Source organism: Cimex lectularius, unplaced genomic scaffold (genome assembly GCF_000648675.2).
Source record: "Cimex lectularius strain Harlan isolate CLEC.00 unplaced genomic scaffold, Clec_2.1 scaffold18, whole genome shotgun sequence".
NCBI lineage: Eukaryota > Metazoa > Arthropoda > Insecta > Hemiptera > Cimicidae > Cimex > Cimex lectularius.
Window position 1 is genome coordinate 1481254 of NW_019392764.1, and position 144179 is coordinate 1625432.

General features: G+C 34.2%; 2 protein-coding genes and 1 long non-coding RNA gene across 3 annotated transcripts; 2 read left to right on the forward strand and 1 right to left on the reverse strand.

Moving 5' to 3' along the window:
- Positions 1-12211: 12211 nt before the first annotated feature.
- LOC106661494 lies at positions 12212-13711 on the forward strand. Its single transcript, XR_001339746.1, has 3 exons — positions 12212-12404; positions 12491-12555; positions 13474-13711. It is a non-coding gene; the product is annotated as an uncharacterized LOC106661494 (long non-coding RNA).
- Positions 13712-18435: 4724 nt separating this feature from the next.
- LOC106661492 (homeobox protein abdominal-A homolog) lies at positions 18436-96609 on the forward strand. The gene is made up of 3 exons (XM_014384939.2): positions 18436-19309; positions 22485-22517; positions 95533-96609. Exons 1-3 carry the CDS (start codon positions 18721-18723, stop codon positions 95946-95948), a joined length of 1038 nt encoding a protein of 345 aa, XP_014240425.1. The 5' UTR covers positions 18436-18720; the 3' UTR covers positions 95949-96609.
- A 34932-nt stretch (positions 96610-131541) lies between these two features.
- Positions 131542-132408, reverse strand: LOC106661280 (prostasin-like). The gene has a single exon (XM_014384570.1). The coding sequence runs from the start codon at positions 132406-132408 to the stop codon at positions 131542-131544; it is 867 nt and encodes a 288-aa protein (XP_014240056.1).
- Between the last annotated feature and the right edge of the window lie 11771 nt (positions 132409-144179).

The following is a 144179-nucleotide window of genomic DNA, read 5'->3' on the forward strand; positions in this document are numbered from 1 at the left end:
GAGAGAGAGAGAGAGAGAGAGAGAGAGAGAGAGAAAGAAAGAAAGAGCGAATGAATGACTTATTTAAAAAAACACGCAAATGTCGGAAACGATCTATCTTAAAAATAACTAAAAAACCTCAGATCATTATTCTGTTTCACTGCGTCTTAAACACAATTATTATCACAAAAATTATTACTACAAAATTATAATTGTACAAAACATTTTTTAACATATTTTAAACAGGTGTTTTGATGGTATAATTTTAAACATCATGGAGACAACAATTTTGACAAATTTTGTAGCTCTTTTATTTTTGACATTGCATAACAAGATTTTCATTTCTCTATTAGAGGAATGCTGCAAGTGGTAGTTTCTCCACTCTTCTTTATTTAATTGTTTTATAGACTTATTGTTACTTCGTACCCAATTTAGGGTAGTTGTAATACGCTATAAATAAATAAGTTTTAAAAAATGTAAGTTATTATTATTATTTTTTTAATAAAACATACAACAACAAACAAACAACTACAAAATTGAAATTTTTTCCTTTTGTTGAGTATATTCGTCTTGGCCGAGTTAAGTCGTCTCCAACAGTTAATCTTAGGCATTTTTTATTTTTCATTCCAAAAACGTTTCATTTCTTTTTGTAAATTCCATATTATTTACTTCCTTAGATTTCGTGGTCCGATTGACCAAATAACTTCTTTCAATTAATTAATCTTTATGTAAGGTATTGGTTGAAATAAAAAAAGACAGTGTCACGAGCGGGAATCGAACCAACCAATACCCTACATAACTTTTGTTAGTCAGTTCTTCAGTTTCAGAATTTATCTCGAGTTTAATCTATGACTCTTACACCAGTTATACATATATTTGCATATCCGTATTTATTTGGTCTATATGTGTATCACCATTTGCAATACTAGAGGCCATATATAAAAATTATCTGCAAACATACTCTGGCTACAATAATTGATGAGTGAGAGGGCGTAGGAGTGGAGGTGGAGAGAAAGAGAGAGAGAGAGAGAGAGAGAGAGAGAGAGAGAGAGAGAGAGAGAGAGAGAGAGAGTGAGAGAAAGAGAGAGAGATCCCGACGAGTCGATTATTGCTGATTGAAGCTCTCAAAAATGTATTCTTCCAACCTCCGTCTTACCTGGATGTGGTGTCACAGTAAGCTTTCGATGGGCCGTGACTAATCGTGGAAGAAAATTGAAAGGGTGCCTCCTTCATTTTCAAACATGCCCCCGGCCGCGTGACGGACGGACGTTTCTCATCCTCGACTTTGTCGGAGCCGGTGAAAAAAAGAAGGAGGAGGCGGGTCAGCCCCGTGACCTTTAGTTGGGAACGCCTTAAGCCACCCATAAATATATTGCTCCGAGGGACATAACTCTCGGTTCTGGAAGGCAGGGAGGTGGAAAAAATCTTGGATGACAGTAATTTAGCATCTTCCCCCAGGACGAAACAAGAATATTTCAGGCCGATATCAACCTCACCGGCATTAATGCAGATGCGTGTTTAATTCGAAAAGTTGAACCCCGTTAACTCTCACTCACGTCTGGACTTGAGTTAAGATGCCAGTTGGCTTTAATCAGCTCAGAGTGAAGTCTTTCTTCGCAGGTGGTCCGAATGGACGCTGCTCACCTGAGAAGACATTTCATGATTAGATTGCTTTTCTTAGATGAGAAGTTCTCCTTTTTAATCAATTATCTACAATTTTACTACATCGATATATCGATTTTCAATCTAAAGAAGAAATATTGTATCGAAAGTTGTTACAAATGCAAGAAATTATGTAAAATTTAGCACAGTTTTCTGTCGATCGAAATCTACATTTTTGTTTAATTAACGACAGACAGAAATTATTCACCATAGGGAATAAATTTGCTGGCATCGGCAAGGCTTCATGAAATAAAATTCGCTCGGAATTACAATCAGGAGCCCCAGTCGTTCCGGATCTTCTGCTCCCCTTCCATATTACCATCAATTCACCCCCCTCGCCGCCGAAAGGGAAACCTTGTTTTGCATAATTTCGATTTTTCGGAGTGCCATTGTTGTCGCTCTGGCCCCCTGAAAAAAACGAACCCATTATTCCTATTCCGCCGTCCGGGTCAAAAGATGGCGTTTTTATAAGAAAGAACGAGGAACGGTTAACCAAACTACTCGAAAATGAATAGGGATATTTGTAATTTAGTCCTATTATATTAATTTTAATTAAATTAACCGATATATTTTTGTTACTTGCAGAAAAATAAATAAAAAATACAAACCAAAAAACAAACAAATGTTAATCCACATTTTTAATCATAGGATTTACTTAAGAATAGTAAGCATGAAGAGTACTCAGTTTGTAAACAAACCACGTTTTTAGTGTGTGGTGATTAGTGACCATTATAATTATTCAGTGCCCAACACTCTCAACACGACTCGCAAGAATGGCACAGTTACACAGAAGACAAACATTTTGAGCCCTGAAGATGATCTCAATAAAGATCGAAACGTTAGCACGCTAAAGAAAACGTTTTTCTGAAACCTACATCACACCAGACCGCATCTCACGTTTTCTGAATAATTCCCGTTTTTAGTATTTTCTCCATTTTAATCCAGGTGACTTCTCATTAATCAGGAAAAGACATCTTGAACTAGAGGTTCGCAATATTACTGTGAGAATGAGTCATCGAGGTCACCGGCAAGTGGATATCCCAGAGGAAGTCGGCATTTCTCAGAGCGTGATCACCCGGGCTTTAGCCCGATTCCGAGATACTGGAATGCCAGTAGGAGGTCTGGCAGTGGATCTCAGCGCATTACGACGCTAAGGGAGGGCGGAAATATTGTCATTGCTGCAAGACGAAACCCTTTCCATGGTGCACGCCAGATCTTAAATGATGTTCAAGATTCGGCAAGGCTTCTATCATAACAAACTATTCGTAAAAGTTTATAGGAAGTTGGCTTCATATCAACTAAGGGGAATATGATGCAGCGAACGCGTAGAAGAGAACACCAATTGGAATGCTGCTGTGTTTTTTCAAGAGTCGCGTTTCTGTCTGTACAGTGATAGCAGGCGCCGAAGAGTCCTCCTTGAACAGGGAATGTTGTCCCTAGTTCGTGCTCCCTTCAGTGAATTTTGGAGGAAGCGGTGTAATGGTCTGGTCGGGAAATTACCTTGCAGGACGAACTGGACTCCATATTGTTGAAAGAAACCTCACCACAGTCCCTTATGTCCAAGAAATTATCTAGGAATACAGCCCTCCAACCATGGATCTCATTGGCAGGGATTTTCGATTTCTGGATGACAATGCCAGACCTCGTAGAGACATTTGTTTATCATCTAGGGATTTCCCATCTGCCCCTTCCACCATTTTCTCCAGAGCTCAATCTCATTGAGCACATGTCGGATGCGTTGCAGAGAAGGTTTTTTCAATCACCATCCGCAGGCAGTTGGCTTCCAACAACTGAGTGCAGCGATGCAACATCTATGGAGTGGAATTCTTTACGAAATTAGTGACTCCCAATTAGAACTCAAGAGAAGAAAACATTTGTTTTCACGAAAACACAAGTTAAACCAGAAAGAAGAAAAGAACAATAATTCGATATTCGAAAATCTTGAATATATTTAAAACTACCCATGAAATTAGTACTGTTATAACTATAATTTGATTTGGTTTGTACTTACCCGCACCAACCCTCTCATCACTCTCTTAGTGGACCTTCTTGCCGTGCTCTTGTTTGGCAGATGCTATGAAATGGGGAGAGTCTCGGCACGACGAAATTTATTATCTGGTGAACACAAAGGACCAGTAACGACAGGGCCAAGACGTCCCAACCAACCCTCTGACGCTAAAAATCCAATAACATATCATTAACCGGAAGTGGACACACAGTCGATAGGTAACTCTCAGTGGATTTAAATCGTACAAGATGAGTCATGCTCATCCGACTAATGACAGGCCATAGTACGTTGACCTTTGGGCCAAGCCCGTGTATGTGTTCGGCATGTATCAGGCTAAGTTCAAAATTCTAGATTTGTCTAAACAAATTTTCCATTTTTTTGTTTGTTGCTGAGCTTCCAAAATTCCAACCCCATTCCAAAATTGATTCGCCTCGACCAATAAACAATCAACAGTTCTTGTAGGTGCTTCATCACGTACGGTAAAGGTCGCGAGTTCTTATCCATCGACCCTGCACTCCCAACGTACTTACAAACTTACTTACTTTTTTCTTTCAAACCGGCATTCCGAGGGTTGATATGATCTATGTGGTTGCGAACTCCCGTAAAAAAAAGGACAAAACGCTAGTTTTATATCAAGATTTCATTGATATATACCATATATTTATTACATGATATATTTCATATATGAGTTGATCAAGTTTGATAACTTTCATGGATTGTTTCCCTATTATACAATCTGGACAGAATTTACATCTGCTGCATGTAATGTATTGTCACATTAAAAAGAAAACGTTTAGTTTTGGGAGAATTACGATGCCATGTTAAAATTTACTTGGGGTGCCCTAGGTATAAATAATAGTTGTCTGTTTTAATCTTACCGCTCGTGTGGAACAATATTTCACATATTTATATAGCGAATGTCATAGAAAAATGTCTGTTTTCTGAGTTTTACATTTTCTTGGGAGGTAGTACAATTAAGTTGTTAATTAGCTGGTAGAGTTTGAAAAGAATCCGCAATAAATCTAACAACTCATTATAAAGCCTCTTGGGAACAATTAGTTCTGAAAGAATCGGCATTCAGTTGTCAGGGATTTACGATATCGTAAATTTCGTTTCCTTATCGTCAGTAATAACTATTCTCAAAATATTCCCTTTTACGATTGGCAAACTCGAACAATAAATCTTCCCTGGGAGAGAGTTTTCACCTCGATCCCGTTCCCGGAGGCCGTCTCCTAGTGCATACTCAGAGGTGCTTCCCAGGAACGAGAGGGTCGGAACGGAGGAGATTTCGGGGACGTAACAAGTAATTTAGATAAAGGCTGGATGGGGAGCTGTGTAGCATCAGAGTTATGTTTATTAGGCCCTGAGTAGATCGTAGGAGCTCTAAACCCGCCCTAGCCTCCTACTACCCTTTCTGACATACCCATACCCACTCTACCCGCTCCTCAACCCCCCTTACAAAGTCTACTAACCGTCGTGGAAACATCCTCCAAATTTATATTGATTCCCCACTCTTTCACAACCCCCTCGGCCTCCTCCTCACGCCTTTTAGGGGGAATCTTGGATGTTTCCCTGGGACTTTGCACCCTAGTTAACCTCTCCTCGGTGAGATGAGTCGGCATTTCCCTTAAAACAAATCCAGGGAGTAGGCTTTATACATTCAACGGCCACGGATGAATGGCAAATTTTGTCCATTAAAAAATTTCAACTTGGACCCCTTAAAGTGGGGTGGAATGTGGGTCTTCAGCATAATGGGTGGTGTACATGTACCACAGTGTGTAAAGTTTAAGAGAAAAATAATAAAATAATCATTTTATTTTAAGGCAATTGCCAGGCTACGACCTTTTTGAAACACCCAATGCTTTACACAACTAATTTTTGTTTCGCAAAATAGGAAATCAAACAAAATTAAGAATACTAATGATACAAAACCGCTTACTTCTTAATGATTAATGTAATTGAATTGCAAACAACTATTTAAAAAAATATATTTTTTGATTTTTATTGTTAGAAAATATTTCTATATGGTTTGTTTAATAAAAAAGTAAATACATTACTTATTTACATTTATTTGGACGTTCGGAAATTTACACTCATCATCAGAATCTATAATTTTTATAAAAGGACATAAGTATAATATTGATATTCATATTTTACAACATTTTATTAAAATTCATTTGTCGCCGAGAATCGAATAGACATTTGAAAAATGGCAAAAAGGTGGGAAAATTCAAAAGGTGGGGTTGAGATGGGAAGTTAGTGTCCGAGTGGATCGAAATCACGATAGCTCATGTGGCAGAGCAGCGGCGTATTTAGCCGAAAGTCGTGGGTTCGAATCCCGCTCGTGACACTAACTTTTTCATTTCAACCAATACCTTACATAAAGATTAATTAACTGAAAGAAGTTATTTGGTCAATCGGACCACGAAACATAATTTTATTAAAAGCTTACTTTGTATTGTATTAAATTTATAATTTATTACTATCCATGTTGTATTTTAAAAGCTATAACCATATTGCTTCTGTTTATTTACATTAATTTGTATACATTATTTCTAACTAATATTTAAAAAATGAAAAATTGCTTGCCGAAAAAATATAAAATCTGATGATGGGTGTAAATTCCCGGTCAAAACGTCAAAATAAATATAAATAAGTAATATATTAGGGGTGGGGGGGGCTTCGGTGCCCGCAACAGTTAAGACGTTGACATAGAGCTCATCACTATAATGTAAAAGTCCTGGGTTTAATGGGCTGTTTTTCAAAAACACCGACACCCCTAGGATTATTATGACCTCTGCTGTTGTGATCTCTCGTTGAAAAAGTAATGTATTTACTTTTTTATTAAAAGAGCCACATGGGAATGTTTTCTAACATTCACCAACAAAAAAGTAAAATTAGACAGATTAGCCTTAAAAATCCCAAAGTTTCAATAAAACAACCTTAAATTCAAAATTATATATTTATATAATTTGAATTTTTTCATGTAATCTGCCACAAACAGTGCAATAATGAAAAACATTTACTAATTGTTTAAAATGTTGGCTTGTAGATCGTTTATTTTTTACCCACTGACAATAATAATAAATATTTGCATAATGCATTCTAAATAGATCAATTAGAGGCTTGAAGTAGTGAAATAGTGTGGTTCATTCCAAAAACGGGTTTATTTTTTTACCCCTTTCTTACTTATTTTATTTTCATATGATTGTTTTTTATATGGACTTGATGGAAAAAGAATTCTTATGATACGGTCAATATTGCCATTTAAAATTATCGTATAAAATTATCATAATTGCTTTAGTAAACATCATCCATTTAATTTTTTAAACCGTCCTTTTTCCCGTTATCTATGAGAAATAGAGAGATTCTTTCCGCAATTTGGCTTCTTTTTTTACAGCATTCTTGCTTTTATTATTTTCGCATAATGTTATCGTTGCAAAAAGAATTATTAGGCAAAGTAAATACTATTTAGAAGTATCGAATTAATATAAAATAATAATAATGGCTTAAATAAATCATCCGTTCAATTTATAAGCTAACCTTTTTCCTGTCAAAAATAGAATTGTACTTTTCGTAATTAAGTATATTTTTTAGTTCCTTTTTACTTTTTCACTATTGGCTTTTATCAGTTTGTTGGCAAATAATTCCTTATTACACAGTGAATATTGTTATTAGAGGTATGAATCAAAAATCAATCACAATACATCTACCAAAAGCAACGTTTTTAAGTATTTTCCTCTTATCTGTCCGAAATAGAGCGAGTCTTTCCAAAAATTGTTTTTTTTTTAAATTTACGAATAATGGGTTTGTAGAAAAAGAATTGCTTTGGTTTAGTCAGTATGATCATTCAGAATTATTATATCAACATAAAATTATGATTATGGCTTTAATATGGATAATATTTTTATTAATCAATAAAATTTATAAGCTGATCTGTTTTCCTTTTACCTGTTATTGTCAGAAATAGATGGGTTTTTCATAATTTGGTTAATTTTTTATATCTTTCTTATTTTGACCGACTGTTTATCAGTTATCAGTTTGTTGGCAAGTAATTATTTATTACATTGACTGTTGTTGTTTAGGGAGGTATGGTGTCAAAATAAAATTGTAGAGCAAAGATAATCTATTTAACAAAAGCAAAATTTTTATGTTGACCATTTTCCTCTTATCTGTCAGCTATAGAGCGGTTCTGTACAAATTGGCTTCTTTTATTTACTAATTTCTTTCTTATTTTATTTTCAAGTAATTGGTTGTTCAATTGTATTGATGCCAAATTGTTGTTTATGGTACAGTGAATAATGTCATTTATAGGTATGACATCTAAACAAAACTAACATTGACTTAGATTTATCATCCATTTAACATACGATAGAGTGAATATTGTCGTTTATGGTAGAGGTATGACATAAAATTAAAATTACAACTTGGACAAACACCATACGTTTATCATTTGGTACAATTTATAAACTGACCTTTTTCACGGGATCTCTCTAAAAGAAATCGTTTCTTTCCACAAATTGGCTTATTATGTTTACATCCTTCTTAGGCAAACAAAGATCTTGCCTAATGTTTAAGTAAGATTTTATGAGTTCTGTAAATACTGACAGATAGGCATGGCGCTTGCAGAAAAGGTGCCCCTATTTTTCTCAAAGGTCAGTTATCACCAGTATAAAATTAGAGTTTAATTGCTTAAAATTCTGTTTAAATTAGAAAATTACCCATTAAGATGTTGAAACTACTAGTAAAAATAATGATAGCAATACAAGGTAAAACAATAAAAAGAATCTTTGGTACAACATTTTACATAAATATAAATAAAAATTGCAATTTGTCTCAGTTTTTTTCTAATGGGGGTCTAATATTTACGGCATTATTACAAAGCCAGCTTTAAATACATTAAATACAAAGAATTGATTTGCATATTTTTCAATAGAATTGTGAAGATAATTTGTAAAAATCTTCCCTCATATTTTCATAAAAAACAATAAAATAGCGTACTTTATCTCAACTGTTAACCAATTCAGTTTGTTAAAGTCGTTGCTCATATTTTCGAATATTAACTGAACTTAATGTATAATTACATTCTTGGGCCACGTTCTATTTATGTACCTGTTTGTGTAATCCTGGCTTACAGGACTGTTTCAATGTTGACCAGATCCACACAATTAAAAAAATTAAATAAATAATGTGCAGTTAAAACGTTACATAGAACACAGTTTGATCTCTTTATTTAAATTATACTCAGCCTTCAAGGGAAACAAATGATTTGACAATTTGTTCTTTTTGTTCCAGGTATGCCCTTATTGGATTACAAAACAGAGGTATTCATCAAGGTGGTATGTAGCAAAAATTAACATCGTTTAGTTTTCCATTTCTAACTGCATGTTTTCTAATTTTCGTATGATTGTCCATTTTTTTGTCGTCTTAATAGCAATTAACTACTTACAAATGCGAAACCACAGTCCGGCATGTCGTATGTGTTCAAGCCGACTTCAAAAGAACTCCTCTTAAATGCATGTTGAATAACCCCCTTTGATGATGTTGACATCTGGAGATTAACAGCTAACACGTGCTGGTAACAGGCAAAAGGCAACACGGCACGTACCGTACATATCTCACACTTCCTCCCCTCGCAATATGCGAATGTTATTGTAGGAAATATGTACTAAATCATACGAAACAATAATTTATATAGTACTTGAATAAACAAATACAAAATTAATTCATCATGTTTGTTTTATTTTTTAATGTATGGATAATTAAGTTCTATTTTTTACTGAGAATGTCAACAATTTTTAGTGCCTGATTGAATAAGAATATTTGTCACTTCAACGCAGGAAGTTTTGTCTTACGACCCTCCGATTTGTTTATTTTATTGTTACACCTATTACATTTACATATTCATGCTGATTCTAAAACGACGCTGAAATGAAGCGGACCAGCCGCAATGAATCATTAGAAAATAGAAACGTAAGAAACTTGTCAGCAGGGCGATTTTTCCAAAAGCCAAGCCGAATTTAAAAAAAAAAGCAACAACAAATAAATTAAGGACATTAGTGGTCCCGAAGGAGACGCACATAACTGGGTAGTTATGTTCTCTAAACGGCCGTATAAATTTTTACTGCTTCTGAATAGCCCTGCTATGGTGACTTCCACTAAAACCATTTCTCAGAACATTCCGATTTAAGGAAGATGTTTGTGAAAACCTTTTTTCTATCATTTATTACGATCGAAAATTGTAACAATCGAAATAAGGTGCTTCCACCTTGTGCTTCCAAGAGGTGTGTATATACTATATTACGGATTCAAGTTGTTCGATACTGACAGTAACAATTGCGAATTGGTATTTTATAAGATTAAATATTAAGAAAACTAAAAATGTAGTACAAAACATGCAGAGGAGGGAAAATCGACTTTAAACTACAGAAATGTTTTCGTTGTTACAATTGTCATAATTCATTAACATCGTTCCTTAATTTGGATGCCTTTAAAGAAAAACAAACTTTTAGCTTATGCGATATTAGGAAAAGCATTAATTTAAAAAATGTAAGTGCTGTGTTTCTTTTGAGGCCTTACTACCGTACACAGCACGTAACATTTTTTGCCAACTTATAATGCATTTTTGCGTTTACAAAAGTGCAAAAATGCTGGCTTTGGTGTTCAATTTCAAACGGATGCAAATACTAAAACATAATCTCTTCAAATCACTGTTTACACTAAATAATAAAGAAGATATTTAATGAAAAAAAAAATACAGTAGGGGGATTCCCAATTTTTATTTACGACGCCGGTTTGTAAAATTCAAAACTAACTAGTTGCCAATAGTAATACTCAAATAGGTAAATCCATTACAAAATGTATAAATAAGCTAAACATTATATTCTTCTTTGAGTATTACAAAGATCTAAATTATAGCAAAAAGTGCACAGACCTGAGAGGATAAAACTGCTTTCGACAATTTTAATCGACTGGTATACCACTAATCAATTTTTTTTAAACTTCGTCTTTAATTAAAATTAATTTCATAATCACATATCCCCTATAGCGAGGTTGGCAAACGTTTTACAAAATAGCCAAATCGTAAACCAAATCAGGTTGGGATGGCCGGGTTAAATACTACATTTTTAATATATTCAACCCCAAAAAGTAAAAAAAAAAAAATTATATATTAAAAGGTGGTATTTTTACATGCTTTATATTTAAAAACATTATTTCTGATCCTGAAAACAATTAATGAAATTATAAAATGATGAAATTTGTAATAATGTAAAAATGAAATAGTTTCTTTTGTGTCAATATTCGATCAAACTGGACTTTCATATTTATATCTTGCGTTGCATGTATGTAGATCACTTAATAATAACCTACGTTGAAATTTTGCGTACTTCATCATACAAAATGACTTTTCACAAAAGTATGCATGTATAACTAACTATTACTTTCACTTTTTGTAATATTTCTTGGACCTGCTACTAATTCCGACACTAATTATCCCACATGAGTAAAAAAATATTAAATTTACTCTCCATTGAGATGACTTACTTAGCAATTGCCCTTTATCTATATGTGTTTGGAAACGTTTGGATGTTTAATTTTTCGTTCTAACTAATGTTTTAACTAAGTAATTGTAATTCTATATTCTATAATAATGTAATTCTATAATATTCTGAACTCTATAAATGGGTAAATTTATTGGTCTCTTCTCAGCCAGTATTTGTGGCAAATTTGCTTAATTGAGGTAATTATAATAACTTTATTACAGTGATTCGTTAATAGTATTGTCTCAATAGTTTTATCTACAAAATCCTTTACTTAATTATAATTAAACTATTTTATCTTGGGGTGGTAAAGATTAAAATATCGTCTGGCAGTCCCTAAAATTTATTCAAGTTTGCAGCTCTGTCATAAAAATTAATTTTTATAGTATTATATCCACTAACTTGCAAACATCCCAATAAAATTTTGTTTCCATTTATTGATAGGCAGACATGATTTATTGAATTCATCTCATTAAATATTCTTTCTGAGACCGGAATATTAGTTGCTGGTTTACAGGTGCCAGGTGTACAAGGAAACACGCAGGAAGCGTGGTTTCCGAGGTGGAAAAAAAAATCCGCCCTGGATAAAAGAATGGAACCTGTGAAAATCTTCGGTACACCTTGGCACATCTGGATCGTTGTGACTCCAAATGGCCGCAGATAGATTTGTCACTTCCGCAGAGTCTGGTTGAATAAATTTCATGGTGACAAATTACGCGCAAAGAATATGTCCTAACAACGACTGGGTGTTTTCACAATATTTATGTACATTCGATTCTATACAAAAAAAAATCGAAAATTTCAGGAGGTGTTTCTACTCACCCAACAACCCCCCTCCTGGAAAAATTTAACATGCACCCCTTCATCGACACGTTTTTTTTTCTCAACAAAATGCGAAATTTTTGGGCCTTGCATAAGCACAATCCAAAAACGTGAGTATACCGCTGGAAGCTAATTGAATGGGGAACTTTTTAGGTAATTTACAATGCATGTGTGTTTTTTCATTTTTTGAATAGTTTTTTCATCAATTCTGAAATGTACATAAGTTACAGCAAATTTAACGTCCTTTCAAGTGAAACAAGGTAGATTTTTCCGAAATTCCGAAGTTTATAAGCAATTTAGTGGACCTAAGTCGAAAAAAACCAAAACCTGAAATTATTTATTTATTGTTGAGAGTTGGGCAGAGGTTTATAGGAGGTTTTTTGTTGCATATGGTGAGTAAAAACACCTGAAGTTTTCCATTATTTACATTTCTGTAACAGTAATTTGCTTTAATTTAACTTGAATCTACTTTTACTAGCGTTCTTTTCTATTTCAAGAAGTTGAGTCTGAGTTGAATCAAAACGCGAGATTAAGCCGAATTAGGTATTTTATTATTAAATTCACTAGTTTCGTGGTCCGCTTGACCAATTAATACCATACAATTAATTAAGGTTTTTAGTTGAGATAAAAAAGTCAATAGCGCGAGCGGGATTCGAACCCGCGATCTTCGGCTTGATACGCCGCTCCTCTACCACTTGAGCTATCGTGACCTCGATCCACTCGGACACCAACTTTCCATCTCAACTACACCTTTTGAACTGACTTCTTTCTTACAAACTTTTGACTTTTTTATCTCAACTAAAAACCTTAATTAATTGTATGATATTAATTGGTCAAGCGGACCACGAAACTAGTGAATTTAATAAGTTTAAAATGAAGTATCCTTCACTAAAGCTCTCCGTGGCCATTTCATTTGTCGCCGAGAATCAAATTGATTACACGACATTTGAAAAATGGCAAAAAGGAGTGGGAAAATTCAAAAGGTGGGGTTGAGATGGGAAGTTAGTGTCCGAGTGGATCGAGGTCACGATAGCTCAAGTGGTAGAGCAGCGGCGTATCAAGCCGAAGATCGTGGGTTCGAATCCCGCTCTTGCCATTGACTTTTTTATCTCAACTAAAAACCTTAATTAATTATATTTTTTATTATTATAAGAACTTACTTTTCAAACCGGAAAATCACGTATATTAAAACAATGTTTATTAAACTTAAAATAAATGACATGTATTGCCCTACATGTATGTATCATAGATTTACGTACAAATATATTTATTATGTAACAGTGCACTATTTGGCAGAAATCGAAATTTTATTTTTGCAACAAAAAGGCGCCATATCTACAGGTGTACATCAACTGGGATCTACTTCGAACGTGAGGTGTTCTAGTTTGAAAAGAAGACGCTCGAATCGACCACCTTACTATTGGAATCCTGCTGAAAATAAAAGGGGAATCGCTGTTTCAGGCAAAACCGTAACCGGCCGGCTCTAGAGAAGTATTCCCGCCCTGTGGCACTTTTGAAAAAGAAAACCTCCCATCACTTTTCCTTTTAGATGGGAATACAAAGAGATACATTACATGCGCTCTCTGTACGGTCAAATCTAAAAGGGGGAGATTTCCATGTAATAAGAAAGCCATAAGAATTTGGCAAGAGGCAATAACTTGACAGATTAATTACATTATTTTTCGTCAAATTAATAACAAATAAACTGAATTAACTGTGCATCATTTTTATTACATCTTACCTTTTACTCCTTGGTCTCTTTTGGTATAATAGTTTACAATTTTCAAAACATTTTTTTAAGTAATGTGACCCATAGAAAGAAGCATTTTTTCTTTACTTTTATGCTATTGATTTATTATTGCTTTAAAATATCGACACAATGCTTGAATGTTATATGCTGGATGTATGCATTTTCACATGTTTTCTCTTGATAAAACTAGATCGATGTCTATAGGCTGCTGACGACATGATTATACCTAGATTGTTTAGGTAAAAATGTACTAATTTCTTTCAAACCAAGTAAAAAACTATTATCTTACGCAGGGCTTCCCCAACTTTTCCGCCAGCGGACCCCTTTCACAGAACAAATCCAGGACGGACAAGTATTTAAAATTCGATACATATTGTATGTATGAAGTTTTTTTTTCTGATTAATCTTATCAACCTAAAATAAAAACCATGTCAGATTCTCATAATAATAGGCGTTTAATTATTACGATTAAAATTGTAGTTATACAATTTTAACGCGCGTTTTAACGATATTGTAACAACCCTAAAAATATTCTACAAACAGTAAACATACCGTCCAAATGGAACTTTACTTACAAAACCGTATTGACATTCTACAAGGTTCCCATGCATTAAAAACTTTTGCATTGTGAAACTAAATTCTTAATTATAATAAATTCTAGCGAATGATCCATTTTTAACCTTCACTGGGTAAATCTTTATTTTTCACGTGGATTTATTCGTTGTTCATTCATTAAGTTTAAAGGTGATCACATCATTGTTGCATGTTTGATGAAATGAAAAAACCAATAACCAATATCATTGAAAATTTGTCAATTTTTCTTTTACTTCATGAAATGGTTTATTTTGACAGGATTAATTGATAAATAACACTAATCAATTCAGAATTAGGGTGAAACGTTTCATGAAGTTTATATTATTATATTATTTTATTATTATATATTTAATATTGCAATTTAAAGAATGTTCAACTATTCCAAAATTATCGTTACGAAATATTCACTGCAAATTACATTCATATTGGAATGCTTCTATGCTAATAATATGCTGTAATTATGTAAAACAGAACTATGAAACATTAATAGTTCTAAAAAAACTTTTGGAATTATTTTTGTTGCTAATGTGTGGTGTTTAGTGACCGTTAGTCAATGATTATTCGGAGAGCGTGAGATGCGGTTTGGTGTGACGTAGGCTTTGGAGAAAAATTTTCTTTGTCGTGCCAACGTTTCGATCTTTAATGAGATCATCTTCAGAGCTTGGGTATTATAAACATTGTTTGAATTTTACAAATACATGTAGGATGTGGGAAAAAAAATTATGAATTTATACAATGCTAGAAAATTTTTAGATGAAAAAAAATCAATTAAAATATTCCATATTCCACTTTCTGGCTTTGCTGATGATGAGCGTGTAATGCTTGAAATCTGGATCGTTGTTAACAACAAATCTGTGAGTGCATTTACATAAATTAAATATGAAAGAAGTGTTGTAAAGCACTCTGACCCCCCCCCACTGGTAGATGGACTTGTACTTGTTGAAATTACTTTACTCTTTATGATTTAATTTGTGTGTAAATTATTTAATTATAATTTAGTTATTCTATTTAAATGTATTTATTAATCTATTTATAACTACTGCTTACTCTCAATACTGAGGAGAAAACGTACTGTAATCCTATGGCTAATGTGGAAACACAAGATCAAAAAAAAAATTACTTTACTCCATATATTTTAACGATATTTAACTATATGTTTAATTGTAACGATATTTAAAGTCATGTTTATTTTCTTGCTGAAGCTCGTTGTTTGTTTTCTACTAAAGTTAGTTATTTTGAATAGCGGGAAATTTAGAACATACTATAATTGTTACACATTCTTTTTTGCATTCTGTTCTAAATGGTATATCAATAGTTTCAAATGCTAATTTTCATCATGGATTTTTCAATGTTATCATAAAAAATTAAATCCTTAAAAATTCGTATTTACTTTTTTTTTCTTTCAACAATACAATTTTTGCATATTTATACAATTGTTTCGTAGTCCACAAATCTTACAAAACGTCAAAATCTTCTGCAGGTGTCCCACAGGGCAGCGTTCTCGCTCATCTGCTTTTCTCACTTTACACGTGTATCCTACCTACAAAATCTAACACTATCCCGCATACCTTTGCCGATGATACTGTAATCCATTTCTCTGATAAAGATCACGTCAAAACGTCCCACGATCTTATCCTTGATTCCTACTTCTGATTGAGAAAAAATCAAAATTAACGAATCCAAATATTTATTGGAACATCTTTCATAATGCTCATGATATCCTTTCTTCCATTCGTATTAATGTGCCTAATAGAAATTTCAGAGGTCAACTGTCTATCACAGAACTAGCTATGGTCAACTACAACCCACAGAATTGTTAAACTTTTCAATGAATTCGATATCGAGACAGTCTTGTTCGCCGATAGTCGTTCCACCTATAAGAAATCAATCTAAAATCCCCAGAACAATATTCAACGAGCCGTTCTATGTTTACAACCCACACTTGCACACAGAAGTAAATCTTTCTTTCTACAGGGAGATCACTCAGTTAGCCCAATTCTGTAACGAAAGGTTCCATTCTGAACTATCATCCGAATATCTTTGTCAAAAACCTGTCATCCGCTACTTACTTGATAATAATCCTCGCAGGAGACTGAATCGTAGGTTTTGACAACCTTCGTTTGCCCATCGATCTCAACAAGGTGATGTACTAGCGACTTCCGTCACTGGATGGTTGCTGTTCATGTTGGCATTATATAATTTATATGTATATCTCTATTTTACTCATTGCAACGAATAAATGTAATATACGCGATGAATAATATCACTAATGGTTTTTTTCATGCATGCATGCATTTTATTTATATTTAAAATGTATGTCCTATTAAACGTTATTTGCATGCTTTAAACATGCAAATGCATTATAAATATTTGCAGGATGAACTAAACACCAAAAGAGAATGATTTCCTGTGATTAATTGTACGTTTTAACGTAAACGGAGCAAAGTGACATACTCGTTCTTCTTCTTGTCGCTTCCCTTACTTCGTATTCAACCAGTTGTTTGTATTTTAAACATATCATCATTGATATTGGTACTGGAATAAATTAATTGAACAAAATAATGAACTAAATTAAACATGATGTGGTACATAAAATGCTAAATTTTGATTATGTCCACTAATATAATCGATGCAATTAACCGACTGAACGTGTCTTGTAATACATACTTTCGATTACTTTTGTTACAGCTATCATTATTTTTAATGAGGGCTTTAAAGACTTAGGTCTTTTAACACCCTAAAACAGTATGTTATCAACAGTAGATTACCTTGTGCGTGTTGTGGAATATCGACTGCAAACTTCCACTTTTACTTGATAGATGAATATATCATTCATTTTTTTATACAGTGACCTGTGAAGGAGTTGACATGTTTACAAAATGAGATACGCAATTCAAAAATTCTAATTCTGTGCGGTAAAGGTAACTGAAATAAAACTAAAACACTATTTTTTATTTTATGAGAGATGACGTTTTTTAATATTAGGACTCTCATCATGTAATAATATATTTTAAGGGCTCTTTTTGTCTGTCCTATTTAATGTATTTTGTAGTAAACGTGGGCGTAATTTGAGCTGTTGTTTACCGCGAGATATTTTAAGTTGTAAGATTTCCTATTGGGATCTGCGTGGTCTGCTTATCAACCCTGTTTCGGTCTCCCTGACGCGTTCGGCTTTCCGTCATCTTCAGTTATGGGTCAAGGTCAGGGTGAGACAATACACCGAGACTAACCCAGCATTCCCCAGCTTATTGTGCCCTGAGGATAAGGCGATCAAAATAAAAACCAAACTATAAAAACACTGAAGTTCAAACGTACAAAATTAATAACCCTTTCTTCCTTCTCTTCTCATATTCTTGTCCTCCCTCGTATATTTTTATTGGGCCGTTTTTAGGAATAAAAACTTTGTTGACTAGTTTCAAAAAGTTTTGAGGCAATAAGTTTTACCACGAGGAGTGGTTTTCGACTAGTGTCCAGATTATCGTTTTTTGGGGATGTGTTCCAATTAAAAGAGTATTGTTATATCTCTGCTAAGATTTCCACTCTTTATTGAGTCTTCAACAGTGCTCTGCATAACGATAATATATACGTCATTTAGCTCAATTTTATTTTATATTAATGTTAATTGCTAATATTAATATATGTAAAATATATTATTTAATTCTAACTTCAGTACATGTTTTCCTATTTTCTTTGGATATATGTATATCTACTGTACAGCGTGGTCCTCTTTTGCGCCTTCCGGGACCTGTGCAACGGGTCGGTCGGCGGCCGGGGTTGCGGGGTGACAACTGCGGATCGTTAAGATTTTTTTCGCCCTTCCGGTAAAAGCGTACCGATCATATTTACGAGGGCCGATAAAGCGTTTTATTGTCACCTCCCATGAAGCCCTAGTTTAACTGCCTTTTGATGCAGTCCGGGACGATTTAGTGTGTTTATCGATTAATATTAGAGAGTGGTGAAGTGGCGGGCGCGCGGCCGGCGGCGAGGGGATCGAAAGGAAAGAGAGGGCAGGATTTCGAGAAGGACGGATAGACGTGGCGCAGGGTATTCTGGGTGCGGATGATGATTGGCGGAGAGTGAAAGAGCGGCGTTTTGTGATTGGTTGCCGAGCCGGCTTGGCGAAAGCTGGTGGGGGTTAGCGAGTCGCCATACCGCTAACCATACAGCCATCGGCTCTCCGACACAACTCAAGAGCCATAAAGGATTCGCTATACAAGTGCCGCGCACCCCTTTTTAAAGCCCGCATTAACCGTTCCGTTGTTATTGTTGTTGTTCCCCCCTTTTTTGTTTTTCTCCCTTTTTTTAGAAACCGCGGTCGTAGTCGGGACTCGTATTCGTGCCGTTGTCGTGAAATGGTGTAAACAATGAGCAAGTTCATAATAGATAGTATGCTCCCGAAGTACCATCAACAGTACCATCATCAGCTGTTGAATCCGGTGATAACGTCGGGGAGCGACAGTTCTGCGGTCAACTACAGCAGCACGGCTACTAATAATTCGTCTTCGTCTTCGAACTCTCCTCCTCCGTCGCTGGTATCTTCGGCGTCCAGGATGTACCCTTACGTCGCTGCCCATCACCACCACGGTCAGCAGGCGGCAGGACTCGCCGCGTTTGCCGGAGCCGCCCCCGGAGGTATGGGCGCTTTTTCCAGCCCCAGTTCGGCCGCCTTGGCCGCCGTCGTCGACGCAGCCACTGGGGGCGACAAGTCGTGCAGGTATACGGGAAACGTTCCTACGGCCGACTCGATGGTCAATTATTCCTTGCACCACCAGAATTCGACGTCGTCCTCCGTCTCTGCCGCCTCCGCCTCGATGGCCGCTGCGGCGCAGTTTTACCACCAAGCGGCCGCGGCGTCTGCGGACCCTCTCAGCTCGTGTACCACGCAGGTCGCCTCCGCGGCCACTGGACAGCCCATGCCGGACATTCCGAGATACCCATGGATGTCAATAACAGGTAAGAAAAAACAATATTTAAACTTAATAATTCAACAACTCAAATTATACAATATAACTCAACTCTTCAAAAAACTAAAATGTAAACAAATCGTAAAGATAAAATGGTTATCTTTAAACTAGAAAAATTAGCATCAATGAAGAAAACAACCATACCATAAATAAGCGATAACGAATATATGTACGAATGTTTAAAACGAGCAAAAAATGTTATCGGATGCGTAATTTATTCATTAAGATCATTAATATTGACATAATGGTTATCAATTATTATTATTACGTTTTTACAGGCATTAAAACAATGATATCGTTTAGTTTTATCTTAATCGCTTCTTTCATAAACAAGTTCTTTTTAAGATACTAGGTTTCATTCCAATATAATATTAAATAAAATTGTACAACACGCTTATAAACCATACACCCTCCATCAAAAATACACAGAGATTAATCTGATTTTTTTCATGTAACTGTTTTCGAATTGATAATCACATAAATATTAATGAGCAATGTAGTAAAGTTTTATTTGCATTTGTGATGTTAAAATTACAACAATTATACATCCCAATTAACTGTGATTGCAAACTGTGAAAACAATATGATATAAGCAATTAATTTAAAGAGATCTTCAAAATTTGAGGTCAGCTTATCAATTTGTACAGCTATAACGTTTGAAAGTCATATGCAATTGTAGTTTAACTTACCTAGATGAATTATATTTTAATGATTGTGTTGATGTCTTTCATCAAACTATAACATGATATCTCAGACAAATTTTCTTGCTTCCTCACAAATTTTCAGTTTATTATTTTAGGTCTCACTAAAACAATTAGACATGAATTTATTGAACATTTTACAGCTTTATTTTTCATTGACGTCATTAATACGCGAAATTATCGTGTAGCATGTCATTTATCTAATTGGGTCGTTAAATTTTTTGCGGTCATAAAACAAGTATGAAACGAGGTTAATTTTTATTTGCATATCTCTGTCTAAATAGATTTTAAATATTATTTTTTTAAAAGAATTTGTTATAAATATTATTCCGTTTTGATGAACTTTGTAGTAATACATAATAAATTATTTTTTGTTTTAAATTGTATTGTTGTTTTTGTATTATATTGGAATTTTTTGAATTTTCAAAAGCTGACCTCTGTGAATGGTTTCACTTGGTGTTTAACAAATTTGTATAATCACAAAGTTATCAATTGCAGGGCCAAAGCCAACCAGTATCAAGTTTTTTTGTGTTTTTATTTGGTAATTTTCCGCATTGTCGCCGTGGGGTTTCAATTTGTCAATTTAAATATTTTATCCCTGGGCAAATTGTTTAACGCCGCCCTAGAGGTGGTTGTTAGTTCGGCGAAGTTTCTTAATTATTCACGTGGTGGCCCGGGCAAAGGACAACGTGGTCACCGGGGAGGGGGCCTAGTCAACATATACAATAACCATTAAATTTACACCCCTCTGGAACGACAATAAACATCATTTTAAAAGCCCCCAAGCGATATATTTTCCAAAGAGATCTTTAATGTTTATTGTTATAAATTAGGGGTTTATTGTTCAATCAACAATCAATGATCGACTTTTTAATAACTTATCAAATCAAAATTGAGTTTTATTACATAATCAAGGTTAATGTTAATGTGCAATAATAAAATTTATTTTGTCCTACTTAATTTAAAATATAACGATGTTTTTGATTTATATCTATTAATATAAACTTAAGAGTTGTCTTTAAAACCAACAAAAATAAATTAATATAATAAACACTTTTTCAGCTATTTAAAACAACATAAATTGCTCATAAAAGGGTAATTATATTCAACTGTGTTCGTTTAAAATTAAATCAATGAGATAAGTCTAATTAATAATTTCCTCTGAATAATTCAAATTGTTAGAATAAATTTCAAATGTAAATGGTTACTTCCCTTCAAATAAAGTGTAAATTCCTTTTTGGGTAAACGCCAAATCGATCTTTTTATGATCAATACCAATTAACTATGACGATCAACTAACTTTAACAACCTTTTTCCCTCATTGTTTTTTCTTTCTTTCGTGAAATATCTTTGATGTACTAATTTTTATTGGCCGAATTCGTTTTACAAAGGTTTTTAAAAATATTGAATTTAAATTATTTTAATTGGGACCGCATGGCCGAGAGGTAAATGTGTCCGACTCGTACATGCCACACTTGCGGACTTGGGTTCGAATCCCGGCATATCCCATTGAATTTTAATTGTGACTAATATGGATTAAGTTTTGTAAAGTAAGATTAACCCCTTTTAGTTAGCTGATGGATATAAATGATTAGGTAATTGGACGTTATAGCCGTTCTGTTCCAGGAATTACTTTTATTGGAAATGAAATAAATTATTAGTAAATAGGAAATATAAATAATTGTTAGTCAAAATAATTTAAAATTATAAAAGTTCTTTCCGATTAAAATTAATGCGATAAAGGTACATAGTTACAATAATATCCACGACATCTCATTGTTAGCCAGTTTATTCCTTTTCTAAACAATTTTCAAATGATATACTCCCACAATTAATTAAAAATTATTTTTAAAACATGTAGGTATAAAGCGGTTTACATATTACAGGAACTTTATCCTTATAGCCATTGAGAAATTAAAAATATAATTCCCACAAACAAAAGTCAATTAAGTTTATGGCTTTACGTGAGAAAAACATATATAATATTAACACCTTTATTACACTTTTATCGATATTCTTAAAAATTAAGACGAATTATTAAATTATAGTAATAACCAGATATACGTGCCTGGCTTTGGCTATGTATAAAGATGGTTTAGGCTAATTAATAAGATTTTCTTCAGCGTTATTCATAATGAAGTCTTATTGTTCCTAATGTTTTTTTTTGTTTTTGCTTTTTAATATCGTACAAAACTTGTTATTGTGAGGGAAAAACTTTATTATAGGAAACAACATAATTTTGCTGGGGTTTGTATAGAAAGTAAGCACCTGTTTTGTAGTTTTTAGGATTTTCCTTTCATATTGTAGTTTATTCTATCCTTTCAAAATTGTCTATATAGTTTGAACATCTTTTCCTAAATGAATAATTTAAAACTTACCCTGACTCTATCAAAATTGCCAATATGGCTGTTGCTTTAATTTTGTGTAAATAAATGAAATGAATAATTTGTTTGTTTTTTGCAGATTGGATGAGCCCTTTCGACAGAGTGGTTTGCGGTAAGTGGGCCGAAAGTGGCTTTAATTTGACTTCTCGGTTCGAACAATGTGGAGCGACGTAGATGGAAAACTTGACAGTCGAAAATGATTTTTATAACGGCTTTTCCTAACCGCCGTACACCCCAAACGGCCGTAAATTAAACCGCGTTGAAAACGTAGATTTATTTCCCAGGGCCACAGGGCGTTTTTCTTCTTTGGATATCTCAGCTATTTTAGTGGCAGCCGTTTACTTATTTTTTCTGTTACCTTGTTATTTATTTTTTCCAAAAATTCGGGTATATGCATAGCTGATCAGTGACAACATATAACCTAATAACTTATGGAATTATTAGCTTTTCATGATACATGTTTAATTTAAAATTAAAGACAATTATTTTTGAACGTTAAAAACTATCGTTTATTTGTCAATTAATGCAAAGCGTAACTTTCCTCTGTCATTGTGTACTATATGCTAGTCTTTTTTCAGTTTTGTGTCTTTCTTCTTTTTAATATATAATACGCTTATAGTTATGTTGCAGTCGCTTCATGTCCGTTCCGTTTTTCAGTTCGTTGTTGTTTCCTTCTGTTCAAACACACCAGTTCCTATTAATAACAGCTCCTATAATAACTTCGTAAAACGAGATCTGCTTGTTTTACAGTGACAGCGCGTTTGACCGGCTGCCCGTTTCAATTTGCAAAAAAATTCAAAAGCCGTTGACAAAGTTATTCACCCGGTTTGCTGTTAACGAGAGAGAAGTATTTAGAAAGTCAATTTTATTTTACAGACTGACAGTACGTGGTCTAAATTATTTAAATATAGGATTAGGAAATGTAAAGAGGAACATTGTGAAAAATTAGATCCATCGCGATCTTCTTGGTTCAAATAAGTCTCATTTTCAATCTTCTTTTTAACATCGGTTTCAATATATAAAATGAATGAGATTATTTGGACTCAGAACGATTCAAAATAGCGATCATGATCATTTTTCTAATACTTAGGTAACTTTTTATTAAAATATATTTTAAATGTATGCTTGTTTAGTGCACTAAGTGATACAACTTCACTTTATCCGACAACACACTCAAACGGGAAATGCAATTTTTTTTTAATCCATTAATAATTTATATTACAAATTATTATATAACGAATTATAAAAAATAATGGTTATGAGAGTAACAAGACGTTTATCAGTAAATTGTTATCGTTATCTTCAATTTTTATTTTTTTTTGTTTTCAGACTCTTAGCCGTACAAAATTCGTAATAAATGTGTTATGATGAAGAGACTGTTATAGGAAATACTGGCGTTTAAAAGTTTTATTCGGACTTTCACTGCTTATTATTTCATAAATTGGATTATGATGATTACTTAAAGGGTGCTGGGTACGGTTTAAGCTCCATAACCCTTCCAATTTGAGGAGGCGTCTTCATTTATTCATTACTTCACCTATCCACTCAAGTTAAAATGAAAGGTCGTGGAATAAGGAAGTCTAAACGAGGGATAAAGTTGGTGCTTATTTTAATCTTTACGACCTTGCTCAATGGTTAAGTTTTAGGAATTGTATTTTATAATATTAATTTGTTTGTCAATAATTGACTCGTTCTATGTTCCGTTTGTATAGTATGGCAATTTTATTTACATGTACATGTACATGGTCTGCTGTATTTCTGTTTGTATTGATTTAATTGTTTGTAAAAAAAGGATATAATTAAATCAGGCTATTTTAACCATGCGGCTTGTTTAGTTAGTTTTATTGGTTTTATAAAACCCGACGAAATGTGGTTTTCTTCATTACTGTTTATCTTATTTCATCCTCTCTGAGCACACATATTCTCACCTTGTATCTCCAGACGGACCATGTTCATTATAAACTGCATAGTGTGTTTTGTAGTCCGGCAGAAAAACAAAAAAGTGAATTACGACGCGAATTTGTACATTACATTTACTCGCACGTCTTTTAACAGGTTCACACCAGCCGACATACGACATACGGGGAGGGGTATACAAAATAGGAACAGAGGATGAATATATATTTTAAACGACCCAGATATTTTCTATTTATGCAAGACATAGTACACCCACCCTCGTCCTACGCAGACCCGGGGACAAGATATTCAGACAGGGCTTGGCAATTAAGTTTAAATTGGCATTAATTAATAGCTACAAGGACCCATTCGGACTAGGATATACCAAAACATAATTTTTCAACTAACATTTGAAAAAAGAATTCATCCTTTAACTCCTTCTCGACTCTTGTCTGGCTTTTATATAATATCATGGACCAGTTTCAACACTTGAACATTCTTCAGATGCCCAAAAACGAAGAAACAAGCCTTAACGATAGTCGAGACTTAAAAAGCTGAAAAGTCTGTAATATTTTGCTTCTGAACAGGCCACTAGAGTCGTGAAACGGGAGAACGTTTAAAAAGGACGAAGTACTATACTGGTAGCCTAATGCAGAGGGCTTTCAAGTGGTCAGGACCCTACTGAAGGGCCATAAATCTGACGTTTCTTTCGTTGCGCTGGCGTTACATAAGGGTCAAACTGGAGGTGAAAGTTGAGCGGAGCTGATTGTTCAACTCGTTTTTTCCTCCAAACTACCTAGGATCCCTGATTTCACACGGACATCCCCCCTTTCGAATCCATCTCGGAACCGGCCATTTCAAAATATGTTAGAAGCACTTAGGGGCCGTGGATGCCTTGTAGTTTACCCCTTCTCCGCTTTGTCCAGCCTGTAGAAAAAGAACAAGGAGATGAGAAGACAAGCCCTTCCAATCCGGTTTGAGTGATATTCCGATGTCGTGAGCTTGACCGCTGATGCCACATACTTTTCACATTAAAAATCTAAAAAAAAAAGAAAACGATTGATTTTCAAGAGGTACGGATAAAAATAAAAATTCTTCAAGTATTTCTAATGCCCAATTAACTCATTCTTTCTTCGGACCGATGCAAACTTTCCCATCGTTTAAGTCCTCTCTAAAAGGCTAATAACGGAGTGCACATTTACTATAAAAATAAATGTTTAAAAATTGAAATGCACCACGTGTCGGTTCGACCAAAGAGTCAGATATTGCATTAAGCAAACAAAAATATAGAAACTCATGCAAATAACTTAATATGTTTTAAGTTATAGTTGTTTTAAGTAAACAATTTAAATAAAAATAATCACTATTGAACATACCAATTTGGCCCAATCATAAAAATGTTTGACTATATATTGCTATATAAACAAATTATATGTGTTAATTGAAACCTTGAAAACTTTGAAAAGCCTTGAATAAAGACCGGTAAGCCCCGAAAGTATAGAAAAGACCAAAGTTTAACAGTTCTACAATTTGAAATAAAACAGCCCCGTAATTAAGAAAAAAATCAACCTAAGAAGAAAAAGGGTAGGACTAAATTTTGCCGTTTTTTTTCTTTTAAGAAGAATGTTTATTATATTTCTCTCAACTTTCATCGCCCGCTTATTTCCCTAAATGCTTAGTAAAGCCACAACGCGTTGATCTCGGGCAATCAAACTGCTATCAGCAGTTCAACAACTTGCGGACTAGCCAGCTCAATTTCACAATTTTTTTGTTTTCGTTTTAGGTACATTGTTTAAAAAGCCTTAATGTAAAAGATATCATTTGTTTGTATGTCCCTATTTTTTTTGTTTCATATTTTTCGTTTGTACTTATTTCTCAATTCTGAGTTTATTTATCTGGTTTGTAAATAATAATTTTACCGTTTTCTTCGGTTCTAAATTTTAGTTGTTACGATTATTCGGAGATCGTGAAATGCGGTCTGGTGTGACGTAGGTTTTAGAAAAACATTTTCTTTATCGTGCCAACGTTTCGATCTTTATTGAGATCATCATCAGGGCTCAAAGTGTTTGTTTTCCGTGTAGATGTGTCAACGTGTAGAGAGTACCAGTCAAACCTACGTTCCACCAGACCGCATCTCACGTTCTCCGAATAATCATTGACTAACGCTCACTAAACACCACACTTTTTAGTTGTTACCTTGTTTTTTCTTTTTTTCCCCCGCATATCAGCCCTCTGGGTGCCGGTGTTTTTGAAAAAAGTCCATTTGTACGTATGTCGGATTCGAATGCAGGGCCGCTGGATTCGAACCCAGGACCTTCACCTTACAGTGATGAGCGCCTAAACCGTTGCGGCCACCGATGCCCCCTGTTGTTTCTTCGTTTTAGATATTCCATGTCTTGCCAGATATTAATCAAGTTGTCTTCCAGTATATATATATATATATATATATATACAAATTTCAAAATTACTTGTGATTTCTTATACTCGAAGACGAGATAAACGATTAAAGCAGACATGAAATTTTTTATTATAGCGGAAGACGGAAGCTGAAGGCAATTAGCAACATCTGCTACGATGTCTGCGGTTTCCGCACTCATTGACCTAATAAACAATCCGGCCTCTTACGTTAAGTACAGCCGCATAAAGTGCGCAAAAAAAATCGTCCCCATTTAACATTATATCAAATGAAAAATTTATATAACTACAAATTATCCTTGTTATAACATATTTATATTCTTGTTTGTTTTATGTTGAAACGCTAGTCGTTTGTAGTGTCGGATTGTAAAATGATTAATTATACGTTTCCTCACAGTAAAAATAGCTTAAAAGCCTCAAGCAAAAGTCCTAAAAATACTTTACAACCAGAATCGAGGCAGTGATAACAGGTAGAGCAGGATGGAGGGTAATCGCGGCTTGGCATGGCCACGGGCAATGCGGCCACCGGTAAATAAGACATTAGCCGCCCCTTGGGCACGAAAAACTGCCCCCGGACACGCCAGCACGGTGTGGACTTCCCGTGGAAAATCACCGTCGAGGTTTCATCACAGGGTTGGGCTTTAAAAAGAAGTCATTGATGCTACGCACGACATCGCACGGAATTGTTTGTAGGACCCCAGTCAAATAAATAAAGCCAAATAGCTTGAATCTTTTAAACAAGGCAAAAATGGTGCATTATTCAATACAAACTACACTGAATATTAACTAAAGAAAATCGACGATACTGTCTGGAAAATTGTGAAATGACCATTTTGAATTTGGTAATTTCCGATCATCTCTGCTTTAGCCTGTTTACATCTTAGCAGATCAAAATAGCGAGGAGGTTGACCTTAAACACACAAAATGCAGGCTCATCACCCCACTGGCCTCAAAAATATATTTTACAATTCAACATTCATGCTTACAAATCAGTTGAACATATTGCCAACTTCGTTACATATGTACTTTGCCAAAAACTCGTTACTATCTTTCAAAGTTTATCGTTGCAATACCATGAAATCTTGAAAAGTGAATGCTTAAATCTTAAAAAAAAACTATTATTCAAGTAATAGAAAACAATAAAAATAAATAAAGACTTATTTGATCTGACTAAATTTTGGTTTTCATTTTTTACGGTATATACTCGAAGGTGAAATTACTACAAAACGAACTGACAATTATTACAATATTTTAATTTTTAAAACATTTAATTTGTTAACGTGTTTTCTGCCTAATGGTTCAAATATAAATAAGAAACACTTGTGTCACGGTAAACAACATCAAATTGCCAATGATAGCACGATGTGTAACATTATGCAGTTTAAGAAAATGTATAAAAAGTGAATTGCATATATTTTAATTGGCTTTCCATATAGGCGTTCGAAACATAAAGTTAGAAAAGGAAATAACTTGGTGGTTCAGAAAGACAAAAATAGTAGTGACAAGTTGATAAATTTTAGTAATTTGTTCAATGAACAGAATCCACGAATCTATTTGGAATTTGTATTTAAGGTGTTGTTGATCTTTTTTGATCTACCAGACGATTTTCGGCGGAAAAATGTTGACAAAAAGAACACTGGAGCAAGTTATTTCCTAAATTTCAAAGGGAAAATGCTACCAATGATTAAAATTGACCGGGCAATTAATTTCTCAACTGTCCATGCTCCTACATAATTTGACTTGCTTCACAGCAAATTAAATATACTTGTAATTATACAAAACTACATCTTACTGCAATTACAAACATACATCTTATTTTTTGAAGATAGTTTAATGTAGAAATTAAGCTTGTTAGTGTCTGAAAGAACCATACCACAACACCTTAATTAGACAGCACGATAACTTTTGTAGAATCGTTTTCATTTTCCCTAATAAATTGCATTTACACTGTAGCAAACAATTAATGGAGAGTGGTATTTGACAAATTTAATTAAACTGATGTAGGTACTTGTGATATTAAGGTTCAGACAAAACTGGTTATCCACGATTTTCATTTCTCTCTTTGTTTTTCTCACACAACTTTGTTTTCAAATTGTAACTTATCTCGTTCTTAACTATTCTGCGATTGTATAGTTCAATAATTTTGCTTTGAATTTATAGATAAATACGTACTGAAGAATAATATGTTATACGATGCGATCCCTTCAATTCATGTGTATCATCTGAAATTTTTGTTATTATTTTCTATTTTGTTACTTATTTACATGCACTTTATGATCCAGGCAATAAATATAAACGACATTAACGTTTGTAACATTATTTTTATTCCATGGCAATTTATGGCCGAGATCTTTATCAAACGAAGAAAACGCCTTCCGTGAGGCCGCCGAGAAAATAACAAGGATTGTAAAAAGGAAACCGAAAAGGACAAACGATAGTTAAACGTCATGATCAGGGCGAACAATATAACCCATGACATGGTGCTCTCAATCAATGTTTTCCAAAGCGCGCTTCGGCGCATGCCCCATGCTTGGCCACGCACGAAAGTGAAACCTGAGCTTGACACTTTTCTCTCCTGGAGATGTCGGACTGCGAGAAGGATCGCTTCTTAATTAAAAATCGAGCACAAATCCTCGGCGTCCATTTTGAATCGGGAAACCGGTCGGGGCCGATGGAGACGGGAAGAGGAATGGAGCAGAAAGAGAGAGAAATATTTATGGGGGATAGAGTCGAAGCGGACGCCTCTGTGCCTTGATTTATGTTTTGTAATTCTATACCTTTTTAATAACCAATGACCGTGCGTTTCCCTGGATGGCATCAACCTTCCACTGTTACATTTCATTGCTGTTCATTATCACCGGTACAACCTGTCTTCTTAATATAATTACCATCGGAAACTTTTCTTTCTAAACTCGTAACCGATTAAAAAAATATATATTTAAAAATTGAATTTAGATGATGTACCACAAATTTTAACAACTTGTTATAATAGCGAAATGTATTAGATAAAGGAGTATCGCCCCTCTAGACATTTTATTGTTTGTGTAAACACTATCTACTATCGGCTTTGAATGACCTCGATTCGATAAACCAGGGCTTTTCAGGGTAATTCTTAATTATAAACTTATAATCTACGCTGTTACAATTAACATCTTTAACAGAAAAAAATAACTGATAATACGCTTTCTTATATCTAGGAGAACCACGCCAGACTACGATAACGATAATATTGGACCTATAAACGATAACACGATCAATTACCAAAAATTAACTTAGTAATTTATATTATGAGATATCCTATTGGGTGGGAGGTCCTCGGGGTTATGAACCGATGGGTTTTGGCAGATTCAGACCATCTTGGCCTACCAGTCGTGGTTTGGCTTGCCCGCATATTCTTGTGGGTCTGTATATTTACTTTTATTATATTTAATGTAGTGTTAATGTAAATGTTTTATGCTGTTCTGCAATAGTATTTTCTATTACAGGTATCAAAATTACTCATTTATATTTTTTCCAGATATTTTGTATTTCCTTAAATACTACAGCTTTCAGAATTAAAAATGCAATATTTTGAGAAGTTGATCTAAGGGTTCACCCAAAAATCTAACAATAATATAATTTAATAATCATCATCCAGTTATTTTTTAACAAGTAAAATAATGATGACGCATATAAAATTGACCGTGAAGGATTTCGGTTTGGTGCATAATATTATGAATTATGTAAGTTTGTTTCTAACTTAATTCTCACACATGTAATCAAGATTTCCATGAAAAATAACAGCGGTGTAAAGGTACATTTGGTCTCGCACGGAAGTACTGTGTTATTTATTTATACGTTTGGTCAAGCATTGCATACAAATTAACCGAGAGAAAAATAGCGCCTCTTCGTTAAAAGTGTCAATTTTAATTAGTATAATAAGAAACAAAGGATTCATTGTTCGTTTGTTTATTAAACGAAGTGAATAATTTAAATTTAATTAGCATTCCTGAATGCAGACGATTGTACTTTATTTAAAACGTACCACACCTAGGTTGAAAATAGAAATGGCATTAACGAGCGTTCGCACGCTTTGGCAGTTCTACAAGATTATCGCTCAATCGTAAAAAAATTATTTACAGATATTTGCTCTCGTTAAGAGATGTGTTGTTATGGTTATTTCGCACTGAACTACAGCGTAAGGACGAACGGTAATTTTAGAGGATTAGATTGGGTCTAAAGTCTGAATGGCCTTTCACAGACTCTCTGTAGGATTAAAACCAACAACTGCAGATGTAAAAATGTTGGAAAGTTCGGGATAGAACACATGAGCAAATAGACAAAATAGGATGATCGGAAACGATTAAATAATGGCTGCAATTAATCGTAATTATTTTAATTATATTACCCTCTGTAATCACACTCGTTCTTATTAATCTTTTCTTATTCTCTGTCTGTCTGTCTGTCTCTCTCTCACTCTCTCTCTTTTTTTTTTTCTCTCTCTCTCTCTCTTTTTCTCTCTTTCTTTCTTTCTCTCTTTCTGTCATTCTTTTTTTCTTCTGTTTATCTGTAAATTTGTCTATCTACATATTTTTATTTTTATTTTCTCTCTCTCTTTTTCTTTCTTTCTCTCTCTCTTTCTCTCTTTCTTTCTCTCACTCTCTCTCTTTTTCTCACTTAATCTTGTTCCACGCTTTTACCTATCATATTCATCCACAGACATAATATGATGGTCCGTTTCCGTCCAGTGTTTTCACTTTTCTGCTTTCTCTCTTTCTCTTTTTCACTCTCACGATCACTTATACACTATCACTCTCTCTCTCCTCTCTCACTTCCTCTCCCCCTTTCCCGCTTACTCTCTTTCACTCTCCTTTTTCTCTCTCTCTCTCTCTCTCTCTCTCTCTCTCTCTCTCTCTCTCTCTCTCTCTCTCTCGCTCTCACTCCCTCTTTTTCCATATTTTCTATAACTGAATAACTATCATATTATTTGCTGCTATGCGACAGTGATAATCGGACCGTTTTATTAAAGAAATCGGCTGCTTTGAAGTACCGCGAAAACAAAGACCTCAATCAAGGAAGTCGAACATGGCTGAGTGACTATGGATTTGCTACTTTTCCCCATTGCCTTTCGTTCAAATCTTATTTTACACATCACCCTTTTCTACTTGCTATTTGGCCATTTTCCTACTAGCACGGAGGGTCGAGCAGAATTCAATTTCGAGTCAGAATGTAAGTCGATTGTCCCAGAAGCAATCCCATCTAAAACCCTGGCCCCGTTTCCACCTCGACCCCCTCACCAACCATCAACTCCCGATCAGCTTTAAACAATCGCGGACAAAACGGGATTGATCCGATTCGCAAGTACAAACAGTTGTGTTTCCACTCAATTAAACGGTCGTGCTGTATTCTGTATAATTTAAGGGGCCGGCTTTTCAACTATAAACATAAAGGTCCACTAAAACCAGCAGTAACTGTCGACCTCCCGGTATTTACGGCTGGTGTGTGAATTTATTTATATACAAGGTGTAATGGGCTATTTTTTTAACTCCTGTGCTTCATTAAACCTTTTTGTTCCTAACTCGATTGGCTGGTTTAATGAAGAAAATAAAAGTTGAATTTTTGGATCGTAAATTTATATCTCGGTGATTTTTTCCACTTTTTTTGTTGTTTGAAACGACAAAAGTACACTTTCGGAATTAAAGATGTATATTAAAAAATGTAATATTGAAATAATTGTATTTACCACAGATAAAATAACAAAGTATGTACATTTTAGGTAAATTAAGCAAAAGGTACAATAAATGCAAAATTGTGTGACTATGACTATAAAATAAAATTTGAACTTTGTGCCTGGATATTTAACTTAATACCTGTTATTTAATCTTTCCTGCTAACTTTGGTCACCATGGTTGACCAAACATGTTCATCACCGCGGAAAAATCTCCCAACTACATACATTCAAAATTATGCTCGTACCAGCAATAAATGTAACACCCACTAGAAGAAGTTCTTTGTACCACATAAACATAAAATTTATTACCAAAAATCTTCCGATTTTCGTCGTTAGCAGTTTCCGATTACATGTTAAATATTAGCTTCTTCACAACCAAATAATTAATTTATATTAAAGAAATACACTGAGACGTAAAAAAAAGTGGCCCCCTCGATTTTTTAGTAATTACTGCAATCGTTATAATTTTTATAAACAAAAATATAAGATATAGCTAAATAAAAAATTAAACTGAGTAAAACAATTTTACTGAAAATGTTGGTATTGAAACAATGAAGAAAATATTCAATTCATTGCGGTGTATTTCTTCCTCTTACATTGATTATCGCTTGTATTCAACGTGGCATCGATTTTGCTTTAATGTAGCGCAATATTTTCAAACCTCGCTACAGTGCTATTCTTAATTCCTACAAATTCTCTGGCATCCCTGGGCGACGTAGTTCCCTATTTGACAACTCGTCGCAAAGGTTTTCGGTAGGGTTAAAGTCGAGACTACACGCAGGCCACTCCAGACATTGAATTGAAGCCCGTTCCAAGTAGTCTACAACGATCTTGCTGTGGGGGTCTTGCATTATCATTTCTTCTGTAACACATCTTCAATGTTTCGCGCAGCTGTTATGAATGAAACCCTCGATGAAGATCAAATTTGTGCGACCTTCCATAAAAATGCCTTCCAAAACAATCTCCATTGCTCCTCCGGTATTAAAAAAAGAAAAGATTTTAGTCCAATTGATGTGTTTTCTTGCGAAACTTAACCGAGCTGTTCTGTGCTTTGTCAGAAGTTCTGGACCACTGGCAGTCCTTCTCGCCCGTAATCCAGCTTCTAAAAGTCTTCGCCTTACAGTGCGTAAACGGATATTAACATTTCTAATTTGTTGAAGTCGTTGCTTGATCTCGTAGATTGTCGATTACGAGTACTTTCAAAACAATAAAACGATCATCTCCCTGAGATGTGATGGCCTGATCCAAGCCTTCTTAAGTAACCTACAGGGTGGAAGACCTGTAGGAAGAAGTATCTTGGCCACTTACGCTTGACTTCTTCTGGAATCTGTATCACTTAAACCCATCACTTAAACAAATTTGAAACTTAAAAATGGTAAAATGTAAACAAATCCAACGTCAGGAAGAAGCTTTACAGAACAACAATAAAGAGATTGACTATCGAAGATTTATTTGCGAAATCCAATTGTAAACACAAGTGGGAGATTTTATCTGTGTTTTTTTTTTTACCTCTTTTATCCTTTAACGGACCAAATATTGTTGTAAGATAATCAAAGGAGGATTGTCTAAGAGATAATTAAAAATATTAAGGGTGGAAACTTTTTTGGCTTCTCAGTGTATAATGTAAAAGGGTATAATTGTCCTAATAGTTCAAACTCTGGGGAAAAGAAAATCCATAGCGACATTGATGACCTCGATAAACTCTTAACGATTACATCGTTAAGAAATTATCAAATGTTTAATTCCAACTATGTTAACAATCTGCCGATAAATCACATTGAGATAATTTCCTCTCGTTCGTATCGCCATAATTAATTTAGATTTAAGGTTTATTGCAATGTTTCATATTTTTTTATTTATTATATTTATTAAGAAACTCTATTTCTGGTATTCCAGGGGTATGGATGGCAAGTTGAGTAAAACGAATACATTGTCACTAAAATTATCTCAATTTAAACAGGCACAATGTAGGAAATGTAATTTAAAACATTTTCAACTAAGCTCCTTTTAACATCAATTTTTTTTTGCCCAATCAGCAATAAATAACCTACATTTTAATTTACCAAGTATTTTTTAAATCTATTTTTCGAAACGATCATCTACTACAAATCCATAATTTTAATTATAAAGAAACGAGGGACCGATAGGTGAAAATGGGCAGCACCGGTCCACATTGACTTGACATACAATTAGTGATACTTTTGCATATTTTAGCGGTCTAAAACATTGTTTTATATTGACTAGAAATAAATAACTTTCTATTTCTTATCTTCCGTTTTTCCTTTATCTCCATGCCCAGTAAAATCTTCTTCCGAAACTATTTTTTTAATCGTTACTGTTTCAAGTCTTCTTTTCTGAGATTAAGCGTGGAGCCAAATCATTCGGGCAAGCTATTGTGTCCTCAGACGATTTCGGAGTGCACAAGTGCACATTACATCAGCGGCTTAAATCTAATTCCGTCTTGGCGCCGTTGGAGGGGCGTTATGAATATAGGCCATCGTTTTCTCTCTTAAGGGCGTCCCGAATTTAAATTAAATCTTAGAAAACATCAATTCCACAAATTCTTTTGTCATTTCACCCTAATTTATTCAAAGATAAACGCATCAAAAAATGAACTTTACCAACTTACAAAAAATCCAAATCGTTTAAATATAATTTTTTGGTGTTTATTTTATACATGTGCAAATATTGGACATCACGCACAACAATTTTTGAATAAATATTGACATTTTAATACAGCTCCTGTAAGTCCTTGAGGGCTTCATAGTTAATTATGATTGTTATCATGTTCGAAGGGCGCTTTAACGGCTGAAGTTAATGCATTTTCAGATCTACATCAGCAAAAAACTATATCCTTCCCTAAATTAAAATAGTCATAAAAATGTATATCTTTTATAGTATATTCACTGACAGATAACGAAACGCGGGAACGCGTTGATCGGTAAAGATCAGACTGCTGACAACATTGTGATCGTTATCACTAGTAACATTATAATTAAAGAACTTTTTAACGATAGCCATTTCACGCTTTACAGTTTACTTAAACAAGTTTTATTTCATTAGTATTGTAAACATTTTTATTAATACAAGCAGAGAATAATTATATAATTTGTAAGTTCCCTTATGAAACGTATTTTCTATTTTGTTGTCTATATATTAAAATTTCTTTTTGGTACTTCCGGTTACTTCATTAATATTGTTAATAACCATCGATTGTATATTGTATAAGATCAGGGGAATCGTATAAATATCAATATGACCTTAGTTTTACTGTCTACTGAAATAATAAAAAAGTAACGATGTTTTCTTATATTTCGACCTCAACAGTTTAACTCATGATTTTTCCTTCTCGAAGGTGGGATAATAGGTCATCTCAAAAAAACAACAACCAGTTTTTCTTTCAATCCACAACGTTTCGGATCTATTTTAATCCTTCCTCAGGTGAGTTAACTTAGTGGTTAAAACAATGTTCGTCAGTCATTAATATTTTGTAACAGTTTATTTTAAAAAAGAGCCTATTTATTTTCAGTTGTGGATTGAAAGAAAAACTGGTTGTTGTTTTTTTGAGATGACCTGTTATCCCACCTTCGAGAAGGAAAAATCATAAGATAATAAAAAAGTAAAGATCTTTTAGCCCGTGAGGGAATTAAATTTTTTGTGAATTTATTGTGAATTAATACTTATATTTCGGAGAATAGATAAAAATCGCCTTCAACCAAAATCCAACATTCCTCCAGCTCCAAACGTTAAACATTTAATTATCCTCACAAAAATTAAACTCATCGAAGTGTTTTCAAATGTACATTACGAGTCATTACGTGGCACATGGAACATTACCATGAATAAATGGATGACAATGTTGACCGTTGTTTCGTTTTAATAAATCGCTTTTCCCTGTTCTAGCATGCCACAATCTCCGCCTGGCGACAAGTGTTTTCTTAACGAGTTTAATACTGGCCATTTACATACGTCCGGCATAATTCTTTGATGAATATTTTCTTACATATCCCATGGAATTCTGTCTTCTGTCAAGTTTAGTTGACTGTCGTTTTAATGAGGCAATAAACCTAGTTTAAAGAGAATATTTAGCAGCTTGTTGATTTTCTGGGACGATTCTCGCCTGTGTTTCCTGAACAACGCTTGAAGTCTGGAAAAAAATTTTAAAAATTGTATATTGCATTTCTAATCTTTTATAATATTTATTTATTATATATATAATATATTATATATAATGTAATGTATAATCAATATCTATCTAGTGTTTTTTTATGTGTCCATAATAAGCTAATATGTTTACATTTTTATATTCACGGATATCAACATTTTGATAATGTGTAGAGATTAGTGACCGTTAATCGATAGTTATTCAGATATCGTGAGATGCGGTCGGGTGTGATGTAGGTTTCAGAAAAACATTTTCTTTATCGTGCCAACGTTTCGATCTTTTATTGAGATCATCTTCAGGGGCTGGGATTTACAATGTTTACATTTAACAATTACATTTTGATAATTATAACGATGAACTAGATTATCGACCTGCTGGAAACATGAAGTCTTTTCGGAGGATCTACGGAAGAGGTCAAACACTCAGAAAACTTCCTTTCGGTTTTCGCCGAGCTTTCGACAGTTGTATACTGTCATCTTCAGGGCCTGTTTTATTATCATATAAAAAATAATTATAACATGAAAAAACAACAAATTGCACAAAAATTGAAATATCTTACTTAAACCTTAATGGGGAAATAAACGACATGGTGTTTTGGGCACAGAAGTACATTATGTTTTTTGGGGCTCAGCATCTAAACATTATTTAAATTGAATAAATTAATAATTAATTGTAATTTTTAATTATTAATTTATTCAATTTAAATGATGTTTAGATGCTGAGCCCCAAAAAACATAATGTACTTCTGTGCCCAAAACACCATGTCGTTTATTTCCCCATTAAGGTTTAAGTAAGATATTTCAATTTTTGTGCAATTTGTTGTTTTATCATATTTTAATTGTTTTTTTTATATGATAATAAATCAGGCCCTGAAGATGACAGTATAAAACTGTCGAAAGCTCGGCGAAAACCGAAAGGAAGTTTTCTCTGTGTTTGACCTCTTCCGTAGATCCTCCGAAAAGACTTCATTTTGATAATTCTCAATCCCAAATATGAAAAAATATTCTAGAAAGTTGTATATAAATAAATTTCTGTATTTTTTCACCCGCCTGGAATGGAAATGTCACATTAAAGGATTATCTGGCAGCATCCTGATTAAATATTCCATCGGGTGGTTGTACTCTTCAGATTAGCTTTTAACCACTAATTGGTTTTGCGAAGGAATTTTCTTTTCTACGAGTATATAATTCTTATCCGAGATATCTAATTAGAATCACAAAGCCGTATTATAGAGAAGTGTTCGTTTGTCATAATAGCTACTGTATTTTTAATAATAGTGCATAAATATCGTCGAAATTTTAGTTTTCTACTTTCTATTTTAGTTTACTATTTTTTGTCAACCTAAAGTTTAATAAAATGGCTCGTGTAAACAGACCTAAAAATTGGAAAAAATTTGATAGGCTGAACGTTGATAAATTTATTGTTTAGCTTAGAAACCTACAAAAAATTGAATAACTTTTTTTAGAAACTATAAATGAAATAGATTAATGTTTGCAATATTTATAAGCTCTCTTCGGCATATTATGAGAGGTTTTCGTTACAGTTGTAATGAATTCGAACCAAAAATGCGTTATGCGTTAAAGTGGTGATTAATTATGGGTTTACGACCTTGTTAAAGTGTGAGCCACGTCCGGCCGTCGCTCCTTCATTTATTTCCTTTCGGCATAATGCATAATAACATTTTCGGCCAAATTTTCTACTTACATTTTGTGAAATATACTTCGTGGAAATCGGAATCGCGTCTATCCGTCTGGCTTTGTATGCAAGCCACGGTGTCTTTCTGTAAATATCAAAAAGAGAGATCTGAACTACAGGAGGACCGGCCAAGACACCTCTCCGATCTTTAAAAGATACAACGGACCAAGGGTAACATTTTGAATAACAAATAGTCTTTCGGGATGTTTCTGAAAATAATCCTCATTTTCTTCAGCCAGCAGAAAATTACATAAATAAAAGAGAAAATATGGCTTTAGCAGTTAATATCGATGTTACCGTGTCTACATACACAACCAAAAGATCTCTAAATTGTTGCTAAACTGTAAGCCTATTTTATTATTTGTCCTATTGCAGGTTATTACAATGAGCTCTATAATCGTTCTACCAATAATATTTTTCCCTCTTGAATTCCACAGAAGGTCATTTACATACATCCGGGTATAATTTCTTGATTAATATCTTATTATGTGATATTACTAGTCTTTCCATTTCGCAGTCTATTTTCGTTTTGCGACTTTTAATAAGGTAATATACCTATTTTAGAAGGAATACCTTCTTTGTAAATAGTTTCCAGCAAACTTTGGATTATTGATCTGTCCTCACAATAGTGGTTGAAATGTAAGACGGATAATCAACGTGCTCGTCCATGAAAATGGTTTAGAAATGATGAATCATGGAGTGAGTGCGGTGTTCAATCCTTTTTTTAAAAAGTTAGTTCCTACTCACAGTAAGTTGTTTTCCAACGATCCGGCACGTCTCTCGGCATGAATTGCAAAATCTCGGTGGGTTCACTTTTGAAAAATCTCAAAGACAAGGTAGACAACTTGGCAAAAAGCGGGGTTTACCAACTCAATTGTAATGATTGTGATAATAAATATATAGGACAAAGCGGTAGAGAAATAAAAACGAGAGTAAAAGAACACTTGCCTCAATCGAACAAATTTTCGGAATTTAAGGACCATCTAAAAGAAATAAAACATATTTTTAATTCAAATTTAAATACAACAGCGTTACATAGTTTCAACAAAGGGATTGGTTCGAAATTAAAAAATGTAAAATTGAACATGGAGATAAATGCATTAATAATATTATAGATTTTGATCTAACTCCCATTTTAAATATGTACATAAATAATATTAAACGTCCAAATAATTAAATTAATTAATAGTCATTAAATTTTATTATTTTTATAATAATTTAATAATATTAAGGTATTATTCTAATTTTTATCTTTTATCTTTAATCACTAATTTATAATTAATTTCTTACAGTATTTACCATTATAATATTTACTTGTGTTATAATTCCCGCTTTTCGCACGTTCAAATTGAGCGCCATTAAAAAACCAGCTTCTCATTGGAACGTCGCGTTGGCGGGGATATCGGCGGGTTCACTTTTGCAATACATGTCGAGAGACGGGGTTGTAGAAATCTTCAACCTGATGATGAGCTAAGGGCTCAAAATCCGGATCGTTCGAAAACGACTTACTGTGAGTAGGAACTATGGTTTATCTTTAAAAATGGTTTATCTTTTCTCTAAAACATTATAACATCCATACGTCCAAATTTTTTAATATATCCATGAAAAACTGGAAATTTCCCATTATTAGTAGGCATTTGGGTAATTCAGGTGTTCCATAACCTAATACAGATTATCAGATCAAATTTTTTCCTGCATAATTTTTTAATGTTGCATTTTAAAAAGTAATGTTATAAAGGCCATTAAATTGATTTAATACACATATGTTTATCACGGTGGCGACGTGTATGACGGAAAAATACTGCGGGATTATACGGACTAAGAGCAGAGATAAAAAGACAGACGAATAAAACCGAATCTTTTCAGAAATGAAGACTTTAACGATCCTAAATAATTATTTTATTGTGAGATTTTCTGTTTGGAGTCCGGAGGATGATGAACCAAAGAGTTTGATCGATATGTCCGTCATTGAGGTTTCGTCCGTTTCCGATTCAGACCCAACAATAAGGACAGCGAGAAGCTGAAACATGTCTGACCAGCGAATATATACAGATCAAAATTAATGAAAACGACCAAACTACACCTGTTTTATGTGCATTTCTCGATTTGTAATTCTTTTGCTTGAAGTAGCTGAATAGTAATTTTCTTCCAAAGAATTTGAACAAAAGCAATCGTTAAAGCTTCTTTAAAATTCTCTAGAAATCGTTTTCATCGGAAGTTGTTCCTTGGGCAGTAAAACCACCGTATCCCCCGTCATCAGCCGGAGTCTCGGAAATAATCATCCTCAGAACTTTACACAAATTGGCTTTATTACATAATTGGATCGAGATTAGCTTTACCGCCGTAGTCGATGGCAGTAAAAGAGAAATGGATGGCGTTTACCTCGGTCGGTATCCCCCTTTCATCCCGGCCATCGAGACGGGACCAATCCTCCAAGATGGAGCCGTCCCGGCGACAGACAGAACCCTCGTTTCAATCGTCTCAAAAACAAGATCATTTGCCAAAAGTGATCCAAAACAAGTCGCAGACAATGATATTATCCTATACGGTTGAGCAGATTCCGGCCAATAAGAAATAATATATAAAGCCGTGATTCGTTTAGAGAATATAGAAGGAAACAGTCTGAATCTTGTGGAACTGATAAAGTAAATTAAAGTAATTCTAAACTGAAGTAAAATATTCTTCACCAAATATATGTCAATTCTCGCTCTTTTTTGTTGAGTATCCATTAAAAAAATCTTTCCATAATAGTTTAATACATTTATTATGAAATTGTTATCGTTAACTTGACTAATGACTACAAAGTTTTGCACTAAAAAAATGTTTAATTTTCTAGCCAAATTTGTTCAATAAAATAAACAAATAAATCTTTATTCTTGTTACATATAAAAATTTGAATGGATAAAAGCTAATAATATATTGTGCAGTCTATTCAGTCTGGGGAAGTAAATTAAAAACGCTATGATGCTACTTATAATGCGAAAATTTCTGTTATGTTGTTTAATAATTAAGTATATAAGAGAGGATGAATTGATTTGAATTGTAGTTTAATTTATACAGGATTTTACATTATTGCTGTGAAGTGATTAAAACATTGCAATACAATGTTGGACTAATTTCGAAGACTGTCAACCTGAGCTGATAATAAACCCCATGAGGTTTGATAAATACGTGGAAAGATATTTCATCTTGCTCCCCCCCCCTGAGTGAAGGCAAAAATGGTATTAAGGGGTCTTCATTTGCATAGGAATCTCGCTTCTTGGCGGTAGACGATGCAAATATTTATTAAAATCTCAGGCTTTCAAGACCTTGCACCTGAACAAGGAGCAACGTTCTTAAAAGATCAGTGCCGTCGGAAGTCGCTCGATTTTTAAGCATGTAAAAGATAAATTAAAACCTTCAGCCAAGATGCTAAAGAAACCTTTATAATTCATTCACTTTTTTTGCGAAGATTGTGTTCATGGCCGGAAATGAGGAAAAATGTACTTTCTGTGTCATTGGTTTTGGATAAAGTGTCAGCCGTAGTCGATTCGCCCCATGGCCTACAAGTTCCCAGAAAAAAAGGTCACCAGAATACAGACCCCATAATCTCAAGATAACGCTATCGCGAATGGGCGAGTAACTCGTTAAAACGGCAGTAAATCTCGTAAGGCTATTCGGGAACACGGCTAATTCGGCTAACCCTTCGGTTCCCGGGACTCGAACCTGGCGTTATGCCTAAATGGCATTTCAAACTTTATGCGATTAGGATTAGCCCGTCTTCTCTAAGCGACGACTGGGAGACGTCCCTTTTTTCAGAAACTCTTTTATTGTCCTTTTTTCACTAGGAGATTGTATTAAAATTTTATTACCTTTTTTCATTAGAGCAAGGTTTTTTTCTGGGTGGTGTCTCTTTTAAAAATCAATTATCTCATTCAGAAGAACCATTTGTTAAAGATATCTTCTCTTCCAAGGTGTAAAGAATCACTACGATAATTTTTTTAACACAATGTTATTGATTTAAAACAATACACTATCGTTAGAATATTTTACCTATGAAAATACAATTGGTTAAAGCGAAGTGTAGGCACAAAAGATTTTATTGACATTCGATGGAACTTCACTTTATTCCACGCAGGGTTCTAATATATTTTTTATCTCTCTCACCATCTTTATAACTATAAAAAAAAATTCTTCAAATTTTTTAAATTAATTTTACTATAATAAAAGGATTTCTTGTGAATTTTCCAATGTTCTCACTGAATCTTCGTCGACTAAAAATGAAAAAAACTATCAAAAAATCATGTTAACTTTTTTATTTGATCATTGTATCAAACGAAATATTTATACCATATAAACAACACAGACAATCCAAGAATCTTCTAACCAATTTTGGAATGAAAGAAATTACAGAATGTGTCAAGGGAAGCAGAAACAAACTGCGAATCCTAATAGGATTCCTAACAGGACACTGCAAGTTAAATGGACACTTAAAGAAAATTCGAATAATCCAAGATGGCACATGCAGATTCTGCAAAGAGGCAGAAGAGACACCAACACATTTACTAACAAACTGTGGAGCTACACTAGCCAGCAGGAGGAAATGTTTTGGGATGTATAATGTAACCATAGAAGAGCTTCAACCATTGAAACCCGGCCTATTAATCAAGTTTCTTGTTGAAATAGGACTCACCGATGTGTTTAGGCAGAGCACGGGGGATACAATAGCTCTTAAAGGGCGCAGTATACTATACCCCGAAACTATATCTACATCTACATCTACCATATAAACAAAATAAATTATTGATGAAGGTACTTTACTTTTATAAACAAATAATTCCAGTGTATTCATACTATCAGTCTTTATGTTTGCTATCAACTAAGTACAGTGACTTAACCCTTGACATCACCAATTGATCTTTACTTTACAATGATTTTTTAACAACATATAAAACAAATTACAGCAACTGGATTATCTTTGATTTCTCCGATCCTTAATTCTGAAGTAGTACTTCACACTTCTGCTTGAAACTTCTCAATAGATCAATGAAAGTCTAATAACTCAGAGTCTTAGTACTTTGTTATAAATTTCTCTATACTTTTGCAAAATGTCTTATCTTTTCTTATATTCAGTACATAATATTAACTAAGCTTTTATACAATTTTTACCTTTTTGTAACTATTATTTACTAGTCATTAATAATTTTTGTCTCGTTTAAGACTTGAACTGCAATGATTGAATTATCACAGAGACCTATTAAGCACAGTGATGTAACCCCTGAAAATTTACTTGATAATAATCTGTAAACACTATGTATTTTTTTATAACTGTGATCCAAATCTATGGTTTAACTGGGTGTTGGATAATTCTGAAGTAAAACAATTATATGAACACTTTGGAAACTCTGAAGCTTTTAGGAAAAGTCCAATGGATGTTTTTTTTGCCTAAGACAGCCATTGAAATAAATTCTAATGTATTAAATTCTTACAGATAAGTAAAGGAGCAACCAATTAAAAATGCGTGGTCTTCCTCTTGGGCAGATGTCTTTTTTCCACTTCCAATCTCACCTGGCCCTCGGGACCGGTTTCTAGCTGACAGTTATACTCCGAGAGATCTATTTCTAAGGCTTATTCACCTCGGTGGACTTCGTTGATAAAGAAGAGATGTTTTCGTGAGCAAAGATATAAAAAGTAAAAACCTGATCGTTTTTCTTTTCCCCCCCTCGACTTGGAGACATCTATTTTCATGACAGAAAAAGTAGGCCGGAAGAAGGGCGCAAACATGTTTCTTGGATGTACTTGGAAGCCGAAACAGACGTTCAAAGTACTATTATATTGTGGTTTATAAAATCTGAAATAATTAATAACAAAATAACAACAACATAAACCAAAAATAATACCTACGTATATAATGCTAATGTCCGAATTAAACTCAAGAAGAACAAATTCAATTGTATTATAACTTTGTTTTAAACTAATTAAGGTTTTTAGTTCAGATGAAAAAAAATTAATGGCACGAACGGGATTCGAACCCACGATCTTCGGCTAGATACGCCGCTGCTCTACCACTTGAGCTATCGTGACCTCGATCCACTCGGACACCAACCCTCAACCCCACCTTTTGAATTTTTCCTCCTTTTTGCCATTTTTTAAATGTCGTGTAATCGGATTGGATTCTCGACGACAAATGAAATGACCTCGGAGAGCTTTAGTGAAGTGTACTTCATTTAATTTATTAAATTCACTAATTTCGTGGTCCGCTTGACCAATTAATACATTACAATTAATTAAGGTTTTTAGTTGAGATGAAAACTCCGAGTGGATCGAGGTCACGATAGCTCAAGTGGTAGAGCAGCAGCGTATCTAACCGAAGATCATGGGTTCGAATCCCGCTCGTGCCATTAACTTTTTTGCATCTCAACTAAAAACCTTAATTAATTTCAATGTATTAATTCGTCAAGCGGACCACGAAATTAGTGAATTTGTTTTAAACGTAAAACAAGCAATTTCAATAAAAAGCTTTATCGGTGTAATTATTTTAGTTGTTAAGTCCTGATACTTTTTTTCTATAAAGTGAACATAATGGGGTACAAATATAGATATTTCTGGGTACGAATCCCGGCATAGTCTATGAAATTTTAATTATGAATAATTTGAAAAAAGTTTTGTCGTATGATTTGACCCCTCGACCGTGAAACTCAATTGCTAGTTGGACATTAAACCATACTGTATGACACTAACAAAGAAAAGTGTAGATATATAGGTGCATTTTATTGTCTCATCTATTACTGATTGTACAAGGTTGTTCATAAAACTGATAAATTAAAATAGTATTTTGAGTGATTTGTAGAAACAGCTAAAACGATCTAAACAATGCAATAAATATTTTTAAATCTTCAAAACTGTGACGACGTCTTAGTTACTACGACTACATTAGTCATATATATAAAACTGAACAATGAGCCCCCCATATGAGGATCATTTTAACCTGATGGTCACTTTCAGTGCAGAAAAGAAGGGCCATTTATGTTACTTTAGTATTTGCGAAAGTTGATAAAATATCAGTTTTTAATAAAATAAAGTAGGCTTACGGTTTTGGTTGTTCAGGTGATTTGTGTGTTACGATCGTTCCGTTAGCGTTGTAAGAGTGCCTTTATGGATAATTAATGGCTCGTCATCTCTTGTGGCAGACCATTGGGATTTTTATTTAGGTTCTCGAACGAGGGAACATTCTAATTTTTGTCACGGCTCCCGTTCAATGGATTCACTGAGTAGGCCGGTGGGAGCGATTCAGATCTGAATGGTGCAGGTTCCTGGCGCCGAGCACGGCCCGAATGCAGCTATTCGAGCGTGCAGCTTTTCCTGAATCAGCTGCTTGAGACGTTGGCGCCGGCTTGTTTGACACGTCGGGTCACGGAGTCTCGCTTCGGTTAGACTCAACACGGCCACTTTCAGTAGGCTGTGCGTTGCGTTTTATCGCGGACCAACGTCAACAAACCAAGTCAGCTCGAAACAAGCAGTCAGGTGGCATGGGGAAATATTCCTAAAAACGATTCTATAAGTTGTCACAGGAAAATGCCAGTTTAAATAGGCAGGGTGTTTGGCTACTCTTATTACAAACTTTGCCAGTTAATTCTCTAGAGACCAGCAAATTTCAGAAAACGTACTCCATTTAATATCCTTTTTGGTGGTGTAATTTAGTTTTTAATTACTTTTTTCAAAGATGAAGAAATTGATGGAGGAAAGGAAGAAACCGTGGCTAACAATTGGTAAGGTGGAAAAATTAAGGAAATTTTGAATGAATTTATTAAACGTTTTTTAAAATTTGGGTTCGAAACCGAAATAGTGCAAGTGTTTACTTATTTACCAACACTACTGCAACTTTGATTAAAGGATTATTGCCTTATTATTCTCCGGAATAAACAAGTTTTAAGATTCAAAACGTTTTTAATTATCTATGTGATATCTTGCTAACACTATGGCTACGTTTTCTAATGAATAATCTTTTTTTTCTCTAATGAATGAATGAAGAATACGGTGATATACACCTTATGTACTGGTTTTGCGGATTTAATGCGACGACGAAAATAGATTGCGGAGTTTGGAGAGTATTTCGATTCAAAATTAACGAAACGTTTAATAAATTCATTCAAAATTTTCTTAAGTTTTATTATTTTTTATTATTATTAATCGGTCCACCTTACCAATCCTTCAACCACGGTTTTTTCCTTTCCTTCATCAATTTCTTCATCTTTGAAAAAAGTAATTAAAAAAGGAATTGCATCACTAAAAACGATATTAAATGGAGTGCGTTTGCTGAATTTTGCTGGTTTCTAGGTTTGGAAATAGTAAATCAAAATCACCATAGTTAGATTTTCAACTTTGAAAAAAAAAAACAAAAAAAACATTTCTTTCAGATTTTTTCTATTTTTTAATATTGATCACATCTTATTGGAAATTTAACGTAGTTTTCAATGGTATCAACGGATTTGTCCAAAACCTTTTAGTTTTGGAGTTATCATTGTTTGTTCCAAGCAAGGTTGTGAAATCTTAAAAAAAAAAAAAAAATCGGAATAATAACTCCGAAACTGCAGAGATTCGGTTAGTTAATGAGGAGGTTTTGGTTCCATTTTGAATGTAGTACCTACTGGCAAAGTTTGTAACACGAGTAGCCGAACACCCTGTATATACAGGGTGTTCCTTTTAGATGCCCTTTTAGATGAATCTATGACGCTATAAAAAAAAAAAAGTGTTTAATATTTTTTATTCGAGATTCAAATTTTTACCTTTTTTTGAAGAAAAATTTTACAAGGTACCTTAGGCCCAGTTCAGCTTTCAAACACGACCCTATATATCCTGACCAATCGTTTTAAAGAATTTTTTCACGTGAAAATAATGGTGCAATTGGATTTTAAATTGTTCAAAAAATGAGGAAGTTATGGTAAGAAGGAACCGGCAGCTTAATTCGGACGAGGAGCTGAATATTTTACTGTATATATGTGTGGTATTTAGTGACCGTTTTGCTGTATGCTCGCGAAAATTCGAAATCCTCTCTCCGAAATTTTGAAAGGGTTTTTTGTTTTTCAAAAAATATAATTAGAGATGTACTCCGAACTTACAATTTTAAGCGTTATCGCCGTCATGTCCCGGGACTTTAGGACTGATTTTGACATGCGTCTAAAGTTCCTTGCACAAATGTCATTTTGGGAGGCTAAAGAAAACTTTCTTCCATACATCCTATGGACTGATGAATCCCGATGAATCACCTCTAATGGCATACTAAACCGTTGGAATTTCCAACGTGGGCAGAGGAAAATCCGAGAATGTCGTACTCTTGTCAACCATATCAGGTGGTTCACAGTATCAACGTTTGGTCTGGAATTATCGGAAATAAATTTGGCCTTGTTTCTACGAAAATAATTTAAATCGTGCTCAGTTCCTCAATTTTTGAGGGGGGTTTTACCAACACTGATACATGCTGTTCCACTGCAACAACGACAAAGAATGATTCTCCAGCTTGATCGATGCCCGGCACACAATTCTTTGCAGGTGAGACGTTATTTGAATCGTCACTTCCGGGAAAGGTGGATAGCACCTCATGGCAAGTTACCCTACTTAACTCCACTTGACTATTTTCTGTGGGGCCATTTAAAAAACAGTGTCTAAGACAATCATAACCCAGCAACCTCAGTTGAAGAACTGCAGCAATGGATAGAAAATGCTTCCAATCCATCTCCCCTGACTCTATCGCTCTGAGCATCGGTGAAGAGTGTTTAAAAAGGACAAATCTTTGCATCATTACGTAAGGCAAGCAGTTAGAACATGAAATGTGATTAATAAATAGCAAACCAAGCGACCGTTGTTTTTTCCATACTTTTTGCCATAATTTGGTCATTTTTTGACCAATTTAAAATCCGATTGCCCTTTATAATTTTTCTCCAACAAAGATAAAAATTTAAAACTAGACTACAAAAGATTAAACACGTTTTTTTATAGCGACATCGGTTCAAGAGAAATTTAGCCGGGCCATGTAAAAAGGACACGCTGAGTAATGGCTTTTTACTTTTTAGGCAAAACAGTGATTGGAATATCTACTTAGACCAAGTCTACCTGAAAACCTTTTTTGAAAGAGGTTAAAATATAATTTTCATAATAAAATAAGTTACTGGTAACAGAACGTCCAGAACATAAATAATCCTGTTCCGGAATAAACTCAGAATTAAAACCAGGTGGTAGATTGTAGTGAATAATGGGGAATCAATTCTACAGACACTTCCGTTAATGGAAAAAGGAAAATCCCCTTTCTTGTTTACCCAAAGCTATCCTTTATCTGTTTCGTGAAGTTGGTCACAATACCGTACAAAATAATATTAGAATCGTTTAAATTTATAATCACAACTTTTAAATAAATTATGCATCTTCTTCAATTAGCATTGTTCCGCGAGAAACACCTCTCCTCGGTTTTGACTCTTTCCGGCTTACGGGTCTGGGCCGATAACTCGGCCGAATTTATCATCCGCACAGCTGTCGGATTTTAATAGAGAGGGGAGACCCTGTTTTGTCCGAAGTCGGCAAAAGCCAGAATTGGAAGCTGTAGGAGTGTGGGTGCTTTTATGGCCGCTCGATTTGAAGTTGGTCACCGCGGCGACAGGAAAGGCATTAGCATATGACCCGTCGCCGGTCCGTGATACAGTTAGCTTAGGGCGGGGCGCATTTTACATAGAACGATCTCAGTATTCATATTTAAATGACTCCACTACTGTTTAGATAATTTAATCGCACATAGGATTACAGAGAAATGTTAATTTTTTTAAATTTGTAAGTGAACTCCAGCAAAAAGACAGTTTTCTCATTTTCTCAGGTCTTTTTAGTTTTACCATTCAGTTGTAGACTGCGTAGAATTTGATGAAAACAAAAAATAATGGACAAGGCTAAGAGCATAATGAAAAATAAAGGACTGAGAAAGCTTATAAAAACTTGACCTTATTTCTCGAATTTAAGACATTTCTTGAGTCAAATATCCAGGAAATTAACACTGCAAACATCATAAAAGTTATTATTTGAGGAGTTAGTTTTATTGAGCGATTAATACAGTTGTTTTCATTGACAGAATGTTTACCAGGTTTGGCTATCGATATGAAATCATATTTATATCGTTTTTTTATCTTTAATTAACCATAAACCGTTATTACACATTTTAAATGTTACTCTACACCGGAAGATTCTATCTTTATTTATTGGATGAGATATTTCCGTCTTGCCATTAAAGGTATCTGTAACGCACCAAAAAAATGCATCCTACAGCGGACAGTTCTGCTTTCTAACTTTCCATAAACATCGGGTCGGACAGGGCGAGAAACCCGGATTCCAAACGTTCCGGGACCCGTTTTTAAAATTTATAGGCCATCCGTTTCGGCGGTAATCCGAAAATTCGACTTGTAAATTTTAAAAGAATTTGAAGCATTGGAATGTTGTTTTATGTCAAATATCGATGGTTTACACTTAAAATATAAATGCACGTTGAATATATAAATTACTGTTTTTTTCTCTCTCGATTTTCTTACCGATTATACTGGCTAATTTACATTTAAAATCTTCCGTTATAAAAAATATGTCAGCAAGGATTTATTTTTTAGCTTGACGAACCTTTTATGCAAAACATATTCCGCGTACATCAGCTCGGCGATGAATTTTTCTTAAGGCATATTTTTTATGTATATTTTTGCATATTAGGGTTAAAATAATACATTGGGATATAATAAACGGAATAAAATATAAAATACCACATTTTTAAGCTACATTCTGATAAATGTACGACAATATCTTTAGTTTTAAATGGAATATAAGAAATTGTTACTACTAAACTCAGTTTACTGATCACAATAGTACAACAATTTGAAATTACGTGTCATATTAATAATGTAAATATCTATATTGTTAGATTTTTATCCAAGTTTAGAACAGGTCAAACAATATAAAATGTATAATAAAACTGTTATATATGGAGGCGTCGGTGGACCCAACTGTTTAGGCTTGACACAGCGCTCATCACTGGAAGGTAAAGGTCCCGGGTTCGAATCCAGCGGCCCTGCATTAACTGTTATGTAATGTGTACGGGATAGAACAACAAAACTAACCTGTTATATAATGAGAAGATCATAAGAAATTATCGTTTCTAGGCGAACTTTTTGATTATTTCTTCCCTTCAACTCTCAAATCATGGTGGTTTGCTTGGTTCAGAGGATCAGTTTGAATAATTTCGATGTTCAATATAAAAACAAAAGGATAAACTAAAAAATATAAGCATAAAATGAAATCATATTCCTTAAGCGTAATTTCATTAATCCCCTACGTAAAACAATGTTTTTTTCTGTGTTTTTTTCTGTTATTTCATGCCTTACCACTCCGTTTCACGGGGTGCGCCTAGGTTTAAAACCCCTTTACATGTACGAGTGATTTACAGCACCACTTCCCCCTTTCTTTCCGCTGGAGAGTAACGATTTTCCAATGATTTATCGTCATGTTTGGCCAAAGCCCAAGCACACAGTGAAATTAGTTATGAAGCAGTTTTGCAAAAGGCGGCGTTACAAAGTGGTTATTGTTAAAGGCATCGCTTAAAAAAATTAGAAATGCCTCTTTTCATGCATAACATGAAATGAAGAGCCCACCTCTGAAACGACACAGTTCCATATTTTAGAATTTTATTTTCACAACTTTCATTCTTTTATATTTACACTAAGAGGCAAAAAAGTGGCCACCCTCGTTTTTATGGTAAATACTTTCAATCGTTACAATTTTTTTTTGGTTCTTTGCTGGATCATTTTAAACAAAAATATACGATATAGCTAAATAAAAAAATAAATAAAAAATTAGACTGAGCAGGGTCTAACAAGTTTACCAAAAATGTTGCTATGGAAACAATGAAGAAAAAAATACAATTGTAAACACAAGTGGGAGATTTTATATGTGTTTTATTACCTCTAATTTTTGTAAGATGGATTGTTGTAAGGAAAACAATGAAATATTATCTACTATTTGAAAATACTAATAATAATGCCACTTTTTTTGCTTCACAGTGCAGGTATTACTATTTTCTTTATTCCCCTGCAACTACCCATTTTTTGAGTGAAGTAGTGATCAAAATCTGAAATTATACGTGATGATATTAATAAAAATGTTAAAGTGAAAAATAGTCGACTGTGTAGGTTGTTATGTTTTGTCAACGCTGTTCAAAAATAAACTACGGGATTTCTGTACTAAAACAAATCAACATTTGAGTTAAAATAGATTTAAAATGAAGCAGCAAAACTGCAGTTCGGCCTGGCCGATTCTTCTTCTTCGGATTCCAAAGGCCAATGACCGATGTGTTTGTAGGGAAAATCACGTTCTTTTCAAAACGAGCGTGACATATGAGGCTGATTTATAAGAAAAAAATCAGAAAGTTAATCTGGTTAAATCAAGGCTATTTCTCATAAAGGTATTCTCATAGCTTGTTCGCACAAGTATATCGTTAGAAAAGAAAATTCCTTCACGCCAGGGTAATTTCCGCCTCATTCCTTTTTTGCTTCCTTGACAGATTTTTCTATATACCAACATCTACGCGCTTTCAGCCGCTATTCCACCGATAATTTATTTCCATAAATATTCCAACTTTGTACGTAGGAAGTACAAGTTAAACTTCAATAAATACCGACAGAATATATTTCTCCGATATGTATAAGAAAATATTGATAATATAACATTCAATTTTTGATTTCTGCATTTTAAAAAAATCACTGAACATAATTTTTCTATCAATGTATTTCACACTATTCCTGTAGGATGAACAGGTCTTTTTCTGATGTTGAAGAAGTTAGTGTTCACAAATGACGAAATATTGCATTTGGAAGAACAAGTATGGCGTGTGAAATAAGTGTGCTTTCTACAATATCGGTATAACACTATAATTAAGTTTTTAAGCAAACCAAATTGTAAGCTTTCACGCCGGAAGATTTTCAATGTTCCTCGTGAAAAGGGTGGTTTGAGGCGTTTCGCCTGCCCTTTGAAGACCCCTCGTACCGTCGGATAATTTTATTACATAATTAAAAAGCTGACATGCTCAACCTTCCAACCGAGAATTCCAATAGGGACATGGCCGACAAAATTCCTCAGTGATGACATTCCATGCGGTACAGCATGGGCTTCTATTGCTACCTCTCCGACCTCACTAATCACCGAGCAATGGTTTTAGGCTGTACTGCTGTATTATGAACATAAATATACCAGAACGATGTCTAATAACAATTACTCTTTACTTCATCTCAATCTTTATATCGCTGAAAAATATTAAAACATAGTTAAACATAAATTCTAATAGGCAAAAGTGAATGGACGTTTCAACCACAATGACATTTAAGTTTGGTCACTGGGCGTCCGCTCATAAAACGAATTTCCCACGCATAACGCTTGCCGATATTGCCAAATAGAAGAAACAACGAAATATGTTTTCTGTTAGTGCGGAGGCCACGGTAGGCTGAGATTCCTACTACTTGGAAAAGAAAAAGTCATGGCCTAAAGACTACTTAAGGGTACCTAAAAAGCTTTGGTGTTTGGTAAAAAGCTATAACGAAGAGCTTTACACAATAAAGGAGAATGACAATAGACCAATATTGACTGTGGAGAGCAAAAGTAATAAAGGTCGTAATGATGCGACTCCTAAAAACTTAAAATTAGAAAGCAGAAATGATAGTGAGATCATAGGCGAGAGAGTTCTAAGATTGAGAGGTACAGCTAGATAGATAAATAGATAGATAGATAGGTAGATAGATAGATCGATAGAGAGAGAGAGAGAGAGAGAGAGAGAGAGAGAGAGAGAGAGAGAGAGAGAGAGAGAGAGAGCGGGAGGGAGATAGAGAGTGATTGAGCCAGAGGGAGATAGAGAGAGAGAGAGAGAGAGAGAGAGAGAGAGAGAGAGAGAGAGAGAGAGAGAGAGTGAGAGAGATTGAATGAGAAAAATGAAAGAGAGAGCGTCTGAGGTAGATAGGTAGATACAGATGTATAAATAAATAGATTAGTGGATAGATATATGAATAGGTAAAGAGAGAATGGAGAGACGAGTGATATAGATATATAGAAAGAGTGGAGAGAGAGAGAGAGAGAGAGAGAGAGAGAGAGAGAGAGAGAGAGAGAAAGCGAGACAGACAGATCGAAAGAGAGAATAATAATAAGAATTTGAATTTGAAAAGATAGTAGTATTTCCTGTAGGCAGAGAGGAATGTGCAAAAAGCGGAAAAATCCAAATAAAGCTATAGAACACAAATACGAAGATAAAGAGGTACATGATGAGGAAGATAGATATATCGGTAGTAAATAATAGATGTAGAGTTGAAGAGTTTGTTTATACTTTTTTACTATTTGCTCTAGTTTCAGCAGAAACTTTTTATTAAGTTCCTATAGAATCTAGGATTGAGCAAAGCAGTACAATAAGAACAGAAAATCAATTATAGTACACACTTAATATATTTATTTATCACGTGTTTAATGCTGATTTCGAATCTTAAACCTCATTTCTTTTCTATCCTTTGCCCATTGCCATTGAGCTTAACCTCCACTCCGTACAGTAGTCCTATGTAATATTTTCATTTTAAATTAAATTACATTGAATTTTAAATTCACTAATTTCGTGGTCCGCTTGACCAATTAATACAATACAATTAATTAAGGTTTTTAGATGAGATGAAAAAAAGTTAAAAAGTTACACGACATTTGAAAAATGGCAAAAAGGAGGGAAAACTCATAAGGTGGGGTTGAGATAGGAAGTTGATGTCCGAGTGTGGATCGAGGTCACGATAGTTCAAGAGGTAGAGCAGCGGCGTATCTAGCCGAAGATCGTGGGTTCGAATCCCGCTCGTGCCATTAACTTTTTTTCATCTCAACTAAAAACCTTAATTAATTGTATTGAATTTTAAATGCTGTTTGACCACCGACTAGAGCATACCGCTATACGCAGGCATCAACAGGCCATGCAACAACGCAGGAATGTTTTCCAAGGTTTAATGAATAAATATATGAATAATGAAAGGAAGCTTTTGGGAAAAGTGTTGAACTTAATTTCATTTCATTAGTTTAAAATGAAACACATTTTTTCTTAGTTTTTATAATTGTTTTATCGTTGTTTACAAATTACGCAAATGTTTCAGCAGTCCGTTCTAGAATTTAAAAGGATTCAAATCCAGCAAATAATAATAGATGCCAGGCTACCGGGGAGGGCCAATGATGGATTATTCACCTCCATTGTTTGTTGTCCTGCCACACATCAAGTGATTGAATGCCAATGAAGGTTACGCTACGTTGGACAACGCGATGCGAATAGTAACGAGGCATACAAACAGTTCTAGACCTCCACTGTCAACTGTTTGTTTTCTTCATTGCATTTATTGAATGGTTACAGTACATCAAAGATTTTTAAACTTTTGTTATTTGTAATTGGTATGCCCCGTTTGTATATTCAAGGAGGCTTTTATTTCATATTCCATAGAGGTGTCTTGAACGAGATATCGGAAAATTTCAGTCAACGCTAGGAATAGACCAGTGGCAAACGTCAAAAATCATTCTTCCCTATCTAACCATTTTTCTGACTAATCCTGTAAAAATATCTTTTTACCACTTATTACGGTTCAGTACGTCACAATTGATTTTTTACCTGTTTTAGCGTTTCCAGCCCAAGTGATTTAGAGTTTTAATGGTTTCATTTGCATTTACAGCGCCGGAACATCCGTGTGTTTTCATAATTACGTTCAATTTTAACGACCGGAGGCATAAATGCGGTTGTAGAATACACACGCGCCGCATCAGAAATAACGCCTGAAATGCGATGGTATAATCATGCGGTATGACACTGGCCTACAAAGTTGTACTGCACGAAGAAAAGCAAAGATAGTAAAAGAAAATGATCCGGTAACTTGATTTAATTTAAGTCCAATTCGACAGGTTGAGTGTCGGTTTTATGCCTTTGGCAAGCATATCGATAATTTATAATTTTATGTGGACAACTTGTCTTCACGTCTGTGTAAGTACAAATGTTTTAAACAGAAATATATTTTTTACTGGTTAAGACAAATTATTACAGAATCAATAATGAGCAACTATTTATAAATCACTATGTTGGACTTTTTTTTACGTCCCTTGACTGCTTTATGTATCACTATACGTCTACTTTCTAATGATCGGACCAACACCTTTAGAAATCGCATCTACGCAGGGTTAGGAAATAAAAAACAGATCGTTCCCGCCGATTTCCACCTCTGCGAACAAAATAACAATCCGGGCAGTTTTGTCTCTGTGCAAAGAGAAAGTCAAGGTGACCTGCTCATAGGACCTAGATTTTGTGAAATTTATATAAAAATTTAGTACTCTTAAGTCTCAAGCAATTACACTACTAATTATTTTATTAAAGTGGGCTAAGAGAGAATAGATAATAACTAATGTAAAAAATGGGCAAGAAGGAAGGCTTAAGAAGGATTGTCTCTGAAGCACAGAAGGAAGATACGTACACAAAAACTATCCTACACGAAAAAAACCCGTCCACACTACTCTAATCGCAGTTAAATTTCAAATGAATAATCAAGTTGTTTATATGTCCAAGATCAATACAAAAAAATTCTAGGCGCCGGTAGCCGCTGCGAGCATTCTTATTGTCGACAATCGGCTATTGTTTCCCCCTATTATAATAATCGTGATGGGTAAGTATAATTGGGCACATCCTTAACAGTTTGTAAACAGTGGAGGCCTTTCGCCCAATTTCATCTCACCCAATAATCCATGTACAGAGCCCCCAAGGGCGTTAAAAATATAATCATTTTCTTTATCATTGAAAATACTTGACGAAAATACAGAAACGGCTATCAAGTTTGAATGAGGCAATTTATAAAAAAAAATCATAAGCCATAAACCCTAGCATAACCTTAACTCCAGTATTATTAATTAATTCCAGCTTATAACTTTTTATATTACCCTGCCTCTTTTTTCCAAGTATCACAATTTCCAACCTATGCGTCACGGGATGGATTCTAGTTACGTCAAGTCAACAGAAATTATGATAACCTTAAAATTGAAACATAAGTTATCTTTTTTTGCTAATGATGTTGAATAGAAAACGTAGAAGTGATTCTGAGTGCAAATATTTACAATAGAGAAATGATTTAGATGTGGACAAATTATTTCTGGAAATGATACTACTGATGACTGGCGTACAGAGCCAACAATAACAGACAGACCAAGAGATTGGAGACGATTTACTCCTACATTAATAAATAAACCCTAACTTTCATCAGTCTTTACAACAGTACAAGGCTACAGGATGAGGTTGAAGAGAAATTTAATTAACATAAAACTAAGCTCATTGTGAGATGATAGATGGCAAGATTGGCAATAACGTGGTTGGCCTCTTGCTGAAGTCCTGAACCTTCAAAGGTATACAACCTTCCTGTAAAGTTATACGTCGAAAATAAACATAAACTAAACACATAAACTTTCTGCAATCGGCCTAAAACAGCAGAAAAAAGATCCACAAAATAAAATAAAAAGGTAAATAAAAAGGTGAAGAAGACTACAATTACAAGAACAATTTTTTTGCAACTTTGTTGGAATGGATTTTTTTTTTAATTTTCTTCAGAACATGTTGCCTGAACAGACAGAAGATGAGTTTTACGATACGATCCGGAATATTACTGGAGATTCTTCGTGGGAGTTATGCAGATAAGGACTATAAGTCGAATTGGGGATGGGGTGGATTGTATGGTCAGTTTGGCCTATGCGCCCCCGGCAAATCGCCATATCCCTGATCATCCCTGATTTCAATGTCTGGCCGGATTCCTACCGGGAATACACGGTAGGGAAAAAGCCCCTCCCACCCTCATTATTTATGGCTGTTACAATGAAGGGGGAATGCAGGGGTTCACCGGGGGAGTTGGCTCCCTCACCATCCTCCCTGTATTCCTGAGATTAAAACACATAACTTATTTCACCCTCCAAGGCTCCCAGGGGACGGCAAGGGCTATTGAAAGACCTGACGATTTACTGGAAGTATACTTACGCTTCTGGCTAAAAGTTAAAATGGGACCCTTGCAATATTTCACCTCCCCCTCCTTGAAATTTACTCCTGCCTGTGCACTGCGAATGTTTTTCTTTGAGAATCCTTTTTCGACAAAACGCTATTTCTATTTTCCATCTGATTTTATGTTTTCATGCTCTAATGAACTTTCTAACACAATAAATGAAAACCAATTTGTTTTTATTTATATAATTCTCTTGTTATTCTCTATCGTGTTAACTGTATAATTTCATTTTTACTCCCGAACTACCGAATGTAGGGAAGCTTGCATTCATGCGGGAGATCGAAAAAAATGTTGTCCTGGACAATTAAAAATTCCACTCGCATTTTGCGTTTCATACCTTCTGAAGAAATTTGGTTCCGTGTCCGTTTGTGGTCAATTCCTTGTTACCGTCCAAACTCCGAAACCATGAGGCCAATTTGTATGAAATTTTCAGAAATTGTGCGGGTTGATTCCGTGATGGTCCTATATGTATTTCATCCTAACGAGATCATTGGTTTCGCTTGCGTATGCGCAAACATAAAATCCCGGACACAGCTATATCTCTGAAAACATGGCTCGGATTGTTAAGAAATTTTCAGGGATTATGAGGGTTGCTTTCTACATGATCCGATATCAATTAACTTGTGCGCATTCGCATTCACAAAAAAATTGTCGGATTCTTATGAAATGTTCAGGGATTATGCGGATTGCTTTCTAACAAATAAATATTTTCCTAATTATTGTTATTATTATATTCATTATAATTTTCCTAATAATTAATAAGTATTGTTATTATAATTATTTTATTAGGTAATATTTAGTTGTGTGGTAGTGTTCAAAATTTCTCTCGTTGGAACGCGCGTTGGAGTGGATAGGTGGGTCACTTTTACAACTCATTTCGAAAGGCGTGTCTTGGAACTCCTTCAGCCTGATGATGAATTTAATGCTTGAAATCAGGATAATTATATTTTAAAAAGGTGAGAAGGTAGTGGTAGACTGCGATGCACGACGGCTAGAGACGATGATTTTATTTCTCTTACTGCACTACCGAACCGTCCTTGAACGTAGTCAATTCCATACGGTCCGTAATGTAAGGGTAAGCTCTAAAAAGATCATCCAAAGGCTTCGTGAGTATAGGCTGTTCTTTAGACGTCGCGCATCAGTTTCCCTACTGATGGAGAGGCATCGAGTAAAAATGCGAATATTCACAAATAAGTATCTCGCTTGGACATTTGGATATAGATGACTGCCGGTTTAGTTTGTGGCAATCAGATGACCGGGACCGGTGAGTCACAATCTTTTCAAAGATGTCAGTTTGGTGGTTGAATCACCGTCCATTCCCGTAGAAAACTTATGAACATGATGAATCTTTGACTTCGTTAAGGTTCACCGAGGAAATTCTTCAGGAAGCTGTGGTCCCATTCGTTTCGTTTATTGGGGACTACTTCCTATTAATGCATGATAATGCTCGACCGCATTTGCCAGCACTTTCTGCCGACATGAATTGTATAGAAGTAGAGTATAGAACACTTATGAGACGTGAAAAAGAGACGGGTTCGACATCGTTCACCGCCTCCAACAAGCGTTGAATAGCTTCAAACCTCTGTTGTTGGAGAATGGGACGCGTTTTTAAGAGCAAATTTGTAAAAATAGTTAAATTTGTAATACATCACTAAATAATTTTCCGGTGTTCTGGTGAATATACTTTCATATCATAATTAAATAATTTTTATTGAAACTCATGAATTTCTAATCTTGTTTAATTTGGTTTACATTAAAATAAGTATGTTTTAATTAATTTAATAATAAAACTATAACATATGGTAATTACAAACAACAAATTTTTTACATGTTGTTAGTGTATATATATCTATGTAATTTATTATGAAGATGCACTTAATGATTTTTTTAGCACAAAATTTTACGATTTTGTCATTTTTCCTAGTAAACTAATAGTTGGAAAGAAGCCTTTAAACTTTGAGAAAATTAGAAGATAACAGTTTATCGATTTAAAAGGTCTTGGCAGGCATGTAAAATAAACAGATTCGTCTGTTAGACGGTAACCTATTTGTTTTCCTTGTCTGGGCGTAGCGGCCTATTAATTTACATAAACGTTCGTGTCTGTTTTGATTGGGCCAGAACAAATAAATAAATACATGCAATATCCATTTATGGAATTTGTATAGCAAAATCACAATCTTAACTATTATTAAATACATTATATTTCGTGGTCCGATTGACCGAATAATTTCTTTCAATTAAGTAATCTTTATGTAAGGTATTGGTTGAAGTGAAAAAGTTAGTGACACGAGCGGGATTCGAACCCACGGCCTTCGGCTGAATAGGCCGCTACTCTAGGACTTGAGCTATCGTGACTTCGATCCACTCGGACACCAACTTTCCATCTCAACCCCACCTTTCGAATTTTCCCTCCTTTTTGCCATTTTTCAAAAGTCGTGTAATCAGGATTCGATTCTCGGCGACAAATGAAACGGCCACAGAGAGCTTTAGTTATATACTTCGTTTTACTTATTAAATCCATTATATTTCGTGGTCCGATTGACCAAATAACTTCTTTCAATTAATTAATCTTTATGTAAGTTATTGGTTGAAATGAAAAAGTTAGTGTCACTTCCATTTTTACATCACAGCTTACTAGCAGGAGAAATAAAGATAAAACATTCGTTTATATTATGAATGTGATGTTTAAACTATGTACAAGGTGACATTTTATAACACTATAACATTTAATTATTCAGAAATCGTGAGATGCGGTCTGGTGTGATGTAGGCTTCAGAAAAACATTACCTTTATCGTGCCAAACACCAGACCGCATCTCACGATTAAAGAATAATTATCGATTAACGGTCACTAATCACCACATTTAGTTTGCTTATCGATATATTTGTAATGTTCATAGTTTCTCGCAGGATTTTTCTGTGTGTATCTAAAATAATTTAGATAGTTAACAACGGAATGAGTATATCACGTGTAGCGATTCATAAAAGACCGTCCACGTTTTCGTTTATAACGTCAAAGGTTTTTTTTTCACCGATCGGAACAATTAAGAATTTCTCCTTTTAACGTGTAACAAAAGAAGGGGTGGAAAAGAAGAGAAAAGGGTTCAAACTTTCTCCGTGTTAAAAAAAGGAAGCTTAGGGCAATTTTTTTGTGCCAGACCCGCCCTCTTTGGCATTAAAGGCGTTGTTCGGGTGGGCTGGAGAAAGTTGTGGTTTTACGACAGGTGGGGCCCTGGTACGTCGGAAAAGGGTAGTGATGGGGTTGCGCCCCTTCTACAACTTTGTTCACAGAACAATCTTTTACTTTCTAGTGTAACAGTCGATGCTTTATTTTTTCGAATTTTTCTTTTAGGAGTCAACTTACATTTATTAACACATGACATTAGACCTTTGTAGCAAAATAAATTGAGCATTGAAATGCAATGTTTAGTCAACACTTGACTTGAAATTTTTATTAAAAATGGGCAGCCAGCATTTTTCAGCAGTTTGGTCATACGTAATGGATTAGATTTTTTCCGCTGATCAAACATGTTTCTACATTAGAATAAACGAAATTGGCATGATCATCCAATTCTGGTGAATTTGCAATTTGAATAAGTCGATTTTTTCTCACAGTCATTTAACACCCCCAGTGTGTTTACAAGAATGAGAAAAGGGACGATTTACAATCAAAGCGTATCAGTACAATTATAAACAGGGAAATAGAATAGGACCCAGCATCGGGTTAACGCTGTGAGATAGTCCCGATTTGCATGCTATTGCTTTTCAGGACCTACCACCCTCGCGGAAACAATGGAGTTTTAAATCTTATCTCGTCGCCCCTTGCAATTACACAAACAAGATTACATTGAAAGGAAGGCAGTTCTGGCGTCTACTGGCGTATTCATGGCCGGAGCCTCCCTTACATTTAAATGGCCTCCCTGAATTCCCTTAACTTCCCGTCCCCTTCCAACCCCAGACCGGCCCCATTCTCTCCGCTGCTGATGAGAAATGAATTTTTTATTCTCTCGATCGACTTTTTTTGTCGAGGCCGAGATTCATGTCGTGGCAATAAATAGAGCGTTAAATCCATCATCTCCCTTCTGTAGACGAAAACATTCCGGTTAATAAATAATAAATGCCACATAATTTTCTTTTTTCCAAAAAAATTTTATATAAGAACAAACAACAAAATTATTACTATAACCTTTACAAAAAAGACTAATATCATAAAATTCTACCGGTATATTCATTCGAATACTATTTTACCTTTAACAAATACACTGCAAGGAAATCAAAAATATGAAAAGTTTGTAATTTTAAAATTTTTTGTGGCAACGTGAACAGTTTTAAAAATGATAAAGAAAAAAGGAATTTCTTTAATTTCCTAAGGGTAAATATTTTTTTCTATAAATTATGATATCATTATAAGCTCAATAGATTAAACAATAAAAATATGGTTTGCGGAAGGTATAATGTATAATTGTTTTCATTAAAAAGATTTAGGAAATATGGGCTTAATTGTGAGATTTTTTTCACTTGAGGTCCGAAGGGTGATGAATCTGTAGTTTGGTAGTTTATCGTTTTAGTATACCTATCGTAATTACCACCACTGTTTGAATGCAACAAAATATTGTTATGGTACAAAGAAGAAGGAAACTTGTATGCAAAAAAAAAAAAAAAAGATTTAGGAAATAATGGATCAATTGTGGGATTTTCCTTTGAGGGCTGAGACATATCTACACATAGGTATATTCGTCATTTTCGTCGAAATAGGGTCCATTACTTACATGCAACAAAAATATGACATATTGAAGGGATAAGAAAGGATAATTGTTTGTAATACAAATACTTCGGTAACTATTGGCTCAACTGTAAGAGTTCCACTTCAGATCTGAGATGTGATGAACTTATATTTTCATACTTTCCCTTCATTTTGGTAGCTTTTTTTTCTGTCGGCGCATTTCGGCCTCTAACCATCTTCAGTCATAGATCTGCGTGTTATTTTCTCGTGCGAAAAGCCTAAACGACAGAAAAAAACAAATCTGCTAGACAAAAATGCCTAGGATAGATAAACTAATCGGAAACGACCAAACCATAAATTTATTTCTAATTATCTATAAAATTCATTTCATTAACGTAAAGCATGGAAAAACTGAATTTGTTATTAGTTCTGTATCTATTCATTTTAACGATTTGTTTTCGTCTCGTTCAAATGAGAAGACCAAATCTTGCCAGAGGCATTTTCAACCAAAATTATAAATATGGGAAATTCAAACGGTTTACTTTTCAAAAGAAATGCAAGAAACAGCTCGAGAAAATTTACACTGTCAGTTTCCTTTTTTAGATGTACTGTGCATCGGTAAATTGATTTTTCTGTATTTCCTAGATGACAAATGGAATAAAGTAGATAATATTTACATTATTCATGGGGTAAAGTACAAAAAGGAGTTAATAATTGAGTATACATATTAAAAATACATATTTCAATAATAAATTTCATAAATCATAATCTCTTGAGTTTTTTAAAATTAAATTTAAAATCTTTCCGTCTCATTCTACGGCAATTTTACATAAATACATGTTTTATATAATGAAATGCAAATTTATGCATCTATTAAAAGCCAATTTATTAAAAATATTTACTTAAGTGAAAGGTCAATCTAGGCAAACGGACCGACTTTCATTATGGCTTATGGTGCAGAAAATCCTAATGATTTATTTTATTGATTTTCTTAAATAAAATTGTCTATCTTTCTACCTATCTACCGGAATTGCTTTTCATCTGACAGAAGTTCAGTCATTCTTCCAGGAAAAATTCCACAATTTATACAATATTTATGTTGATGGTATTCAATAAAACACTACTTGTGCTCATATAACGTATTTAAAGTAGTAATAAATTCAAGAAACACCATATAAAATCACGACACAATCATGTTCTTCGGTTTGTTATCGCAAAACCTATTCACCCTGTTCTCCACAATAGACATTTTCACAATGTATGCATCTTTGTGCCGACGAGATTATGCACAGACAGGTCACCAAGCGGCCAAATTCAATTCAGATGTATTCAAACATCTCCGTTCCATATGTTGTGGCAAACACCGTTTTCTATCAGGCCAAGTGCAATATTTCACAACTTTATACTGCATATTTGTGTGTTGCAATGAAACGTCAATAGCCTGAGTGAGCGGTTTAGCAATAATAGCAGTCTGGCTTGTGCCTGTCATAATAAATAAAATTTATTATTTAGTATCACTGTAAAAAGACAAATTTCCATGAAATAAAATATATTTTTTTCCAAAATAGACACCACTTCTTAGAAAAACTTACAATCTAACTTTAATTATATTGTAACTATGTTTATACTTTTAAATCTTTCACATCGAAGTAAAATCTTTACCTGAACGAGTTAATTTTGTATATTTGTATGTGTTACAGTGATGTAACTCCAATAAATTTCCTAGTTCAAACTATGTTATTGTAAACTCTAGAACTTTCAATCAGTTGTACGTAATTCAATGCGTGGTTTTTCTGGTTGTGTTAATTTTATGTTATTTCTTAGAAATTTAATTGTTATTATTTTCCATGTAATAGAACATATATTACAGTTTGGTTGAAAAGTAAATGAAAAATCAACAATAAAAACCTATTTTATAAAATATGAAAAAGACATTTACCATTTTTAAATCATTATTTTTACCATTTTATTAATATTTACATTTTTTTACATTTTAATATAGTTTAGTTCTATTTTGATACTCATATTTATTCATTCCTGTACGTATAGGAACCTTTAAGGTCATCATCAAAATTAAACTTCTATATAAAGTATGAAAAAGTTATCGAACCTTTAAGTTCATCATCAATATTAAACTTCCTTATAATGCATGAAAAAGTTATCTCATTTAAGTATTCTTGATTGTTAAAGAATAACTTGACAATTGTTTCGCCATTTGGCCAATCACCTTGAGACAACTTCCGAATCCGAAAACCGGAAAATATCGGCGTTCGAAAATACAATTTGTCATGTAAAATATCCTGTATGAGACATCCCATTATGCAAACTTCAATTCAAATTAGCCCGAGACGTGCCTAAATTCGATTAGGGGGAATTTGTAATTAATCGCCATCAGGATAGAGCCTCTTCCGAGCCCTTGGCACATTGGGAGCATGTGACGCTCATCGTCGGGCCGGGGGATAGCTCCCGAGGGTTGCACTTACGGGAATTTATTTACAACCCTCGTGGAATATTCAATTAGAAACAAGAGGCGGGTGGTGCCCTGGGGGTGGCAATATATCAATTAGATTAACCCTCCGCCCTCACGTAGAGGACGCCATTAGTCGGGGCAACCCCCGCCATCATCACAGTTATTACACCGATAAATCTGTGCCACTCTGTTGTTGTCCTGTTCCAAACTGCACTTTCGGATTAGCCTGAATAAGACAGCGAATAAATAAACATGATATATTTTTGTCACAATTTTATTTTCTGGAATACTAAACTTTTTTGATAGTTTATTTATTTATTTGTAATGCAGAAAAATCCATATTTCCATTTTTATCCTGTAACAACTTACACTAAACATTTCTCCCGCATGCGCAGCTCTGATCTATGAAATGTGATGGGTGATGATGTCTCGAGGTCATAGCCGTTTAAAGAGACGGATGGTTCTCGGGATGGCTTAGTGTAGAGTACTTGAGCTTGAGGGTAGATTGAGTTAGGATGCGGGAGCGGATTAATTCGTTGACCAAAGAAATACACAGGTCAATGGGGAGAGTAAGGTTAAGGACTTCGGTAATTCGACTGAGGACTTTTGATTGGATAGATAGGTTTGGCTAAATCCTGCTGTATCCTCCTGTTAAGAGTGTTCGTAGTAGAGAGTTCTTGTATAATAAATCTTGTCTGGAGATTCCTCGTTTTGTTGTCTAGGTAAAGTTCTAAGTACCACAGGATGCTGGTAAATGTAATGTAAATGTACAATGTATGCATTTTCCCTTATTCAGTCTGTGCACCATTTTTCGATAAGCTTTAGTTATTCGCAGAAGCTGCTTGGGTATAATTCGAACTAAGGGACAAAATTGTGGTATTGAGAACGATTAGTAAGCCAATAGTATAAATGAAGCGCATTGAAAAAATCGTGGAAAGTCAAGAAAAAAAGGATGGAAAATTAAAAAAATATATATAAATAAAAAGGTCGAGCGTATTTATCCAATATACTCTGCTTCAGGGTAACGGACAAGCCTACCATGACAACCTACCTTGATTGATCTTCCCAAAAGAACGTAACACAATATTCGTGATTAATTAAAAAAGTATTGGGATGGAAACACATGGATCCTTTTAGTTCGTTAAATTTATTTCATAAAACATATTTTAATGTTTAGGTTGAGAAATTCATTCCGTAAACCGACATTGATTGTTTATTTTCCTAACTTCGAGTTACTTTCATTTGTCCCTGATTTCATGCCAATCAAGTTTCGGATCGGGTTGGTTACCCTTGATCAAGAAAATCCAAAAAACGACCTCGTGAAAAATGGTCTTACTTTCAATTTTTTCTCACTATATTTATATTTAATCGAATTAATTTCGTGACTGGAAAAGCAAAAAAGCTTTTACCCAACCTTTCTTCTTTCTTTTCATAATATTACTTAAGAACTTTTTACTTTATTTCTATTCCTTCTTATTCACCTTATTTTATGAATAAACCTGTCATTGTACCATAAAACTGGATATTGCACAGCAAACTCTAAATAATTAATAATCGCTTTGTTCATAATTTATTATCATATTTTATTATTCAAGAAATCTTCTTAAACTCCAAGTTGGTTGCGTTGTGGTATATGATTGTCTTTAATTAGTGTATGAATTATACATTATGTACTTCTACAATAGATTTTTTTGCACAATCGACACCATTTCGTGTATTTGTCTTTTTCCTTTTTTCATAGAGGGGAAGGATCGTAAAAATGGAAATGCAGGGTAACTTATACGCCTGCGTTATTGTAATTACGGGTAGGGTTGTGGGGACGAGTATTGCCGGCCGATGTTTTTCAAGTTGACAATGTTATCATCCGAATTGCTATTGTCTCCATATGCTGGAGTTTTATGGGCTACCCGTGTAGCTTCTACTGGTATACATTTACATGATGCGTACTAGCTGAAATCCCGTTCAAATCCCTTCGGAATTCAGCCCCATTTGTTCATTGGTTAATTTGTGGGTGATCCGCATATTAGCCCTGCGTGGGATTATGAAGACGAGGATTTGCGGCGAGGATTCGGGGTTATTTTAGCCCATGGACAATTTGGGAACAATTGCGTGTTTAATGTTCTGTCAACCTAACAAGGTGGCAGGGGGACCGCGGTAGCCGAGTGGTTAGCATGAGAGACTCTCACGCCGCGGTCGTGGGTTCGATTCCCACCGTTGCCCCTGGCCCTTTTTTCCCAATAACCCCCCAAATTTGAACACACATATACGAATTTGTCACATGGCTAATATGCATAGTTCATAACGCCAAAAAAAAAAAAANTCTCTCTCTCTCCTAAATAATATTAAATTATTTTATTTATTTTAGTATACTCTGAAGTCGTGTCTATCGGAAATTCCTCTGTTAAAATACTTAAGCCTACCTCACCAACGATCTGCAAAACTGCTAAACGGAAAAGTATGACGTTCGCAATAAATATTTTCTGCCAAATGTACTTATTAAAAAAAAAGATTTATAGTTCAATTCGTACTGTTTAATAGTCTCGGTATCTACTAACATTTTAGTTCATAACGCGTGCCCTCTCTGTATTATTTTCGTTTTATTTCTATTGACTTGTAAGTTCTAGCATTTTATAACTCAGTTTTATGCCAAGATGGCTGACATGGCCTGGACGCCGACCTTCTAGGGAAAGAAATGAGGGAATTAGTGCTCCCTTGGCGATGATTCAACACAGGGCGAAAGATGGGGCTCCTCGACCATTTCAACAGTAACCATCTTCCAGCTCATCCGGGCCGTAACGTCCTACTTCTACGATGCCATATCAGCAATGTTGCCCCGGCTGGGATCCTAAACAAGAAAATAAAAGCCACCGAACTTCATTCCCGTGAGCAGTTTTGCCTGCGAATAATATAATAACAGCCGGCCGTAAAAGATTCAATGTTGCAATGTCGACTCCTCGTTTTTAAAAACTATGTGCGTTTTGTCAATTTCTTCCGTTAATAATAGATAACCTAAGGGTCAAGCTGATTGTCGGTGATTCATCCGTATCTGCATCACAGAGAAAACTCTGAAAGAGGTCTAGCAATGGAGAACACTATGTTCAGAATTGTTCTTATACAAAACCTTTTTTAAATTTATATTTCCACTTACAAATTTCATCTCTAACAAATCATTTCATCCAACGAAAACATTCAACTTTTTACTACCTATGCTAGGTCTATGATCTAGTCCTATGCAATTTCAATTTTCAATTCCATTATACTTGAAACGCAGGTGGGAATTGTAAACAGATTTTCAAATTGGTTTACCTTTTAAGTTATTAATTACTTTTTCATAATTCTGATGATGTTGGCACATTTATTTCCACCTGGCCTCGTCCGCTGATTGTCTTTTAATATAAAATTATCATGTTGAAGGCTGATAGTTAATTTTATCTGACATAACAGTATACACACAAAAATAAAGCTGACAATTCATAGTTCATTTCCCAAAAAAGTACCCGGAATCGGGAATGTTCCAACAGCTGTCTAAATGTCATAACCTCGCCTAAAGGATAAAGGAAGAAACAGCCTCAAAAGTCATCTTAATTAAGGATTTTGTTATCGTGTTATTGTTTTATTATTCTTTTAGATTCATTCAATCAAAATTTATAATTAATCATTTTTGAATTATAAAATAAATTTGATTAGAGTTTTTCGAACTATTCCTTAAAGAATGAACATATTTTTTAAAATTAATCGATAATTTTTTATTTAACAAATATCTGTCGTCTTACTTTTTACATATTTAATTACAATTTGTTACATCGATTCAGTACTTAGATTGAATGATACCGTCCAATGTGTGTTGGAAAGTTTTTAGAAAGTGCCCGGGAAGGTATCTACTTTGTCGAATATTAAAATACCGTCCAGGACTTCTTCATTTTCGTACACCTGTCAACATCGTGATCATCAATGTCAAACAAGAAAATGATCGTTTGCAAAGCCTGGGTAAAAGTTAATCCGTGTGGCGTTAATCCGTTCCATCGGTGAATAAGGCATGAGAAGCATTTCTCGACAGATGCATTTTTCTCGTCATTCCATTTCACATCCTAGACCATCGGAATAGGTCGGTTCGTGGTTTTTTCCATAACGGAAAGTTCAAAAACACAAGTGCTTATTTATAATCCATCTCAGCCCTGCAATCAGAAAAATAACGAGTTCTAATGAAATTAGGTAATGGTCAAAATCACGAGAAAAATCGTTCTTCGACTTGAAGCGTTTCAACGATAAAAAGAGTAAAATAGATAGATAGTTAGATAGATATTGTAGAAAGAGAGAGATAAATATATAGAGGAAAAAAGGGGTTGTTAGATAGATAGATAGATAGATAGATAGATAGATAGATAGAGAGAGAGAGAGAGAGAGAGAGAGAGAGAGAGAGAGAGAGAGAAAGTGAGAGTAAGAGGAAGAGAAAAGAAGAATGATCAACAGAAATTACTAGAAAATTACTTGAAAAATGGCAAAAAGGAGGGAAAACTCATAAGGTGGGGTCGAGATAGGAATTTGATGTCCGAGTGGATCGAGGTCACGATAGCTCAAGTGGTAGAGCAGCGGCGTATCTAGCCGAAGATCGTGGGTTCGAATCCCTCTCGTGCCATTAACTTTTTTTCATCTCAACTAAAAACCTTAATTTATTGTAAGAAATTACTAGAATGAGTGAGAAATGTAGAGAAAGCGTGAGCAAATAAGTGCGAAAAAGTATGGAATACGGAGAGTAGAGAAGAAAAGGACGAAGAAAAACAATAGATAAATTTATCTGTTGACTGGTTTTATGAAAAGTTTGTTGAATTTCTTGAACTGATTACATGATATGTATTCAATTTTTAGATAAATACCGTGTTCGGTTTGATAGTAGATTTCACTGTTATCTAGAATCTCGATTAAGATCGTGATTGAATATCGCATGGATTATCTAACATCAATAACAATATTTGTGTGAACCATGTTTCATCCATATTAGTATTTCGTGTCAACAGAAATTTCCATTCGGCGGTTTGTTTCTATGCAAAGAGCCCATTTGCATACAGTGTTCAGCAGATTTGTCGATGTGTCCCAGGGTGTCGTGCCCTTTGTCCGAAAGCGTCGTGGCGTGAATGCTTGCTGAAATATTCGCGTGTCGGCTCTCGCCGAACTGGGCGCATTGTGCTCACCCTTGCGGAAAGGGTCGGCCGTTGGCTCGTACCATTGTATCCAAACCTTGAACAAAAATACAAACACATATTTCAACAGAAATGGATCAAAGACGTGCAGTACAGTCTGCAAGCCTTTCAATGAAAATGTCCTTAAAACTTCATGCAGCATTTGTTTTTATAAAAGCAATTTTGTACGATTACAGTCTTAGGTAGACATCTTTACACGCAGTTTAGGATCAATAAGAAAAGAAACAGGAAGTTTTGATCTAATTCCATCTACTAAAATATCAATTAGATTAGAACCTCTTTGATCTTGTTTAGACCTACCACACGTCCGCTTACATTTCTCGACAAAACATCAAAGGCCTTTTCGACCCCCACGCATTTTACATCGTCCTAAACACTACATCACGAAAATAATTTTTTATAAGATCGAAATAAAAAGAACGCCTCCTTCCAGTTCCCGGATGAGATACGGAGGTGTGGAAGAAGATAAATGGCCAAGGGAATATGGTGGGATGGAAACATAAATATTTATAAACGGTGACCCCAGAGAGCAGATAGGATTCCATGTTTTCTGAGACCGAATTTTGTGTTTATACTAATTCATTCCGACCGCCTCCCGATATAACCGATGAGGGTTGTTTCCTTTCTTTTTAGTTCACTTAACGAAGTGAGATAAAGAGAACTTCAAAATTCAGTCGTTATCATTTAATAAATAGCGGCTAAATCTTAAAGGAATGGATCGTATTTAACTTGAATATCAAAAAGACATGGTCTGATGCCAAAAAGTCTTAAATTTAATAAATTCTTACATGGTTTTCGAATTTCTTTAGTTCAGCTCTTTCATCCTGTATATCAAGAAATTATTTAAGGGTATTAGCATTTATATTAAAATAAATATTTACGTGTAACTATTTCTTCTTCGCCATGTAAACAAAATTCAATATTCAGTATTGAAACCAACCAAACCCAGCAATGTCAAGGAATGCAGTTCATTTAAAAGTTTAATTATTTTATAAGTTTGTAGCCTGGTGTGCATAGCTTTGTACATTATATGTCTAGTTATCAATAAATGTTCATACTGCTAATTTGACAATAACTTTTTCCTCACATTATTCTGAAAGTTATCTTTCGATATTATAAAAGAAAAAGAAGTAAGAATAACAGACGATTTCGTAATTGTAATGAATCACTCAGCAGTAATTGGTCTTTTTTTAGTTGAAAAACGATTTGTACAACGCAATATATAGCGATAAATGGGAGCAAAGGTCAGGACAAATGATCTTAAAGAACAATCTTGATGGTTAACAACATGAGAATGTTACTGTTAGTCATTTTTGTGAAAGGGCATTTTTTTTACAATAATAGCCAGTCGTTTGATTCGTACCATTCGCGATATGACAGAAGCTCCGAGCTTCCTGGAATTATTTGGAGGTTGCATAAATAAATGATGAAGGCGAAAAGGAAAGTGGCCGATGAAACTTTTATTACAGGTATTTGGAGGACGTTGGAGGGTGGCCGAGCATGCCTTAAACAATTCAGCATTGACAGGCAACGCGAAGGGTTTTCCTCTCTTGTATAAATTTGGGCAAAAAGCGCCATTTTTTCTCCCTTGTAATAACAGTGTTTACACCATTGCAGTTTAAAAAAAAACTTTTCTGTACGTGTCGTTAATAACGGTAATGGTGTAATAAGGATTTTGTGTTTCGTATAATTGTTTAATTTAATTTAGAATTCACTGTTTCCGTCTACTTTTAAAATACAGCTCACTTACCTTTTCCTATTTCTACGGATTAACTAGTTAATTTAACTTCTATTATAAAAACTTACTTGTTAATTTAAAATAGCTCGATTAACAAGCTGAGATAACATGCAGAGATTGTGGGCATACAATTTCCACAATTTTTAAATGGACTAAACTCACCTTGCATTTAACGTTAATTAATTTACACAATTGGTTAAAGGCAACGGATTTTTCGTACTTAATATAATATCTTTGTCTTGTGAGATAACAGTTGATAGCAATGCCTGTATATTAATACGAGAGAGAAATTGTTGGTCTACACTATCGTAAGACCAGTTTGATTAGTATGTAAATGAAAATTTTTCCTTTTATTTACGATAAAATTTGCTCTCACAGTTGAAAATCCCATGTCACAAGCAATTTTCACTATGTCTCTCTCACTCTCTCTCTCTCTCTCTCACTCTCTCTCTCTCTCTCTCTCTCTCTCTCTCTCTCTCTCTCTCTCTTTCTTCCCTCTCTCCTCTTCACTTTTTTTTATCATTTCAATTAATAAATGGAGCAAATTATGGCACCTTATGAAAAAGCTGTACAAAGGCTACTTAGTAATGGGTTTGGCCAATTGCAAAATAATGCAATATAATTAATGTAAATAGATTAGGAAGGACACCAGGAACAGGAACTCCAAATAAAATTAAGAGATTGGCTAATATCAGTATATTTTACTTAAATCGAATGACAGCTTGTAAATAAATTATTTAAATGAAGTTTTATAAACTATTCTATATTCTACTCCTTTTCAAATAACTAAAATAATAAATTTAAAATTTAAATTATTTTAAATAAATTTAAAATATTTTCTGAACATGGCAAAATGTTGAAAAACGTTTTCCCATGCGAAAGTAACTTACACAAGAAGAGATGATCAACCTACAAAAGTAAAATTACATATTTTAAATTTACTTTGTTCTTTCCATCAAGGCAAAATGTGATCCCATGAGCCCGCGATGGTAAAAAAACGTCACATTATCCTATACTAAACATTAATTGCCAAAAAATTACTTTCAAATCAGTTTATTTTGCTGTCTTAGGTATGCAAAGTTAAAAATGGTGTATATTATGGCAGTAATCAAGGCCGAAACGTTTGTGGGCAACGTGAGATAAAGCCGCATTAAATCGAATCTCACCACGCTAAGAAATGCGTTTCAAAAAAATGTTGTAAGTACAAATTATGAACGTATTTTAATTGCAACAATTGCCTATTGGGTTGGTAGTCCAAACGGGGCAGTTCCGGCCGGACGTATACTACTCATTCACAGTGCGCGATATTATATTAAGTGATAACTGTTTGGTGCACGCCATCGTATAATTATTCTAACTGCATATGGAAACGATATACAGTTTCACATAGTTTATTTAAAAAATGCATTGTGTATAAAAATAAAATTATTAAGTGATACTGTTGTTCAATTATTATAAGTAAAGCGACAGTGCATATCTGTAAGATACAACACACGAAAAATCAACAGAGAGCGGAAGAATGCATTCAATCAGAACAAATATTGATGTTTTTTTATACAATATGTTATAATCAAATAGAACACTACAAACAACTTCGTAGTCTTTATGAATTTTATATTATAGTGGAGAAATTAGAAGTTCGTTACATTCTGACCACAGCTCTGACCAGGGAGGAAATAGTGAGGCAATTGTTACGAGGGTTTTTATAAAGGCGCATGCATCATCTTAATGCGGACAAATGTGACGTTGGAGGTATTTGTAGATACAATAGTAAGGCTGATTAAGAAGTAGCTCACTAGCTTGGGCATTGATTCGAAGGATTGTGGACTGAAGTGACTGGATTCTGTGGCGGTTGGAACGCTTGATTGAAGCTCACAGTGCAATTCCGTACGTCCATATTGCTTGTAATTATGGTGTGTAGATGAGGCGTTTATTTTGCAGTGAGAGTTTCCATCTGTTATGAACAAGTTTTTTGAGTAGTTGAAATCGTTTGTTCAGGTCTTTTCTTTTGGGGCGAATGTGGGGGTTCAAGAAAGTCTTTTATCTCAAGTCCCAAATAGCGGATGAGATTGGTTGCTAGGAATGGAACGGAATGTAGGTGATTGGAGAAGATGTGATATGACGATAGGTAGCGGTTATCTCCTGTGTTTCGGTTTCGTTGAGTTTCATCCTCCATTTATTGAACTTCCAAAACAAGATGGTCCTGGAGGTTTCTGAAGGTTCGCTGGGTTTGCTGAAAGGATGGTTGTATTGTCTACATGTATGAGGAGAACTGTACCAGAATGAATTGATATAACTGCAGTGTGTTCTGAAAATAGAACCAAGAGTGTTGCCTTGTGGAACACCCGCTCTGGCACAATAGATGAGGAAAAAGGATGTTTCAATTCGTACTTGAAAGTACCTTAGGACAGGTAGGATTTTAGTATGCGATAATAAGGGGAAACGGAAGGAATAATGGAAAGATTCCTTGATTTTCCAGGCAAGCTAATTTTGCAATCGTAACTTTGTGCAATGAAAACAGTAGGGGTATTCATGATCTTTATGTTATCCCTGTTAACTCTATTAGGTCGTGTTAGATCGAGAAACATGATGAAGTAGACCTGTAAGAATCGGCTAATTAACATTGCTCAATCTAACAGGGTTGGGCCAGTGTTAGATGCTAAGTCGAATCGAATAGCGGTACAGTCACATAGTTAGCCATAGGACTTAGGTAGCAAACATGGTGGCCAAGAATTTAACAATGTTTTTTGTTGCCAATATTTTTATTTTTACTTTTAAATAGCATTAATTAAATCATAAATTAAATCAGGCCAACACATTTCTTTTGTTAATTTCTGATCTATCCTAATTCATGGTGTATACATCCTATCTCCTATAAAGTAGTGGGCCGTTTCGTTACAAGTTAGGTATAAATATGTCGGCATAAATTGAAGCGTGTCATTTATTATTACTTTTCGAGTTCATTTTGACTGAAAGAGTTGATGAATGTTGCTTTTTTACTAACTTCATGGCGCATCTTACAATTTAACACAAAAAATACGATAACAAAGAACAAACCGTCAAGGTTTGTTATAGCTTTATTTTTGGTTCTACCAGTCCCCACGCGGAGCATTACGGAAAATTTAACATTTAACATACTACAAAAAAAGCGGGCTCTCCCACTCTTACTGCATAATTCTCGACTCGAGTTAACTTCTAAGGAACATCATGAATACCCTAATATAAATAATATCTTTCAATTAATTAATCTTTATGTAAGGTATTGATTGAGATAAAAAAGTCAGTGTCACGAGCGGGATTCGAACCTAGAGTGCTATCGTGACTCAAGTGGTAGAGTAGCGACGTATTTAGCCGAAGGTCGTGGGTTCGAATCCCGCTCGTGACACTGACTTTTTTATCTCAACCTATACCTTACATAAAGATTAATTAATTGAAAGATGTTATTTAGTCAATCGGACCACGAAATCTAATGGATTTAATATTTGAAAAGTTGAATAGAATGCGATATGACCTCCTTAAATCTATAATAATAATAAAATCTATAATAGATATTTCCAATTTAAATCATTAACAATTAATTTTTTTTTAGTAAAAATTCAATAATTGATACTAAAATTTCAATGAATAGGACATTTTGATAGGAATGTTGAAATTTTTTTCATTAGGGGCTGAGTCGATCTGATATTGCTCTACTCGGCCCAGTCTGCCGTTTTGATCGTTTTAATTAAAATTAGCCAAAAAACCTCACTTGTTTGTTTTGCGTGTTTATTATGTTTTCTTCTCGTTATTTCCAAAATCAAAACAGTATTTCTCACACGTTAATTGATACTGTTAAAAAACAGGTCAAAAATCCGAAGGAAAAGTGTGCCTTATTAATAAACTTTGAAAAAGCCTCCAATTTATGTTGTAAAACATATCGTGCATTGTTAAATGAGTGCCCGCGAATATCTCGGGCCAATTAGTATCCATTCGAAATGCCTGGCATTATCCTGGCATTAATCATGCCGAAAAAACGGTGAAAAGGAAGTCGAAGCCGTGGTAGTAGATTGTAATCTTGAGGAAAAAACTCGTTTCTTACAGAACGCATAACTATTACGCTCGTTTTAATTCAACAAATTGCAAATTGCCTGAACTGAGGAGGATAAAGTATCTTACCTGAGATTTTAAGTACGAATTACCCCACTTCGAAGCTCTCCAAACGTTTTTTTCTCACGTGATCGTCAGGAGTAATTCGGTAAAAGTTTGTACACTGGGCCGGTGTAATTGTCGCGTTAAGAGTCTTATGAATATAAATTTTATGGCCAGACGTCTACTTTGAATGCCGTCATGTTTTATGGCGCTCTTTGGCTTTGGAGACCGTTTCGGTGTCGTAAACAAATCGCAACATTTCAAAGTATCAAACGATGCTATCCTCAACGTCGTACGGTGTCTGTGGTGATTAAAAAATCATAAAGCTTACGGTGTAAAAACATCCATCACAATCACAACAGTGTTTAAAATTTTGGCGCTGAACTTATTTAACACGGATCCTTTTTCTTTCTTCCCTGGGCCCGTTATTTCTTGAGTGGGCGTTATGTCCTTTTTATCTCTTAAGAGTGGTTTTGTTAGTTTACAAGATTTCCCTGAATAATCTTTTCCAGCTTATCTAAATAGTTCCCCACGGGGGTCTTACTCTCTTGTTCGTTTCATTTTTGCTTAAAACTTTCTAAAAGTTCCCAAAAATCCTTTTGTATTTCTTTGTCATGAGTAAAATTTTTATTCTAAAGCTTTTCTCGTCTTAAATATAATTTTGAAAAAGAAAAGAGGCCCACCTTGTAGAACCCACAATCTTGTACATTGTTCTCTAAATATTACCAACTCAAATTTGTTGAAAAATATGTAAGTGATATCACTTCAAAATATTATTTTCTATTCATTAGATTTCGTGGTTCGATTGACCAAATAACATCTTTCAGTTAATTAATCTTTATGTAATGTATAGGTTGAGATAAAAAAATCAGTGTCACGAGTGGGATTCGAACACATGACCTTCGGCTAAACTATTTGCTATTCTTAATTACTGCTTAAAAATAGTTATGGACCAATAAGGAAATTTTTGTAACCATAGCAGACTTATACCTATAAATCCGAAAACAAATTTTAATGTTAGCCAGCCGAAACAAAAATTACAATTATATTTGAGTCTAAGACAAGAAAATCCTTTAAGGCAGCGAGGAAATAAAAGATCTAAAGTGTTGTGATGAGCATGAAACATCATTTAGAATAGAAGAAAATAAAGAACGCAATGTTCAATTCGAACTGTATAGAACAAAGGAACTAAATCCTACGCATAAACATTAAATTAGACAATGTTACCTTTTCTGAAGCTTTCAGAGGCCACAACGATTACGGCGTTGGCATGGCGTTCATCACTGTCAAGTAAAATGTCCCGAGTTCGAATCCAGCGGTCCTGCATTCCGTCGTACAAAAAACTTTGTTAATGATTTGGCCAACACCTGACACACAAACTTATTGATTTATTTAAGCCGACATTGTTGTTAGTATGTCTTCCTGTAAGGCGATTATTAAAAGTTAAGGAGATGGAGAAAGAATGTTAAAAATTATACAAATTCTTATAATATAATTTTATGTCTAACCGTTATAATCAAGTTAATATGTTAGAAATGCCTGTAGAATAATTAGTGGCCGTAGGGAACTGTTCCTTCCTCTATTGACAACTAAATTATCTCTGGAGAGGCACTGGCAAAATTAAGCCCCGCTGCTCCCAGGCCGAAAATGAGCTTAGCAAGCAGTCAGCTGAATATGCAAATGTTCACCGCCCGTTTACCCCGGGGCCCAATAACCGAGGCGGGAACTCTGATGGGGCTGGGTATCGATTGCAATTAGAAGTCTGCACCACCCGGGGTGCACCGATGCTTCTAATGCCGGATGCTTAGATCCAACTGCTTCCTAAAAGCCTCTCGTCCTTCTATAACAAGGATTTATGCTGGGCGTTGTCGCTTTCCCACTCGGCCCCACCCTTAATCGACCATTCTTATGGATATTTGCAAATGGGGGAAAAGTTCGCAGTTTTCAATATCAATTCTACCCCTCCCACGCTAAAAAATATAATCATACATCTTAAGAAATAAAATTATTCCATTATTGAACGCTTGATTCGAAAATTGTCAGCAGGTCAATCAGAATTATTGTCCATTACACTCGACGTTTTTATTTGGTGGTCCGTGAAATATTTGTATATGTATGAGTATAAAGTTATAAATAACTAACCGTTAGCATAGGAACGTCTATTCTCCACATTTTTGTAACTATTTAATCAGTGTTAATTTACAATGGGTTTTTTCCGTCAAAATTTAAAGGCTCACGCCAAAAGCAGTGTGGGAGGATGTGGCGACATTAAACCCCGGCAGGACCCCCTCTGAAAGACGTTAAAAATATTTGAGTGGCCGTTAAAAGGAAGTCGTATTGTTTTATAGGCCGTAAGGAGATGTTATTGCTATTGAATGAGTTTTATTGAGTCGGGAGACCTTGATTTACACCCTGGAGTGGCGTAAACGTACGGCTGGCCCAGATTCACTTCTGGCCGCAAAATCGGTTCATTCACACTGAATTTCCTTCTGTTTTTTTTCTGTCGTTTGTGAATGAAGATAAGATGTATTTTTTGCTTTATATGTAAATATATATTGTAACATTTGGATCTAAATTTATCCATATTATATGTTTTTATTATGTATAGTGGTATAAAAATTTTCAACCGTAACTGATTCTAATGTATTGACGCACTGACATCACGGTCATCATAAATCTCTCTCTCTCTCCTCTCTCTTCTCTCTCTGTATCTCTCCCTCTCGCTCTGCTTCTGTCTCTATGTATTTCTCTATCAATTTCTCCTTCACTCTCTCCTTCTTTCTTTCTCATCTCTCTCAATCTATCTCTATCTATCTATCTTCTCTACCTCTCTCTTTCTATCTCTATCTACCAACCACTATTCATTTATCTATCCTTTGTATCTATTTGTTTCACACTCAATCGCTCAAGTACTCATTTACTCAATCTCCCTCCGTCATATTATATCGCTCATTCAATCGGCCAAGCTCTGTATCTCAATTTTTCTATCTCTCTATCTCTCCCATAATCACAATCATTTTTTCCCTCACTCATTATGAGTTTGCAGTACTTTTTATACCGGTGTTTATCGTGCTAAAATACCAGAGTAGACGTATTTTAATAAAACATTTTTACAAAAGCCTGATTTAAGTATAAAAAAAGCAATAGATATTATTGGTTCTAATTAATCATATAAGCCCTAGGATCAAACGCGTTACGCCATAATAACATCTAAGATATACCTACCGATGGAAGATTTCAATTCATTATTGAACATTTCATTCCCAGACACGCAATCCACAACAAACAACAATTCATTCCCCCTTTGATTAACGTCTACGGCTCCCCGACACCCAATTACCATATATCTTCGGGGCGGGCAGTAAAAAAAACTTATATATCCGAAACAGGTCATTAACGGTGGCGAAGTCGGGTCCGAAAAAGGGGGAAACTCTCCGTGGGAACAAGAGTAACGACTTTGCCATGTGTGACATGAGACATCCATTTGTGGTCGGACGTATCCGTCCTTGTTGCGACGCCCTGCCTACACCCACTGTGTCACCTTTTATGCGCCTTTTTTTACCTTATTGAAATGGATGGTTGATTTGGAACCCCGTACCAGGTGTATTGTATACGCTTGGAACAGTTAGAAAGTCGATATTCACCAACATCAGCGATTAGGTTTTTTACTTCGTAAACAGGAAAATATATAAAAAGGCGAAACTGCAAATTCATGTGTCCCTCTATACACACTGAAGGTTAACAATTGTCATTTTAAAGATGTCATCAAAGAAATTAAGAGACACAAAAACGATCACCTACATTTCATTATTAACAATGTGATAAATAAGTTGAAACGTAAATTCCAATAAATGCCAACCCGTTTGTTCGAACAACATCGTATTTTATGTTAAGTAAAAGTTAATAAAGAAAAACAGTGATATTAATATTCATTGACCCAAAAATAAACAATGGTGAAGAAATTTAAAGGTCATCTTTAAAAGCATAAATAACATAATCCCGTCTAAGGGTATAAAAAATTACAAATTACTAATCGTGCCAAAGAATCCTTTAAATTTATCTTTGTAGCTTAAGCAAATTAAACGAAAATAAAATTATATATGTAAGCTAAAATTATTGTAATATATTAATTATTTTGTGTGTTAATGTGTGTTTTGTTATTCCAACTACTTCTTTGTCAGATTGTATTTCAGTCACGGTAAGCTGGTTGTCTGTCCAATTCTCCTTCAAATTTCAAAAGTTTCTACATGTGTAGAGATTAGTGACCGTTAATCGATAGTTATTCAGATATCTTGAGATGCGGTCGGGTGTGATGTAGGTTTCAGAATATAAAAGAGAAATACTTTGTTTGAATATAAAATATATTTTGCATTGTATAAATTCACTTTTCCACATCCTAAATGTATTTGTTAAATGTAAACAATGTTTGTAAATCCCAGGCCCTGAAGATGATCTCAATAAAAGATCGAAACGTTGGCACGATAAAGAAAATGTTTTTCTGAAACCTACATCACACCCGACCGCATCTCACGATATCTGAATAACTAGTTTCTACATGTTCACGTAAAGTAAAAAAAAATTCAACCTTAAATAAAACCTACTGTCTTACTTATTGTTTAGCTACAAATATTGATGAAAACATGCTTCAAACAATGATTGAAAAGTAAGTTTAGAGGAATGTTATTGCACTAGGTTGAGATTGATCGAATTCTTTCATAAATTATGTATATTAAGTTCAAAAACACTTTCACCTGACAAGTGAAGAACCTCGCTCCGTCAGGTCACCGAGTTGAGTTGGTTTAATGCTAAATTATTTTTTTGTTCCTGTACAAATAGTTTATTAACTAATTAGGTGCATAAAAAATTGTGATTCTTTCTGAATTCCTTACTCAACATTAGAAAATACTCTATGTTCCTTTTTATTCCAATTGCACTTTCACAACCACCTTCAGATCTTTTTTGTACATTGTCTGATGAAACTCTTTATAGAAAAATCTCTTTAATCCCATCCCAATCATATAATCGATTGCTACACCATTTCAGATGAAAATGCTGCATGCAATATGCATAGTGTATATTATCTATTTATTTTTTTCATGACGGTAGGCACATTATCTTCTAGCTTTTTCCTAAGTACGTTCTTAAATCTGGTCTTCCCTTGACGTTTTTTAACCAAGTGGGTTGGTTGCTCAAAAATTCCTTTGACGGTATATTTCAAAAGCTATATTAATAATAATTCAAAAAGGTACAAACGACTATTTCAAAATAAATTAAAAAAGAAAGATCTTAGTTTTATATGGAATTTCAGCAAATAGTGTGATATTAATTTTGTCGTTACATAGATTTGATTTCCGACCAGTTCTTAATAGGTATTGTGCCTGTTTGGGTATTTTGTAGCCAGAAATTTTAAAAGTTTGAAAATATTTTTGAACTTTAAAAAATTACCCATAAACTAAGGATTATCAGTGTTATATTGTTTTTAACATCTAATATTACACAAAAACACATTGTCACCTTTAAAATTCTGTCTTTTGAAAAACATACTTTCCATACCAATAGAAATTTTCCTTTATCCGAATGATTCCAAAGCCTCTTAAATCTCATAACCTTCCATCATCTGCAAAAACCTGGAAAAACCCCTGCTTAAACACTTTCTCCCTTTCCTTCATTCCTGTAACCCCATCCCTGACCACCTGATTGGGTTCAGAGGTTCTCACTCCACTGTTCAGCCGTGCCATCGCAGTAGCGAAGGAATGGTGCTCCAGCTACTTCTGAGTATTCCTAGAGCCTTCAATGAGAAAGCAGCTAAACCGTATTCTAGAAGGTTATTAAATTTACTAAGTGCAGCAATTGGCCCAGGTGTAAATAAATAAATATAAAAAAAGATTTTTTTCGTATAAGATTGCTGCGTCAATGTGGCGGGTCGGCAGGGAACCTCGCACGTATCTAGGGCACTGCAATCGGGTGGCCCTAGGAGGATCTGTTCGTAGAAGAAGAACCATCCTCACCCGATTAAGGATAGGCCATGCGAGTTTGCCACACGGACACTTACTATGTGTCCCGCATGCAGAGAAAGGTTGGTCAATATGTCCCACCTAATTAAAGGTGCAATTCCTTGGCTCCATATAGAGAGCGCATAGGATGTCACCCGATTGGAGAATCGTGCTTGAGAATAGCAGCGAGTATCACCTGTTCTGATTTTTGGAGGAAATAGGGAAATGTATAGTTTTGGGTCCTAGGATGTAAGTGTTTTTCGAGTTTCGAGTTTATTTATTAGATACTTTTACTTTTACATACATTTTGTACAAAGTGACTACAAGGGGAAATGTCTAAGACATTATACATCCTTGTGGTAGAAGGCTTAAGTATATTTACAATATTTGTTGATTTGGCCTAGAGAAATAAGAACAGTGGTGAAAATTATACTAAAAACCACTTGCAGAAAGAATACATTAATAAATAGGGAAGTTACAAATATACAACATATATTATAAATTATAAATCATAAGTCACTGACTACATATGTACAATAGATAAGTTTGATAAACAACACATTTCTTTAATATTAGCTAATTTCATAAATAAGTTAATAAATAAACAAGTTAATAAATAATTACTAACTATTATAAGTTAAAATCATTGAATAGGCTTGTACAATACATAGTTTGACATTTACTAATTTTGGGGATGTAAGGAGTTAATGTATTTATTAGCGCGAATGTATAGAGTGACATATGTATAGGGCCGACAGCGTAATATTTAATAGCCAATCAAACCAAACCTCAATTAGGTTAACTATAATAATAATGTTTATTAACAACAAAAAACAATATTTACAAAACAAAGTAAATTAACATTACAAAGCATGATAAATACTGCCTCCTAGAAGTTGAAGCTACATCACTTCACCAACAAATTTGTGAATGAAATGTGAAATTTAAAACTAAAATGTAGAAAACTTTTAAGAATACGTGAAGAAAAAAATTAAATTAAAAACCAGACAAAAAGCTATTGAATAATCGAATTATTTGAATTTAATTCCTTACTTAGTTCAAAACGATAATACTAAGCTTGCCGCACGTATCTGATCACTTCTAAGAAATTCTTTCCGTTTAAAAATTCAATTAGATGGGCTCTTGGGTTGTATAACAGGTGTAAGAGTCATGGAAAAATATCGAGTACTCCACCACCAATTAAGTGAATGGTATGTTAATAGGAAAGAATGTTCTTAAGAATGAAAGAGGATGTGAATGTGCTTGTATCTAGCATGCGTTGAGTGCTGAATTGACCTGGAGATGCCCTGAGTGCTTCTCGAGTCTTGCCAGTGATTTCTTGTAAATTAAAAAATTCGAAATTGCCAGTGGGCTGCGAGAAGTGATAGGTGATTGGAGGAAAATATATTTTTTTCATGAAAAAATGCATAGTATCTTTACCCGATCATAGAACCGGGCCGTTTCTGATTCCGACTGTTTTGTATCATGTACAATGCATAAAAATTCGTTTAATTTTATAATCAATTTTATAGGTTGAAGATGTAAATGTGAAAGTTTATGAACTTAACAAAATCACCATTAAACTTACTATTATCAGTATTATATCGTTTTATCAGCAAATATTAACAGGACAATATATTGATATCCAACATAAAAAAAAGGTATGTTAAAAGGAATATATAAATCAGATCATTGTTCATACAGGATTTTTTTCATAAACAAATGCATATCATATAGTTTTTTCCGTCCAGATCTTAGAACGGGGTCGTGTCTGATTCCGAAGGTTTCAACCAAGTTCAGTGGGTTGTTTGTGGGAGGAGCGTGAAGATGGCTGACGCTCAGTAGGCGTGGCCTTGGTTTCCAAGGCGACCGGCACCCCCGGGGTGAACCACCCCCGTCTAATTATATATATAGCCTCTCCTCCCTAACTAATTAGACTTTCCCCTTGTTGCAAACCCTCTCCATCTACTAAGGTTAGTTTAATTAAGCGACGTCCATCGTGGTCCAGCGAGCGAACCCATTGTAGTTTTGCCCGAGTGGTTTGCCTGGATGGAATTCTTTTTATAAATTCGCGGTAAGTTACTACATGTAGAATAAAAAAAAGTTACGTTAAATAAAAAGTTTACCACTCAACTTTATAGGTTGATTATATTAAAGCAGTACATCTCTTACCAAATACAAGTATGCCCTAGTGACCAATCTATTGGCACCTCACTAAGAGAAAAATAGCCTCACAGTGAATTATTTAACTTTTACATTTTTGCTGTAGTAAGAGTATTAGTTTAAAAGGCTGCTCTTTCCTAGACTTTTAACTCCCTATCAAGAAACAATAATCCGTTATCTTCACTCCCCTGAGCTGATTTGTTTAAGTCTCTGTTTTAATGTTAATCTGCATTATTTAGTTTTTCATGTAATAAAAAATCCTGTCATAAATACGAATTTAATCTTCTCAAATTTTGATTTACCTTTCTCGTCGAAAAATGAATCAACCGAATTTACCAAACTGTTCGAAAGGTATGTTGAGAAAGATCAGTTTTTTGAAATCCTAGGAACTTTTGTCACAGCATTGTGAATTTTTAAGGCAAGTTCATCAAGGATCTTACAACGTTCAAATTTTATTGGTTTATTCCAGGCAAACTGCTAATAGCTTGAACTGAAAACCTCAACTTCGATTAAAAATGCACGAGTAGTCTGTTTTTTCCACAAAGCAATTGTGTCTTATCTACAGAGTGAGGTAGAGGACCAGATTTTTCGGCATTCTACTCCATCTACAGTTAAATATGTCTTTTATTTAGCAAGTTATTGTGAACCACCCTTTATAAATAGAGTTTAAACCTGAAAAGGAATTGTGCCACGGTGGTTTTATACGGGCGTAGAGATTGTAGAATGCAATATGTTTGGATAATAAAATAGACGGTTGCGTTGTGAAATAAATAAAGAAAATGTCTTGCATTAACTCAACATGGTTCCGTGGACGTTTGGGCATAGAGACAATGAGAAGGTTGTCGTGTTGCATAGCAGAGCCACCCGCAAGACTTACAAAGGAATACTAGAAAGCAACCTCAACAGAACCAGGATTCTGGTTGGACTCCTTACAACGCCCTATTGTCTAATAAAGCACATGCTCAGGATGTACAGACAGAAGAGACACTGTGCAGACACTGCCAAGAAGAAGAGACCGCAATTTATGTTTTTGTGAAGGTCTAAAGGAAGCGTTTTGGCCGCCTCTGTTATCCCTATCCGTATTCCCCAAGTACTACGACAACTAATATTTATTATAAATATCATTGTATAGATATATACATAAATTAGCCCTTCTTAGATTATGATAGAAATGTCCTTTATTTTATGTCTTGTGTCTTTCAATTTTCGCTGTGTTGAGAAAATCAATTTGAACATGAACTGGACCGTTTTATTCACACATGGGATCATTGATAAGTAAAACAATTAATAAATACAATGATTGTTTAGAATACCTTCATGTCTAGGTAAATAATATAAGAGGGAGAAGGAGAGAAACACAAAGACAGATAGATAGAGAGTGAGAAGGGGAGGGAGAGAAAGTAAGAAAAAGTGTTTATTTTTTTCTTTGTTTGTCATCGTTAATAGTTAATATTAAGAACTTATACAACTTCAATCCGACTCTTAAACGCCAGGATTTATTATATTTCATGGAAACTTTTTTTGAAAGTAGTTTGAACTATATAAAGATTAGCTTATTTCCTTTTCACAGAATTTTACCGAGGTTTCTGATATCCCCTGTTCTTTTTTGTCTTCGAGTTTATTTCATTAAGCTTATGTTGGTTATTATTTGTTTGTTTTTTTATTATCATGTTTTGTGATGTTTGATGAGGGCCGTGATATTCAGGAATTTACAGTACAAAGTAACTGGTTCTGGTTGGATCATTTTTTTATGAAACTGGATGAACTAGTTGAAGATCACCTTTTTATCTTAGCCTTTTATCATCGTCAGGTTTTGTAATTTTCTCCAAAAATGAATAAAGAAGTGACGTTATCAGAACAAACTCCTAGAAAGCCCTATTTCAGACGGCAATTTAAACGCTCCCAACTCTTTAGTCATATCCCCTATACTCGCTCACATATGAATGAACTTCCTGTTACTTTATGGCATAATCGTATAATTTTGTAGACCGTAAATCACGTGGCAGTAATTTGAGAGAGCATGAAAACTTGATTCGAAACGATCGAATTTCATTTTTCCTTCTCTTTCTTAGTTTAATTGCTGAATAAAAGCCTGTAGGCGCTTCCAAGGGGAGAATTTACGAGCAATAAGCCGATAATATGGGCTCCTAGGGGCAGGCTGGCCCTTTCGCCTGTTAGCGTTACAACTGTATAGAGCAGCGTCGAGATTTCCTGAGAATTTATACAAAAAGTTTTCTTGTGTTCATAAAGCGTATATGTTACAGATATAATTTTGTGAAGGTAATTAAGTTGATATCCTTGAAAAAATATACCAAATATATAAAATAGCATAAACGTGTGTGCAGTTGTCTATTAATTTTTTGTTAAATATTATTCGGCTATCATAAGTTTTTACTGGATTGATAATTGATTATGTATTCCTGTACAAAATATGCAGTCGCTTCTCAATATCTTGAACTTCTTGTTTACATTGAATAAATCTGTCAAGAGCAGGTGGCAAAAAAGCCAGGCTCGTTGCGGCTATAAATATATTAAAAATATATTTAAACCCAGGTATTGTTAGACTTATCCTGCGAGAAAAGGCGGTCCCCTTCTTCGGGGCGACGGTCTCTTCTTTTTATCTCGCCCCTCGCCGCTCCTTTGCCCACATATCTCACCTGCGTCCATTCTTCAACGGCTCCCATTAACATAAATGCCCGATGGGAGGAGAGAGAGCCAGATCGGAGAGGAGAAGAAAACAAAAAAAAACGAAAAAATACCTTCATGGCACCGGGGGGGGGGACTGACAGAGTGGATGGCGAGTACTAGAATCCAACTTGGGCCGCCTTGTCACCCAGGTAAAAGACAAATAACAGGCGGGAAGAAGATCGTGGGAACAATGGAGACATTCATTCCCAAATAAAATAATACTGGATAGGTCTTACTATTTACAATGGAAAAGATGGGAGTGGTAAGTCCTACGATTTCCCCTGAGCCTGAGCCTCCCATAGATTATCCATAGATTATTATGAAAGACGACAATCAAAACGAACTAAATAAACTATTTTCTTAGACTTTTCAATAAGCAATAGCATTTTTGCACATCTGGCTTAATTTCTTCAGCAATCTAGAAATTCCGTTTTGTTGCCCATTTTGGTTTTACTGCATTTTTTAACACACGAGATAATATCGTTAGGGCGGGCGGAGAATTCGTCTGTTCCTTCTGCCGCGTTCCTATCCTATTCTGTCATTTCCAGAAGAACGGAAATGACTGAAAACCCAACAAAAGCAGAATTTTTATCGTTGTTGACGAATTCTCGAAGAAAAGAAAAGTTCCTGGAAGAAGTTTGACCAATATCCTCAAAAATATTGTGTAATATAGACCGAGATAATTATTTATTGACATATGTTTATTGGTTTTATAAGGTATTGAAACAATTAAAGTATGATATTTCATTACGGAATGTAATATGTATTACACCATTTAAATAATTCACTTATAACCAATAAAAAAAATAAAACCGTAAATTGCTATTATTCTTTACAAATAATAGGGCAGATATTTTTTTTTTACCACTTTTCCTTGATTTCCAATTCAAGCATATGCATATAAATCCTCTTCCCTAAGTGCTAGAATGACAGGAAATATTACAACTTTATTAATTATTTTACCATAATCAGCGCTTATCGCAATTAGTAATATTAATGACAAAGAACACAACACAACAAAACACAGACGAATCGAGAAGCTACTAGTGACCGGGAGATGTTGGTGTTTTTAATTTTTGTAAGTAGATGTTTAAACCATTGTTTATAGCCCTATTGGAAAGATACAACAGTACGTTAAAAATAGAACTTGATATACTTGATTATTAGATCTGGCCTCGTTTAAGGTTGGAAGGTTTAGTTGAACACCATAATTCAATGCCGTAAGTTCATATAGGTTTTATTGTCAAGGGATAATTTGATCTGTTGTCAAGTAGACTTTTAATTAGTCGAATTAGTCGGTAGTGTCGATTCAGTTGTGCTCTTTTAACCCATTTATGATAGTAGAGATTAAAGTTTATTCTTTTGGACTTAGAGATGTTTAGTTTAAGGTAATTTTCTAAACCACTAGTCTAAGTTCTGCAGGTTTCGGTGAGCAATGAGGATTTGATGGTAATATGGCAGTGCCATCACTCATCTCTAACGTGAGAATCGTAATGTCAGAATGAGAAGGAATATTGGCTGTGTATACTGTGTATAACAACCAAGCAAAGGAGAGGAACCACCCCAATCTAAAGTATCTATTACCTAGATTAGACAGTGTGCAAAGGGTATTGCTACGCTAAGCTTCCCTGAGTAAAACCTTATTTTCAGTCTTGATCGAACCCCCCCCCCCTCCAAACAGATGTAACATGCACAACATAATGGCACTGTTTACAGTAGATTTAAAAAAAATGTAGAAAAACAAAGGTCGTGAGCAAGTGGTGGTCACCTTTTTCAGTTTAGAATTATTAAGTTTTTGTGTTAATTTATTTAGAAATCGTGAGATGCGGTCTGGTGTGATGTAAGAAAAACATTTTATTTATCGTGCTAACGTTTCGATCTTTATTGAGATCATCTTCAGGGCCTTGTGTTGTCCTCATTTCAGCAAAAATGTTCTCTGAATGAGAGCCGATGCGAGTTTCTTCTCATTGTTGGCGATGTCCTTCAGTATACTTTTAGCTTCGTGTCCATATGTAGTTGCAATTTGTTTTTGTGTTAAAGTAATTTAATTTTCAAAATTTTTAAAAATGTTTAGTTCATTAAATCGTAAGTTAATTAAAAAGAGAGATTAAAGAGAGTTTTGCATGACTATGGCATATATGATACAGAAACGTCGCACAAAACTGATATTGTATTTGAAGAAAAAACCTGCACTTTCGAACTTTTGGTTTAAATACAACCGAATAGTTACCTGTAATGAAAAATAAGCAGGAAAATTAAAAAAGAATAAGAAACCATAATTTCAAAACATTTGGAGCCATTTGTACATTGTTATCTTCAAAAATATGCGATATTTCTGTTACTTTTAGTCATTCCAAACTTTACATTTCATTTCAGATTTGAATTAAATCCTTGGGCCATATATTGATATGATTATAACAGCCTTCAATTATAAATAAAAATAGTATTTAAAAAACATGAGCATATGGTCTGTGACCATTGTTTATGGTTCAAAATGTGTTTATTTACTTTGTTTATCTGAACATAGATTTAGTAGAAATAAACCTTTTGTCTTCTTTCTTCTAGAAATGTTGGATAAGGCGAATTAAATAAACTCAAAAAACAATTTAACTGTAATGTGGAATGGAAGGGTGGTACTCTGCTAAGATAAATCATACATTCATTATGATTGAATATTTATATTCGTTAACCGTGTGAATAAATATAAATAATTTCAGTGCTGAAGAATGGGATATATTCATTGATAAAGGAACTGAGTGTTTTTGTATCTTTGTCATATCCCTGATTTTTATATACAATTCAACGCTATCAGGAACTTGTGAAAGTGATATTTTGGAAAAAATAATATATATCCGTGATTTTATATACAGGGTGAATTGCTACTCGTGCTACAAACTTCTCCAGTAGATTCTTCACCCTAAAATGAACAAAAAAGTTCATATTGTCCATGGTCCGATTCTCAACCATTTCAGAGTAATTTCGCTTTTTATCGATTTTGAAAGATATCACGTCCTGGCGTCGGAAAATCGTGATATCTTTTAATCTAAACATTTCTCTTAAAATCTATAAGCACCGTTGAAATCCCCGTTAATTTTTAGAGAGAATCAAAATCATAATTCCATTGAAATTTTTTAATTTAATTTAATGCCCATTTAGTATGTAATGCTTAAGAAGTTTACAAACAGCTAGAAGGTCAAGGAAGAAAGACCCAAACGTTTTGCCACCTTCATCTTCTTATTGAAAAATTAACGGGGATTTCAACGGTGCTTATAGATTTTAAGAGAAATGTTTAGATTAAAAGATATCACGATTTTCCGACGCCAGGACGTGATATCTTTCAAAATCGATAAAAAGCGAAATTACTCTGAAATGGTTGAGAATCGGACCATGGTCAATATGAACTTTTTTGTTCATTTTAGGGTCAAGAATCTACTGGTGAAGTTTGTAGCACGAGTAGCAAGTCACTCTCAAACATTAGCAATCCTTGAACCACCATTTTTTCTCTTTTTGTCATCAACATCTTGGTCTCACAACCACTAAATAAGAAAATGACGAGTGCGTTGGAAGCGTTATTAAATCAGGTAGTTTTCCTCAAATTTGCTGCCTTCTGAGACTAAAATTAGAAACTCTGGATTACTTTATACACTTTCCGATTTACACAATTTTCCACTCTTTTTGTAGTTCTGGCTGAAATAAAACACAAAAAATTAGCCCAAACATTTTGCCACCGTCATCTTCTTATTGAAAAATTAACGGGAATTTCAACGGTGCTATTAGATTTTCAGAGAAATGTTTAGATTAAAAGATATCACGATTTTCCGACGCCAGGACGTGATATCTTTCAAAATCGATAAAAAGCGAAATTACTCTGAAATGGTTGAGAATCGGACCATGGACAATATGAACTTTTTTGTTCATTTTAGGGTGAAGAATCTACTGGAGAAGTTTGTAGCACGAGTAGCAATTCACCCTGTATAGTTAAAAAATACATTTTTTATTAAATATAATATTCAATATAATGTGTTAGTTTCAACGAAGTACCATTAACAATTTGATATAAATAATGTTCAATTTTAAAAGTTATTCTTGATTTTGGTGTGACTTTACTTTTCGTGTTCATATTATTTTTTATTATTACAAGATCTTTTCTTTTTTTTACTCCGGGGCATAAAGACGTCTTTATGATTTTCACCGTGATCATACTTGTTCCATTAAATGAAAAGCGTAGGAGTGGAACTACCCGTCCTCACTTCTGTTTATAAGTCGCTCTTTACAATTCAATCGTCAGAGATATCTCTTTATTGTTTTGAAGACAACTTGAATGTAAAAACTTTGTAGTCGACTTGGGGACATAAATTTTCCCCAGGGAAGTTGATTCAATTCAACGGTTCTCTGCCGGGAAAATTTCACGGCTACATGCAATTTAAATTATAAGGATTAAAAAATACTAGACGATATAATTATACTTAGTAATTATACTCTTGAAGTTATATAATTAACTTAAGTAATAAGTGTGTGGGGAGATAAGTATAATCTTCTGATTAGTGTCAATTTCATTATTTGAAACTTCCTTTTTTCTTTTTTTTTAAAGTTAATATCATTATTATTATACAGTTATTATAAGGACACTCATTTGATACCATACGGCTTTCCGCGAGTTGCATTTTGTACAGGCATGTTCAAATATAGTAGGTAATCAATTTTATAATACTATAAAATTTTAGTTCATAACACATATGGTCTTTTTACGAGTAATATAATAAACAGTATATTTATAGAATATACTCACAGGTTTCAATATAGAAGAAATCTGGAAGAAAGTGTGTTCCTCGTAGGCGGGACGTGCACTGAGCCGGAAGCTCACAGGACTTTCTTGTTCAGGGGAGGAAAATGAAAATAATAAACGGCAGGTCAAAGGGTTCGATTGGTAAAGTGGGGAAAAAAGGTGAAGCCCAAGTGCATTGTTCCTTTTTATGCGCGCTAAGGGAAAAGTTGAGGGAGAAATTGGCCGTCACCCCTGGAATAGAATTCTTTTTATAAAATCAACAACTATAACTAGACTGTAACTTTTTTTTTACAATCAAACTTATACCGATGCTTAAAGTTTGTAACGGTGCTTAACACTTTTTATTATTTTGTAACCGCGACTATTTAACTTGAACTTTCTCGGAAAGTTTATTCCGAGTGGTAATAATTGTGTGCTAGTCCTTTTCTGGGCCCTTCTTGGCAAACACGTTTATCGTTATCCGTATATTTAATAGCTAGTCGGAAAACGGATAAACATTTTTATTGTAATTTAAAATTCAACATTAAGGTTTTCAGTTATGGAAGGACTGACATTGTCAACGGTATCTAAATTTTATGATTTAGACAAAACATTCTTTCTTAAACAGTTGCCGTTGAATATAGTCTGTGCATTGAAAACTAAATGCTCTAACAATAAGCCAAAGCATTTTTTTCTAAATTAAAGCAGTACAATTAATTAAGGTTTTTAGTTGAGATGAAAAAAAGCTAATGGCACTAGCGGGATTCGAACCCACGATCTTCGGCTAGATACGCCGCTGCTCTACCACTTGAGCTATCGTGACCTCGATCCACTCGGACATCAACTTCCTATCTNGGTCACGATAGCTCAAGTGGTAGAGCAGCGGCGTATCTAGCCGAAGATCGTGGGTTCGAATCCCGCTCGTGCCATTAGCTTTTTTTCATCTCAACTAAAAACCTTAATTAATTGTAATGATTTAATTGGTCAAGCGGACCACGAAATTAGTGAATTTAAAGCAGTACGATAAACTGTACTAACAAATGAAATAATTATTTCTATCATGTTCCTCTTATTTTTCTTAATTCCTTCTCATAAGTGGGAATACTATTCGGTTCCCATTGAAGCTAGATTATAATTACGATTAATTAAATACAAAATATGCATTCTCCATACAAAATACGTGGAAAATAGTATGATAACTTGAGTTTAAGACTAGTATTATATATCCATCAAATATTTAGTTTCTTGCAAGATCACTGATTATCACTTACCAAAAAAGGTAAATCATATCTGTTTGATACATTTAAAAAAATCAGTGAGGATAGATATAGCATTGTTTACATACAAACTTTTACGAGAATGAGTTGACTTTTACGTTTTGTCAAATATTTGAGTGTAGATACAAATTTGGAGTATTTTGCTGATTTGCGTAGACTCTTTTTCTCTTTAAAGCAATGAAATGTTCATGATATATTAAACTTCAACTAAATCAGTTGATCGCGTTGGATATTGCTTTCTATATTAATAGCACCCTTTTTGACGTATGTTTACCGCTTAGAAGAAATAAGGTGGCCGTGTTTAAGTTTGTTGACACTCCGGTTTTATTTCTGGTACCTAACAGGAACCCACCCCTGGCTTTGAAACAGCTTGCAAGGGAAAAATGGGCCGGCTGGTTGGTTTTTTTACAACTCTTTTGAACCTACGAGAAAATATACTACCGGTCACCTCGCTCTCGCCTGTCCCTATCGATAAAAAGGGTTGTTACGGAATTTTTGTGGAATTCAACCCTTCGACTTTCTCTTTACCTTTTTTTTCTCTTTTCGTTGTTCGAAAGGGTGAAAACCGAACTGGAGGCCCAAGAGAAAGTCGACGTCGATATTTTTTAAACGGCCGATTTCGTTATTCAGGTACAGTTCAACTCAGCCTGGCACATATCCATTTCCTCTGCCTTCAAAGGGTATCACAACAATATCACTTTAGTTTCTCTTGGAATTTTTTAATGACAAGTGGAATGCTACAATTAAAACCAAGAAAATCTATTTATAGTTCATTTAAAGCAAGAAAATAGAGATTTACACCTATTTTTAACCATTCTAATTCTTTTGATTCAAAATGATATATAAAATTAATTTCCTAAGTATTCTGACATATTCCATGTTTAGTAAGTCTTGCACAGCTGTTTTCATTACTTAGATTTAAAAGTACATACAGATCTTAATTATTCCAAGTGCATTTTAATAAAGAATAGAAATTAGACTAGACGGTAGAAGTAACGACTAGAAAAAAAGTCGATCGCGTTGCTTCCTTATTATTACATTATTCTAAGAAAGAAATTAAGAATATTAAAACAATGAAGTTTAACAATCAAATTTATTAACCAACTCGTTCAACAGAAAATACAACACTATCAATCCTTAAATTGTTCTTCATATTTCCAGAGAACGGCTTGTTAAAGTGGACGTTTATTTCTAGAACTAGCTGGCAACCCGGCTTCGTTCCGATCTGGCACCAGCCCATCAACATGCCAGTTAAAAGTGAAATTTTTTGGAACGTTGAACCGAATTTATTGCATCAGAAAAACAGGGTGGGATACGAATACAAAATGGCTTAAGGAATTCCTATGTTTTCACCACGGCACCGTCGCGGAAAATATAATTAGAATATAATTTCCGTTCAGAAAATATAATTAGAAAACGTTTTCGAAGATGAAACTATAGATTGAAGTTATAAATAAGAGATCAGGGATAAGGCAAATTTGAAAAAAAAAGAAAACAGTTCATTCGTCATGCTTTGGAGGAATATGTCCCCTTCATCAGGACTTTGAAACTATTTCTAACGATTTAAACGCTAAACAAATATAAACATCTACTAAATTCACTAGTTTCGTGGTCCGCTTGACCAATTAATATCTTTCAATTAATTAAGATTTTTTTACTTGAGATAACATTTGAAAAATGGCAAAAAGGAGGGAAAATTAAAAAGGTGGGATTTAGATGGGAAGTTAGTGACCGAGTGGATCGAGGTCGCGTTAGCTCAAGTGGTAAAGCAGCGGCTTATCTAGCCGAAGATCGTGAGTTCGAATCCCGCTCGTGACACTGACTTTTTTAATTTATGAGTTGTGCTTAGTAGAGTGGACGAGATCTATCACATGCCCATTCTGTATAACACTTATTGTCCAAGAGGCATTCTTTTTACTTTCATTCAATGCGCATTATTCCTGATCTTTTATTTGTAATTATAATATTAAGTCTAACATCAACTACATGACGATAATGTATTGGTATAAATTGGTAATTGCATGTATTATGTTGTAGTATCAAGTACTATTATGTAGTATAATATAGTACTATTATGTAGTATCAAGTATTTACACGGATTTTATTAACTCTTTGATTCGCTCTGTATGTTTTCTCTAGTGTTTTTTTATTTGTATCATACCTATGTGATAAATTGCGATGAATCGAGTGTGACTCAGAGCGGAATACAGTTGATCATTTCATTTAAGAATCATGTTGTTAAATTAACTGCTGAATTAGATTTAATCTATGTACATATCAGTTGAATGATTGCCTCGCGATTTGAGAGTAGGTTTTCTAGCCTGCCACTGAGGATAACGACATAATGAAAAGCTTATTGACAATATGCTGAGAATACACGGTCCAGGATGACCAGAGACGACAAAACAACTAACAAAACTGTTTGTAAAACAGTTATAAAAAATCAATAGCTTTATATTTTAATGGGTGTTGTGGGATTGTCTACGATTGAATGGACTCGAGTAGGATCTTGCCGATTTGGTCACTTCACTTGGTCTATCCACTCTCGCTGGTTTACCTAGGTAGCCTTTTTTCTTCAATGTTTGTTGTAATTGTTGGAGCTTAGGGGAACTGTTTTTACTTTATGAATCTTGTGTTAATTCTGCGATATTGTGTCTGTGATGTTGGTTTGCATCTGTCTGAAGTGCAGTTTTGTTGAATTCGAAGCCAATTTTATTGTTTAGTCTTGTCGGTGGTAGGCCTAAACAATAAACCAGCGAAAAATGACGGACTCTATAACATGATTCTATAACTCTATGACATTATTTGTGTTGTTCAGCAACGTTTTGTTTAATTGATTATACATATTTCGAATAAAACACATAGAATAATAAAAATTATACCGATAAGCTGAAATTGTGATTTTTTGTTGTAAATAAATAATACAGGTTTGTTTTCCATCTTAAAACTGCTCCACATTATCGCAGAGAGAGGATAATTAATATAGTTTTTAATCAGATGTGTTTTAATTGTAAACATTTTGCTTCTCCAGGTATGCTGCCGGGACCGAACGGCTGTCCGAGGAGGCGAGGGCGGCAGACGTACACCCGCTTCCAGACGCTGGAACTGGAGAAGGAATTCCACTTCAACCACTACCTGACGAGGCGGCGGAGGATAGAGATCGCCCACGCCCTCTGCCTCACCGAGAGGCAGATCAAGATCTGGTTCCAGAATCGTAGGATGAAGTTGAAAAAGGAACTGCGAGCGGTGAAAGAGATCAACGAACAGGCGAGGCGGGAGCGCGAAGAACAGGACAGGATGAACAAGGAGAAACAGGCAAAAATCGGGTCGGAGAGCGGCGGCGGCCAGCACCACCAGATCCATGACCCCCATAAAATGATGGGCGGCCTGGACAAATCTTCCGGCCAGGATCTCCTCAAAGCTGTCGTCACAAAAGTGCCGACATAGGCTTCAGATTCCTCCGTGGGGCAGCCCTTTGAAGAACAGACTTTATTCCCGACCCGATCCCCTGCCCCGTGAAACATTTTTCTCCTCCCAGAAACGACTTTTCTTTGAACGATATATTTTTGTTTTTTTAATCTTATTAATGAAATAATATTGTATTCGACTTTTTAAAAGGTGTTTGAAAAACACCTTGGAACTCAGATACGTATACGAATGCAATAATTACCCAATTGAAATTTAATCAAAGGAAATATATTTTGGGAGAGAAAATCAATCCTGTGACATCCCCCATTTCGAAACGTCATCGTACTTAGGTTTTTTGAGAATGGAAACAATTGTGTTTTGTAGTAGGAGTATAAAATAATGTTGTACGGGGAGCCGACAACGAAAGAAATACGTAATCTTTAACTGCTTTAGAAAAGTAGGTTAAATAAACGTCTATAGTTTTCATAACTTGTAATATTTATACATCTATACTTAAATTACTTTATTATTTTTTATTATTTTTTACTTAAGCTTTAATTCGGTATGTGAGTAGTACTGAGAACTGTCTGCGTGGTGTGACCGTGGACTCTAACTGTTATTGTGAATTGTGTTTTTGTTTTGAAATAAGGTACTTTTCTCTTATTTTCTTTTCGAAGAGTAAATAGAGTTTGAAATAAAAAAAGAGATGTGCTGTGTTCATAAGTTATAATACAAAAATATATAAATATAAAAAGATATGTAGTTAAATAATTTCTCTTTTCGAATCTCTTATTACTTTGCAGTAAGTGTTGACTTAAAAAAAAAGTTTTTTGTTGGCTGTTATTAAATAATAACAATTATATTCTTTAAGTTTGACTTGAAACGACAAATTTCAGCTGTTTTTGTTATCTGTGGTTTTTGTTTTATATTGTAGAAGAAAGAGATTAAAAAATCGTTTATTTGAATTTCGTTCATATTATTTAGTTATTTTTACATTTTTTGAAGAAGAAAAGAACCGTTTTACGTTTTAGCCAATTAGTTGTTAGTTACCTCGAACGAGGCAAAATAGAATTGTTTTTCTAATAGATGAAAAATAAAATGTGAACTTGATTTCATAAATGTGCCAATTTTCTACATAGTGGATATTTTCAAAGATATTAATTTTTATGAACCTTTTTTGTTCCATTGATATTTTTGAATATAAAAAAAACGAGAAGTGCAATGTCTTAACCATGTACATGTAAAATATATACATATATACATGTATATGTGTATATATTTATATATATAAAGTGTGTTTCAACCTGTCTATATGAGTATATATATTAAAATAAAGTATATAATATTTAGTAATATTAAGGCTTTCAGATGAAATGCAATGAAGATGATGTTTGTATTATTATGTCTATAAATATTTAAAAAAAGAAGATATATTTAAAATAAAATTGAAAATCCAATTATACGTAATTACTGGTGTCAGGGTAGGTGAGAGAAGATTTTGTAAAGTATTTTTTCGTCTCATCAATATTAGTATTTACGCCTCATAGAACCTGACGTTCCTGTATGAAAAATCTCGTTAAAAAAATATTCATTTCGTTAAAATTTGTAATGAGAAATTATAAAGGTACGTTTTTCTCAACTACCCAGTACACGACCCGCCTGCCATTAGAGAGAAAGAAAAAAAAAAAGAGTTTTTAAGTTATTTGAAAAGTAAAAATAAAACAATCCAATCAATATATACGTAATGAAAAATGCAATTAAAATGTAAAACGAAATCTAGTTTAATAACAATTGCCATATAACTTATTATATATTAGAATTTTTCTAGGTGATATAATTAAATGATCACATAATTAATGTAAATAGGATATTTTAAATTTTATAACAAACAAAAAACTTCTCAAAATCGAATTGAACTTCTCTTAGGTGTAAAAGGAGGAAAGCCAAACCGCACCTCTTATTTTGTAAATAGGCTTGAGTCAAAATTAGTTTTAAAAAAGTAAAAAAAAAAAAAAAAAAAAAGAATGAATGCCAGTCTACCACATTTGTTGCAGTAGTGGTCGCCTATAGTTGCGCATACGTCCAAATCCCCCTCGTCACTTTTAATTTCCTGGTAATGTTACTATATCTCTGGTATGATTGCATTAGCTTGTCATAATTTGTTTCAAAAAGAATAATTTGGAATTTTTGTAATACCAATTTACATTTTTACAAAACATGTCAAGGCACAAGTATTGTCCAAAGTTGTTTTACAATTGATTGTATTGGGAGTAAATATTATAAAAAATTGTTTTACTGTCGTACGTCTAATATTAATAATAATAATAATAATACATTTTTTAGAAGATGTAGCTACACTCTTTTCTGTGTAAATAAAGGTAAATAAATAATGTCTAAACCCGTTCCTTTCACCAGATATTTATTCTTACACCTTTTACCATTAAGTAATAAAACAATATGTTTTAACATAATTACTTCTTGGAATGGTTTTAATGACTAACCAGAGTGAATGGGTTCAATTCTTTTAATTTTGTATATTCTACATGTTTATTTTGGTGTTGTATGTATAGTATAATAAATCTTTATGTGTTTTCATTAAAAAAAAGCTCAAATAAAATTATTCATCGATTAAATACTTTATCCACACTATTCTAAGACATTACAAGAAAAACACGTAATACTGATGTAATTGTGGCTATTATACAATTTTGAAAAATAGTGAACGCAATCATTAGTGACAAATCCGGAAAATATGATGAACTGGAGCAAAAATGTTTGAAATTATATTCTGTCCATACTCTTAGCTATGATATGATACAGAGAGCATCACTGTCTGCGAATGTTAAGGTTAAAAGGAGTGCCTCTTTACGATCTAATTCACAGCGAATTGTGCAGTATCAATTATTACCTAGAGTTCGTTAAGCTTAAGAGTTTATCAGGTACCAAAGCTTTGTTTAAGGCTCACGCATGTGAGCACCTTCAAACATTCAGATCCCTATCTATACATACATACTATCTATACATGCCTCTACACCAAGAGGATCTTCCGCTGTGTTCTGGAGGGACATCTTCTTCCTGCCAATATCTGCACCGGCTTGTTTCTGCTACTCCACTTTGTCACATGCTTCTTTCCTAGGTGATCCACAAACATCCATTCCAATCGATCCTACCAATTATCTGATGTATCGATGTGGCAATTTAGTAAACTGAAAAAGGGTTCACGGCCGAAAGGTGTCCTGATTAAAGTTTCGTTGAGGGCCCTGTGTGTCCTGGTCCCAAACAAGGGTAATTTAGTTGGTGTTCCCTATGTCTGACAAGGTCTTGATACGATCCCAAAGTGTTCGGGACTTTACTATCTATGATATCCTTTAGTGCCCCTTGGATGTTCGAATAAAATGGCTATTCTTTTCTTGGTAATCAGTGTCCAGTCAGCAGTCGAACATCATTCTAGTCTTTACAGGTGCTAGGTTTGATAGTTCTGCCTCTGACCTGTAATACAATGTCATTGAACCGAAGATTTATTCCTAACCCATAGTCCTGTCCCATGTACTTTTTTTGCACTTTACCGCAAAAGAGTTCAAAGGTAATATGTGTCCTTAACGAGCTTTTCTTGGTTTATTTATCGGCCTCCTCGTTGCCTCTTTGAACCCTGGTACACAAACAAGAGTAATTTTTTGTCGTGCCCATGTCTTACAGGATCTTGGTGAAATCCCAAACCACTCTCAACTACCGATAAGGTTGACTGTTCGGCTGTCGGAGTGGTTGGTTATTATGCTGGTAATACCAAGCCTTTTCACTCCTGACACAATGTTTAATAGTCACAATCTCCGTCTGATAAAAGGGTGTCACTTTACCCCCGACTGTGATACAATGCAATGGTAATATTTTCAATTATATTAAATTTTGTGTGAATGTATGATGTAACCCAGTCCATAGTAACTATGGTCAGTGAAATACTTTGGGTGTTTTACGTCTTGTTGAAATACTTTTTTTTTGTGGAAAACTTAGTCAACCTCAAACTAACTTTAAAGTTAAGGGAAATTGTTGTGTTTCAAAAGGAAGGTTGGAATAGACAGTGAATCAATGCTTACTAAGATGACCTGAGAAATCACCAATACAGCAGGTTATTAGCTGGAACTATTAAAAACCAATATTTATAACATTTTCTGGCCATTAAAATATTAACAATATAACTTAGAAATAACCGTAATGAATTAACCATTTTTAATTGTTTGTTAAGATTTGAAGACTACATTATTTCTTAGGAAACGAAGTGAGAAAAATCTGTATAAAAGTTACATTTTATTGCCTTTTTATACCAAATGAGCTCATTAAAATAAAGGGATGTATTTAGAGAAGAGCTCGTTAGGGAAATTTCATGTGATACTATAAAATATTGCATTGGGAGAGATCGAACGATACGGAATTATCTGTATGCCATGTTTTTAAATTCGTGCATTTGTTTTTTGTCCCCTTGCTATCCAATTTAATTTAAACCACTGGTGTTTCTTTTAACTTTTTTTACGGTAACTAAATTCAGCCCAGTTTCGAAATGCGATCTTTCCCATAAAGAAGGCCACCTGTTTCGGCTGAACCGAGTTATCTCTGAGTATTGATCAGTTACTCTTTCCGATTCATGGCCAGATGCGTTGTCGCCATAGCCCAATGGTGAAGGAATTTATGCTTGACGACAAACATTGTTTTGCAACGAAATTTAAAATATGGCCACATCCGTTTTAGGATCAGAATAATTATTAAACATTGACCAGTAATATATGCTTTTTATGCATACTCAGCGTAGACATCTAGAGAAAATGTTTCTTTTAACCATTAATGTCTTTAGTTAAATAAAATCTTCTCGCTAGAATTGATGAGTTTTACGCGTAAAGTTAACTAAAATCATTGCTGCTAATGATACATAACATGTAACATGTAAGAATAACATCGTAGATTTTACTCGATCTTTCTACATTAAAATTAGTCTTATTCAATTTTCGCACAAGTTTAATTGTTAGAATTAAGTGATAATTAATGAAATGAGGGATAGAAAAAATCATAGCATAAAACATTTACTTAATACTTACTAAATTCTAAGGGTACACCGGAGAGTAGCCGTTAGTAACATTTTCTTTTTGAATATTCCATTTATCTTTAATAATTGTCGCTTTTTCCTTATAAATAAATTTAATAGCCGCTTTTAAATTAAATCACTTGCTCAAATAAAATTAATATCCTGGGAGATAAGACGAAGTCATTTCATAGCTAATTCAGTCATAATTTCAACTATTTCAGTTAATTTAAAAAAAAAGAAATTACTTATTGTGAAGTTTTTTGTTTAATTTACCGTTCTAATTCATTTGGTAATGGTTTTTCTCATCGCCTATGACTAAAAATTTCTATTGCGGTCCGCCTGTCCTCGCTGCCGCACTTATTGCGAGAACGGGCTGACCACCCATACGGCCCATTTTTTATCGAACTGTCCCTAACAATTAATCAAAACCCAACGGTGTCAAATATTTTTTATGCTACAGACATGTTTTCTACAAATTGGAACCTGTAACACAACCTGTTGGCTGGGTTCCCTTTTCCAGAGAAGGAGAGAAAAGGAATTCCGTGACATGATTTTTTTTCCGAATCAAGGTAGTTCGCCCTGAATTATTTTGTAAGTTATTCTACAAATAAATTTCAATTTTGAAACCAGGTGAAACTGTATAATTTTATCGAGTGTTTCAAACAATCAAAAGGTTACTAGAACAGACGTATCTTTTCCTGGTTGAGCAGTAACGTCACTCAAAACTGTCAAGAAAGAATCGTAAATTTTCTCGGCATTTTTAAGTATGGTCCAGACACATTTACAGATATATTTCAAGAGACACTGCAACAGCTGCGTGGGAACAAAAAAAAGCAGAGGCATTTTGTCATTAGCGTTCAACAGAGTACATATTTTTGTATATTTCAATTAAATAAAAAGAATGTTTTATTTTTAATTAAAAATAATTAACATCAATTATGAGCATCATTTACTTTGTTTATAATATACATTCGCTAGCTGAAACAGTTAAGGCGTTGACATGGCTCTCATCACTGAACGGTAAAGGCCCCGGATTCGAATGCAGAGCTGCCATGACGGCATACTTACAAATGGGCTATTTTTCGAAAACACCGACACACCGAGTTGTATTTATAACCTCATAGATGAAATACCCTCGGGAAAAGGAACTAGGTATCATAATACTTTAAGATGATCACAATCACAGATCGTTTAAAAAACAAACATAAATTTGTGTATTTGTAAAATTGAAAATAAATTACGGAAAAATATCTATTAGCCTGGAATCTTAATTAACTGCTTCAGGGTGCAATGCAAAACAAATATTCAAATATGGTTCTATCCTGCATATACTGTATACCAAACATACTGCTGACTTTACAGCATCCTTACTAACACACCTATTTGGATAAAGTAGTAATTCTGTCTTCCAACCAGAATCCTATCCAACAAAACTCGAACGTCCAGGAATAACATAGCTTATCAAAGACTGCTGCAAAAATGAAGATAAAGACAATGAGAAAAAATATTTACTTTCGTTGAAAAATAAGTCTTCTTCTCTACCATACATCAACAAGGAACAAACGACCATTCAAGTCAAATACATAGGATCTAGACAGCAGACTGACCCGGAATCCCCATACAAGCAATATGTCACAACAAGTTAAATAACGAAGACGAAACCATACAACTATGAAAACTTTTTAAGACCGATATATGTTCTGACTGTCAAAATACAACTTACTTACGGGCCATTGCTAAAACCACTTTGAAGAACGGAATGGAACTGTGAGGTCTCTCCTAACCATCCAAAATCCAGCTCGAATCCTTCGATCAAACCTTCCGATATATTTCCAAAGCTCTTGACTACATTACTAACCTCACTGTTCACGACGAACTCAACATTCCTTTTGTCAACGAACTGATCTTGCCAAAATTCCATACCAACCTATCGATCCACCCTAATCATACTGCCCATGCACCAATCTTCGCACTTTCGTGCGTTAACGATAGCCAGGTGACCCGCTCGTCTCTTCGTCCCTCATATTGAGTGCCAGCATTGGCTGGTTCTCATAACATGTGTCTTGTGGGTGCAATGCTCGTTGTATTGTCATTGCTGTGAAAGTTTTTTTTAATATGTGTTGTCATATAAGGCTATAAATACATTTTCAGATAATTATATAAAGGAAAATTTATTAAACTTTTGCGAATTTAACTGCAAAAGAAAAAAAATGAGACCAAGAACTAGCATAGTTAATATGAGAATCCGACGGTTTAACAAAGCAGGTACAAAATAAGAAATAATTCAATTAAACGAAGATATACGGGGGGTTCAACTTATAAATGTACACCCTGGTTTTCACAAAAACTACTTAATCTTGAGAAAATATGTACAATTTTTTTTAGCATAAGCTCTACTATCTATCAAACGTTGCAATAATTACAGGGGGTTTTCAATTTATTACAAATGTTGAATCTTCTTTTTTCAGGTTGTAACATATATTTTGATTTTCAGATTCATCAGGTTCATTCTTCACCATTGTTTCTAAGTCATAACTAATTTTTGTTTAGTTTTTAATTCTAATTTGTTGTACCATTTATAACAAAAAGAGTTTCCTAGTGGACACTATAGACGAATAATCGATTCGTAGACCACCCAGAGTAATTTCTCAATTTAACCAGTTAATCAATATTCAAGGAGATTCGCACGGCTGTAATTCTATTCCACGAGGATTTTACAATATGCAGCGTTGAATTTAAATTGAAAGGTCAACCATCTTCTCTACATTGTTTATAAATGGATCTTTGAGCAAATCTCGGAATTTCGGCAGTATGAAAATCTCGGCCGAGAAGTTGCGCCGCCTATGCGTAGGGTTCTCCGGATCGGCAACAGCATCCGTCCGCGCATAAATAATGCATGGCCTCCCCTCGGTGAAACCGTAGCCTGGAAATTCTCCTATACGTACGCGTGGCCGACTCCCATAGCGAGGTTTCTATTCGCTATTTGCAATGTTTATGAGTGGGCCAGTGTGGCCATTAGCCGTGGCCGGGTCCGGAATCCCAAATGAGAGGAGCTCCCTTAAACGCCCCACTTGTTCTTCCCCCAACGGCCTTTTTTGCATCGTCAGATTCCCTTCACGTCTTTTTAAAGTAATAACAGATAACAAAATTGGCGAAATTGGCCATGTAAGCAATATAATGGGAATGTCAGAAGGGATGATGAACCCTGTTGACTGGATGGCGTTGTACTGCTAAGACACAGATGTGGAGCCTAGAGTAGATACGTTTTTAAATGCCATAATTCTACCCTCGTTTTTCTTCTTCACATGTCGAAGGATATTGCGAATTCATAAACATGAATACTCAATAAAATACGCAAACTGCGAACCACCTTTTTATCTCTCTATATTTCTATAGATGTATAAAAATGAACCATCTGTTTATCTTTCTATATTTCTATAGATAGACACATAGAAAGATAGAAAGATAGATAGCAAAGTTTATTAATAATTATCTCGTTCTGTCCATAATTTGGTATACGGTACAGCATGGTGTAAATACAAAATCAGTCGGAGGTTGGCCAAGCGAAAGAAGTTGTAAAAAACTAGATAAATTAATTGCTTATGATATGTACCAAATCACAGATTGAGCAACAATTATAAATATAAGTTCACTAGTTTTCGTGGTCTGCTTGACCAAATAATAACTTTCAATTAATTAAGGTTTTTAGTTCAGGCAAAAAAGTCAATGTCATGAGCGGGATTCGAACCCACGACCTTCGGCTAGACATGACGCTACTCTACCACTTGAGCTATCATGACTTCGATCCGCTCGGTCATTAACTTCCCATCTCAACCCCACCTCTTGGTCGTGGGTTCGAATCCCGCTCTTGACGACTTTTTATCTCAACTAAAAACCTTAATTAATTGAAAGTTATAAATATAACATTTCTGAATACAGTATGTATAAACAGATATACACATAATAAATATAATTAACTATAACTAGATGCCTACAAATGCAAATAATATTAATAATAATGTCTAAAACATATCTGTGCATTTATTATGTATTAAATTTCTCAAATAATTGCATACAAAATGTTAACCCTTTACAGTCCAAAGTTCTAGATCACAGAAGTGATCTTGTCCCATGCTTTCCTTGAAGTGTTATGAATACATTCAATTAATTATTCTTTCTATGTAAGGTCTTGGTTGAGATAAAAATTCTTAACCACCTCTTATGAATATCTTTCTTTTCCCATTTACGTTAGGTTTTTATTGACTTTTTTGAATGGTTTTTAGGTGTTGCATTATTTCCTTTTTGGGTCGTTGTACTTGTAGATTCAGGTACAAGTTTTTGTCGTATCTCTGTCATGCTGGTGTTATGGTGCTAATTCAACTGGTTTGGAGTTCAAGAGTAAACTAATTTGACCATTCACGTCTTTTGGCAGCACATTTATTGTCGAAATCGATGTCGTTATAGGTGACACGGTCATTGTCCTCAGGAGGCAACTGGCAAATGCCACTTTCACTCGTGGAATGATATATTGGCTCGCTTTGTTCAAAATAATCCAGATAATCAAAAGCTTCGTACAATGTGATTTTTTTTTTAAATAGCTTCTAGCCAAGAAAAATATGTGTGTTTGTTACTCTTTTCTCGGCACAAATCTCTCTAATAACTGAAGAATATAAGAGTCGTACCAACTAAAAGTATCTAAACTCGCTTCGATTAGTAAAAATCAAAAACCCTGAGAGGACTCTAAACATAAAACCTAAATATTATATTACTGGGAAAGGCATTATTCCCAACCTAAGCAGTAAAGACGCTGCTAGTTGTTTTCATAGTATTTCACATTTCAAAATATATTATAATAATTATTTATATCATTCATTTGACAGGTCGAAAAACTTTAATAAATTAAGAGTGTATATGAAAATGATCAATCAACAAGTTAAAAAATAAAATGTAAAATCAAACCAAATTACTTGAAAAACAGCATTTTTCAAAAATGTACGAAAACAATAGACGCGGAATTTGTTGGGGGAGGGGGACAAATATTTCTTCTTCAAAAAACAATTCTATACTAACCGAATTTGTGTGGGTTTTGAAAAAAGTTATTACCGATAGTCAGAAAATTTAAAAAAAATTGGTGAACTGTTAACTTGGTTAATGCGGCAGAAAACAGACAAAAGTCACAACAAAGATTTTTCCCAACGATTCTACAAATGCAAAAGACACATACTAAGTGACACAAAATTTTCTTTCGAAAATTAAATCTTTCTTTTTCCCCCAATAATTTTCTGTCACGTCCGCACGTTTAAATTGCAATGGTCTTCCCTAATAAATTGATTTGGAAGTTCAGAAATACATGAACACATAAATGAACTTTCAGGTCTGTTCCACCTATTGAATGACACTCTTACTTTCCAAGCTAGAGCATATCGTTTTTAACTTTAAAATTCATTTTTGAAAACTTTTAAACGACTTAATCCTCCTATCGCCAGTCCTCAAGATGTTATAAAAACGACCTGGCTTTATAAAAATCACACAGGCCCAACACTGAAGATGCGCGAAACAGTGAGGTTAGGCAGATCACTCCTGCACATATAAGCAGAACACAATGATTGGTAACGATGAAATTTACTATTATGCTGGTTAGTCTGTTTTCAATATGTGCTTTCCAGTTTTTGCTAATTGAAAAGATTTTGACAATCCGCCGAATGAAAGAAAGTAGCAGAAAATCATCAGCAATATAGAGATACAAACGGTTGCTTAAACGACCTTTAAACACATCGTCACCCGGTCGGTTTGGTCATTCCGCAGTGAAATACGAGCCTTGCTGTGTGGCCATCTTCCGTGAAGATAATTTACACTAAGCACGACTTGTCCAATGCGCATTTGACTATATAATGTCCTTGCCTGTAAATTACGACGATAAGTATTCCAGTTGCTGCCTCCCATCAGGAATTCAAAGGCAAGTGAAGCCACACTTTCAGTTTATAAACAAACTGTTTGGATTCAAGCTGGCGAGCTGGGGAGTCTCGTTTCAAGCAGAATTTAATTATTGCAGGAGATTTATAATCGTTTACCGGACTATTCTTCTAATCTAATGCGGACGCGATTAGATTATAGATTAAGCTTTATGTTATTACAGAGTTCATCCAGTTTTTGCTAAATACACTCACCATTAATCCACTACTATTTAATAATTTAAATGTTTTTAAGATAAGAATCCAGTCTCGATAATTGTCCGAAATAAACTAAACTACTCAAAAAATTAATAGGGATATATGTAATTTATACTTATTCTAGCAATTTTAATTAAATTAACAGATATATTCTTGTTGGATACAACAAAACAGAAAATAAAAACAAAAATTTTGTTAATCCTCATTTTTTTAATAACGGATTTTCTTAAGAATGAAAGATGAAGATTACTCATTTTATAAATAGACACCTTTTCTCGTATCTTCTCCATACCTCTCACATTACATTCATACTAATAAATACATTCTATCCCAATATAAATAAAAGGGAACATAAAACTGGATATCTATCATTACAGTCATACAAAAAAAATCTCTGTTTCTTCCAAAAATCTTAGCAGGGGATTCAAAGATTCACTGCCGTACTCTAGTACAATTCTCATATCGGTGACATTCCTATTCGCTCTCTATACGAAGTCGGAGAATGAACCCTTTAATTTAATGGAACTCATCCAGAAACCTTTCTCTGCATGTAACTGGGAAAGTCGAAATATAATGTATTTAATTTGCCATCCTATTACTGCGAAAGAAAAATCCTTAGAGGGCACTCTCAACACGACACGCAAGGATGGCACAATTACACAGAAGAAAAACACTTTGAGCCCTGAAGATGATCTCAATAAAAGATCGAAACGTTGGCACGATAAAGAAAATGTTTTTCTGAAACCTACCCGACCGCATCTCACGATATCTGAATAACCAAAAATCCTTAGTTTTTTTAAGCAGCAAAACGTGAACTCCTTCTTTGGAGGTTTACACAGCTTTTCTACCTAAGACCTTCAGCCATGCTCTGAGAATGAGCTAATCTGTTTCACAATTTTCACTAATTTCCTTTGTGGTGGGCGGAATGACGAACTGGTAGTTTGGTCGTCTCTGATCATTTTACCCTCACTAAACTTGCTGTTTTTTCAAACACATTTCCCTTATTATCATCAATGCTGGGTTGCGCTGCGTTTACGCTTTCCAAAAAATAGAGTTTGGTGGTGAATAAATTCATGATTTTAGGTTTTTTAATTTGTTTAATGAAGTATTATTCACACTTATTTCGAACACTTACTAAGATTAGAGCAAATCCTGCAGCTTACTGATGGCAGTTAGCCAAGTTACCTTTTGAGCCCCAAGGCCCTCCGTGCATCTGAGATGTTTTTACAGGATTACCCGGCAAGTTAGTTGCACACGTAGTGGGCCGAGGTGAGGGATGCGCCCCTCAGGAGATCAATACTCAACTTAGAGCGCGAGGGAGCGAGCGATAGGGAGCCGGAAGCTGTGAGAGCGAGCGAAAGGGAATACTTCGCCCATGGGAGGGGTTTACTGTTATTGACTCCAGAAAAGCGTACCTTGAGGAGGGAGAGGGGGTTTCAAATTGAATACCCCTCGCCCCCAAATGTCGCCCCCACACCTTCATTTAACCATGGCAAAGCTGCATTGCAATACAAGCTTTACGCACCTTATTGTCATCATCACTTCACCCTTTTCCTCCAGATCTGAAATCTATTCCGAATATGTTCTCTTGCTCATACTTTAACTTAAAAAGCCACTGATATCCTTGGGGAAGTACAGATACAACAGGACACAATAACAGAGGATCCTCAGTACCAGGAAATATAAATTATTTGATTTATGTAGACCTTAAACGCTAGCTCGTATCAAAAGAAATTCTCATGTGATAGCAGTAAACGAATAATTTTGCGTGATATTACTTAAATTTATATTGGGCTGATGTAAAGTTTTCATAGGGTAAAAAGTTCAGTTGTAGTCAATAATTATAGTAGTGGCATAAATTATAATAATATGCAAACAAAAATTGTTATTTCTTTGGCTGACGGTCTACAGGGTTGACAAATAAATATTTACATCCCCAATAAAAAAAATTAAAGTTTTCAACAATATGTCTATTTTTTAGCTAAAAGTATTTCTATGTGTTTATTTTAGTGTTTAGTGTTTAGTTTACTATGTAAGCAGAATAGCAAAAATTAGAATAACGAAAAAATTAGATGGAAATAAAATATTTTTGAGAAACTAAATATCTTTAAATTTCGTAGTTAGTTAATTTAGTTTCAAATAACTGAAGAAAATTTCAAAAATTGCGATCGTTTTTGCTATTTCTTAAACCTTAAACGTCAAAAGCAAAAAAAATGAAAAAATATTTTTTGGTTTACCAGTATGCAAATTTAGAGTAGACGATGAAAAATGGAAGATTAAAAAACAAATTATTAATACGATATTAATACCATCAATGGGTAGATATTAATTGTCTATCACAATGTTAAACTTTCTAATATTTACAAAACAGACAAATGCCTTCAATCTCGCTTTTATGTTTAAAAACAATGAATTTTTTAAATTGCGTGTGTGGTGATTACTGACCGCATCTCACGATTTCTGAATAATTTTTTAATTGCAATATATATTAATTGTACCGATGACAAATTTTTGATCATTCGAGCCAAGTTATTTGAGGAAACTTTGGAGTTCTTAATTCGTCCCTAAGTTTCGGTTCAGATGTAAAGGAGGTAAAAATGGGAAGTTGGCGAACCTAGGTATATCTTATATTAAACTATATGTTAATCCGAGGCGGTCCTGACAAGACTCAGTGGCTCAAAATATTAAACTGTCTGCCCCAGTAAAAAATTTAGTTTCCAGCAAATTGGCCTAATCCCTAATCGTCTTTAAATTCAAAATTGTAATGATGAAGGTTCGTCAAAAAAATTGATCAGCTATTGGAAAGTATAATTTTTGTATTTTGCTTATTTATTTGTTTTTATCAAGGATTTACAACTATGCGGTCGTACCGGGTTTGCCGTGTTTTTGAAAAAATCCCATTTGTCAGTACGTTGTACTTTGTGAAAAAATGAAATGATCTTTATCTATTTATTATTTAATTAATTTAGATATTATTATTTTTGTAATAAAATATTAGTAAATAATTTTTAGACTTTTTTTTACCATCACTAGCTCTTTATTCCCCCTCACTCACTCACTCTTTCTCTTACCCTCCTCACACTCGCTCGCTCTCTCTCTCCCACACTTTATTGAAATCAATCTGTCAAAGTTCAAATCTTTTTCCTTTTTTTTCCTCCTCTTGAAGTCTATCAATATTTCCCTTCCGCACTATTTCCATCTATCAACCTATTTATAACTGTCGATCTATCTATTTCCGTATCATCACTCGATCTCTATCTGAAATATCTACGTTTTATGTTAAACAAATGTTAGAAAAAATGCAGTTATCTTAAGTTGTAAGCCAATATATTTGATCGTACAAGCAAGTTCTGAACTTTTTAAAGTCTATCATAGTCTAAATGTGCTAAATAATTAATGATAAAAAATATATTTTCTTTGGTGATTGATCAGCCTTCTCAGTTTAAATATATTTTTTTCTTTCCAAAAGGTAGATTGGGGATGAGGCCAGGAAGACAGAAACAACATTTATTTTCTTGTCGAGCTTTCAGCAGAATATATCGCCTTCATCAGGACTATATAACATCGATGAAGCACCCCGCTGTTGATTAATATTTTTTTGGTGATGGATCAGCCTTCTCAGTTTAAATATATTTTTTTCTTTCCAAAAGGTAGGATGAAAATTTCGAAAGGATATTATTACTAAAGGAGAATATAGACTATATCTCTTAGGGGAATTATTTCTCTCTAACTACATTCTCTTTCTCTAACTACAGTACATTTATCATTTTCAGTCAATTGGTTTAACCCACTGTTCTAATTGATTTTTCTTTTCCTTCGACTTTCTCTTTCACTCTCACTCCCACTCATGCACACTCACGTACTCTCTCTATCTCTCTCTCTTTCTCTCTCTCTCTCTCTCTTCTCTCTGTATCTATCTTTCCTTTTTCCCTATTTCTGTCTCTATCTCTCCCTCACACTCTCTCTTTCTCACTCTCTTTTTCTATCTCACTCTCTCTCTCTCTCTCTCTCTCTCTCTCTCTCTTTTTCTATCTATCTATCTATCAATCTTTTAATTAACTCACTATTTCCTCTTAATTGTAAGAGAAATTGTGACGAAAATGTAATAAGTCCAGTCTATTCTTATCTGTCGTACAGTGTTGATTCCTTAAATGAGTTCCACTGTACGACTTGTATGAAAGGGTTTTCGCACAATCAATTTCGCACTGAATGTGGGCAAGGTCACGTTATTACATATACATTATGCATAGTTATCTAAAGACATTTATTTACATATTAGAGACTCTAAACAATCATGGTTTGTGTGTCATGCACTAATGAGAGGAGACAATCACGAAGATTTGAGCAAGTTTCTCAGTCTCAAGATATCGCTGAACTTAAAACGATAATTAATGAATTTCAAAAAGACATTCAGAAAACGCAAAAAGATTTAAACTAGTACTCGGCCCTTGTTGAACAAAAACACTGCAGCAATTAACGATTAGGTCCAAGACAGAATCTATTCTATCTAAGCTTAACTTCATCAAGTTTAGATTAGATGGCAAGGACAGCGCGTTAATAAAAAAACAAATGGTTGTTGTTGATTAACATAAAAAAATAATGATTTAAAGCAGAAATAACTTGAAAATCAGAATAAAATTCATCAAGCCCCGTTCGAGAAAGAAGAAAATCTTGTTAAAATAATTCAATCCTTAGGTGATAAAATAGGCTGTTTAATATCCGAAAAGGACTTGAACTTGTTTTAGAATGCGACCAATTCTTCATGGAAAAGAACCTGGAATTATCATTCTGGAATTGTAAGGAACATGAAAAAGGACGGACCGTTTACCAGACTTAAAGGTCGAAGGGAATTGTAAAACCGGGCTTTGTCGAAGGTCAAAAAGTAAACATTTACGTAAACAACGCGATGACATTCCATTATCAAAAATTTCTAAGAGATGAGAACACAGTTAAAAATGGAAAAATATAAATTGTTGTGGTTTAAACGGAGGAATTGGTGCATTAAAAAAGACGAAAAACGTATGCGTACCATTACTAAAGCACATTATGATTTGAGAGTTTGTAAAGATAAAAGTTTTACATTATACCTTCTTTTTTGTTATAAAAGGATATTTTTTTGTTTTATTTTAAATCACTATGTTGCCAAATAATCTAATGTTTGATAATGTATCAATATAATTTTTCAGTTGCACACACAGTTGAATCACTTCATTCGCCCGAATTTGGTAACTTTTTAATACAGCCACGTTTGATATAATTGGTTTATCTGAATTTAATTTAATTTTTAATTTTTGAAGCAGGAGATTCCATCAGATGTGTATAAGTTAAACAGGAATGATAAAATCAATATTACACAAGGACGTGTAGCCCTATATGTTAAAAAACTTTGATTTTTTTCTATTGTAAATATGTCATCTGGTGAATATGTCAAACCAGAATTTAATTTGTGTGAATTAAATTTAAATGACACAAAATTTTTGGTTGTTGTATATAGACCTCCTAAACTTGGTTATATGGCCGAATTTTTTAAGGTTGTAGAATCCATTGATTTGAAATATGAAAAAGTGGTGATAGTGGCAGATGTTAATTCAGGTATAAGTTCAAATCCTGTAAATTATTATGCTAAAGAATTAAACGCGTTAACAAAAAGGATAAGTTCTGCCACTTAAACTTACTTAACCTGAAAAACTACATAAATCAACATTTGATCTGGTCTTATTCTACTACCTATTATTATACTATCTAAATATGATAGTAGACCGGTAGGATCATGTGTTTTATCCTTGCTTTGCGGACAATAATGTGATATTCTGTAGTTTTAAAATTAATAAACATAGAATCAAGCCAAAAGTAATAACAATAAAATAATGTAATAACGTTGATATATTAAACTTAAAAATATTACAGCTGAATATGACTTTAATAAAATTTGTGAACAAACTGATTTCACTGGTAAGGTTGAACTGTCAACAAATTTTCTCGAAAAATTAGAAAATAAATTTGTGCCACTCAAAAAATTTAGAATCTCAAGAAAATCCGCACCATGGTTTAATGAATTTATTAAAACAAAAATGAAAGATAGAGATCGAGCTTGGAAAGAATATAGAAGTATAACGTGCAGAAAATTGGCAGAAATATAAATAAATACGCAATAAAGAATTCAGAAATGAAAAATATAAATTTCGACTAAATCAGCTAGATAACACTTCAAATCCAACAGTTTTAGCGAATAATGAAATATAACAGTGTTAGTAACAATAAGCAAGGTAATAATGAGCTACTAGTTGAGCTAAACAAATTAAATAGTTATTTTAGTAATACAATAGTAGTGTTAAAATTAATTAAGGTTTTTAGTTGAGATGAAAAAAAGTTCATGGCACGAGCGGGATTCGAACCCACGATCTTCGGCTAGATACGCCGCAGCTCTACCACTTGAGCTATCGTTACCTCGATCCTCTCGGTCATCCCCAAATCTAACACTATCTAGCACCATATAGATAGATTAAATTACTGCGATTAGTAGGAGACATATAGTACTAGAAGTTCTGTTTATATATAACATTACAATTAATTAAGGTTTTTAGTTGAGATAAAAAGGCAATAGTGGGGTTGAGATGGGAAGTTAATGTCCGAATGGATCGAAGCCACGATAGCTCAAGTGGTAGAGCAGCGGAGTATCTAGCCGAAGAAAGTGGGTTCGAATCCCGCTCGTGCCATTAACTTTTTTTCATCTCAACTAAAAACCTTAATTAATTGTAATGTATTAATTGGTCAAGCGGACCACGAAATTAGTGAATTTAATAAGTAGTGTTAAAAATATATTCCAAGAAACTATATATTATTACAATAGTACAGCAATTAAAAATGATGGAAGTAAGGAATTAAATTTTTCAAATATAACGTCAAAATCAATTGGTACAACAATAAATAGAGTATCATCTAAATCTATAGGCCCCGATCAAATATCTATTACTTTGAAACTAATCAATTCACGTAGTGTATTAAGTCATATTTATAACTATTCATCTCAATAAGAAATTTATCCTGAAAAATGGAAACAATCTTTCATTAATTTTCTTTAATTAAACAGTCTCCTTCAGTTGATTGCTCCTCATATAGACCAATAAATATAATTTGTACATTAGGTAAATATTTGATAAATTAGTTTTCCTGCAAATTTATTCTTATCTTGATGTAAAAACTTAATGAATGAAGAATAATATATGGGTATAAGAATATATGGGCAGTAGTACAGAATAGTACAGAAACAGAATTAATAAATCTAACACAGGAAACGAGACAAAATATTGATGGCAACAAAGTAACAATTATGGCACTTGTTGATTTTAGACATGCATTCAATAGTGTAAGTCATGAAAGTTTAAAATCTATATTCAATGGAATAAATTTTTCTAAAAAATCAACAGAATGGTTTTAAAATTACTTAACAAATAGATATCAAAAAATTGAAACGGGTAAAAGTAAGATATCACAGGACCTACTTGTAGATCACGTGTGCCACAAGGCTCTACACTTTCTTCACCGATCTTTTCAATTTATAATCATTATATTAATAATGCGTATCAAAGTGTAAACTTTGACTTTATGCAGGCGATCTAAATGTAAGAAAGGATTAAAAAATCGATAAACTTAATGATACCATCAATGTCATGAATCAGGATTTATGTAAATTAGAAGATGCATACTTTAAAAATTAATTAAAAAAAAAAAATAATTGGACCTAACAAATTAATGGAAAAAATAAATGTACAAAACATCCAAAAGTTAAAAATATAGAACAATGAATTGGATTATGAAGAGATTGTAAAATATTTAGGCTTTATTTGAATAAAAATGTACACTGGAACGAACAAATTTTGAATGTAACTAATTTACAATTTATAGGTTAAAAAATAAGTTTTGCAAATGTAGCTATTAAAAAACGTTTAGTACAACCTCTGGTATTCCCGTACATTAAATATGGAATAGATGCATTATGCGTCTTACATTGTATGCAAATCAATAAATTACAAGTTGGTGTAAATCTGCGTATAAGATATATACTTGACTTAAAATATGATTATAGAAGTTATGATAAATATTCTCAAATCACGTATTTAAAAATAAATGATTTACTTGAATGGATTAATGCAGAAGTTGAAGATTATTCTAGCCTGTCATCGTCAACGTGTTAAAAATGAAAAACCTACATACATAAAAATAATAAAAAAAGTCAAATAAATATAGGATGTACATAATATAAATACTAAATATAAAACTAAACAATTACAAACTATAAAACATATAACCACAATATTTAGTAATTCATTTGCAATTAAAAGTGCAAGAGTGTTCCCAAAATTACCTGTTAAAATTCAGCATTATAACGAAATAAGTATATTTAGAAAAAAAACTAAAAAATGATTTTATATCAAAATATTTGTAAAAATATTAAACTGTAAAATTAATTGTATTCTCAATTAATCGTTACAACTGTCCCTTGCGTTGATAATGTTAAATCCTTGTAAATGTCTATTGTTTCTTTTTTCCTGATAGAAGAAATTACGTTTGTTAATATTTAAAGGTTATTTTTTGAATGGGTTTATCTACTGTAAATATGCACGTAGTTTGCAAGACTTGTAATTTGTTCAACATTTTGTGTCTAGTAGATGTTGTAGAGCTTAAGAAATGATTTTGCTGTAATTTCCCTTTAAGCGTAAGAGGGGTCCTAGAGACCAAACCTTGAGTGATTGTTAAATAAAGCGATACTCAATCTAGCTGTTAATTCTCTCTCTCCCTCTTTCCCCTAATTAATTAATTATAAGGGAAGTTGTTTGCGACTTAAATTTACGAGATTTAACAAAATTAAAAAATAACAATTACATCGCTGTTCATTTTCGCTTTATTTTCATTTAAATGTAATGTACACTTATTGTTTATAATCGCTAATATAATCAACACAATTGTTTGTATTATTGCTAAATATTAAACCCGTATTATTCTCATGAGAGTTTTTGACCATTATATATTTTAAAATTTCGACTTCTTTTGAAAATAGCTCCCCGTTAATATCTGTTTTTTCATCATATACATTATTTGATAATATGATACTTATAAAACGGTTGTGTTTATGTGTCCAACTTTAATATATTAAAGTTTAACTTGGCGGAAAAAGGAGGCCGTATAAGGAACGTTGCATGGAACCCTTTTCTCCTGGAATTAAGTAGAAATTCACTTAACTGTACCTCCTTTTTTATTCATCCCTCTCTCCTCCCTCGGAATTCTGTTGGAAACGTAGACGGAGTTTGAGTTGGATTTATTAAAACGATCCCCTGGTAAACAGGTCGGCGTATGCATTACATTTTTATTCGAGTCCCTCCCACGATGTAAATAGGACCATTAGAAACCAGATATGCCCACATATTTCACTGTTTTTTTAAATAAGTCGCCGACACCGGCTGGGACGGTGGATCGGGTGGCGAGGGGATTCAATAAACACTGAAAATTAGTGGGCCCACTGCAATTCCGGCTTTGATGGTTGTATTAGCCTGTCACCAAGCCGTTCTATCAATTCTCTCCTCCATTAATAAAGCAATTGAATTAGTTATTTTCCAACGTCTGAAGGAACCACTTTTTGAGAAATTTTAAAGGAAATACAAAGCTACACAATTTATGTTCATTATTCTCTCAAAACACCGGGGACCCAATTAAGTCTTTATAACCGCTGTGAAATTCCATATATCAAAATGTCTTTAAATAATATAATTAAATTTTTCATTCCCCTACTTTACGAGATTTGAACGAGAATGTCATTAGTCAAATTACAATGTCAGATGGACAGTCTTTCCCGTATACTCGGTCGTCGTAAAAAGGACAATGAGCATCTTTAACGTCCGCACCTAGCCTATTCGGCCTTATCGGACGTTTTGATTCTCAAGATGAGAGCTGAGATACGACGAGACGAGATACCTCCACATACGACGGAATGGTGTTACTGCCGCAGCATTGGTGTAGAGGCAGCTCAGCCCCGACGGGCCAAGACAACCTCGCTCCTCGCTTGCCCATTCCGAGTGGTCGGGTCCGCATTAAGCATCGAACCGTATTCCGCGCGCAAAAGGCTACCTAAGCCGAAATACTTCAGCCTGGTCTCCCGTGCACTCCCTAGATAGAGAAGGCCACTCTATTTCCTAGAGTAATGGGGTTTCTTTAGCGTAGAAACTACCGGAGCAGCTCCGACCGCGGTTTGTTTATAGTGGAATTGCTAACCACCCCCGAGAGGAGTACCGCCTATGGGAAAAGCCTCCAATCGAGCTCAGCCTACACCTACGTGCAAAGCATACTCGAGTAGGAGCAACCGATTCACTACCCGTTCCCATCCGCCACTACTCACGCATTCGAAGGACTTTTCAGCATAATCATAGCGTCCTCAACGCTTATTCGCTGCCGTCTGGTCCAACGTATCCTGTGAGGCGGGTGTATAACAGTGGTCATACGCAAGTTTCGTGTGAAGTCTCAGGCAGAAGACAGCCTCTTCTCTAAGTTCCCGCAGGGGCGTTACCACGAACCACTACGAATCCATTCCCAGTGTAACAGGGGCTGGATTTTGGAACATTTCTGTTACCCAGTAGTACAGATGGTTATGCACCCTCCCCCGTCTATGCAGACAAGATCTGGTAACCTAACCCTCGTGTGCCCTGCAGTGAAGGAACCTGGATAGAGAGAGGGACTTGGATGAGGACACGAGGTGCCCCTTTTCAGGGCCCCGAACCTTAACCACATTATACCATCCGTCGTCGCTGTAGTTCCACATTGAATGGGCTACAGCTCCCCGGGTGGATTGTCAGATAGACAGATGGATCTTTTTATATTGATGCGACTACCTATTTAAAAATTATATTCAAGGAATTACTGTATACTGTTTTATACTGTAATATAATGAATGACTGTAAATGGCCACTGTTTTCCTACAACAATGGTGATCATCGTTAAAAATCGAGCATGGATGTTGTATTTCTTTTCTTAGTAAAACTACAGCAGAGGCGAAAAAGGATGAACTCTCTCTCGTTGGAAAATCCAAAATTTGAGATCGCCTGTAAAAAAACTTAAATATGTCAATCTGTAGAAATAAGTAAGTTTGTTTTGCCGTGATGATGACCTTAAGATAGATCGAAAGCTTGGCATTAACCACGGAATTGGTCGATATTTCCAATACTAAAAACGTGTGTGGTGATTAGTGACCGTTAATCGATAATTATTCAGAAATCCACTTGATGCGGTCTGGTGTGATGTAGGCCTTATACAAAAATGTCTTTTCTATACCGACTTCCTTCCCCACCCCTTCCAAATCCAACGTATAAAAACAGCAAAATCTCACTGGCACTCTCAACACGACACGCAAGAATGGCATAATTATCCAGAAGACAAACACTTTGAGTGAGTAGAAATACTTTGATTGAATATAAAAAATATATTTTGCATTGTATAAATTCACTTTTCCACATCCTAAATGTATTCGTTAAACATAAACAATGTTTATAAATCCCAGGCCCTGAAGATGATCTCAGTAAAGATCGAAACGTTGGCACGATAAAGAAAATGTTTTCTGAAACCTACATCACACCAGACTGCATCTCACGATTTCAGAATAATTAAATACTAAAAACATTTTACTAAGTAGAAGATGTACCGTTATTAGGTGATATACAGTGACTCACATATTTGTTCACATCAGTAAACAATTTTCTATTATCTCTAGTTTGCAAATCCCGTATGTTTTAATCCAGACAACAGCAATAAGATTAAGTTCGTTGAACTGTTGGTAAACAAACATTCACCCAAATAATCTTTATTTATGTTTACACCTTTGAATTGAGCCAGTTTATTCAGTCTTCATGTGAACAGTTTTGTGACTCGGGTTACTTCATTGCAAATTTAGCAAAAACCATTCAATAATTCGTCTCAAATTTGTTATCAGGTATCATCAAATTAGTTATTTTTCTTACATATTGAAATTGAAAAAATTTCCTTTCCTTAATGGTTATGATCTATTCCGTTTAATTACAGTATGAAGCCATGTTCAACATTTTTGAAAGATCAAATAATAAAATCTCTACAAGAAGGACTTCCTTATCGTGAAATTAAAAAAAAAAAATAAAATAAAATAAATTGTTATTATTGGGGTAATAACAAAACCTAAAAGACCTTCCGGAATTTACGATAGTTGTTTTAAAAAGAAGAGGAGTAGTCATAAAACAAAATTTTCCGAGGCCAAAAGGCGTTGTATCTACGCTCTGTTCGATCAAGACAGGTTGACAATGCTGTCCAAATTCAGCGTAGGCCGCGTGATAATGATAATATGATTGTTAGTGCTGAAACAAACGGAGATGTTTACGTGAGGGCGGATTAGGAGCGACGGGAAAAGTGAAGAAACCATAGCTGACCAAACAGTGGCTTGCTGATCGTGGTTTTAATGTAATGGAATGGCCTCCACAGTCACCTAACTGTGCACTTAAATTGTGTGGAAAACTAAAAAATCTTTAGCCGACGCTTCAAACTTCGATCAACTTTGGGAAAAAGCACAAGTTGAATGGTACCTCATTGTCCAGAACAGTACAGAAATCTCGTGAGAAGTATGCCCAGAAGGACTGATGCAGTTTTGAAAGCCAAAGGAGGACATACAAAATATGAAAGGGCTTTATATGACACAATCATATTATCGTTCGCACACGGTAATTTCTTTTCTATTATTTTAACAATCATGATAAAGGAACAATTTAATTTTTTGGGTGTTTTTTGTGTTAAGATAAATAAAATGATTTAAAAACTACGTTTATTTGATGTCCTACAATTGTTTTGTAAAGTAAATAATGATATAACCCAATTTGCATTAAGCTGTGAACGAATCTGTAAGTCACTGTATGTGGAAAATAAATGATTCGAACAATATTATCAGTTGCTCACTGAATTGAAACCGAAGGACCCAGTAAGTGACCCAGAAGCAGTTCCACTGCAAGTCTTGTAATTTTCGAGGATAAGCGTTTTGTTAGATTTAATTTATTCAGATGGTAAGACTAATAGTTTTACATTGGCATTCAAAAACATTCAATTATTATAATTTATAACAAGAGAATACTTCTTTTGATGTCTTAAACAAAAGAATGTATCAGTTTAGGTGTTCAAACTGCTTAGACCTACTTCCATACAAGTTAACATCGTCGAGAAGTTTCCCTTCTAAATAAATAATAAGCTTGACTTATTGGTGACTATAAGTGAAGTCAATAGGCGAATTTTTATTTGATTAATAATCCCTTATTAAGTTGTAATAAGTTGGAGGACTGACTCAACAGACACAATTATGTACCTTTTTTCCCAATTTAAGAATTTATCCTCGATTTTTAAGTGTTTTGGCTCACAACCAAATTAATTTTACGTATTTGCTAAATTTGAACTACACTTGTGAGATATTCAATGAGTGTTTTCCTTTTCTTTCAAATTGACCTTAACCCTGAATTGTAATAGAAAATGAAGAAAGATAACCTCTAATTATGATATGCTCTAAACCTAATTATCATATTTGATCATTAAAATAATTCAAAGGGACAAAAGATGATAGTTTATCATTGCATTTAATGTGATCTCCCTTTATCTATTTCAATGGGCATCATACATAATTAAACAAAAGGCAGCCTAGCGTGTAATTACGTTATTTCTCGAACTAATTTATTTGTATTATGAGGAAGCCTCACATATTATGGCTGTCTTTTATTTAAATTATTACTTAATAAAAAAAATTTTGATTGTAAGTAAGACAATGTGGCTTTTTTTTAAAGCAAATCGGTTTTGATTATATTTTCCATTATTTCTCAGAACTACATGCTAGGGGAAATTATTGTTTTATTTTGTCTAATTTTGAATGTGTAGATAAGTAATTATAATTGACCATCTAAAACAGTTTTTTTAATCATTTTGAACTTGGAAAGACACAATCGCTTAGATAAACTTATAAAATATGGTTATACAAAAATTATGGCAGTTTTTTCTGATTCTCTATTTACTCAAATCGAAAAAAGTAAAAGGTTTTTTCGTTTTAGAAACGATCACATATAATGGACTGTTATTATATTATCGAACGACAGTTCAAACCAATGAGCAGAAAGAATTTCATTTAGTACAATGTGCTTAGGAGTGTAGATTCTTGTTTTAAAAGAAACTGTACTCATGATTGTTTTCTGAGAATAAGGGGCGTTAGTTTATCTTTCAGAGATTCAAGATGAATGTTCAAATTGAGAGGGGGTAAATATTTGGTATTTGACTACCATACTCCGTGGATTGAGCGAGAAATTACATGGACCCGAAAGAGGACGTATCAGATTTTTTGGAGCTATGTATGTCCTTTCTTGAAGCGTACTACTAAATACCGTACCTAGGTTTTCCATGCTTACTGAAACCAAGCACATTTCTCTTGCTACTCCTATGCCGAACACTCATAAAATTTGCACACGCTGCTACATTTTCTAGTACTATCGTCCTTTACTGGTATCGCTGGATGTAGGTTTGTTATGCCCTTGGTTGTAATTTGTATGTTTTTGATTTTATTAATTAGATCTCTTGACTTTTTTTAAACTCCGTGAGTTATTTAGTTTCAGTTTTTTTTACTGTGTTTTGCCTGTTTATGCGCTGGGGCTGGTCTGAATTTTATGGCTGGTCTAATAGGTAGAATTTGTTTATGTATTTGTGAGAGTGCTGTGACCAAACCAGTGAGTATAGGCTGATCAATTACAGGTTCAACACCCGCAGACCACATAGAGAAAAAGAGAAAAAAATTCAAAACATACAATTATCTGACTTATCTAGACTTTCCGAGATTTTTCTACGATACTTAATTATAAACAAATCTAATCTGTACATTTTTAAGCCAATTACAATATAATTCTACTTTCTATCATGCACTTCATGATTCTTTTTGAAAAATAATTAGACGAATAACAAACGTTTTACAGCACGATTCATTTTCTTGAATCTTTCCTTTCCTCAACGAAAGGATCCGCAAATATTCAGCGCAATGAGAAAGAAACTAATTTTATTTTAAATATAACTTTATGTTTCTTTTCGATAATCGAAGTATAGAGAGAATTTGAGAATCTCGGATTGATTGGAAATCCAGTTATCACATGCATTGAAATGATTATTTCAACTACATTTTATAGAGAAAAGGTTTTAAAAAAACTCGTCCGAATCACATAAAACATAAAATGATTTGCACGAACAGTAAGCTCAATGCACGGGATCGCACGTTATCGCATCGCGGACAGTGTAAACAAGTCGCACGCTGATCGAAGTTAATGACATCCCATTTCTTTGCGATTTATGCTTCTACACGCGTGATATCGCATTGTTCCATAAAAAATGTAAATGGTTCTTCGGCTTTCTTGTAACATAATTATTGTCTATTAATTAATAAAAATATTTTTGAAGTAAACGTTGAACTTTTTTGATTGAAGTGGCTATAAAGACGTGTATATCTGTTTTCGAAGGTTCATTTAAAAGCGGTGTTTATCGGTTCGCCATATTATTTTATTCCGAAACAATGAATTTCTAAATCGTTTCGTCACATGCATTTTGGTCAACATCAGCCGTTTCGTCAGTCTCGAGGATTTTGTTTGTTTTGACTGTACCTTCTGCATGACACTGTTTTGTTGTTAACCGTTCAATATCTAATGATGTTCGGTGGCTTGACCGAACCTTGTACGTCTGATTAAACGATACGGCCACTGATAGTACTAACGTGTTGGTTTAGTGACCGTTAGTCAATGATTATTCGGAGATCGTGAGATGCGGTCTTGTTTGACGTCGGTTTTAGAAAACATTTTCTTTATCGTGTCAACGTTTCGATCTTTATTAAGATCATCTTCAGGGCTCAAAGTCTTTGTTTTCTCTGTAGATGGCATAATTATCCAGAAGACAAACACTTTGAATGAATAGAAATACTTTGATTGAATAAAAAATATATTTTGCATTGTATAAATTCACTTTTCCACATCCTAAATGTATTTATAAACGTAAACAATGTTTGTAAATCCCAGGCCCTGAAGATGATCTCAATAAAGATCGAAACGTTGGCACGATAAAGATAATGTTTATCTAAGACCTATGTCACACCAGAAAGCATCTCACGATATCCGAATGATTGTATTAACTATGTTTTCCAACTTGCAGATGGTCTCTTCCAAATGTGGTACTGAGATTGTAATCGAAAGGAAGAAATTCAACAAATTACGCGTATCGAATCGTGTGGAGCCGATTACGTGTTCGATAATTACATTTCAAGTGAAGCCAAAGAGCTGAAACGAAATCAAGGCGCTAAGAAACACTAAACCCGCTTTAACTACGATAATCATGAAGGTTGGCCAAAGAGTAACCTTTTCTTTTGAATGTGACAGGTCTTTCTTTAATTGCATATTAAATGACTGAAATCAACTTCACATATAAGTTTGACCAACGTTCAGCCCTCCTTGATATTATTATTTTTCCAGGTTTTCTGAGTAGCTAGAGTCAGGAAAGAAATTTAAAAGTATGGTACTATGACTAAACGATTCAGAATCGTTGAAACGAACCAATAATGGTTTTAATAACCGAATGTGACAAACCGATCGACGACCTGAAAAATAAATTTATTGCCGACATAGCAAATGAGACGAGTGAGTGGTTTCAAAAGACAATTTTACAACTGGCCAATTATGATTTGTGAGACAAGTTACCATTTAATGAGACGTGAGTATACTGACGCAAATTAATTACACGACGACAAAATTGCATTCCAATTCAATTAACCCTATAATTTACGGCGCAGTTTCCGAGTGGGGAACAATGTTTCTCTCTTAACGCATTCTGAGTCTTTAATATGCAAAGTAGCCGATGTGCAATTCTGAGACAGTAAATCATGGTTTTCCTAACCAAAACGGGTTTCGCGTGATTGCGTGTTTATTCAATTACTGTCCGGTGAGATAGAATCGGTTAAATTGTAGGTGTCCTCTTAAATTAATATTATGTACATTGCTCGGCCTACTCTATTATCGAGGGATGGCTCCGTGTCGAATAGAAACAAACGCTTAATCAGATGAATCTGCTGATGAATCTGAAATAAATAAACGCGTTAAATCAAAAAGGACACGACAAAATATCGTGGAAGAGTAGAAAAAATAAATAAATAATTTATATATGGGGTGCGATTAGGTACATTTAAAACATTACAATTAATTAAGGTTTTTTAGTTGAGATAAAAAAGTCAATGGCACGAGCGGGATTCGAACCCACGATCTTCGGCTAGATACGCAGCTGCTCTACCACTTGAGCTATCGTGACCTCGATCCACTCGGACACTAACTTCCCATCTCAACCCCACCTTTTGAATTTTCCCTCCTTTTTGCCATTTTTCAAATGTCGTATAATCGGATTGGATTCTCGGCGACAAATGAAATGGCCACGGTGAGCTTTTAGTGAAGTATACTTCACTTTCAATCATTAAATTCACTAATTTCGAGGACCGCTTGACCAATTAATATATTACAATTAAATAATGTTTTTAGTTGAGATAAAAAAGTCAATGGCACGAGCGGGATCCGAACGCACGACCGTGCCATTGGCTTTCTTATTCAACTAAAAACCTTAATTAATTGTATTATATTAATTGGTCAAGAGGACCACGAAATTAGTGAATATATTTAAAACATTTATGTTTAAAAAAAAAACAATCGAAATTTTTTTTATTCCACAACAATAATAATCTGCATATTAACATATATGGGTAAATATAATTAAACTAAAATTAATAATAATGCCACTCATTCAAGTTATTTATAGAAAATGATGAGTCACATGATATATCCCTACACATGCTATTCCAACGTTCAAACCACAATGCACCACGACTAACGACTTCCAGGGCTACTATTTTGGAAAGACGGTAATCAGGATGTTTCAGGAGTTTAAAGATGTAGTTAAAATGAAGTTTGAGAGTGTACAAAACTAACGGGTTAACTTTAGTCTCTACATAAATCATAAAATTCGGGGTGGTTTTGGGAAGGGCAAATAACTTTCTAATGAAAAAACGTTGAGTTTTTTTAAGATGTTCAAATTTTTCATAGCCCCAGACATAGTATTGAGCGGCAAACTGAGTGGAACAGTCTGAATTTCACTGGAAGGGAAATACAATTTTGGGAAATTAAGTCGTGCTATATACAGTTCATAGCCCGTTTCGCTGTAGACACTTTATTGTTGATATGATAATTGAAAGACAGACGAAGGGAAAACGTTACACCGAGATATTTATATTCCTTAACAGTTTCAATTTTTTTGTTATCGAAAAAAATCGATCTTTAGCCGCCAGCCTTCCACCCCTCCTAAATACCATGATCTTCGATTTACTTTTAACCGATAAATTCCATTGAAGACAGTAGGATTCCAAAAGTTTTATATTCTTTCGGAGACTGGCGGCGATGAGAACAAAATCGTCAGCGTACATTAGAAGTTTGATGGCCTTCTGACACCAGAATCTAAAGCAGCTGGCAGGTCAACTAAAAATAATGAGAACAGAAGTGGACTCAGCACACAGCCTTGCTTTACCCCCGAGTTCACATGAAACCACTCCGAAATACCTTCTTTTCCACGTACTGCCGACTGAGAACCTGAAAGTAGAGACCGTATAACATTTACGGATTTGGTTGATACATCAATATTAAAGTTTTAAAACAAGCGCTTTTCTGTCCACTCGGTCAAACGCTGCCCGAAAATCTACAAAGAAACAAAACGTCTTCTATCCTCTTTCAAGGAAACGAAGTTTAATAATATTTATCAACACAAAGAGATTATCAACAGTACAGTAGGTTCGTCTAAAACCTGTTTGAAGTTCAGACAATAAATGATTATTAGATATGTAAGTGTCAAGACGAAGCAGTAATAGACCAGAAAATATCTTTGCGATTGTATCTATACAAGAGAAACCCCTATAGTTGGCAACCTCGTTGATATCACCGTGCTTGAAGAGAGGAAAAATAATTTGAAAGAAGCTGGGGTAACACCTATATTGTAAACGAAATTAAAAAGTTGCAATAATTTTTCTTTAAAAATATCGGGTGCAAAACTTAAATTAAATCGCTATATACTAAATTTAGTTGATTAACCATTAGGATGGATGCGCGTAAATAATTGTACAATTATGACTATGAAAAGACTTTCACATATTATAAAAAACATTAAACCTATTCGGAGATCGTGAGATGCGGTCTATTGTAACGTAGGTTTTACAAAAAAATTTTCTTTATCGTGCCAACGTTTCGATCTTTATTGACATCATCTTCAGGGCCTGGGATTTACAAACATCGTTTAAATTTAACAAACTAAACACCACACATTAAACCTATTGCTTAAGCATATACTTACAGAAATTAAAAAAAAAGATATTGAGTACACTGAGGTAGTGAGAATGGTTAGGGGTATGTGTTTGTAATTATTAGCATGAATGGCAGGAATATCGGGTATTCTGAGGTAGTGAGAACGAAGTCAGGTGGGCGAGTGCAATTTATTAGCGTGAATGGACGGGCTATCTCTAATTACCTTAAAGAATATTGAGTACTCTGGAGTAGTGTGAATGCTAACCAGATTTTCATGATTTTATCTTCCTGTGTAATTTATGTTTGTTGTGTTCTTATATCCATAATTGACGAGGCACAGACAGGCTAGACGCTAAAGAAGGGCTGTCGATGACTAATGCAATTTGCCGGCACTAAAACTAAAAAAAAAAAAATCCGCCCTTCGCCAGATTGGACAATTGTTTGTAAAACGATTTCATATAACTCTGTTTGTTCACTTTTAAAGTAAATTTTGTACAAAAACTGAACTATTTTGACAAAATATGGTTGCACGTACAGGTACAGGTGTTTCTGGAGTCGGTTATCTCAGTTTCACAATTTTTCAGTTTCCTATGATATCGGGAACGAGAATCATCATACATTGGCAACACAAAAATATATTTGTGAACAAGATTTTGAATAAAATTGAGTATATTGAGAAAAATAAACATGTAGCCGAACAGCATTGATGACTCTGTCAGTCCAAATGTCAATAAAACAAGATAGATCAAATATGTTCACTGCTGTATACGTTTAAACATCTTATGCATCAGTGACGTTATTAATAAAATTATAAATAATTAAGTAAGTAGGATTTATTGAGCGAATTAAGGGGAGAGAGATTCAAGTTGACTTAATCGTTTTATAACTATCATTTTGATGATAGGAAAATGTTTTCTCATGACACCTTATGAAAGTTAATACAAGTCTACTCGTCTTCAACACCAATGCCTTTGTCAGTTTTATGTCCATCACGTAAAGCCTGAATAATTTTACTGTTATAAAAACGTTATCCAATATCATCTAAAAGGCTAATATATCTTGAATGGGGACCATGTTCAACAATGAGAAATGTCTGTACATTCGCAGTTGGTTCGCTGTGAGATGCCACAAACTAAATGGGTCATAATGCCGCAAAAATTGAGTTTTCTGACTCATTCCATCAAGGAAATATTATTATTTCTCCATTACCTATGCATCATTGGTGAGAAGTGAAATATTTTTAAAATCTACGATAAATTATGTAATGAATGAATCATCTACTGAACCCTTTCAGTCTCCCTGATTGCCGTTTCGCTAGCACAAACTTATAAAATTTTAATATTTGAAGATCTATGAAGAATTTCAAAAATCCACTACACTGGGACTACCCATCTAGATATTGGCGAATTGTATAAAAACTAGTTCATTTAGTAGATAATGGTATTTACGGCCAGATTGACACATCACTTTTTCGAGAAGTATGGTGTTTCGAGCCCAAAAAAAAGTGTATTGATGACAGAAGATCTAAGAACAATTTCAAAAGTTCTCTATGCTACGAAACCTCCTACAGATTGGCTAATTTCACAACAAGCGCTTCTTTTAATAAGCTTTCTATGCTAGTAGGCCATATGTAAATGCATTTTATGTATAAAAAGGAACATAATGGGAAAAATCAAGGATTTGAGCGACGAGAAAAAGTTAATTCGTATTGATCAAAGAGGTTTTTATTACATAAAAGATCATAGATTAATTTTTTTGCACCTCTCAGCCAACCACCCGTATACATTACTTCACGAAAATAATTTCACTGCTGCAGTTGAAAGTTGTGATAGTTATTTCCCAAAGGCACCTCTACGTGCCATTATTAAATGAACAAATATTATTGCGTTGTGTATCGTATTTAGACATTTAATATAAATATCTAGAGTATAGACACATTTTGATAAAATAAAAGAACGAGTCCACGTGTTGGAAGATTTGTAATAAGCCTTGTATCAAATATCGATAATAATATCGAAAAAGTGTTTGGTTCGGAAGATGGTGGTTATATAAAAGGATTATGAGTGTTATTTATTTATTTTAGAATTAATTACAATAACAGGCAAATGCCCAACTACAACAATATATTATAAACAGAAAACAATATATTATAAATATAAACTTTTCAAAGTCCTAATACTACGGATACTATGAATATCAATGGAATCATTAAATGAATTCATTACTGAGAACAAATATGAGAAAGAGGTCTTCATTCCATAAGCTGTTCTAAGGAAGGGCAACTCATGACTGGCGTTCTATTATTTATATATATATAACTTAGCCTCTGGTTGGCCATCGCTCAAGCTAAGACTTTCAATCGATGAAACTTCTGACAAACCATCTTCCTGCATGGTATATATATATAATATTTATCTAAAGATATCTGCAAATAGTTTCATCCTGAATTCAGAAGGTAACAGAGAGAAATGGGGAAGCCAATAATCAAATGAATGCGCAATAATAATCACCATCACCACTAATATCAACCATATGCTTAATAAAAAGTTTTAGAATTTTAGATTAGACAGGCACAAACTATAATACATTGCGCAAGAGAAAAAAATAGACTTTTAACAACTCTAACATTTTTAAAATCACCAGTTGTTCTATGGATGAACCAAACTATCTTAAAACATTTGGAAAATACTGTTCGAATATGTACAGAAAACGATAAATGACTATCAAACCAAGATCACAGATGAAAGCAGTGCGTGATATATTCTGATTAGATCTATGAGACCAAGTCGTGGCCTTCGAAAACTTTGCAGGTGCGATTGAAAGTGAGTGTTTGGGTATTGGTGTGTTCGGATTCTATTATAGAAAAAGACAAAAGAAAAGCTCGTAACATGAACAACGTTTTAGCAGTTTGTTGAATGCAGAAATCCAATGTTTTGGAAACTGTTTTTATAGAATTTGGATAGATGCTCATTGCAGAATTTAATTAGGGTTGAAAACAAGAATTTTTCATTGTTGCACTCTTGCATCGTTACAATCTAAGTCCTAAGGAGTACAGATTTCCTACGTTATAGAAACGAATATAATGCTAAATTAAGTTTGACCACTTCTTGACGAAGCAATGTTTGTTGGTCAGCGAGTTATTTTCATTACATTTGATTTCTATTGTATGCTTTGTATTTTACTTATACGTTTAGCACAATAAGCAGCAAAATGTCCCTAGTCATCTATTTGTTTCCAAGCAAGTTTTGTAATTCTATCTAACCATAAATAATGTGTAAATGTGAAGAGCGGGAAGATCCTAGCAAAACAGAAAGGGGAACCGTCCCTTGGGTTGTCTTCCGGACCCCAGGGACAAGAGAAAATGGAGAGGATCGAATGAAACTGGAATAAAAAGGAGTAGGGGCGATAAACTCGTTTATCATTCGAAACTAAGATTTAGTTGTTTGGTAAGAATACAGAAGGTGATCAAAACATTAGAGGAACACAAATCTTAAACATTCCAGTTAATGCTTTGAGTCATATAGATAGTGAATTCAAATTTAAACACTAAGATTGTTTAATATGGACCATTTGAGGTTTTGGCCAAAACAAAGATGTCAAAGCAACTAAACTTCGTAGATGACTAGAGATGAAAAGCACGAGTATACCTGTCCAACTTTGGACAAAACATAGCAGTGTGCCGAAATATTTCTTGATATAACAACTCCAGCTAAACGAGATCGCCCCCTTAAAATTACGTGATGAGATGTTCTTGGAGATTCACGGTCTAAAATGCTCGCATCCTACAGAGGAAACATACGAAATCGAGGGTTCCCTGGCGCCTTCAAATCCAAGCTAAATAGTTGGCCGAGAACCGGTTTTGTCGACGTGTGATCACAACTGGTTTTAGGACGTCAGTTTGTTGGATCGTAAACGCTTGCCTTCGTCTTTGACTCATGATTTTCATGTGCATATGATCGCTGTATCTATGACCTTTGTTACGGCTGAGCCAGGCCGTTAAACTGCTTAACGACCACATGCGTCCATACCAATGCAATCGGCCATTGTTTAACGACTAATGAATGGTTTCTGCGTAGTCTCGCAGCACTATAAAGACCCCGCAAAGACAAAAATCTGCCACATAAATGTCACGAATAATCTGCCGTTTGTTTTATTCTATACAGTAACGATGGCATACCATTAGAAAAATGAAATTTGTTCTGAGAAGTAGTAACAAATTAGAAAATGAATAAAATTAAATTGCTATTTGCTCATGGAAATACATAACAGTAAAACTAATTAAAGCAGTAAACAATATAAAATATAAGCACTCTAAATGAAAAAAAAAAAACTAAACAAATTCTAACTATAAATTTTAATTAAAAAATAGGTTGAGTCTGTAAGAGAGACAGATAGATCGAAGATATCTAGATAGATAGATAGATAGAGAGAGAGAGAGAGAGAGAGAGAGAGAGAGAGAGAGAGAGAGTGAGAGAGTGAGTGAGAGAGAGAGAGAAAGAGAGAGAGAGGGAACAATTGTTGCTTAACATTAAGGGACAAATTACAACATTAAGATTTAACCTATTTAATTTTAAGTTATACTGCCAAATCAAATATATTTTACGATAAAAAGACTAAATTTACCTAAGTATTTTTTAAAACAGAGAAGCAGTCAATCTTATTACAAATCTGAGAGAGGATAGAGAGTAAGAAAAAGAGAACAAATTTAATAGAAAGAAAAATATAGTAGGCATGTTTGTGAATATGTGCAAGACGAAAGAGAGGAAGTGAGAGAAAAAGCGAGAGAGATGGATAGAGAGCATGAGCATTTGAATGAGAGAGAATGAGAAAAGTTGAGGAAGCGTGATTGTGTAAATGAGTGAATGAGAGAGAATATATTCATTTATCAAGCAGCTGACACTGTATAAAAAAAGCGTAACAATACTCCACATGTTAACTTAACAAAATATAAAAGTGCATAATATGTAAACCAATTTTTTATTGTTATTTTGTTAGAAGTTAGATTAGAAGTGCAGTAGAACCACGGATATAGTAACTAGAAATATAATGAAGGGCAAAGCAGTGAAGGCATCAGACTTAATTGGGACGTGAACTTTAATTCCCTTGTACATCGTATTGATAAACAGGTCTGGTCTTATCATAACCATAGGTAGGTTCTTTCCATCACAAGGATTACGGCCTGCTGTCAATGCGGAACCCAAACCCCAAAGAAATCCACCGCAGATCAACGAATTGCCGACATACGATCTGCAAGAACCGGTCACCGTTTTTACCGCCTGGACGCAGAACAGATTCAAATCAGAGAAGTTTAAAGAGCACATATTCTTGTTATCAACGCACAGTAGGTACAAACATTCGTCGTCCTGGACCAGCCTGACTTTTAACACTTGTAACGCCTCACTTATCAGATCATCGGCGATCCTCTGTTCATCGGCCATTAACGGAGATGGCGGTGACTCAGCCCAGCCCAATAGCTGACAAAACAATTCGTTTTTATTTAACATTGTAAACTCATTCATTAATTTCTCCTCTGAATAAGAGATGAAACTGACAGGCTTAATTTGCTGTGGTAAAGCACGCTTGGTTACTAAAATGGCCGCGTCGTTTCTAATACCTCGAATATCTACCTGCAACTTGGGATGAAGCAGGACGTTTTCGATTTCGACGATGGTGAACGTCGGATCGACTTTTGTTTCCAGATAACGAGAGCCAAGCTGGACGACGATGTTTTGGACATCTGGGAATGTGTAAAGATTTTCAACCAAGTTGATGCGGACGAAGCATGTGGCGACTGACGCGACGAAATACTCAGTGATGAGAGCGCCAGTACAAAAATGAACCACAGAATGCTTAAGACGAACACTCGCCATAAATAGAAACTCACCCTCGTAAGCAAATCGAGTGTAGTTTACTTCTGCGTAAGCGTAGTTATCACGAAGCCCTTCGTAATAATTTAATGCAATGGCAGTATTCAACCGATCTTCCTCTTTAATTTTCTTCCCTTGCAATCGTTTAGTTTTCTTAAACTTACACTGACATACACATATCATTAATAACAAAAGTATTTTTATACAATTCGTCATAATTTTAACACTTAATAAACAAGCTGCTTTAACGGTATTTCTTGTTGTTTTTAACATTTTCAACATGTGTTTACAATTGCACAAGTTAATTTAAATGGATATGTGTTGTGTTATTTACTTAATGGTTCAAATACCAGTTATGTCTGTAAATATCGTATTATTAATAACTGGTTTATTTAAAAAGAAAATAAGAAAAGAAAGAATTTGAAAAATGGCGAAAAGGAGGGAAAATTCAAAAAGGTGGGTTGAGGTTGGGTCACGATAGCTCAGGGGGTAGAATGGCGGCGTATCTAGCCGAAGGTCGTGGGTTCGAATCCCGCTCGTGACACTGACTTTTTTATCTCACCTAAAAACTTTAATTAATTGAAAGATAAGGATAGAACATTTAAAAAATTTAAAATTGCAGTTATGTTGTAAAATAATACTTATTGTTATGGACAAGGAGAAACACTTTCTAGTTAGGTATTCCGCAGAGAAAAGAGGTGTTTAAGAAAGAGCGGTCTTTCCTTTAGACCCGGCGAGGTGGTCTTCGGCCCAGGCCAAAGTGCCTCCTCTGCTAAAAGGCTGCTGAAACCACTTCTTTCGGTCTTGGGCATACCAACATGTTGCTTGTGAAGAGGTATTTTTTTATATAAAACAACCGAGTAATTGCAAGTTTCTATCGTGGGGATCTTGCTCGGATCAGACATCCATAAGAAAGTGTGTTGCAATATTGAAGTAGAACGAAAATGACCGTCCAGAGCAGTCCTTTGGGTAGGCACAAAAAAAAAAACTTAAATACAAAAAACTTATACAGGCGTAAACATTTATACAATAGATATTTTATTTTTTATTTTTATTGAATTTATGGGTTTTGTTGATATAAGGAACTAAAGCCATTCAAAGGATCTACATCAATCATTGTAACTTAATTAAAAATTTTAAATAGCTGCTGTTGTGGTAATTTGTTAATATATGAAAAGACGTATACAACAATTGGTAATTTACTAATCGAATGGTTTGATGTATTTTATTAAAATAATTAATAAACTAAAAACAGTAAATTAGTAAATTAAGAATGGACGGACAGGTTTCTTTATATAGCATAAGATACCAAAAATATAATTATTTTTTAAATATAAAAGGACATAGTTTTTTTTACATTTTTCAAAACAATTGGTTGTAGCTGTTCTAAGAACCTACAAGATTTTTTAGTTATTTTCACGATTGTTTTAAAATTTGAGTCCATTTAATAAAATAATATTCTTTAATGAAATTTTTAACAAAGAATATTAGTTTCTGAGACAGATGTAGTGTAGCAAACTATCGTAAATACTGAGATAGCAATTTGATTAAATTTACGTAACAAACAATGGCGTAAATACATTAATCACTACACAATGAAAGCAAAAACATTTTCAGTTCACAATCCTCAAATAAAGAAGCCATCCATAACTCAGTGGATGGAGCTCGATTCGAAGACCATCTAGTTAAAGCCCATTTTAAGAATCTGGTCTGCTATTAGAAACCATTGGCTTGACGAAATAATTTTATTTGTAAAAACTAGTTAAGACTGTCAGATCTCAATTTCATATATTAATTGAGGTTTCGTCGTAGTTTGTTCTCTGAGAGTAGGAAAATCTCACTAGATATCACATTATGCTCACACGAGAAAAGGCCTCGAACAATAGTATTTTTCAGTCAATTATACCTTTTTTCTACCAAATTAACCCTTTTCCAACCAAACTAAGTCTATTTTACCCAATTTAACCCTTTTTTCAACGAAATTAACCATTTTTTCAGCCAAATTAAACCTTTTTTTTCAACCAAGTTAAACCTTTTTTTCGACCGCACTTAAACCATTAAAATTATACGTATTGGTGTTAAAAACATGTAAATACTAAATAAGTGTAAGAAAATTGTGGATTGAACATTGGTATGAAAAAAAAATTCTTCAATAGATGTACTTTCCATGACACGAAAATATATATATTACGATTAAGTTGTAAATAATACTTTCGAATGGATAGAGAAATAATACATTATAACCAATAATATTAGAAGCACGAGAATAAAAAATGGGTTGATAATAACGGATCGTGCCCAATGACGATGACGGACTAGAGGCAAGTTTGCAAACATTCCATAGAACAAAAAAAAAATGTAAGACTGGTCGAAGAGGATCATTTATTAAATGCTGTTGAAAAAAGGTTTAATTTGATTGAAAAAGGATTAATTTGGTTGAAAAAATGGTTAATTTAGTTTAAAAACACGGTTAATTTGGTTGAACAAAAGTTTAATTTGACTGTAAAATGCTATAGTTTTATATGCACTACGAGTGTTGTGTCTATACTGGTCTATTAGACACTATTTATCGATGCTGGTTGGTTTTGTGTGTCAGAGATAGGACTGATTCATACCCCATTTTTATTGTACATATATTTATTATAAATTGCATTAAAATTTGTTAGAAATTATTATGTTTTTTAATTAAAGAAAATTTAATTAATGGGGTTTCAAAAATAACAAAATAAAAGGTTCTAATTCCATAATTTTGTTTATTGAACACAATATTTTTTTTAACCAATTAATACCATGTATAATGGTCTCTGTTAGCTAAAACCTGTGTGCACCTGTTAGACATTTTAGATTTGATTATATTATATAGGAGCAGGCCTCTTTATGACTTGTGCACCGCGACCAGAATTGGACTATTGTGCATCCCTATTTTTTATCTAGAGCTTGAGGCGTTTTACCAGACCCCAAAATTTATTCAAGAGCTACCGTGTGTATAATTCAGGTCCTGGCTTTTCGTCTCCCAGAATTAGGAATCTAGCTACAAAGGCCCTTTAGGGATACTGCTAATAAGATTGTCACTAATTTCATAAGGAATTCCACTCCGTACATGCTGCACTTAGTTGTTGCAGGTAAACTCGATGAGGATGTTGATCGAAAAATCTTCTCTTCAACGCATCCCACATATGTTCAATGGGATTGAGACTGATGACAATGGGGGGAGGGGCAGTTGGGAAATTGCCGGGTTTTCTAAACATTGATAAATAATTCTCCTCTATCAGGTCTGGCATTGTCAACCAGAAATTGAAAATCCCTGCCAATGAGATCCCTGGATTATGGGATGTATTCCTCGATAATTTTTTGGACATAACAATCTGCGGTGAAGTTGCCTTCAACAATATGGAGTCCAGTTCGTCCAGCCCAGACCATTCATTACACCCCCTTCTCCAAACTGCACTGAAGGGAGCACTGTTATCCCTGAGAAGGGGGCATTCTTCGCATTCCCTGTTCTCAGTAGTCTGTTCGGCGCCTTCTATCACTATGCAGGCAGAAAGCCGAGCATTCCAATTGGTGTTCTCTTCTAGGGGCTCGTCGCACCATATTTTCCTGAGTAGCAGGCTGTTGCTGCTGGTCTCAATGGAGCATATGATGTGAGGCCAACTTCCGACATACGATTACGAATCGTTTGCGTTGATAAAGGCCTTGCCAAAATATGTTGTACTTTATTTAGGATCTGGCGGCACTATGGAAAGGGTTCTGTCTTGCAGCAATGACAATATTTCTGTCCTCCTTTAGCGCTGAGATCCACCACCAGGACTCTTATTGACACTTCCAGTCTCTCAGCATCATGCTAAAGCCCGGGAAACCGGGCTCTGATAAATGCCCACTGCCTCTGCGATATCCACTTGCCGGTGACCTCGATGACTCATTCTCACAATAATATTGTGAACTTTTGGTTCGAGTTGATGTCTTTCCGTGGTTAAAGACAATACAACTGAATTAAAACGAAGAATAGACGAGAAAAGGTGTTTATTTACAGAATGAGTAATCTTCACGTTTACTGTTCCTAAGTAAATCCGTTATTAAAAATGAGGATTGACATTTGTTTGTTTTTGGCTTATGTTTTCTATTTTGTTTTATCCAATTAAGAAGAATATATCGGCTAATTTAATCAAAATGAATAGAATAATAATAAATTACAAATATCCCTATTCACTTTTGAGCAGTTTAGGTAAAAACCAACTGGAATAGATAGGAGACGATCAATCTACAAAAAAGAGGAATAGGTATTGCTATAAAAAAATTTACTAATGCATCCTTTATTTAATTTATTAACTTTTTACCTCTATCTGAAATCACATAATGTGACCAAGTGTATTTCAACACCCGATAAGGCCATAACCGTAGATTTGAAGCGTTAGTACATCAATTTTTGCCCAGGGCCAGGTACGGAAGAAGGGGATGTATATCGATCCGCCAAGATGGCCCCACTCACTCGGATCCCGTCTACACCAGACACCAGCACCGCATGATTTACCGGCTTCCCCCCCGAAGTGGGTGTGTGGACCAGTTGGTTATTTATTCCACCTCTAACTAAATTTACGGCCGCCTTCCAGGATAAATTAATGCTTTTTCTCCCTTTCTTATACAATCCCTCGTTTGTCTAGCCGGCCGGAGTTGGTTTTTTCCTGTATTTCTTTTTTTTTTTTTACTATCTCCCGAGGGGATGTGGATGTTGAGATTTTTGGAAACACTCCCATCCATTGAGATTCCATGTTAAAGTCATGATTTACGTACAAAAAATACCATTTATGCATAATAAATATTTGATATTATTATTTCCCCGCCAATCTTTTCATGAGATTTTCACATAAAAACCCAGCGTTAAACATAGCAAAAAGATTCAAGTTTAAATAATTTTATTAATGTACATTTAAACATATAATTAAAAAACACAGGCAGTCTGAGTTATTATATTTCCAGAATAATTTTATGAGGCTCCTGTTTAATGAAATTTGCTCGGTTATAAAATTATAAGAAAGACCGGTTTTATCTCCCTTTATGTACCGACTGATCTTGTCATATTTATTAAAGAAAATTTTCTTAACGAATTAAAATAAGAATATTTGCTGTATAATTAATTATTAGTATTAATTTTTTATGCTTTGGAACCTATCATCTTTGGTCCATTAGCTTTCAACGTAATAATTTTATATTAAAAGTCGATTAAGAATGCGGCCAATTAGAAAGAAAAGGTTAAGAAATATGAAACTTTCACAAATTTGAAAGCTATGGTTTTAAGAAGTAGAATCCAATTAAATATTGAAATTCTATAGAACCAGTTCACTAACCTTCATTAATTCTGTAACTAAAATGTATAAACATCCCAAAAAGGAACTAAGTGTGTTAGTCTCATCTCTAATCCTTTTTTCACATAAAAATCTAAACCAAGTAGTCACGATATAAAATGCATTGACAAAGACAAATACATTACTAATTTGTAGAGCAGTGATGGTATTACATATCGATTTACCCTAAATTGTTTATTACTTGTTAAATTTTAAAATATAATTTTTGATTATTTCAAATCAAAGATTTGAGAGATTATTTTATTACATTACTTCAGAGATTATTAAACTTATTTCTAAAATTTCATAATGTCATAAACGTATTTTATGCTCCGACCGCGGCGGTCTGAAGACTCATATCTTACCGCTACATATGATATAAATTTATTTGGAATTAGTTCAATAAAAATATTGCGGCAATCGTGATAAATAATATGCACTTGTTAAGAAAAAAAAAGGTGGAAGGAGCCGTGGGAATATTAATAAGGTTTGTGCAGGCCTCAAATCGCCCTCAACCCTCTGTCCGTAAATCCACATTACATATATAAAGAACGATGCTGACAAGGTTTATCCTTCTTTATCACCGCAATACCTTGTTCTCCATTTCTACTCTTACAAGATCGACTTTGTGAGCAATCTCATCGCAAACAAAAAGAAAAAAAAGGGACGAGGAAAATTGTAGGGGCTTGAGAAGCTTTTCTTTACATCGTCTGTATGTGATGATTGCAAGTTATTTTATTTGCCAACTCAAAAAAAAAAAATTTATACTACGAAATTCGTTTTTGTAATATATGTTTTTGTTTACATATATTTTTTTACTTGTATTATTCGTAGGAAAACCGATGATATGTCAAAAAGTTGATCATTAAAGTTAGGATTCAAGGTTGGTGAATTAAAAAATCCTTTCCTCCTGGGAAACTTTCACAACAATAAAACACAAAGTTCAGCAAATATTCTTCGAACAATAATTTGATTCCGATAGATCGTAATAAACTTTATTCAACTTTTTAACAAAAAATTAAATAATTAAGGATGAACTTTCATACAAACTATTCAATCTTTGTGTAAGGTATTGGTGACATCAAAAAGTCATTGTCACAGGCGGGATTCGAACCCACGACCTTTGGCTAAATGCACCGCAGCTCTACCACTTGAGCTATCGTGACTTCGATCCACTCGGACACCAACTTCCCATCTCAACCCACCTTTCGAAATTACCGTCCTTTTTGCCATTTTTCTAATGTCGTGTAATCTATTCGATTCTCGGCGACAAATGAAATGGCCACGGAGAGCTTTAGTGAAGATATACTTCATTTTATGTATTAAATCCATTAGATTTCGTTCGTTCGATTGAGCAAATAACTTATTTCAATTAATTAATCTTTATGTAAGGTGTTGGTTGACATAAAAAAGTCACTGTTACCAGCGGGATTCGAACCCACGTCGGCTAAATACGCCGCTGCTAAAATCGAAAAACCCGAAATCTAATGGAGTTAATAAGTAAAATGAAGTATATCTTCACTAAAGCTCTCCGTGGCCATTTCATTTGTCGCCGAGAATCGAATAGAATACGAATTGGAAAGATTAATTAATTGTAAGAATTTAGAAATCGTGAGATGCGGTCTGATGTGATGTAGGTTTCAGAAAAACATTTTCTTTATCGTGCCAACGTTTCGATCTTTATTGAGATCATCTTCAGTTTTGAGAGTGCCGAGAGAGAGAGCACTTTGAGCCCTGAAGATGATCTCAATAAAGATCGAAACGTTGGCACTATAAAGAAAATGTTTTTCTGAAACCTACATCACACCAGACCGCATCTCACGATTTCTAAATAAATATCGATTAACGGTCACTAATCACCACATAATTGTAAGACGTTATTTGGTCAATCGTACCACGAAATCTTATGGATTTAATATAAACGTACATTAGGTACTAAAAATATAAAAAATTAACTATAAATTTTAAATTAAATGTACTTTAAGTAATAAAAGTATATGTGGATTTTCATACGAAACTAACAAAAGATATTGTAATAAACAAATTTCTTATAATTAATGTAAGCAGTGTTAGTATTAAGAGTTGCCTTGTGATAGCGTATAGCACGTTTTTTTTGGCGCTCCGTCGTTGGCAATAAATAAACCCCCTAAAAGTTCTGCTTTTTATAGTGCGAGTTTTGGCAGATTCTGTTTAAAGTGTCAGATGTAACGATTATTCGTGAATTTTGGCGGACCGCTACTAAGTGGGAATGCCTAACTGTTGACAAAAAAATTTAAAACCGTTTTACAAATCCAAAGAAATGTTTTTGTGATATCTACGAAGATAAAAGTTATAAACAACGGCGATTCACTGAAAAGGCGGGAATGCATCCCATCTAATCATCTGCTCGGAACAACTAAGTATTTTCGTAAGTAAGTAATCGACTAACGGGACATGAAGAATACTAAAACACTAAATAAAATAAAGACTATAGTTTAACCTTCCAAATGAGTAGTTATAATTATTATGCTCAATTCAACACAATTATGATTTTTTAACTTGAAAGGACGCATTATGCTGGTGGTAAGTTCTCAATAGCTGCAGAAACACATCTCACCACCAACTGGTTTCCGAAGTTTGTACTTTATACGTCATATTCAAATCAATATAATATGATCACCGAAATTATCCATGCTTGTAAAATAAGGAAACTTTTTACCGTCAGGATGAAAACAATCTCACAAACAATTTCACGTTTTAATTGAAATTCGAACCCTTTTGCTATATCCCCAACCTTTCCCTTTTAATTCTTCTGATTCATATATCACTTTGTGGGAGCAGAAACATCCAAAACATTTGACTCATAATAAATATAACTGATAGAACAATGATAGTTGCAGTCGTTAAAAATATATAACACGTGATACTTAGAGAGATAACTGTTTATTTTGATAGTCGTTCAAATGAGTAGCGACCGGTTTGCGAACGTCCAGCTGAATTTTTCCCCTATGTTTTGTTTAACTACATATTCGATGTTTTTTTAATTTTGATTTTTTTCAGGAGAATCTGTACTTACTGGTTAACTAACAAATGCTAAACCTATAAGGCATTTCAGTAATCATTCAAAATATTTAGTTGTTCAAAGTGAGGCCAAAAGTTTGTAATTTTTCGGTAGCGTTTTATTGAAATCCTTAGGGTCTATAACTACTACCATACTACGAACTCGCCAATACGAGTTTTTTTAAATTAGTTAATGGCTTATGTTTGGAAACAACCTAAATTGGAGATAAAATGTTACAACGCCTTTTTTATATAAAAAAATTATTTCTCCGCCTCGGGTATGTTTTAAATAAACCGTTCCGTACGATTGTTTTCCTATTATAGGTCTGCAATAATAATAATAATAATAAATAAAATAAAATATATAAAAAATCGTTTTAGTATAATGCAAATAAATACAAAATAGGATAGGATTGAACTTGTCTCGAACTCCAGCGGTATTTTTTCCTATTTTATATTGGGCAGCATGGAAGTAAATGTCGTTATTGCCCCTACCCAGCGAATGATAAAAATAAACAATAAAATAAAATAAAAATAAATAAATAATAACTCCTCATCTGTATATGTTAAATTTACTCATTTGAACCAGGTTTTTTAACATTCCAAATTGATTTTAACATTGAAGGGTTGACGTTTATGGAACTACGAGTATTATATGTTTTGTGTGTTATATGTATGTTATTGTGATTGAATTTGATTTATGATATTAGCGTAGCTCCGGCTGAGTTTAGGTATGTTCGGGAATTGATGCTATGCTTATCAATTGATGTAAACCAGTTCTAAAAAGTCACGTTTATGTTTGTTTTGTTCTGCGTTTAATAGTTTTGGATTGTTGAAATCGAAGTCGCGTTGGTGTTCAAAATGGTGGGTAGCCAGTGCTGTAGGATTTTGTTTGGATTTTTTGTAATCATAGATATATTGTTTTACCCTCTTATCCAAATATTAGGATGTAATTCCGATGTAAGTTACAAGACAATTTATACAATTGATTTTGTAAATTACATCAGACTTATTTGGTACTGGTGTGGGATCTTTAATTTTGGAAAAAAGGGTGTGAACAGGGTTTCTTCTGATAACTTTAAAATAGCCTTCAAAAACTGTAAAACTATTCATACCCTTTCTTCCGAGATTAAAGATCCCACACCAGTAACAAATAGGTCTGATGCAATTTACATCAATTGTATAAATTGTCCGGCAACTTACATCGTAATGCCAACATATGGATAAGAGGGTAAAACAACATATCTATGATTGAGAAAAACCCAAACAAAATGGAAAGGTACTAACATTTATAATTTTTGTGCGCATTATTTTGTTTTATTATATTATTAAAATGTATTTTATATATTTATAGTATTTGCATATGTTATTATGCACGCATTTTGTTTAATAAGTCATGATGAAAGTTTGTAGTAATAAAATAAATCTACCATTAAAGGAGATGGGAGTAGATAGGGAATTTAATTGGTCATGTTGACAACATAATAAATTATTAATTATAATATGCAGCATGGTAATTTGATTATCTGGTTTGGATAGATTTTTATCTCAACTGTATTTTGAAAGTAAAGAAAAACCACGAAATGATAAAGTTCTTATCGCATTGTCATTTATTTATGTTTTAAATTCCAAAGGAAATTCAATTAACAGTCCAACGAGTAAATATTGTTCGTCCTTTTTCATTTTAAATTAAACCCGTTCCTGGGGCACAGAGAACAAACAGGCGATTACTATTCTCAGTCAAAGCAGACACGGGATCGTTTGGGAAATGGGAGCCAGTTTATAACTGGAAACCCAGCAGCGTGCGAGAGGGGTGGGTCCAGAACGTCTCGGCTATCCCCGACTAATTACGAAACCGAACCAGGACATGATCGCCTAGCCGGAGTAACGGGGGGATTTATCGTGTATATCATTAATAGAAGTATCGACCACTTTTTCACTCACGAACACTCTGGGTCAAGGTATAGTCTTGAAGCAAAAGGCAAATTCACTTGTTACTGTCAAGCTTTCAACCTATTTTAAGGTCATCATCAGGGCAAAACAATCTTAAAATTGTTTACAGATTGACATATCTAAGTTTTTTACAGGCGATTTCAAATTTTTTAGAGGAACAACTCAGTCCTAACGTTATCAAGCACTGTGACAGTATTGCCAAAATGACTATTGCTAAAAATAGGTCGTAAGCTTGGCAGTAAAAACTGAATTTGCTTTTTCTTTCTAAAGTTCTCTTTTCTGAATTCTTAAGGACAATACCTTAATTCAGAGTAGTCGTTATTATGTATACGCCGGGCACATATATTTTTGTTTTGTAAATATTTTGTATTAATAAAGCATTATTATTCTTATTATTAAAAATTATGTATACGGTGGGCACTTAGCTGATTCCGTTCAATTTAGATCTGTTAGGCACGTATTCAAATTGTATTTACTCACGTGCAAATAAAGATCAATGATTATTTTGACTCTTTTTGAATTAATATTATGTACTTGCATTTCAACCATTGCTAACTTACACAAAAATCTTATCTTAAAAAACAATTTCTTGGGAAATTTGGTTCATTTAGCCATACATATAAAAAGTTGCCAACATTATTAAGTTAAGAGATTCTCCATATGGTATGTTGAATGATGACCTGTAATTGGTCGTTACAGGTCATTTTTGGTCAGCTTATTGTGTTGTTACGTTTCGGCATTTCGCCCTCTTCAGTGTTGTTCGTAAAATTCTTAGTAGTCGTGAAATTTCTTAATCACACTACACCAAAGCATAGCAAGAAAAGCTTTTACCACATTGAAATTGCTGCTCAAGCTGGTCAAGTCGTTAATGAAATACCATAAAATTCGCAACATGCTGACCCAACCGGACATTAGGGCAATTTCTGGAAAGAGGAAGGCCTTTTATAATTATAGTGATTAGTCTCCAAGGGTTCTTTGTTCAACTTTTACTGCCGGTTATGTTGGATAATTGTCGACGTGGATATAGCCATCCAAACGGTACGAATATATCCTTACTCGCAACTGAAAAATTGTAAAATAAAACACATCTCCTTTTTTAATGTCATTTTATATATGTGTGTTTTTCATGCTCAGTTGAGATTTCAATTATAAACTAACATTCCATTTCATAGTATCGTTTACTCAAAGATATACACTTTCCAAATATGGCGTAATACCAATGTCTTAACTTTTGGCAAAAAATACCAATCTTACGATTGAAGCCACAATTACACAGATCCTGATATCACAAGACACAAAATAAATAACCTACATATATATTCTTTGCACATTTCTTTAATGCAAAATTTTTTTTTCTTTAAGACTATAGTTTAGTAAGAAATAAGTTAAGGTTTAAAAGGAGTCGACGAATTTGCGAACCGGCGCACCGGCGACCTGTACTGG

What these genes read in the sequence shown, in the direction of transcription:
- LOC106661280 (XM_014384570.1), bottom strand. Translation starts at nt 132,408, where the DNA reads ATGGCGAGTGTTCGTCTTAAGCATTCTGTGGTTCATTTTTGTACTGGC.
- LOC106661492 (XM_014384939.2), top strand. Translation starts at nt 18,721, where the DNA reads ATGAGCAAGTTCATAATAGATAGTATGCTCCCGAAGTACCATCAACAG. An exon ending in CCCATGGATGTCAATAACAG is followed by an intron (nt 19,310 to 22,484) that starts GTAAGAAAAAAC and finishes TGTTTTTTGCAG; the next exon opens with ATTGGATGAGCCCTTTCGAC. An exon ending in TTTCGACAGAGTGGTTTGCG is followed by an intron (nt 22,518 to 95,532) that starts GTAAGTGGGCCG and finishes TTGCTTCTCCAG; the next exon opens with GTATGCTGCCGGGACCGAAC.